This window comes from Schistocerca americana, chromosome 2 (assembly GCF_021461395.2).
Source record: "Schistocerca americana isolate TAMUIC-IGC-003095 chromosome 2, iqSchAmer2.1, whole genome shotgun sequence".
Classification (NCBI taxonomy): Eukaryota; Metazoa; Arthropoda; class Insecta; order Orthoptera; family Acrididae; genus Schistocerca; species Schistocerca americana.
Window position 1 is genome coordinate 590,001,818 of NC_060120.1, and position 144,179 is coordinate 590,145,996.

Sequence of the window (144,179 nt, forward strand, 5' to 3'; positions counted from 1 at the left end):
ACAAATGTAAGTATTTAGAAGCCTATTTCATTACGGGAATAATAGATACCGTCTACAGGAAAGTTAAAGAGGCCATTACAGATAAAAAGAAGCATCTGTACGAATATAAAGAGCTCAGATGCGAAACCAGTGCTAAGCGTAAAAGGGAAAGCTGGAAGATTGATGGGGTACATAGAAGGTCTGTACAAGGGAGATAAACGTGAAAGCAATGTTACAGAAATGGAAGTGGACGTAGTTGAAGTTGAGATGGGAGATATGATACTGCGAGAACTTGACACAGCTCTGAAAGATGTAAGTCGAAACAAGACCCCGGGAGTAGAGGATATTCCGTCAGAACTTCTGATAGCCTTGGGACAGTCATCCATTAAAAAACTCTTCCATCTAGTGTTAAAGATGCATGAGACAGATGAAATACCGTCAGACTTCAAGAAGAATGTAATAATTTGAAAGAAAGCAGTCACTGACAGGCGTGAAAATAACCGACCTATCAGTTTCATGTCATGGCTGCAGAATACTAACACGAATTCCTTACACAATAATGGAAAAACTGGAAGAAACCGACCTCGGTAAAGATCAGTTTGGATCCTGGAGAAATGTAGGAACACGCGAGGCAGTACAGACCCTATGACTTACAAGAAAGGTTAAGGAAAGACGAACCTACGATTATAGTATTTGTAGACTAAGGCAAAGTTTTTGACGATATTGACTGGAATAGTCTCCCTAAAATTCTGAAGGTAGCAGGGACAAAATACTGGGAGCGAAAGGCTATTTACAAAAGAAAACAGAAGGCAGTAATAAGAGTAGAGGAGCATGAAAGGGTAGCAGTGGTGTAGAAGGGAGTGAGACAGTTTTTTAGCCTATCCCCGACGTTATTCAATTTGTATATTGAGCAAGCAGTAAAGGAAATAAAAGAAAAATTTGGAGTAGGAATTAATATCCAGGCAGCAGAAATAAAAACCTTGAAGTCTGCCATTAATGTTGTAATTCTGTCAGAGACAGCAAATTACTTGACCAGTTGAATGGAGTGGACATGGTCTTGAAAGGAGAATATGAAATGAACATCAAGAAAAGCAAAACAAGGTTAATGAAATGTAGTCGAATTAAATCACGTAATTCCAAGGAAATTAGACTAGTAGATGAGTTTTGCTATTTGGGAAGCAAAATAACTGAGGAATGCGGGAGTAGAGAGGATATAAAGTATAGCCTGGAAATACCAAGGACAGGATTTCTGAAGAAGAGAAGTTTATTATCATCGAGTATAGATTTAAACATCAGGAAGCCTTTTCTGAAAGTATTTGCCTTGAGTGTTGCCATGTGTGGAAGTGAATCATGGACGATAAGCAGTTTAGACAAAGAAAGAATAGAAGTTTTCTAAATGTGGCGCTACAGAAAATTATTGGATATTGGATGGGTAGATAACGTAACTAATGAGTAGATACTGAATATAATTGGGGAGACGAGAAATTTTTGACACAACTTGACTAATAGACGAGATCGGTTGAGAGTACAGGTTCTGAGGCATCAAGGGATCACTAGTTTCTTATTGCAGGGGAGTGTGGAGGATAAAAATCGTAGAGGGAGACCAAATGATGAATAGAGTAAGCAGATTCAGAAGGATGTAGGTTGCAGCAGTTATTCGGAGAAGAAGATTCTTGCAGAGTATAGAGCAGCATGGAGAGCTGCATCAAAGCAGTGTTGCCACTGAAGATTACAACAACAATAAGTCACATTTTCTGGAATTTTCTCGAAGCGTTTCGAAGTTAAGCATTACATGTCAATTTTGCCTAGTGCCACCTCTACCTGTAGGAGTCAACTGTCACTGGAAGTGTCACCATTCGGAAATCCCGAAAACAATGAACTTGATAATAATATAGATCATTTTCGGGACTTTTAACGTCCTTCCCTCAACCACCTACGGCTCTGCCCTAGGGGTGTCTTACCCCACAGCAAATTCAACTAAATGATAAATCACATGTAGCAAATCTGGTTCGAACTTTTTGCAGGCTATCCAGTGCTAAGCATGTGTCTTCATATTCAGACGGTAGTTGTCCCGTTGTACTAACTGATATGTATCAAGTCTTTATAAAGCACTGTAGGCCTTCCAGAGCTATGCTCGAACAGGACACATACGCACGTAGGACAAGACTTTCATCCACGAACCTCATAAATGACACCTATATATTCTTAATTGGAACTTGCATTGAGATTCGTCTTTCCCTTATCCACAAAAAATTTATGTTGCAATGTTAATGAGCTTTAGCACTCTTTTACAAACTAACTTCAGTTAGCTTTATGCGATTTCGATAGATATTACACTAAAGCGTCTCTCCTGTATTACATTTGGTTATCTACATAATTCTGAAGGTCATATTCCAGCTGACACATATGACGAGTTTTTAAAGATAGATATTCAAATGTAAATTCCGAATAGCTCGTGACTATCTAGCGCTACGTGATGGACATTCTTTTCTATTCTTCTCTGGATGCATCCAGTCAGCAACTTATGAAATTGCCGTGCCTTGTTGATCATGTGGTAGCTGTTAGCGTTATCTGCTTTTAATTTCTGCCGCAGTATGAGTACATTGCTTTCCTGGAAGCCTGACGGCGCGTTTCATATCTCATACGCCACTGATTTTAGTGATCCAGAAGATACCTCCATGAAACGTGTTGCGTTGAGAAGATTACTCAGTTTACATTAAATTTACTCAGATCGTGCAAAATTTGACGTATTGTATGACGAGACTACCTATACAATAAATGCAGACTCACATTTTCAAACGCCGCTGACCGTAGCGGTCTGGCCTTCGAAGCTGTTGCCCGCCTGTGAGCGAGAAGGCAGGTTCACCAGTCCGATGTAAGCTGTAAAAATAGAAACATATATTTTCATATTTCTCGTTGTATCCCTGAAACAATCAAGACGTAGGACTCTCTCGAAGAATGAAGCCCCAGAAGCAATGAAAATACTCTCTGAACTACGATTCTAGTAATCAAGATACATATGGACGCATTTAGTACGTAAATGAACGGACATCTCTATAACATAGTTGATCGGGATAATTACGACGACTTCGAAAATATGAGCACTCGACCTACGGTTCCTGAGAAACCAAGTGTACTTGGCGGTAAAATTAAGACAGTTATGTGCGAACCACCGTGTGTGGTCCCTATCTGATTGTAGAGAACTGCTTTTGCCGAAAATTTACCGTGGCATTTAAACAGATATTATCAGTGAATCGCAGAATATTATCAACAAAGACAAATGATGCCCCCAACAGACATTCGTTTTGGTACTCCTTGTGACCGATCTTACTGCTAAAAAACAACATTAATATTTCGTTAAAACAAGTAACTTCATGTTTAGAGAAATTTTGTACAAATGACTTGGCTCACACAAATAATGCAGAAATCTATGCATGGAAAAGCATTCCAACAAGCAAGACATTGCCGTGGAGGAACTGCTGAAGTAGGGAAGTCGAAACTAATCGTACTGTTCAATTGTACTGAAAACGAGCCATTAAAATCGGCTGAAATATACATTATGCTCTCTATAACTGTAGGTAATAATTATCAAACATGATGAATGAGAAATCGACGACAATGGTGTAATATTCCATAGTATTTATTGTTATACAAATCGATTTTCGGCTGTTACTCTATTGTCAGGTACATGCGTAAATACGTGTGGTGTGCAAGGTCAAATATTTGAAGTGTGGTGTATCTAGCGAGTATCTAAGTTTGTTTTCAAAGATGACAGTTGGTAATATGTGATTTAGCACTAAAAACAGAGAAGTTTTTCCGTAAAATACCATGTAAAACTATTTAACTTAGGTAAGATATGTGACAAATGAAATGATAAACTACATGAAAAATTAAAACAATTGTTTTAAGAAAAAAATTAGTTGCACAAAATATATTATGCGTAATTACTTTATATTTCAGAATACGTTTCGTTAAATACTGCGGTCCGAGAGCAAGCAATGTACCCGCTGCAACGTTCTGTCTCATCCCACTCTATTGATCGGAGACAAGCAGCAGTCGCACTAGGGAATTCTTGTCTCATGTGTAGGCTGCCATTAACACCACAACACAAACGCCTCGGTTTTGGAGTGGTGTCATGACCGGGTATCATGGACTGCTGATGAATGACGCCTCATTATGTTCAGCGTCGCATTGTGGTGAGTATGATTTTGACCTGGGCAGGGGATCCATTCTTCCAACATACTGGGGAACACAGTGGTTTTATTTCTGGCGTCATGATGCGGGGAGCAATCACGTATGATTCAGGACACAGATGGTAGAGATCGAGGGAACTCTGGCGGCACAACGGTACGTCATGGACATGTGTTACCGCTCATGCGACCTTATCGTGATACCCTTTCTTGCAACAGGACAATGCTCGTTCATGCATAGCCCGTATCTGTATGATCTATCTCCGTGATGTTGAGGTACTCCCGCGACCACCAATATCCCCAGATCTTCCCCCGATAGAACAGGTATGGGACGATCTCGGACGTCCACTCCGACCCAGTGGATATCAAGAACGAGTTACACTATGTGATCAAAAGTATCCGATGCATTGTGCTGCCACATACTGCCAGGTACTCCATATCAGCGACCTCAGTAGTTAGTAGACATCGTGAGAAAGCAGAATGGGACGCTCCGCGGAACTCACGGAGTTCGAATGTGGGTGTCACTTGTGTCATACGTCTGTACCGGAGATTTCCACACTCCTAAACATCCCTAGGTTTCCGATGTGATAGTGAAGTGGAAACGTGAAGGCACATGTACAGCACAAGATCGTGCGGGCGAAGAGGATAGTAACGTGTAATAGGCAGACATCTATCCAGACCTTCACACAGGAATTCCAAACGACATCAGGATCCACTGAAAGTACTATGGCAGTTAGGCAGGAAGTGAGAAAACTTGGATTTGATGGTCCAGCGGCTGCTCATAAGCCACACATCACGCCGGTAAATGCCAAACGACGCCTCACTTGGTGTAAGGAGCGTAAACATTGGACGATTGACAAGGGGTAAAAACATAGTGTCGAGTGACGAACTACGGTACACAATGTAGCGATCCTATGGCAGGGTGTGGGTATGGCGAATGCCCGGTGAACGTCATCTGCCACCGTGTGTAGTGCCAATAGTAAAATTTGGAAGCGGTTTTGTCATGACGTGGTCGTGTTTTTCATGGAGGGGGCTTGCACCCCTTCTTGTTTTGCGTGGCACTATCACAGCACAGGCCTACATTGATGTTTTAAGCACCTTCACATTCTTGCTTCCCACTGTTGAAGAGCGTTTCGGGGATGGCGATTGCATCTTTCAACACTACCGAGTACCTCTTCATAGTGCACGGCCTGTGGCAGAGTGGTTACACGACAATAACCTCCCTCTAATGGACAGGCGTGCGCAGCATCCTGACCCTTGGGGATGTTTTGGAACGCCGACTTCATGCCTGGCCACACCGACTGACATCGATACCTCTAGTCAGTGCAGCACTCCGTGTAGAATGGGCTGCCATTCTCCAAGATACCTTCCAGTACCTGACTGAACGTATGCCTGCGAGAATGGAAGCTGTCATCAAGGCTGAGGGTGGGCCAACACCATATTGGATTCCAGCATTACCTATGGAAGACGCCACGAAGCCATTTTCAGCCAGATGTCCGGATACTTTTGATCACATAGTGTACATCAATTATGGGGCAGCGTACCCCAGGGGAGGGTACAATGGCTTCCCAAATGAATGAGTGCGTGCAACCAAGCCAGGGTGGGTGCAGCGTCATACTGTTACGTAGGCTCGTACTTTTTGACTATTTTGTAATCACCGAAATACCGTCACATACTCTCTCGATCCGTGAAGTTTCATTTCGTTTGCTGCTCTCCTTCTGGGTGCTTCAAGTTTTTCGTCAGACAGTGTGGTAAGTAGTATAGAATATCACATCAGTGTAATGCGTTATTTCATTTATAATTGTCGTGTCCTGACACAGGACAGAGGGAAGGCAGGGGGTCTAGGGTCAGTCTGCATTTTCCCAGCGTATGCATAAGACAAATTCCCAGTGGAGGCAGGTTGATGCTTTGGATCAGCGCCAAACATTATCACAGGGCATCTACGAGAGACGCCGATTTTATAGCCTGACAGTATACTTGCAGCCGGAGACTCATGGAATTCAGGGGTCTTATTAGCACTGTTTATTTGCGGTCATACTAACTACTACACCGAAGACTAATTCTACAGATTAGAAAAGCAAAGGAGGAATTTATTTGCACAACAGAAGGAGGGGTGATGCTAACGCAACTAGAGAGCACTAGCAGCACGGCAAGTACAAACTTGAGAGCAGCACTCCAAGTGAGAGAAACAGACATGTCGGAGCTTACCGAGGCTGGGTACGAGCGGCACGGAGGCGGTGCCCCAGCGATTTGGCTGAGAACTCCCTCTAAATGCAAAAACAAAGGTTTTCATATAATCGTGGTGGAATCGAGAACTGCGCACCTAAGTGACTGCCTGACTGCTGGGTAAATTCGAATAGCCTTTTCTTCTCTTTCCTGCTCACGGCAGTAACTATTTTCTGTAAGATGTCACGCTTGAAATATGTATCTGTCTGCAGTCAACTGAGCACCAATTACGTTTGTGATTGTCTCTCAGACATGAGCCATTTGATGTTTATTTAATCCACGTTTTGTCGTCAGGCAGAGTTTGCATTATCCAGCAACAGGCTCACAACAATAAAATTTACCGCTATACAGGGTGTTACAAAAAGGTACGGCCAAACTTTCAGGAAACATTCCTCACACACAAAGAAAGAAAATATATTATGTGGACATGTGTCCGGAAACGCTTACTTTCCATGGTAGAGCTCATTCTATTACTTACCTTCAAATCACATTAATCAAAGAATGGAAACACACAGCAACAGAACGTACCAGCGTGACTTCAAACACTTTGTTACAGGAAATGTTGAAAATGTCCTCCGTTAGCGAGGATGCATGCATCCACCCTCCGTCGCATGGAATCCATGATGCGCTGATGCAGCCCTAGAGAATGGCGTATTGTATCACAGCCGTCCACAATACGAGCACGAAGAGTCTCTACATTTGGTACCGGGGTTGCGTAGACAAGAGCTTTCAAATGCCCCCATAAATGAAAGTCAAGAGGGTTGAGGCCAGGAGAGCGTGGAGGCCATGGAATTGGTCCGCTTCTACCAATCCATCGGTCACCGAATCTGTTGTTGAGAAGCGTACAAACACTTCGACTGAAATGTGCAGGAGCTCCATCGTGCATGAACCACATGTTGTGTCGTACTTGTAAAGGCACATGTTCTAGCAGCACAGGTAGACTATCTCGTATGAAATCATGGCGGTGAATCGAGGAAGTACAGTACATACTGACGAAACTAAAATGAGCTCTAACATGGAACTTAAGCGTTTCCGGACACATGTCCACATAACATTTTTCCTTTATTTGTGTGTGAGGAATGTTTCCTGAAAGTTTGGCCGTACCTTTTTGTAACACCCTGTAGATTTAAGAAAGCGCCATTAATAGCACACGGCGGCGCTGGTAGTGTTGTGACTAAGACTGTAAATAAGATCACCTGCATTTCACAGTAGTGGGCCTGTCTTTGAAGAGTTTAAAATACAATGATGAGAAAATGCTGACCCCGGAAAATCAGTTTAGTTAGCATAAACTAATACTGCGTTGACGACAAAGTGCGAAATAATTTCACACATTCTCTTAACTCTGAAAGGGAAATTTTTGTGATATGCTGACAGACTCTTTTTCTGCAATCGTGAGACCCAGATTGACTTTTTCTTTTCATAAGGCTGAACAAAGTAAACAATGATCACATCTGTTTTTGCTGTTAGCGCTTGTCGTTGGGTACTGCCATTATCAAAACATTTCACTCTGATTTCAAATTCGCTATTACTGTGTTTATGTCGGTAAATTGTGAGTCGAAATCGGTGGATTTTGAAATCGTTTGTGCTTTCTGTTTTTGGATGCAGGCACTGTAAATTTGTTTTCTGCGTGCAGTTCGAAATAAATCGGGACGAAATAAATTGATATTTCGCTCAAAATAAAGATGGGGCTGCTTAAGGCACTTGATAAGAAAACGGAAATCGAAAACGTCTTGTTAAGTCAGTTCTTAGCTTGTAAAAACTTTATAAAATGCATGACACACAAATGTTGACTTTATTTATATTTTATTCCGAACGGTTTCGGAAATAAACTACGTTCACAGTCGTCGACAAATTAATCTGCCGTTTTAATATGTAATGCTGACTACAGATAAAATTTTCGACGACCATGAACTTGGTTTTTTTCCGAAACGGGTCGGAATAAAATATAAATAAAGGCAGCATTTGTGTATTATGCAATTTTACAAAGGAAATCGAAAAAGCAAATGAGTGAAGAGATTGATTTTCTGACTGTACATTGTCGACGTTAATAAAAAATAGAGATCAAATTACAGCAATTTTTGAGCGCACAATTTCGAGTCAGAGACATGTATGAAGTGTAGACTGCGTTGCTTGTTGGTTCAAATGAGCTAGGTCCCAGAATGCTCCTGTACCAGGAGCGTTTTGCGTGGAAAAACTGTTGAACTGGAGAAAAACAAATGGATATCGAATTTTCTACAAATAAAGGCTGGTTATCACGTACATGAAAACGAACAGCATAGAGTTAAAAAATGTTTGGTGCGAAGCTAACCAAGGTTTATCGATTACGACTACAGATGCTTTCAGCACCAACGAAGCTACGTTAATTTGGGCCTGCATACCCAATAAAACTGTATCGCTTAGGGGTCAATTGTTTTCAGGGAGGATAACCTCTAAGGAAAGATTTATGAGCGATCATGAGCGATTCATGAGCGATCCTTATTTGTCATCGGGACGAATTTAAAGCCATTATGTTTTAAAAATGTACGGCTACGAAATAAACGTGGCTGCTGACTGATATAATTGCCTACTGGATTCTCAAATTCCGTCTATCAGAAAAGCATTAGCGTAATTATTTTTGATAATTTTCCGTAACCCCGCAATATTAAAATCCATAAAGCATACAAATTTTCCTACGAACACCACAAATGTATTGCAACCGTGAGAACAACGTATCATTCAAAGCTTGAATTGCCACTACCAAAAGAACTTACTTGCAATCGTATCAAATCGAAGCACACGGGGATTTGTCGCCGGTGTTTTAGATGTATTACGTATGTTGCGATTACGTGCGTTGCGATCTGTATAGAAGTTGGTGACGCCAATGGCATTTAATGAAATGTTTGGGAAAGTTTTTACATTATCGGACGGTTACACACTATCACTATTACACTCACCTATACTCTATAAATACACAACAACACACCCCCAACATTTCCTCAAGAGAAGGGGCTAAAGTGCGCCGAAGAACACCCTTTCCGACAACGGCTCTACCCACTCCCTGGGATGTCACAACTAAAAATGGCATGCGATACTTATTTTACCGGGCGAATTTGTTGCAGTCAAGGAGGACCTTGTTTTCCTACTGTTAGTCGCGGAAATACGACGCTAGTCATGCGTATATCCCCAGCCCTCTCACTCATAACACTAACCAGCGTTACATTAGAACCGACAAAATGTAAGAAATTTGACCTCGGCAGTCTCATGACATCTGCAGAAATTGCAAGACATTGAAATACCCACCGCTCAGCTAAATCATTATACGCCCTAAGAAAGATCTCTACAATACCACCAAAACAACTCTTATTTTAGTATTATTTAAGTATTTTATACGACGACGCGGCAGTGCACCAAACAGGATTTTAAATGAACGATGACAAATATGACGATCGAATAAACACTGCAGTTTCTGTCCTCAGTACATAACACTATTCAAAACACTCGCAGCTATTTAAATGCTCATTCGAATGGTGACATGAATAAAATGCTGGACGATATCGAACAGTTTGTTGACAATTTTTTGTTAGAAAAGACACTGCAAAGTACAACAGATTTTTTTCCGACAAAACGAAAACATATTGCGTATGGACTTCCGGTCTTCAGTTTTTACGTACAAGAGTAATGTCGGCAGGAGATCTAATTCTCTAACAAAATTTGGCGAGATCGAAACTACGGCATTATTGGACTTTTCTGCGAACACCACTTAACACGGAACTCTGTTAACACTAAAAACAATTGCGGTCCCCTCAGTTTCATGGTATGAATTTTTCATTATACTCTTCATAGAAAATGTCTTGTCCTTTCTAAAATGCACATAACTAGTTAGATTTTGATTTACCGACACTCATTCAGCGCATAATATGTAATGTGTGAAAGCGCACTTCAACAGAGAAACGCATTTTTTATTTGAATTTGAATTTTTTGTTTTGTTCGTAAAAGTTCAGTTTAGCAGTTACTTTCCGTTTTCAGCACTTGGTCACAGCTCTATTTTCGCGCCATTTAAAACATTAGCTCACTTGGAAAATTATTTCTGTACGTGCTATTGAGGGTGTAAGCTGTCAAGCTGTTTGGTTGTATATAACGTCTGACTACTCTGCATATTTTTCAGCGTACATCACACGAACTGAACAGTTGCTTCTATTTGCCAGACCATAACAAAACATTGTGTCTGCCATTCCCTGTGTGTAGAAATTAGCTTACATTGTGATGGCAAGTGCGAAAATAAAACTTTTTTTTCTTTTTTCTTAGTCATCTGTCTTCTGACTGGTTTGATGCTGCCCGCAACGAAATCCTCTCCGGTCCCAAACTCTTCATCTCAGCGTAGCACCTGCAAACTACGTTCTTAATTATTTGCTGCATGTTTCCAGTCTCTGTCTTCCTCTATAGTTTTTGCCCTCTACAGCTTCCTCTAGTACCATGGAAGTCATTCCCCTATATCTTAACAGACGTCCTATCATCCTACCCCTTCTCCTTGCCAGTGTTTTCCACATATTCCTTTCCTCTCCGATTCTGCGCAGAATCTCTTCATTCCTCATTTCAGCGGTGCACCTAATTACCAACATTCGTCGGTAGCATCACATCTAAAATGCTTCGATTTTCTTCTGTTCCAGTTTTCCTATAGCCCATGTTTCACAACCACACAATGCTGTGCTCCAAATGTACATTCTCACAAATTTCTTCCTAAAAGTAAGGTTAATGTTAGATACTAGTAGACTTCTGTTGGCCAGGAATGCGGTTTTCGCCATTGTAAATCTGCTTTGATGTTCTCTTTGCTCCGTCCGTCATGGGCTGTTTTGCTGCCTAGATAGCAGAATTCCTTTACCTCATCTACTTCGTGACCATCAATCCTTACGTTAAGTTTCTTGTAGTTCTTATTTATGCTACTTTTCACTACCTTCGTCTTTCTTCGATTTACTCGCAATCCATATTCTGTACTGATCAGACTGTCATTCCATTCAGCAGATCATGTAATTCTTCTTCACTTTCACTCAGCGTTACAATGTCATCAGTGAATCGTATCACTGGTATCTTTTCACCTTGAATTTCAGTTCCACTCCTGATTTTTTTTTTTCATTTCCAGAATTGATTCTTCGATGTATAGATTGAACAGTAGGGGCGAAGGACTTCATCCCTGTGATACATTTTTAATGCGAGCACTTCGTTCTTGGTCATCAATTCTTATTATTCGTTCTAGGCTGTTGTACATGTTGTACATAACCCTATTTTTCTCAGAATTTCGAACATCTTGCCCCGTTTGACACAGCTGAAAGCTTTTTACAGATCGACAAATGCTTTCAAAGTTTCTTGATTTTTCTTTAGTCTTGCTTTCATGATCAACTGCAACTGCCTCTCTGATGCCTTTATCTTTCCTAAACCCAAACTGATCGTCATCTAACACATCCTCAGGTTTTATCATCGACACGTAAGTTGTCCCATACGATAATATACAGAATCATGGAAAAGAATATTAAAGGTAAAATTGCAATATAATAAAAGTATTTGACAGTCTAATCACAACACAGAGTGTTTCCTGCAGAACTAATGTATGCTCTGCACTTACCCAGAACTCTGAATACCATTTACAGTAACAAAACTAACAAATGTTTACTGCACGCTGTTTCCATGGACAGTAACAATGGAGTGTGTCCTCATTTGTTCACTGCGTTCTATACATTATTCGTAGTAACAAAGAGCTTGCAATACAAGATATGTGTTTCACACTAGCGAAGAAAAGCAAATGGTCATAGCTCTCAAGGTACGCATTTTGGAGCCTGTATTTAGTGACTTTTTGTCTTGTTTTCGTTCATATTTTTAACACCCCATATATCCTCTTTTTCCAGCGAAATACAATTAGCGCATAAGGCGTTATTTTGGCAATGTCATACAGTCCAGGAAGTGAAGTTACGTCCTCATGTGTTAATTTGCAAATATTCACTATTAAACCCCCCCCCCCTCCCCAACCTTCGAAATCCCCCCCCACACACACACACAAATCCCTCCTCGTATGATGACGTTAGTTGGAACACAAACTCCGATATGTCAGAAAACCTGCAATGGCTTTGTCAGTGATTCATAACAGTCCCAAGTTAGCGTTTAATGATTTAAGGATTTGGGATAGATCCTCGCTCCTCCCGAATCCCAGGCCATTGTCTCCATAGGAGGAACTTGCTCGTCCATTGCCTCCATATGAGAAATTTGCTCGCTGAAAGATGTGTGCACTAATGAACGTTCTTTGATGCCATTAGTGAAGTAAAAGTACCGCCAATAGCTTCTTCAGATCAGTACCGGAGATTTTACGACTGGAATGCGTTAAAGTTTCTCGAACGCTATATTTATTGTTGCTTTTGTGGTCCTCAGTCCAAAGATTACAATGAAGATGAGAAACATAGAAGTAGATATCCTCGGTGTAGAAAAACAGCTTAAATCACTTAATAAAGCCAAGGCCTCCGGTCCAAATTGTATACCAGTCAGGTTCCTTTCAGAGTATGCTGATGGAATAGCTCCATATTTAGAAACGATATACAACCACTGGCTCACAGAAAAATCCGTATCTAATAACTGGAAAATTGCTCAAGTCACACCAATACGAAAAAGGGGAAGTAGGAATAATCCACTGAATTACAGGACCATATCACTAACGTCGATTCGCAGTAGAGTTTTGGTACTTATACTGTGTTCGAACATTGTGAAGTAGTCGAAGAAAACGATTTACTGACACAAAGCACGGATTCGGAAAATATCGTTCTTGTGAAACACAACTAGCTCTTCATACTCATGAAGTAATGAGTGCTATCAACAGGGGATGTCAAATTGATTCCATATTTTTAGATTTCCATAAGGCTTTAGACACCGTTCCTCACAAGCGTCTTCTAACCAAACTGCGTGCCTATGGAATAATGCCTCTTGTGCGGCTGGATCCGTGGTCTCCTGTCAGAAAGGTCACAGTTCGTAGTAATAGACGGAAAGTCATCAAGTAAAAGAGAAGTAATATCCGGCTTTCATCAAGGAAGTGTTATAGACCCTCTGTTGTTCCTGATCTATGTTAACGACATAGGAAACAATCACAGTAGCTGTCTTAGATTGTTTGCAGATGATGCTGTCATTTACCGTCTTGTAAAGTCATCAGATGAGCAAAACGATTTAGATATTTTTATGGTGCGAAGAGTGCTAAAAGAAATCAGCTAAATTTCGATTACGCGATAAGCCACACAAATCTGAAGGCTGTAAATTCAGTTAAATACTTAGGGATTACAATTACAAGTAAACTAAATTGGAACGATCACATAGATAATGTTGTGGGTAGAGCAAACCAAAGACTGCGATTCCATGGCAGAACACTTAGAAGGTGCAACAGGTCTACTAAAGAGACTGTTTACACCATGCTCGTCCACCTTATTCTGGAGTATGCTGTACGGTATGGGATCCGAATCGGGTGGCACTGACGGATGACATCGAAAAACCTCAAAGAAGGGCAGCTCGTTTTGTATTATCGCGAAATAGGGGAGGTAGTGGCACAGACATGATTCGTGAATTTGAGTGCAGTCACTATTTTTATCGTCCATCTTTCACTTCCATACGTGGATGCACTCCATACAAATACTAGCACAAAAAACCTCCCCACACTTAAATCTGTACTCGATGTTTACAAATTTCTCTTCTTCAGAAACGCTTAACTTGCCATCGCCAGTCTACGTTTTGTATCCTCTCTTCTTCGACCATCACCAATTATTTTTCTGTCCAAATAGCAAAACTCATCTACTATTTTAAAAGTGTCTCATTTCTTAATCTAATTCCCCCAGCATCACCTGATTTAATTCGACTACATTCCATTATCCTCATCTTGCTTTCGTTGATCTTCATCTAGTATCCTACCTTCAAGACACTGTCCATTCCGTTCAACTGCTCTTCCATGTCCTTTGCTGTCTCTGACAGAATTACAGTGTCGTCAGCAAATCTCAAAGATTTTATTTCTTCTGCCTGGATTTTAATTCCCACTTTGTTTCCTTTACTGCTTGCTCAGTATGTAATGCCGGGAATGCATATCCTCCTATTTCCATCTATTGTACTGTAAATTTTTTCCTTATTTTGTTATCTGAAGATAAGACATTTCTGTGTTTTTACATATTGTAATTGTTTTAAAATTTGTATATATATACTTATGCATTGATGTCGATGTATAATTGGGTTGGTTTGTAAATATTATTTGTATTTTTACGCTGGATCTTGTCTAGGGAAAACTATGCTATCGAATGATTACATCGATAGGTCGGGTGGAGAACCAAAGTGTTTAGGATTTTGGAGAGTGTTATCTCTGGCGCGTGGAGCGCGGGCAGAGCAGAGTCTGGTTGGAGTAGGGCGGTTGGAGCAGGTGTGTTGAGTGACGCTCGCGCGAGTTCCCGCGCTTTCGGGGTTTGGCAGCACGTAATTGCGCTCGACTTGCTATGATAGTTTCTGGTACGGTGTCGCGGACGGAACACATTAGCTGGCACACATCAAGAGCCCGTTTCGCCTGGTTACCGTGTCGATAAGAAGGCGCGCCAACATCCAGCTTCTGCAACAGCGACGGCCGACAATAAGTGATCGTCGCCACCTCCTCGATTGACGACTTCAAACATTCAATCACTCAAGAAGGACGACTGAAAGCACGTGAAGTTTTAGAACTGTATGGGAGACCTCAGCTTTTCAAACTGTTCATCAAACTGTTGCATCACTAAAATACAGCAACTTAGCATGAACCTTTGTTGCTCACTGTCCCAACTGCATTACCAAGCAGGGACCCTTTCTTTTCCGAAATGAACCCGAGTGTCGTTGAAATTCAAACGCCAGCATTAAAGTAATATCATTCCATTTCACTGCTTTAATTTCAAAGATCAGTTAAGGTACTCATAGCTGGCTACAATAACCAAACAGAACTATATTTAGATTACACAAGCACAAATTAAGAGTGCGAATTTTGTTACCATGTTTTAGCTTACCTGTGACTGCAGCTCAGCTTGGTGCATACTAAATTTTATTATTGTTAATTGTTCAAAATCATTTAATTCAAGCTCAAAGTTAAATCTCTTATTTCTAAATTGTGTAGATTCAAGTTGCTTTTGAGATGATTGTTGAGGTAGCCCAAGACTAACCTTTATTTAATTTAATTTCGTAGTGCTTCAGAAAGAAAGTTCTCTATTAATTTCAGACACTAAATGAACTTTCAATTTTCCGGTTTTATTAATTCTTTTGCGAAATTAAGTCAGAGTGTAGCGAAATTTATTACTTCTGACAAACATTAAGTTTTCACACGACACGTGTCAACCTTTACTTGCCACGCTTTTAGTGCTAATTATGTGTGGCTTAACCTTTCTTTTTCAGTTATTATAGTAGTTGTCCATAGGACTGGCGACCGCAATTTTCCCCAAATCTCAAATATCTCATTAACTGCAGTTAATTGTTAACGTAACGACCGCACATTTACTTTCTTTATTAACTTTACCCTTTTTCAAAATTAATTTCCACCAATTACACTCGCATTTTTCCTTTCATTTAGATGTAACCCTTCCTTCCTCTTTACCGACAGATTAACATTGGTGACGATTGCTTTTCCCAAATTTCCATTAGGTACACATTGTTTAATTTTTCACTGTCATTAAGGTCGATAAGTGACGTGGGAGGTTACAAGTATACAGATTGAGTAACATTGGGGATAAGCTACAACCCTGCCTCACTCCCTTCTCAGCCACTGCTTCCCTTTCATGCCCCTCGACTCTTATAACTGGCATATGGTTCCTGAACAAATAGAAAATAGCCTTTCGCTGCCTGTATTTTACCCCAGCCACCTTCAGAATTTGAAAGAGAGTATTCCAGGCAACATTGTTAAAAACCTTCCATAAGTCTACAAACGCTAGAAACGTAGGTTTGCCTTTCCTTAATCTATCTTCTAAGATAAGTCGTAGGGTCAGTACTGCCTCACATGTTCCAGTATTTCTACGGAATCCAAACTGATTCTCGCTTCTACCAATTTTTCCATCGTTCTGTAAACAATTTGTGTTAGTATTTTGCAACTTGACTTATTAATTTAATAGCTCGGTAATTTCACACCCGTCAGCAACTCCTTTCTTTGGAATTGGAATTATTATATTTTTCTTGAAGTTTGAGGGTATTTTACATGTCTCATACATTTTGCTCGCCATATGGAAGAGTTTTGCTATGGCTTGCTCTCCCAATGCTATCAGTAGTTCCAGCGGAATGTTGTCTGCTACCGTAGCTTTGTTTCGACCTGGGTCTTTCAGTGCTCTATCAATTTGTTCACGCAGTATCCTATCTCCCATCTCATCGCTATCTACGTCCTCTTCCATTTCTATAATATTGCCGTCACTTAAGGGGAGCCAGAACGATCAATTTCCTCCATGTTAATTTTATCAAATAGAAGGAACATTTTTTCTAAAACCATTAAACACATTGCTCTGAAATTTGGACTACATGTTTAGTGACTGTTTCTCTACAAAGTTATAATGCCATGTTAAGAAATATTTATTGCTTTTTGTTTTACAATTTTTTTAACAGACGCTTATTTTTTTCTCTAAAATTTTGCACTTTTTCTTCTATAGCTCTTATATTATACAATATTTTTTTTACAATTTGATATAAAAATGAAGGAAAGGAAGCAAACAATATTGTTATAAATTTCATTGATATAGTGTTTGCAGTTTTTGAGAAGATGTTCCTCAAAGATGAAAATTTGTAAGTTACAGGAAATAGCTTCCAAAGTTTTGTAATACATTCCTGCCCCATATGATGGATTATCAGTACCCTCGTCTATTTCCAGGGTTAATTTCCTTTCACTGGTCTTTTCTTCCCTTTTGCTTCATGTTGTAGGCTTTTGACTCGTCTTCCTGCACCTCTTAGTATATCTTCATCAATTAGGCGCAGTGTGGAAATGGTGTTGTGCCCTGGTTGGAAACCTAAACGAGTCAGCACATCATATTTGATCATGTTTACTTCATTGTATGTTGCCACTGCATCATACACTCCAAAATGCAATGTTTTTATCTGAACAAACACTCTTTTGGGAATCCAAATAGAAATTAAATTATTTATACTTATATTTGGATTTTGTGTTTTCCCTTGCAAACACTTTTCCAATAATCTTGGCTTCGATAAATCTCTGAATATGGGCTTAATTGCATCAATTACAGCATTTGTCAAACTGTTTTTATTGACATATTCCTTTCCTGATTGGTACTTACACCATGAGTCATCACCTGTGGCGCACAGTGCATGTTGTTGGTACTCATTTGTTGATGCAGTATGAAAAAAAAACGCCCATACTGCTCTCCTCATATGCTCAATGCTTCTTGCATTTTGTCTAATAGCACACCCATAATACCTCTGCAATTTATAAATTGCTTCACCTGACAATCTTCCTTTTCCTCCAAGGGTCTTACCATCACTAAGCTTCTGGGATCCTAATGTCTGCTTTAGTTTGCACAAGCGAACCCCCATGCACTTCTACACACGTCCAGTGTACTCCTGTTTTTTAATGTGAATTTCATAGCCATAAGGTTTGAGCTCCTCTACAGCTTTACATCCCTGAGAATCACCATCTCCTAGATAGTTAGTGAATCATACATTATACCACTCCTGTGATCTGGAAAAATTTGCTTTCACTCTCTCTACTTCCATTGCACTACTTGTGCAATGAAAATTTGCTTCACAACTTTCACTATGTTCGTCCTTGCTATTGCCCTTACATCTACAACGTTTTGAGAGAATAGCAACATCAATTACTTTGCAACTGTCTCCACTGCTAGCTGTCACAACTCCATTTAGAGATTTATGACCTCTACATTGCCATGATCTATCTAAAGCAAGAGTTAAACATCTACAATTCCTATTATCTGTCACAGCTTCTTCAACTGCTTTCTTCACTGCTGCTTGAGCAATATCTTCAGCAGAAGATTCCACCAATTCATTATAAAATCCAAACTTGGTTGGTGGTTGTGGCAAGTTCATAATTCCACGTAACATTGTACCTGCAGCACTGCCCTTGCCAATACAATGCAAGCCATACACTTGCCTAACATTTATATCATACACCTTCTTTCCACTATTAACACTCCGAGGAATACTGTTAGAATTAGAAAACGAAACTTTTGCAGCACATTTCTTACATTTCAATAACATTTTACATGCCAAACCAATGTGTGAAGTTATTTTCAATTCCAGGCCACTTTCTTTGCAAACTTGGCGTAATTCGTTACGTTTCAAAATATTTGAGAGCAAGGAAATGTTAATTATTTCATTCACATCATTTCTGTCACTTTCATTGTTTTCTAATTTTTCTTTGCTGTCACAAAGTTTCTTGCTGGAAGAAGTTCTGTCACATTCATTTGGAGTAGTCGGTGAAGCAGTCTGAGCAGCATCTCCCTTCGAAACAACAAAATATTTGTTCCTCCACTCATTGTGCCTTTTCTTAAACACTCGATTGCTGAAACGGGGCATATTGATATCCACAAACCAAATACGTAAAACAGGTACGAGCAAAATTCGTCAAATACGCAAAATTGAACAGCTAAACAACACGAAGGAATCTCCACAAGTCAACGCACACGGTATAGCATTTATGTTTAGTGATATGAACAGTCACTTGTCACAGAGACAAATCCATACAACGTTGGAAAACAAAACACTGTCTAATTCCGCAAAGATACCCAGCTTGCAGCCAGTGAGCGGCGCCGTCAGAGGTGACACACCAAGTAGCTACAACAGTTTACGCGGCTCGTCAACTGTGCAGCGATAAAAAACACACTTAGAATTCACTTAGGTGGGTGAAACTTGATTTGTTTTATTCAGAAAACTCCAAATCATTTTATAATGAAAAAACCAAGAAACCCCGATTCTGTCATTTTCATCGTTCCGGCTCCACTTACATCTCTGTTGTGTAGACCTTCTACATACTCCTTCCACCTTTCTGCTTTCCCTTCTTTACTTAGGACTTGTTTTCCATCTGATCTCTAGATATTCATATAGGTGGTTCTCTTTTCTCCAAAGGTCTCTTTAATTTTCCTGTATGCGGTGTCTACCTTATGCCTATGATATATGCTCCCACATTCTTAAATTTGTCCTCTAAGCATTGCTGCATATGCATTTTGCACTTCATGTCTATCTCATTTTTGAGGCGTTTGTGTTTCTTTTCGCCTGCTCATTTACTGAATTTTTATATTTTCTCCTTTCGTCAATTAAATTCAATATCTCTTCTGTTACCGAAGGTTTTCTACTAGCTCTCGTTTTTTTACCTACTTGATCCTCTGCTGCCTTCACTATTTAATCTCTCAGAACTAACCATTCTTCTTTTATTGTATTCCTTTCTCCTGTTCTTGTCGATCTTTCCCTCATGCTTCCTCTGAACCTCCTTACAACCTCTGCTTCTTTCAGTTTATCTAGGTCCGATCTCCTTGAATTCCTACCTTTTTGCAGTTTCTTCATTTTTAATCAACAGTTAATGACCAATAAATTGTGGTCAGAGTGCTCATCTGTCCCTGGGAATGTCTTACAATTGAAAATCTGGTTCCTAAATCTCTGTCTTACCATTACATAATCTGTCTGAACCCTTCCGGTGTCTACAGGTCTCTTCCACGTATACAGCCTTCTTTCACGATTCTTAAACCATGTGTTAGCTATGATTCAATTATGCTCTGCGCAAAATTCTACCAGGCAGCTTCCTCTTTCACTCCTACTACTATTCCTTCTCTTCCTTTTCCAGTCCGCCACGACTATTCTATTCATACAGTGTATACAATGGTAAATTTTTAGATAGTGTAGGAAACTATTTGTCTATATGATAATGTATCCACATTCGTGTGAGACTTACTGTTGATTGGGACGTTGGCACCCAGGAAGACGACGGCGATGTCGTTGTAGAGGTTGTTGGGGTTGTATTCGGAGTGCACCGTCGCCGACCTGGTAACGATGGTCACGCGGCTAGGCTCAATAATGCTTAGACTGGTGAGTCCAAGTCTCACCTCCCACGTGCTGAACCTGTCGCAGCAAAAGAAGGTTACAGCACAGGTTAGCGTGACGAAGTAAGAATATACTGACTTAATAGTATTCAGGATAATTTTCTTCCTTATTCTTCTTTTAGACAGCGTTAATCTATACTATTATAGGCTCTGCTGTACTCAAACTTTGGAAATTTTACGTCTGTTTTACTTTTGTGGCCAGATACTCTTCCTGTCGCCGAAGTTGTTTGTTACCTCAGGGAGTGAAGTCGTGTGCTCAACTTGTCTGTGGATCGCGTATTTTGTATCTCCAGAGGGCGTAAAAACGCAGCGAACCGTCACTGTCGGCACAAATGTAAACTGTGCTAGCTGGCGGTGGCTCGACTACATATCCGGGGAGCTGAACCTCGGAGGAGGGAAAGGAAACTCGGCATTCGAGTCGATCTACCGGTAATGCAAAGAGTCTGAACAATGTGTAGAGATAAGCACAGAGAAAGACACAAAATGTGACCAGCGCGAGGAACTGAACAACCAAGCACCAGAAACAAAGCACGGTGCGAGGTGAACGCCCCAGCCAAGGAAGTGTAAATCAGCTTAAAAACTCAGTGCCGGTCTATGGCTGCCGACAGTGACAGTGGGTGAGTGACTCTGCCTATAAAATGCTTTGAGCGCGCCTTCAGTGGCAGCGTGGTGCACTATTCTGCAGTGAAACCTACGCCATATCTGCGTCCACATCGATGTCCACAGGCGGGAATGCTGATTCTGTCACCCCTGAAAAAGCCACGAAGCGGCGGGAAAGGTGCTGAAGTAACGGACGGTCCGTCTGCATCAGTGGGGATGAGAACAAATCCACGGGCGAGCGGCAAAAGGAAGGCGCTGGTTCCAATTCCATGTAGTCCGAAGTGGGAGTCGCGGGATCAACACGACACTGCCCTATTTTGTGGATGAAAGGATGGCCAAGGAAACGGTGAGGGCGGTATGCACGCTGTATCAATTTAGTCTACGGGTAGAAATATGCCATGACCGATGCAGTCGCCCTGCTGACACGTAAACCCATTTATGCAGAGCAAGAGCTGTTGTGGGCTCTGTGGAGGGGGCGGGCACGTGCGGAGGGGAGGCTTCTCCCTAGGCACTTGGTCCGCCTTCAGGGCAGAGTGTGAGAGCAGAGCTACTCCGCATTCTGTTTGAGCAGTTTCTGCATCTGCTCGTGCTGCAGCTTTTGTTGCTGTTCCTGGAGGCGCAACTGCTCCTACTAGCACTGCAAAAATGCCATCTCCGTGATGGCTACCAATTAAAACTACAAAAGAAAGAAGAGGAAAAGTGTCACACGCATAGCAATATCGTACCTCTCCACTTTTCCACCAGCACAGGGGTGACACCTCCGCAAAACCGCCACACTCGCCACAAATTGTTGCAAACCATACTAGCCAATTACAAATCCCGCGACCTGAAACCCCAGAAGAAGGAATGAAAATTCGACATGTGAGCTATCTGTCGGGGGAACAGAGTCTGAACACTGTGTATAGACAAGCGTGGAGGAAAACACAAAACGCGCGCTATAAATGGCACTGAACATCTAAGTAAACGGAAATAGTGGAGGACATGTCCGAGGTAGTTGAAATCACTGTACGAACTGACAGACGTGGCTTATCGCCACCGACAGGAAATAGAAGGATCAGTGGATCTGTAAAATTGTGAACTTTGGATGATGTATAACGCTGAAGCGCAATTTCATCGCACGGGCGGCAAGGGTAGTAAATAAGAGACATTTCGATACCAGGACATAAAGTCTTTGTAAATTTCATTCCGTGTACTCAATTGGATGCTAAATACGCTTCGCAGACAGACACGAGAACATCATAGCCACATGTCACCATTTTAAAAGGGCTGATAGATGGGCTCAAAGAAGACGGTTGGAGTAATCGACGCATTGTTCGACATTTGAATAGGAGCGATGCTATTATTCGATGATGGTAACAGGAAATGGTGAACCAAGGCTGAGCTGCGTGCTAGGTGAGTAACCTTAATTAAGTCTGAAAGTTGTCGTAGTGTCCTGTGGTTAAGTACAGAACCTACAAATCTATTACTACTACTACTACTACTACTACTACGTGATCAGGCCCAGTGGACCGCACGCATCTACAAGTTTCCTCCTCCACTGTATTCTGTCCATAGCTGCTATCCGCCATTCGTCCACATCTATTGACATTTGTTTTAAATCTTCATGGAGTCCATCCCTCCAACGCTTCTTGGGTCTCCCTGGCGGTCTCTTTCCTGTAGGTGTGAAATCCAGGAGCTTCCTAGGCCATCTGGGATCCTCCATCTGGGCCACCTGGCCGGCCCACTGCATTCGTTTGGCTTTGACAGTTCCTGCTATGTTGGGCTGCTGGTATAGTTCCTCAAGCTCTTGGTTGTATCTGATCCTCCATTCCCCTGTATCTGCATCCAGAACCGGACCGAAGATCTTCCGAAGCACTTTTCTCTCAAAAACAAGGAGCTTATGGAAGTCCTGTTTCCGGATACTCCATGTCTCACAGCCATATAGAACAACAGGCTGGATCAGGGTTTTGTACTGTCGAATCTTGAACTGTCTGCAGAGAGATTTGGACCGAAGCAGTTGTGCTAGGCTGTGGTAAGATCGGTTTCCTGCTTGTATTCTGGCATTGATCTCTGCTTCACATGCCGAGTTCTCAGTGAAAAGTGCCCTAGGTATTTGAATTCTTGCACTCTCTTATAGGGATGGTCCCCAACCAGTAGTGATTGTAGATGATCGGCAGTCTGGCAATGACCATGCGTCATAACGAGGTACTCTGTCTTAGCTTCGTTTATGTTTAGCCCATATTTGCAGGCAGCCTCCTTTAGTGCTTTGGTCATTTGCTCCAACTCCTCTTCCGACCTAGAGAGTAAACAGATGTCGTCTGCATAGGCTAAGTATGCCAGTCTCTTTCCTTCGATTTCAATCCCTTCGTTTTCTTGGAAGGTCTCGCGTACGATCTTCTCGAGGGCAAAGTTGAACAGGATAGGGGACAACCCATCTCCTTGCATGACTCCTGTCACAATTTCAAATTCCTTAGTTATGCGATTTCCCATCTTGACCTTTGCATGTGTTTCGTTCAGACAGATCTTTATCAGATTGATGAGTTTCTCTGCTATGCCAAACTCCCTTTAACAGTTGAGCAGGCTCTTGCGATGTATGCAATCATAGGCCTTCTTAAAATCAACGAATAAAATATGCAAATTTTTACCATATTCACTCAGTTTCTCAGTGAGCTGCCGGAGACTGAAGATGTGATCTACTGATGACCGTCCTGGCCGGAAACCTCCCTGGTACTCCCTAATCACCGATTCTATGTATGAGGCAATTGGACAGGATCTTATAGCAGACGTTAAGCAGGGCGATTCGTCGATAGTTGTCACATTTTAGTCTGTCGCCCTTCTTATGTATTGGACAAATCAGAGCTGTTTTCGATTCTCCTGGTAGTTCTTCTTTGGTCCATATTGCCTGTATCAGTCGGTGTATTTTTTCTGCAAGTTTCTCTCCTCCTGCCAGAATCATTTCAGCCTGTATTCCATCTTCACCTGGACTCTTATTCTTTTTAAGGTATCTGATTCTGATTTTTATCTCATCCAGGGTAGGTGGGGGATAGTCTGCATCGGCTGTAATTGAGTACTGGAAATCAAACTGCAGTTCGGGTTCATCACAATTTAGCAGCTGTCGAAAGTACTCTTTCCATCTCTCAGCTATGTCCCTATCGTTCGTCAGGATCTTATCACGGGAATCTTTGACAAATTTCTGCTTGGCCTGGTGACCTTTGCAGAGGTACTTCACCCTCAGAAACATTTCCCTCGTCTTTTGTCCTCTGAAGTCTGTTTCTGCTTCAGTGATGATATTCCTTATGTATTTCCTCTTTGCTCTTCTCAGGATTGCTTGTGTAGTCTTTCGGACCTCCTCAAATTGTGCTTTGGCCTGTGCCAGATTTGTCTCCTTCAGCCATTTGTTCCTGGCTTCCTTTCTCCGTTCCAGGGCATCTGCACATTCCTTTCCAAACCAGATCTTCTTGCCCACTGGGTTTCCCATGACTGTTTCCTTTGCTGTATCCCTAACTGAGCTCTGGATGTTTCCCCACATTAGTTTGAGGTCCTGATTCGCGTCCACTTCACTGAGTGCTTCAAAGCGGTTACTAAGTTGCAACTGGTATCTGGTCTTCGTTGCCTCATCTTTCAGTTTCTCCACATGGCACCTTTCCACTCTTTTTAACTTAGGCCCCGTTCTTCCTTTACACTGTATGTTTAAATGGCCTCTGACCAGGAAATGATCACTCCCACCTTCGGCACCCCGCGCTGTCTTAACGTCTAACACCCATCTCTTGGCTCTGAGATCAATGACAACATGGTCTATTTGATATACAGTTCTCCCAGGTGATACCCAGGTTCCTTTGTGTATGTTTTTCCACTGGAAGTTTGTGCTGGAGATGAACAACCCTAATGATGTGGCGAAGCTGATGAACCTAACTCCATTGTCATTGCTTAGGTTGTGTAGACTGTGCCCACCTGATGTGTCTCGGAATATTTGTTCTTTCCCAACCTTGGCATTCATATCACCAAGGAGGTTCCTCAGGTGTCCATTTGGTATAGCGTCCATCACTGCCTCTAGCTGTGCATAGAACTCGTCTTTCACTTCACATTCGCTCTCTTCCGTGGGAGCATGACAGTTCACAAAAGTCGCCTTAATATGCTTTACTTCCAGTGTTAGAACAGATATTCTTGGGTTGACTGAAACGAATTCTGAAACATTAGTGGCCAACGTCTTACTGACGCAGAAACCAGTGCCTAACAGATGACCTCGTTCACAGGCTCCATACAGAATTGTACAGTTTTCAACATCAATGCTCCCAGCATCTTCCCACCGGATTTCTTGCAGTGCAACTAGGTCTAGTTCGTACCTCTGAATTTCCTTGACCACACTGATTGCAGCTCCTGTCTTGTACAGACTCCTTACATTCCACGTTCCAAATCGTATACCGTTTCTTTGCAATTGACGTCGTCTATTTTTGTCAGTAATGTTCCGAGGCTTACTTGTAGTCTTGAAAGCGTGTTTAATTTTTTACGGAGAGAGGGTGCTGGCCTCCCGTCCAACCTGCGGTGTTACCCTCACAGCTCACAGGACTGCTGGCTTTTCTTAAGGGGTGGGCTCCCCTCAGGAGTTGGGTTATAGGAAGGAATAAGAATATTGGAAAGACGCCCTCAGGCCTCGAAACCTAATACCGTTGGGGTCGAAAAAGCAAGAGTTGGCCAAGGGAGGCCGACAGGGAAGGAGAAAGAAGGAGTCTGACACAAGTAAGTGGAAGCAACGTCAGACTCAGCTCGGGTCCCCGCGGTCGCCACCCGCGTACTTCTAGCTGAAGCCCCTGGGGCTACAAATCTATACAGAAACTATAAATCTGTAGTGCCATGCATTGTAATTATTATTATGTCTCCCAGATTTTAGTTACGTTTGATTGTGTCGAAATCATTTAATTGTTCAAATGGTTCAAATGGCTCTGAGCACTATGGGACTTAACATCTTAGGTCATCAGTCCCCTAGAACTTAGAACTACTTAAACCTAACTAACCTAAGTACATCACACACGTCCATGCCTGAGGCTGGATTCGAACCTGCGACCGTAGCAGTCACGCGGTTCCGGACTGAAGCGCCTAGAACCGCACGGCCACCGCGGCCGGCATTTAATTGTTAATTTCTTGTTTGAGCTTTGCTTGTAGAACTAAAATGGGGTAAAAACTAAATTTCGTTTAACTGTTATTGATCTATTACAAGAAATTTTATATATACTTGTTAAGCTGAACTCAAGCATGCACAACCCCCAGTCCTAATCCAACGCCTTTGAAATGCTACGTATCCATATCTAAATAGTGGCAACTAGAATAGCAACACCGGGAAGGATAGCAAATAATGAAACTTGCGACTGGTTTTTTAGTATGAGATAGTAGGGGACTGGACGTAGAGCTAGGGGCTGGTAGTCCAAGAAGCCTGCTGCCAGCGCCGCTCTGTCGAGGCAGTTCTTGCTGAATGACTGTGGGAAACCTGGATGAAAACTGTTGTCTCGCTTGACAAGAGCGTTGTTGTTATTGTGGTCTTCAGTCCTGAGACTGATTTGATGCAGCTCTCCATGCTACACTATCCTGTGAAAGCTTCTTCATCTCCCAGTACCTACTGCAACCTACATCCTTCTGAATCTGCTTAGTGTATTCATGTCTTGGTCTGCCTCTACGACTCTTACCCTCCACGCTGCCCTCAAATACAAAATTCGTGATTATCTGTCGTTATTTCCACCGCCTCTTTGATTACAGACTCTCAGATCCCTTTGGTACGGTACAGCACTATGACCTGTTTGAAGTTGTCATAAGGTGTGTCCGTCATTGTTTTTTCATCTAAAGGAACTCTTTTTGTACGCTGCACCCAGTGCCACAAGATAATGCAGAGTGTTTGGTCTATCCACAACTAACATTGCAACGCCTAGTCGGTTTTAATGGAAGGCACCATATTTTTAATTCTGCTGTTATTAGGGAAAACACGGTTCGTTTACACCTCTAGATAGGCTTTTTTCCGGAGGTATCGAGCAGGAGTTATAGTTCGGTAGTTCGATAGATAGCTGTTTCTCTCAGATACTCGACCTATACATCAGGATGGGTAGCACGAAGCTTTAATTTGGCAAAGTCCTACAGCTCCAGAATTACTCTGTGGTGTGATAATTTGGAAATAAACCTTATATACGTTACACCAAGTTCCACCCCCTCCCAAATAGCGAGATACATAGAAACAAATACGAAGTAGGTAGACTAGACATCTCGTCTATGGCGATGTCGTCAGAGTCTGAACACAAGCTTTGACGAGACAGTAAATGTGTGATGGCGATTTCAAGGAACGATTTAGTTCCAGAATTCACACGTAATGATTTAAGGATAAAGACCGGACCCTTACTCCTGCCATATTGCTGTCCACTGTCTGCATATTAGGTACTTTCTCGTTCAAGGATGTGTGTAGCGCACAACATTCCTCGACTTAGGCGGTGGAGTAAAACATCTACCAGAAGCTTGTTCAGAATAGTAATGTGTTGATTTCAGTGGAGAGTTCTAGGAATTAGCTACAGTTTCTCGCACGTTCTTATACGGTGTCGAAAACTATTTGTTTTTATAAGTGAACTAGCGACACATTCCGGCTTCATACGGTTATTTACGATGGACGAGTTGTCGGGGTTAGCGGTAATGCCGCCACCGCGCGTGACAATGAATAAAAATCAGAGAACAACTTAGACCATTTAAGCAGTGCACGCCAGGGAAATTCTCAGGAAGCCTGAATGTTGTCTGTTCCGTAGTTAATGGCGTTTGGAGTGATTTCTCAGGGAAATGAAGGGAGAACTTCATGGTTTGTTATATATATATATATATATATATATATATATATATATATATATATACTCCTGGAAATGGAAAAAAGAACACATTGACACCGGTGTGTCAGACCCACCTTACTTGCTCCGGACACTGCGAGAGGGCTGTACAAGCAATGATCACACGCACGGCACAGCGGACACACCAGGAACCGCGGTGTTGGCCGTCGAATGGCGCTAGCTGCGCAGCATTTGTGCACCGCCGCCGTCAGTGTCAGCCAGTTTGCCGTGGCATACGGAGCTCCATCGCAGTCTTTAACACTGGTAGCATGCCGCGACAGCGTGGACGTGAACCGTATGTGCAGTTGACGGACTTTGAGCGAGGGCGTATAGTGAGCATGCGGGAGGTCGGGTGGACGTACCGCCGAATTGCTCAACACGTGGGGCGTGAGGTCTCCACAGTACATCGATGTTGTCGCCAGTGGTCGGCGGAAGGTGCACGTGCCCGTCGACCTGGGACCGGACCGCAGCGACGCACGGATGCACGCCAAGATCGTAGGATCCTACGCAGTGCCGTAGGGGACCGCACCGCCACTTCCCAGCATATTAGGGACACTGTTGCTCCTGGGGTATAGGCGAGGACCATTCGCAACCGTCTCCATGAAGCTGGGCTACGGTCCCGCACACCGTTAGGCCGTCTTCCGCTCACGCCCCAACATCGTGCAGCCCGCCTCCAGTGGTGTCGCGACAGGCGTGAATGGAGGGACGAATGGAGACGTGTCGTCTTCAGCGATGAGAGTCGCTTCTGCCTTGGTGCCAATGATGGTCGTATGCGTGTTTGGCGCCGTGTACGTGAGTGCCACAATCAGGACTGCATACGACCGAGGCACACAGGGCCAACACCCGGCATCATGGTGTGGGGAGCGATCTCCTACACTGGCCGTACACCACTGGTGATCGTCGAGGGGACACTGAATAGTGCACGGTACATCCAAACCGTCATCGAACCCATCGTTCTACCATTCCTAGACCGGCAAGGGAACTTGCTGTTCCAACAGGACAATGCACGTCCGCATGTATCCCGTGCCACACAACGTGCTCTAGAAGGTGTAAGTCAACTACCCTGGCCAGCAAGATCTCCGGATCTGTCCCCCATTGAGCATGTTTGGGACTGGATGAAGCGTCGTCTCACGCGGTCTGCACGTCCAGCACGAACGCTGGTCCAACTGAGGCGCCAGGTGGAAATGGCATGGCAAGCCGTTCCACAGGACTACATCCAGCATCTCTACGATCGTGTCCATGGGAGAATAGCAGCCTGCATTGCTGCGAAAGGTGGATATACACTGTACTAGTGCCGACATTGTGCATGCTCTGTTGCCTGTGTCTATGTGCCTGTGGTTCTGTCAGTGTGATCATGTGATGTATCTGACCCCAGGAATGTGTCAATAAAGTTTCCCCTTCCTGGGACAATGAATTCACGGTGTTCTTATTTCAATTTCCAGGAGTGTATATATATATATATATGTGTGTGTGTGTGTGTGTGTGTATGTGTTTGTGATTGGATGTGGCTGGGCGGATTATGCCTTAAGGCGACAAATGAAGTAAAATAAAAGGAAGCTTGCCCAAAGTACATGTGTAGTCCGTAACGGCTGAAAGCTCGTTTACAGCTCCACTGAAACAATCTAATTACACGAACCAAAGTTGCATTTGTGGCTGAAGTAGTTTTTTGGAAAAGTTTTACATTTAGCACAAAAAATTAAAAACCAGAGTTTTAGGATTCTCGGGTCATTTTGCTATGCAATTGTTCTCAGACTATTTCAGGGAAACTACTCAGTAAAATTATTTGATTCGCCCGCATTTTATAGTCTTACATCGTAGCTTGATGGTTAAGTGATTCTGTTTTCGTTATTCCTTATGTTTATTGTGATACTTTGAAGTCATATAACTCACTGTTCGTTCTTCAAAGAATCTGCAGTGAACTATAAGAGCGAATTTCGATTGCCAATCTGAGGTAAGCACCAACTGGCAGTTCGAACTGCTCTCATTTTTACTAAATGCGTCCCCGACTATCTATAGAAATATTCTACAGGGTGTTACAAAAAGGTACGGCCAAACTTTCAGGAAACATTCCTCACACACAAATAAAGAAAAGATGTTATGTGGACATGTGTCCGGAAACGTTTAATTAGCATGATAGAGCTCATTTTAGTTTCGTCAGTATGTACTGTACTTCCTCGATTAACCGCCAGTTGACCCAATTGAAGGAAGGTAATGTTGACTTCGGTGCTTGTGTTGACATGCGACTCATTGCTCTACAGTACCATCATCAAGCACATCAGTACGTAGCATCAACAGGTTAGTGTTCATCACGAACGTGGTTTTGCAGTCAGTGCAATATTTACAAATGCGGAGTTGGCAGATGCCCATTTGATCTATGGATTAGCACGGGGCAATAGCCGTGGCGCGTACGTTTGTATCGAGACAGATTTCCAGAACGAAGGTGTTCCGACAGAAAGACGTTCGAAGCAATTGATCGGCGTCTTAGGGAGCACGGAACATTCCAGCCTATGACTCGCGACTGGGGAAGACCTGGAACGACGAGGACACCGGCAATGGACGAGGCAATTCTTCGTGCCGTTGACGATAACCCTAATGTCAGCGTCAGAGAAGTTCCTGCTGTACAAGGTAACGTTGACCACGTCACTGTATGGAGAGTGCTACGGGAGAACCAGTTGTTTCCGTACCATGTACAGCGTGTGCAGGCACTATCAGCAGCTGATTGGCCTCCACGGCTACACTTCGGCGAATGGTTCATCCAACAATGTGTCAATCCTCATTTCAGTGCAAATGTTCCCCTTACGGATGAGGCTTCATTCCAACGTGATCACATTGTAAATTTTCACAATCAACATGTGTGAGCTGACGAGAATCCGCACGCAATTGTGCAATCACGTCATCAACACAGATTTTCTGTGAACGTTTGGGCAGGCATTGTTGGTGATGTCTTGATTGGGCCCCGTGTTCTTCCACCTACGCTCAGTGGAGCACGTTATCGTGATTTGATACGGGATGCTCTACCTGTGCTGCTAGAACATGTGCCTTTACAAGTACGACACAACATGTGGTTCATGCACTATGGAGCTCCTGCACATTTCAGTCGAAGTGTTCGTACGCTTCTCAACAACAGATTCGGTGACCGATGGATTGGTAGAGGTGGACCAATTCCATGGCCTCCACGTTCTCCTGACCTCAACCCTCTTGACTTTCATTTATGGGGGCATTTGAAAGCTCTTGTCTACGCAACCCCGGTACCAAATGAAGAGACTCTTCGTGCTCGTATTGTGGACGGCTGTGATACAATACGCCATTCTCCAGGGCCGCATCAGCGCATCATGGATTCCATGCGACGGAGGGAGGATGCATGTATCCTCGCTAACGGAGGACATTTTCAACATTTCCTGTAACAAAGTGTTTGAAGTCACGCTGGTACGTACTGTTGCTGTGTGTTTCCATTCTTTGATTAATGTGATTTGAAGAAAAGTAATAAAATGAGCTCTAACATGGAAAGTAAGCGTTTCCGGACACACGTCCACATAACATATTTTCTTTCTTTGTGTGTGAGGAATGTTTCCTGAAAGTTTGGCCGTACCTTTTTGTAACAGCCTGTATAATCATCTCCAAGGTTTTCTGAATCCTATTCCGTCCACTATGTTTAACGAATCAAGAAGATCATGCCCATGTCTGTTTCCTTCTATAAGACGCCATCAATGTTTATGAACTTTTCAGTTGATGCACTTTGGATTACATATGGCGATCCACAAAATGTAGCTAACATATCATGTGTGTGTGTGTGTGTGTGTGTGTGTGTGTGTGTGTGTGTGAGAGAGAGAGAGAGAGAGAGAGAGAGAGAGAGAGAGAGTCAGAGAGACAGAGAGAGAGATCGTCAAAGACTTACATCACTTTTTCTTTCACTTAATGCGTGAATGCACATCCACAGTAAGTATTCTGCGCCAATCTTTCCGCATGGTGGCACATCAAAGAAAGCAGAACGCATGCACTCTGTTTGAGTGGAGTGCTTCGCACTTTGCAGAACTGTGCTTCCAAAGAGTTCTTCCATTCACCACTAGATGTCAATGACATTCAACATGCTTTTCGTTGCAGCGGTGGTGTTTAATTCGTCGTAGTTGAATGAAGTATTTAAAAATTATATACCCATTTCTTCCTCATAAGTCAGTCTATCTATCAGTGAAAACCACATCAGTATCCCCCCCCCCCCCACCTCCCTACAGTAGATCCTGATAGAACAGCTACTAAGCACTTCATTTTGTAAGTGAATAGATAGATGATAGAAGAGAGAGAAGTTAGAACGCAGAAGACAGATAAATGACCAATAGGCTAACGCGGTAGATTGAGTTGCACTGTCAGATGTGGTCAACTGCCGGTCCCTCAGGGCAAGAAGAGTGCAATTCATAATATATTGAAGATGACTTCATACAGGATACCAGTCCGTCTCCTGAGGTTGATAAGTAGGAAGCTTGTCGAAACGTTGCTTCAAGGCAGTATTGTTTTAAGGTAGTAACACAGGAAGATTTCGTCAGTGCAATTCGACGTCAAGTCTTACAATAGCAAATGAACGTAGATTTTTTTCGAATAAGCATGAGACCACCTTCTGGATCTTGGCGTTGGTACATTGGTTTTACTCACCCGGAGGCGCAGTGCCCCGCTGTTAGGACGACAGAGGCGGAGATCAGCGACCCGCCACACATGTAGGAGTTATCCATGACGATGGACGCCTGGTGTGGAAACTGGCCGAGTGAGGCTGGGGCGCCATTTACAATGCGGCCAGAAGCCTTTTCAGCCTTTGGGTGTCCAGCTGAAACAGGCGGAAACTGGTCTTGATTGGCAGTTTAGTTAAACACTGAAGGAGGGGTTTGGGAATATGACAAGTTTTTGTCCTGGTCGTATCTCTATATTCAGATAAAACTTGCACAAGTCACACAAAATGTACACTGCCCAATGGTAACAATGAACGATGGAATTTTCATGGACGACAATGCCCTACGTCACCGGGCCACAGTTGTTCGCGACTGGTATGAAGAACATTCTGGACAACTCGGGTGAATGATTTGGCCACTTAGAAAACCCGACATGAACCTCATACAATATTTATGGTATAACCGAGAGGTCAGTAAGTGGATAAAATCCTATACCGTCAACACTTTCGCAATTATGAACGGGTATGGAGGAAGTATAGCTCAATATTTCTTCACTGGACTTACAACGAGTTGTTGCTTCACTATCCCGGGTAACACGATATTAGGAGGTACCGAATGAGTCACCTCACTGTAGAGATACATTAAGAGAATGTCCAAGTGTTGTACGTGCAAGTGCTGATTCATCGACGCAATAATTAATTCCTGCTCAGAAGACGACCAGAAACCGTCGATATGTAGTAACAACGTGGCATCTATGGCAGAACCAGCAGAATGAATGATAGCCTGTAGAACAATGTGAGTCTCCTACCAAGAGCAAGCTGTGGGACTGAGCTGGCGGATCCGTTAAATCCCACTGGTTAATCTCTGCCGGGACTGCTGATCATGGAGCTAGCTCGCCCGTGCTCCATTCTAATGGCTGACGCATGTGGATGCGAAATTGTTAGGGACTGCTATGGGTTTCCCAGAACTGCGGTCCTAGAGATTTGGCATTGTGGCGATTCACTACCGTAGGTCAAAGATATATAATTCCGCGACAAGGGCTGCCTGAAGTACACAACTTCCTTAACCCTGAGCTGTCCTAGGGGTAAAGATCAAAAACTGCCAGTAAGTCATCTGTTGCAATATATTCAACAAATGAAGGACCATCCTTTAAGAGTTTTGGGTGTTTTTCTTGCTTATGTGACATTTAATTTAAGCAGTTATTGAAATTACTTGAACTGTCTTACATATCTTGAGGCGAATACTTAGTTCTAGTTGTATACAACTTCCTGTTGTTTTGTGGAAATACGACCCGCAGAGCATTCCAAGTGGCATATACTCCTTCTCAATCCTGTGTGATATTGGTCCGACACACATGAGTTATATCGCAGAATCGGTTGCATTACGAGTGTTCTGCAAGTAATATACTTTGTAGGTTAACTGCAGTTTCCCTACATTCTATCAATGAACTGAAGTCTGACACCTGTTTTACTTACAACTGAGCCCATACGATGATTCTGTTTAACAACTCACAAACTGTTACGCCCAAATATTTGCATGAGTTTATTGGTTCCGATCATGAGTCATTGATATTGCACAGGATCTGGTAAAAAGTCCTCCCGTATTTCAAAAGGTGGATACAAACAAAGATAGAAAGATACGGAGAAAATAGATTTATTTGCGAACAACAAATACTATGCCATTTTAAGTTAGTACGTGTCGTCTTCCATAGCTGACACATTGAGGAAGCCTTTTTCAGGAGCTGTCCATTTTCATGTCATTTCCGGTGTAATGGCAGCCACTTCCTGGGTGATTGCCTCATCCGTGCTTGCAGAGTTGTGCGTATATGTTTGTGCACTTCAGCCTTCAAGTGTCCACAAAGAAAAAAAAAGAATCAGAAGGTAATAAATCAGGTGACGTAGGGGGCAGGCGATTTCTCCTCAAGAAGAGAGAAGGCGCCTGCTGAAAATGGCATGTACGCTACTGATCGATACCTCGTCCACATCAGTAACGACATGACAACTCACACAGTGGCCTCTGCAAAAACAGGAGGTCTTTTTGCCGCACTCTATATTTATACTACCTGTTCCCATTTTGTGAAATTCCCAATTTCAACGTTCTGAACATTTAAGGTTCCGATTTTAGCACAGCTTTTAAGTCTTATTAATATCTGACATGATTTTGTGCGGAATTTTCCACACTGTACTTCATTAAAGGTAAGTATATCATCTACAGAAATCTGAGATAACTATTAAATTTGACAGCCAGGTAATTAATATAACAATATTAACAGTAATGGTCTCCACGCACTTCCCTGCGGCATGCTTGGAGTTCTACGCCTATTAATGACTGTCCTGTTAAGGTAAGATGCTGTGCCCTCCGTACTAACAAATTCTCAAAAAATGTTCAAATGTGTGTGAAGTCTTATGGGACTTAACTGCTAACGTCATTAGTCCCTACGCTTACACACTACTTAACCTACATTATCCTAAGGACAAACACACACACCCATGCCCGAGGGAGGACTCGAACCTCCGCCGTGACCAGCCGCACAGTCCATGACTGCCGCACCTTAGACCAACAAATTCTCAAACAAGATACGAGTTTCACTTTATATCCTATACAATAGCAATTTCGTTATTAACTGTTTGTGTAGTAATGAGAAAGAAGGATTTCTGAAGTCAAGAAACACTGCATTTACCTTCATACATGGCTATCAGCATGTAATGTAAGAAGGGCGCACTCCGAGTTGACGAAGATGCCACCTGTGTTAATCAGTAACTAATAGAAACATTTAACCAAACAGCCAAATAAGCACAGAGTTTTCGCTTTATGGTGGACAATAGATCAATACTCTCGGAGGGATCAGACGATCTAGTTCCTGAAGGAGACGGATTTTTTCCGTTCTCAATAAGCGAACTCGCTTACTACGTCATACCACAGCGTCAAGTACGTTGTAAAACAACTGTACCACTTATCCAGTCCCCTTCACTTCTTATATTATCATGTTGTTAGCGTTGTCCAGAGTTTGTTTGCTTTTTGTCAGTTTCTTCTTACACATGTCGCAGAAAATCCTTGCTCCACATTGTGTTCACTTTTGTACTTTTGTTTCCATCAAGGGCTTGTCATCATACCATATGACTGTTGTTGTGAGGTTAGCGCCCCCAGCTTTTACTTATAGTACTATAGGCGCCAGGATACTACACATGTGCCATAGACGTTTGACACACTGTGTTTCCTGCTCAGAGGACTTGGCGGAAATAACAACTGATCGAGAATGTAGAGAGGCAGGTAGCACCATGCGAAGATTCTACAGTTATTTCATGGGTACTTTGTATAATACCTTGGACATGAATGTCACATATGCAAAGAACGTTTGCTAGAATGACCAGGCAGAAAAGACTTAAAGGAGATTTTATGTACTGAACTAGTGTATGTACAAGAGCTAAATAGTGAAAGGTGGCTGCACTGAGCCACAGCGCCAGAGATTGCGCAGAAGAGTTTTATTCCGCCGCTTCCACTGGCAGTGCTTGTCGAGATGTGGCAGTAGTCAGTGCTTATCGAGATGTGGTAGTAGTGAGTCGGTGTTGAGATGTTGTAGTAGGGAGTGCTTGTTCCATGTTTTATGCAGTTTTGATGGGCTAGACAGCAGATGTTGCTCGAATGGAGATATTGTAATGATCAGAGTGCTTTTCAATATATAAGAAGGTAAAAAAAATTCCCTTTTCTTTTTATTATTTCAATGTCTTAAATAATGCGTCATTACAGGTTCAGTCAACAAAGCACCTGGCTTGTGTTCTTGTATTAGAGTGTAATTCTGGTTTCCCTACGCAATTATAGTATTTCTATTTTTTTTAATTACTTCAGTATAAATGGTATTTAAAATTTCTTGTCTTATTGAAGAAGAACCGTGCCAGATGTGTACGTTGAATCACACTTCCACACACAGAACAATTAAACTTGTGTTTTGGTTTCGTAGGTTTTATAGTTGCTGGGGACTTAATTAATTTATTGTATTAACGGAAATTTTCTTTCATTCTTGTTGTTATTCTATGCAGTCAGATTGCGTACTAAAACTAGTCAGGGCCAACCGTTTACGAGACTTCGTAATCGGACAGACAGCTACTAAAAAAATTAAAATTATTTGCATTATACATAATTAAGCCCCCATGCACGTGGCGACCGCCGCTTCGGATCGTCCCTTGGAATTCTTCTGATTGTATAAATAGCAGACAGTAGTATTGTTGTAGTAATTCGTAGTTTAGTAATTGTAGTCTATATTGCATGTGTAGATTTGGTAATTGTCATTCTTCTAATGGTATTTTTTTTTGCAGAATTTAATTTTTGTTGTCTTGTCTACGGGTTTGACAATTTAGTGCAATTATTTCAATTGTTCGTTAATCGTGTTTGAGGGAAACATTTCGTGTGAATGGTATTGTTGGAGAAAAAGAGTCATTGTGTATAATTTTCGTACAATGACGAGTTTTCTATGTTTTGTAAATGATTACGCGATCAATGAAAAAGGCAAAAATGATGAATAGTGAGAATGACGAAATTGTTAACATGGCGAACTCGCCAACACAGGAGAACAGTATGATGAATGATGAAGTTGAAAACAATTTAATAAGTCGGGAAAATAGTCTGGAACCATTTCAAAATTTTTCACAATCAAAAAATTTTCAGAATACGAGATTAATGACAGAAGATATTGAAATAGTATCGAACACAGATAGCTTTACAGCTATGACGAAGGAAACTGGTTTTGCGGGAAATGTTAGGGGCGAAAAGAATTTCGAACAAGTTAACACGGAGCATTTGATGAGTGCAATATTAAATTTGGGATCACGGTTAGAAACTGATATGGGAACAATGGAAACACGGTTAGACTCACTGGGATCACAAATAGGAACAATTAAAACAGAGATGGGAACTTTGGCAACACGTTTAGAAACTGATATGCGAACATTGGAAACAAGGTTAGACTCACTGGGATCACAGTTGGGATCTGAATTAAAAACAGTGGGATCACAAATAGGAACAATTAAAACAGAGATGGAAACAATGGAAACACGGTTAGATTCACGAATAGGGACATGTTTCAAAAACATGAAAGATGAATTAAAGAAAGAAATTAGAGAAGAAGTACAACCGATTTTGAATTCTCACAATAATAGATTAGTTGCCGTAGAGATTAGACAAAGGGAACAGATAGAGAACAGGAAGAAAGAGATCGCGTGATAGTACAGAAATTTTCAGAGTTAAATTTACAACGTGCAAACTATAAGGAAGAAATATTTGAGAGAATCGAGGAATCCGTACCAAATGACAGATTAAATAACCTAACACAATAGTATGAACAGTTAACTACTAAATGTGTTAATACTGAAACCCGAGTCGCGACACTTACGGAAGACGTAAATAAACAGAAAGAACAATTAGGTGACTTATCGGAAAGAGTTGAGGAGATTTCAGATAAATTGAGAAGTCTTAGCTTAAATGGGGACAGAGATTCGGATGATACAGCTCCATTACCATTTGCAGAAACTGAAGAGTACCAGAACATAAATAAACATGTTGAAAATCAGGGAAAATTTAATGAACGCGTTAAAAGGGAAGTTGAGGCATTACGGAAGCAAGTCAAACAAATTGAAGGCGAAATCGTAGGAAAAGACAGCAGAAGAAATTTAGAATCACAGATAGCAGAGGACTTTGAAGAAAATAATTTGTTTCATTTACGGGATGCAACAAGAGAGCGCCAGGCGCGTGAACTTGATAATAATCGAGATTCGGACTGGGACAGACGCGGTAGGTCTTTGTCGCCACGAGGCGAAAACTTTGACTATAAACACTTTTTGACTGTTCGGAAATTTAAGATCTTTCGTAATTCTAAGAATGACATACATCCATGTTCATGGCTAGATCAATTTATGTACGCACTTCCACCAAATTGGCCACTAAGTCACAAACTGGAATTTATGTGTGGATATTTGGAAAACGAACTGGCGACGCGGATGCGCGCACTCATTAGAGATTGTAATAATCTAAATGATTTTTATCATGCATTTCTATCGGCGTATTGGTCCGAAAACACGCAAGACAGAGTCTTTCACAGTCTTATTATGCAGCGTAATTTGAAACAGTCTGAGTTCCGCACGCCGGCAGAATACTTTGAAGACATGATTCGAAAGAATCAGTTCCTGTCCAACCCTTATAGCCCGACTGAATTAATTCGCATTTGTTTAACTAAGCTGCCACAATCCATAAGACAAATTGCTTTAGCTGGAAGATGTAAAGACGACATTGAGACTTTTAAGACTTTGCTACAAGAACTTGAGTATGACAACGACGACGGGACTTCTCGTAATTTTTTCAGTAACAGTAATTACAATAGATTTTCAGAGAAAAGGGACAGTGATCGGAACGGACGTTATAGCGGTAATTTTGAGAATGACAGACGTAACAGACAGGACAATAGATACCAGTCTTATGACAATAACAGACGTTCTAACAGAAATTACACAGACAATTATAATAACGGTAATTCCTACCGGAATGATCAATCATACGGAAACAGTAATCGGTATCATCAAGACAGAAATTATTCATACATTAATAGAAATTCTTACTACAGAAATAACCAGGGTAGTATATCTAACAGTAATTTCAGAAGTGACAGTCGAAATTACACAAAAAGCAGTCATGCAGACAGACAGGAAAATAGAAATTTTAATAACAGACACAACCAAGAATTTACATGTAACAGACAGGAGGGACCTAATTGGCATCCTCCACGTGACAGAACTTCAGAGAGACAAGTGCAAATAGTAGAAATTGATCCGCGAAATGACGGTAATAATCAAAGACGTGACGCAAACAATCGACAATGACTTGTAGCTTCGGCTTCTGGCAGCAATATAGACGGTTCAGAAAGTAATGACACTACGACTTTACACTACGTACGCCTGGAAGACATGAGAGACATTTTGCTAGATCGAAAAGGAAAATAATGTGGACGCATTTTTACATCCTGTTATTGAAGTATGTGTGGGTAAGAATAAGTTCACTGCAGTTTTAGATTTGGGAGCCCACTGAATGTCATTAGTGAATCAGTTTTTCGTATATGTGTAAGAACTATTGCTTGTCCTGTGTTACCTGTTTCTAAAACTACAATTCGAGGAGCTATTTCTGGAAAAAGTGTGGAAGTCAAACAGCAGACCAACCTAAATTTCATATGTCAAGGATACGAATTTTCTGCTAATTTTGTTATTGTTCCATTACTCAGTACACAAATTATATTAGGTATAGAGTTTCTTAACACACATAAGGCAATTTTAAACTTTAAAGAAGGAAGTGTGAATTTGACTGTTGCCGGAATGCCGAAATGTTTGAAATTTTTCGAGTGTTTAGCAAGATCTGAATCAGATACAAAATGTTTAAGGTTTCTTACTTCTGATGTTTTCGTTGAGCATTATGACGACAATGTGTTCATTCATGACAATGACAATAGATACAGAGACGCGATGGATGATATAATTAATAGCGAAGAATTAATTAATGAAAAGGTTAAGAAAGCTGAGGTGCCAGATGACGTTGCAAGAGAAGAACTGCACCAAATTTTGACTTCACATGCTACAGTATTTAGTCATCACACAGGAACTATACAAGGCTTACAATATTTATTTAAAGTAAATGAACACACACCATTTCGCTGGAAAACGTACGCTATTCCTTTGGCGTACAGAGACTAGGTAAAGAGTGAACTTCAATACATGTTAGATCAAGGCATTATTGAGCCAGCAGACAGTCCTTATACCAGCCCATTACATGTCGTTCTTAAAAAGGATGGATCAATTCGTTTGGTTCTGGATTCCAGACAGATAAATAATATCATTATTCCTGAAACTGACCGCCCACAAAATTTAGATGAACTTCTTCAACATTTCCATGGAATTAAAGTTTTATCCACGATTGATATGGGGGCAAGATTTTGGCAAATAGATCTCCACCCTGATTGTAGAAAATACACTGACTTTTTAGCCTTTGGTAACTGTTACCAGTTTCGGAAATTACCGTTTGGACTTACTGTATCTTCAGCAGCATTCATTCTTAGTTTAAACGAAATTTTACCTGTTTATCTTCGTGACAATATTGCTTCATATGTTGACGATATTCTTATTGCTAAACGTTCTTGGAGTGAGCACAACAAAATTTTGGATTCATTATTACGTATTTTTGCAAGAGTTGGCATTACAGTGAACTTGGAAAAATCTGAATTTGGTCGTTCTCAGGTGAAATTTCTTGGTCATATTATTTCTACAGAAGGTATTCTCCCTGATCCAGAGAAGCTAGACGCAATTCGTAATTATGCTGTTCCTACCACAAAACGTGATGTTCGTAGTTTCCTTGGTGTCTATAATTTTCTTAGACGCTTTGTTATATTGGACAATTTGGCCACACCTCGTTTATGTGAACTATCTGGAAAGAATTCTAATTGGTGTTGGGATGAGGAAGCTCAGTCAGAATTTGAACAACTTCGTGATGCTATAGTTGCTGCTCCACTTCTTTCACATCCGGATTTATGGTTCAAATGGTTCAAATGGCTCTGAGCGCTATGCGACTTAACTTCTGAGGTCATCAGCCGCCTAGAACTTAGAACTAATTAAACCTAACTAACCTAAGGACATCACACACATCCATGCCCGAGGCAGGATTCGAACCTGCGACCGTAGCGGTCGCTCTGCTCCAGGCTGTAGCGCCTAGAACCGCACGGCCACGCCGGCCGGCATCCGGATTTATCTAGAGATTTTTGTTTGGCGATGGACTCATCATACAAAGGCCTAGGTGCTCATTTATTTCAAGAGATAGAAGAAAACGGCGTTGTAATACAGAAAACTATTGCATTTGGAAGTCGTGTTCTCTCTAAATCAGAAAAGAATTATTCGATTACGGAACTTGAAGCTTTGGCTGTTTTATGGGCTTTCACAAAATTTCGGACATTTTTGTTTGGCAGACATACTAAGGTTTACACCGATCATCGAGCTCTGGAATTTCTTATGTCAACAAAATTAACTCATGGAAGATTGTCACGATGGGCGCTGTATCTACAGGAATTTGATTTTAGTATTGTTTACATACAGGGTTCTTCAAATATTGTTGCTGATGCTTTATCACGTGCACCTGTGGGTTTGAAACAAAGTGCTGAGGAGGACTGCAAAGAAAACAATTATTGTTTGATGTATATTCAAGGTGTTGCGTTTGAGAATTTTATTTCGTCTTCGCTTCAGGACATCGCTAAGGAGCAAAATAAGGACCCAATCTGGAAGGACATTAAGGAGAAGTGGAGGAAAAAGGAAAGCGTAGCGATTAGACAGTATTATTTACTTCGCAATGATATTCTTTTGTATTCCTGATGAGTGGGTTAATAAACTGATTTGGTATACGCACTTCAGTTAAGCACACTTTGGTCCCATAAAATGCTTTCATAAATTACGAGAAAATTGCTATTTCAGTAATATGGAAAAACGTATTCGATCTGTTCTTGCCAAATGCAAATTATGTCAAAAGGCTAAGCCGCCAACTATTTCTCACAGAGCACCGTTGTTTCCTATCATTCCAGCGAAATTAAAGGACATGGCTGCAGTCGATTTGTTCGGTCCAGTGGTTCGTTCTACTAATGGTTTTGCGTACATTTTCGTAGCAGTGGAATTGACATCAAAATATGTGTGTTTTACACCTTTACGCAAAGCAACAGCTCGTTCAGTATCTAATGCTTTCATCAAACATTTTCTTAAAGAAGTGGGTCATGTTGATAAGGTTATATCAGATAATGGATCACAGTTTCGCTCTAAAATTTGGCTTCGTACTCTACGGCGTCGTAAGATTAAACCAATCTTCATTTCACTTTTTCACCCTCAATCTAACGCTTCAGAGAGATGGATGAAGGAAATCAATAAATTGTGTCGACTTTATTGTCATCAGAATCATAGAACATGGGATCAGTATCTTCATATTTTTCGAAATATTCTGAATGAATTCCCTAATGATTCAACTTCTTTACGGCCAATATTGATATTAAAAAATAAAGCACCGACAAATCGCATTTCTGAAATTGTTCCTTTTCCGCCTTCACGGAAACTGCGGCATTCTGAAGTTGTCAACCTGGCTCTGCAAAATATTGCATCTGCGGCTGCTAGAAGAGAGAAATCAGCTAAACATCCTGGTCGTTTAAAAACTTTTTCAGTTGGCCAAAAGGTGTTAATTAAGTCTTAGCGTTTGTCTCACAAAGGAAAAGGCTTGTGTCGCAAATTTTTTCTGCTTTATAACGGTCCATATAGGGTTCGCAAAATCATTCATGATAACACTGTTGAAGTAGAAACTCTTAAATCTCGGCGCTCTAAGGGAATACATCATATACCGAACGTTAAAATTTTTGTGGAATGACATACTTTTGAGAAACTAACAGCTACATGTAAACATGCAGAGAATACAAGGATACCGCGCTGTGTTTTGGCGGCGGCACATACTCAAAGCAACAGTCAAGTATGCGCACCGCACAAGGCAGTCGTTGACCGCAAACAATCACTTCCCACGTCACGCGCCTACAGCTGATCGAGCGCTCAGTGCGAATGCACTGACAGCCGTAAACAAATACACAGTCTAATTTCTCTTATTATATTCGGTATAAAGCTATAGTGACTTGATAAATTATGTTATTAACGTTCAGTATTTTTCAGGATACGGTTGTATAAAATATTTAAGAACTTCAGGTAAATTCTGTGTGCGTCCGACGTTAAGAGGGCTTGCTATCGAGAAAATTTCAGGAAGAATGTAATTTCGAAGCAGAAACTAATAAACTAAAAAGGTAACTATTAATTGAGTTTATTTTTCAGGTAACATATTTCCCCTTAGGTACGTACTTTAGACGTAATTTGCTGCTCGCGATTACGTGATTCATACTTTGTACTAAATTTCATGTTCTATGAATTTACTTGTGAAGCGACGTGCTTGCGTACATTAACTGATTTTGACAATGATTGATTAATGAACAGGGTTGTTACTTCTGTATATTATGCATCGCTTGGCTGCTGTGCCTTTTCACTGATGTCACATTTTTTCTATTATGTGCCAGCTGTGCTTATTTATTTAAATTATAATTGTCACCTGATTAATTGTGGTGATATGGTTGTGTATGTAGGTTATACTTTGTGATTTATCTGCTTGCGCTTTCATGTTTACTTATTAAGATTTCATATGAACATTTATTTGCTTATGCTGATATGATGCTACTGACCTGTTTATTATGTAAGATATATATTTGCTGCTTTGCGTAGGGATTGCATATTTACCCGTTTCTGTTTTGTTGTCATAACTACTCTTTAATTTGGTATATAGAAATGCTGATATATGGTGTATGAACATGGAGTTTAGGTCACACTATGGTATTAATTATAGATTGTTTGCTTGGCAGAGCCTCGTTGTAGGAATTGTGCTGCATCCACTTGTTGACATTCTGTTCTCTACTGGTATATTTACTCGCTATTGCGTGTTTTGCTTAAGCTCAGTGCCATATATTTTTAAGATAAGAAAATGAACTACCGTAATTCGACGAACGACATTAGTACAAGAAACTTTATAGAAGTCACATGAGCTGGAAGTTTTATGGAAGCTGTATAAATTTATGCTAATAGGAAGGAAGCTAACGACATGACATACCAACACTAGGGTTAGACCATTGACAGTTATTACACTGCATTCTTCGTGAGCAATTGAAATAGGAAGTGACACTTGATACAAGAAATACTCCACATGTATGTTTCTGATTTGCCATGATTCTTGAAGTGGTGTACACACTGTGAAATATTACGATTTATTCATTCAAAGTCTTATGTGATCTTTCATACTATGTACTCGTTCTTACTTACTGAGAGTTATTCAAACTAAAGGCTGTTAGAAGTCATGTATGCATTTCTTTTGTTTAATGATGGACAAGGTAACCAAAATGTATCTTATAATTCGTAATGAGTAGAAGATTTGGGTCAGATGGATTACACAGAGGTTGTGTGTGGACGCTGTGTCTTCGGACTGCATGGGATGATGAATTGAAGTTTGCACTAGGATTTTATCTGTACTTGTTCGAGGAGACTGACTAGAGGAAAGAGTTGTTATGGAAGTGAAATGATATTGGCAATAAGGTTTATATGTATCGACGTATTGAAGAGGTACTATTGAGGTATTGAGATTATGTGAAGTTGATGATTATTGGAGTTTTGGTGGACAAGAGGTAAGGTAAATGATATTGATGATAAGATTTATATGTATCGACGTAAGAGGTATTATTGAAGTATTGAGATTATGTGATGCTGATGATTATTGGAGTTTTGGTGGATAAGAGGTAAAGTAAGTGAGGAGCATATTTTTTATTTTGTTGGTCTATATGGAACAAGGAGGATGAAGATAGCAGACTAGAACACTAAAGTGGAAGAAAGATTGTCTACACACACTTTGTTAAATCAATAAGCAGTACATACTTTTTTTTTGGAGAGAGGAAGTAATTGCATATCTTGGCACACTGACAGTTGTTCAGCAACCGCACATTTTGATCTGGCTTGGCAAACATTGGTCTTGACATGATGACTATGACGTTGACTAACTATTATTGACTGTTATACACTGTGCCACTACTACTTGATACACAACTTGAACATCAAATTTGACAGAATTCCATTTACACAGTTAACACTATTCAACTACACAGTAGCACTTAGTGTGGATGAAAGATGAGTGAGTGTGTTTTGTGTGTTTTCCCTTCCTAATCCCAAATAATTGGTACCGACCTATCTCCTAAATATTATTTTACTTGTTTGTTGTGGCTTGCACTGACACCCATAAATATTATAAGTTTACTGATATTTGTGTATTTGTAATAGTTAATATGACAATTATGTGTGTTTATTATAATTTGTATGTTTAGTGTAAGAGCATTGACAATAATTTTGTAAAAGCAATTGCGTGTGCATTCAAACTGTTGTTCACACCTGCACCCGTTCAACATTGATGGGTGCCACTTGGAAATGTTTAATTTCTGCTGATAAACTCTGATGAACAGTGTGATTAGTGATAGTGAATATTATGGACTGTTACTTACACCTTTTCTACATGATTGGTACCACTAGGACATGTTTAATTTCTGCTGATAAATTCTGATGAACTGTGTGATTAGTGATAGTGAATATTATGGACTGTTACTTGCACTTTTTCTACATGATTGGTGCCACTAGGACATGTTTAATTTCTGCTGATAAACGCTGATGAACAGTGTGATTAGTGATAGTGAATATTATGGACTGCTGTCTGTACCCGTTCAACATTGCTGGGTGCCACAGATGGAACTGTTTCTACTGAAATAATGTCACTTGTTGGTGTATGCACCTGTTCAACATTACTGGGTGTCACTAGTGGAACTGCTTATACTGAAATGATGTCACTTGTTGCTGTCTGCACCTGCTCAAGATTGCTGGGTGCCACTGATGGACTGCTTCTACTAAGATAATGTCACTTGTTGGTGTCTGCACCTGTTCAACAATGCTGGGTGCCACTGATGGACTGCTTCTACTGAAAGCAATACAAATTCTTTCATACATGTGACTTTACATAATAGTTTACACAATACACAAGAAAAAAAAAATTTCCCCCCCCCCCCCCCCATGAACCATGGACCTTGCCGTTGGTGGGGAGGCTTGCGTGCCTCAGCGATACAGATAGCCGTACCGTAGGTGCAACCACAACGGAGGGGTATCTGTTGAGAGGCCAGACAAATGTGTGGTTCCTGAAGAGGGGCAGCAGCCTTTTCAGTAGTTGCAAGGCAACAGTCTGGATGATTGACTGATCTGGCCTTGTAACAATAACCAAATCGGCCATGCTGTGCTGGTACTGTGAATGGCTGAAAGCAAGGGGAAACTACAGCCGTAATTTTTCCCGAGGGCATGCAGCTTTACTGTATGATTAAATGATGATGGCATCCTCTTGGGTAAAATATTCCGGAGGTAAAATAGTCCCCCATTCGGATCTCCGGGTGGGGATTACTCAAGAGGATGTCGTTATCAGGAGAAAGAAAACTGGCGTTCTACGGATCGGAGCGTGGAATGTCAGATCCCTTAATCGGGCAGGTAGGTTAGAAAATTTAAAAAGGGATATGGATAGGTTGAAGTTAGATATAGTGGGAATTAGTGAAGTTCGGTGGCAGGAGGAACAAGACTTCTGGTCAGGTGACTACAGGGTTATAAACACAAAATCAAATAGGGGTAATGCAGGAGTAGGTTTAATAATGAATAGGAAAATAGGAATGCGGGTAAGCTACTACAAACAGCATAGTGAACGCATTATTGTGGCCAAGATAGATACGAAGCCCACACCTACTACAGTAGTACAAGTTTATATGCCAACCGGCTCTGCAGATGACGAAGAAATTGAAGAAATGTATGATGAAAGAAAAGAAATTATTCAGATTGTGAAGGGAGACGAAAATTTAATAGTCATGGGTGACTGGAAAAGGGAGAGAAGGAAACATAGTAGGTAAATATGGATTGGGACTAAGAAATGAAAGAGGAAGCCGCCTGGTAGAATTTTGCACAGAGCACAACATAATCATAACTAACACTTGGTTTAAGAATCATGAAAGAAGGTTGTATACATGGAAGAACCCTGGAGATACTAAAAGGTATCAGATAGATTATATAATGGTAAGACAGAGATTTAGGAACCAGGTTTTAAATTGTAAGACATTTCCAGAGGCAGATGTGGACTCTGACCACAATCTATTGGTTATGACCTGTAGATTAAAACTGGAGAAACTGCAAAAAGGTGGGAATTTAAGGATATGGGACCTGGATAAACTGAAAGAACCAGAGGTTGTACAGAGTTTCAGGGAGAGCATAAGGGAACAATTGACAGGAATGGGGGAAAGAAATACAGTAGAAGAAGAATGGATAGCTTTGAGGGGTGAAGTAGCGAAGGCAGCAGAGGATCAAGTAGGTAAAAAGACGAGGGCTAGTAGAAATCCTTGGGTAACAGAAGAAATATTGAATTTAATTGATGAAAGGAGAAAATATAAAAATGCAGTAAATGAAGCAGGCAAAAAGGAATACAAAACGTCTCAAAAATGAGATCGATGGCTTACGATGGCTCTGAGCACTATGGGACTTAACATCTATGGTCATCAGTCCCCTAGAACTTAGAACTACTTAAACCTAACTAACCTAAAGACATCACACAACACCCAGCCATCACGAGGTAGAGAAAATCCCTGACCCCGCCGGGAATCGAACCCGGGAACCCGAGCGTGGGAAGCGAGAACAAAATGAGATCGACAGGAAGTGCAAAATGACTAAGCAGGGATGGCTAGAGGACAAATGTAAGGATGTAGAGGCCTATCTCACTAGGGGTAAGATAGATACTGCCTACAGGAAAATTAAAGAGACCTTTGGAGATAAGAGAACGACTTGTATGAATATCAAGAGCTCAGATGGAAACCCAGTTCTAAGCAAAGAAGGGGAAGCGGAAAGGTGGAAGAAGTATATAGAGGGTCTATACAAGGGCGATGTACTTGAGGACAATATTATGGAAATGGAAGAGCATGTAGATGAAGATGAAATGGGAGATATGATACTGCGTAAAGAGTTTGACAGAGCACTGAAAGACCTGAGTCGAAACAAGGCCCCCGGAGTATACAACATTCCATTGGAACTACTGACGGCCTTGGGAGAGCCAGTCCTGACAATACTCTACCATCTGGTGAGCAAGATGTACGAGACAGGCGAAATACCCTCAGACTTCAAGAAGAATATAATAATTCCAATCCCAAAGAAAGCAGGTGTTGACAGATGTGAAAATTACCGATCTATCAGTTTAATAAGTCATAGCTGCAAAATACTAACACGAATTCTTTACAGACGAATGGAAAAACTAATAGAAGCCAACCTCGGGGAACATCAGTTTGGATTCCGTAGAAACACTGGAACACGTGAGGCAATACTGACCTTACGACTTATCTTAGAAGAAAGATTAAGGAAAGGCAAACCTACGTTTCTAGCATTTGTAGACGTAGAGAAAGCTTTTGACAATGTTGACTGGAATACTCTCTTTCAAATTCTAAAGGTGGCACAGGTAAAATACAGGGAGCGAAAGGCTATTTACAATTTGTACAGAAACCAGATGGCAGTTATAAGAGTCGAGGGACATGAAAGGGAAGCAGTGGTTGGGAAGGGAGTAAGACAGGGTTGTAGCCTCTCCCCGATGTTGTTCAATCTGTATATTGAGCAAGCAGTAAAGGAAACAAAAGAAAAATTTGGAGTAGGTATTAAAATTCATGGGGAAGAAATAAAAACTTTGAAGTTCGCCGATAACATTGTAATTCTGTCAGAGACAGCAAAGGACTTGGAAGAGCAGTTGAATGGAATGGACAGTGTCTTGAAAGGAGGATATAAGATGAACATCAACAAAAGCAAAACAAGGATAATGGAATGTAGTCTAATTAAGTCGGGTGATGCTGAGGGAATTAGATTAGGAAATGAGGCACTTAAAGTTGTAAAGGAGTTTTGCTATTTGGGGAGCAAAATAACTGATGATGGTCGAAGTAGAGAGGATATAAAATGTAGGCTGGCAATGGCGAGGAAAGCGTTTCTGAAGAAGAGAAATTTGTTAACATCTAGTATTGATTTAAGTGTCAGGATGTCATTTCTGAAAGTATTCGTATGGAGTGTAGCCATGTATGGAAGTGAAACATGGACGATAAATAGTTTGGACAAGAAGAGAATAGAAGCTTTCGAAATGTGGTGCTACAGAAGAATGCTGAAGATTAGATGGGTAGATCACATAACTAATGAGGAAGTATTGAATAGGATTGGGGAGAAGAGAAGTTTGTGGCACAACTTGACCAGAAGAAGGGATCGGTTGGTAGGACATGTTCTGAGGCATCAAGGGATCACCAATTTAGTATTGGAGGGCAGCGTGGAGGGTAAAAATCATAGAGGGAGACCAAGAGATGAATACACTAAGCAGATTCAGAAGGATGTAGGTTGCAGTAGGTACTGGGAGATGGAAAAGCTTGCACAGGATAGAGTAGCATGGAGAGCTGCATCAAACCAGTCTCAGGACTGAAGACCACAACAACAACAACAACAACAACTCTATTTTATATATTAGGTTATTGAAAGGTCAGTGCAAAGCCAAAATTTTATCTAATTATGTGATATTTACGTATTAATGTTATCTTTTATTTTTGTCTGTATTTTTGTGGACGAATTTGGTGGTATTTTCACCACCAATTCTGGCAATAATACCATCAAATTCTGGTCCGTGGAGGAAGGGCATATGAAAGGTGGCTGCACTGAGCCACAGCGCCAGAGATTGCGCAAAAGAGTTTTATTCCGCCGCTTCCACTGGCAGTGCTTGTCGAGATGTGGCAGTAGTCAGTGCTTATCGAGATGTGGTAGTAGTGAGTCGGTGTTGAGATGTTGTAGTAGGGAGTGCTTGTTCCATGTTTTATGCAGTTTTGATGGGCTAGACAGCAGATGTTGCTCGAATGGAGATATTGTAATGATCAGAATGCTTTTCGCCATTATATATGAAGGTAAAAAAAATTCCCTTTTCTTTTTATTATTTCAATGTCTTAAATAATGCGTCATTACAGGTTCAGTCAACAAAGCACCTGGCTTGTGTTCTTGTGTCAGAGTGTAATTCTGGTTTCCTTACGCAATTATAGTATGTCTATTTTTTTAATTACTTCAGTATAAATGGTATTTAAAATTTCTTGTCTTATTGAAGAAGAACCGTGCCAGATGTGTACGCTGAATCGCACTTCCACACACAGAACAATTACACTTGTGTTTTGGTTTCGTAGGTTTTATAGTTGCTGGGGACTTAATTAATTTATTGTATTAACGGAAATTTTCTTTCATTCTTGTTGTTATTCTAAGCAGTCAGATTGCGTACTAAAATTAGTCAGGGCCAACCGTTTACTAGACTTCGTAATCGGACAGACAGCTACTAAAAAAATTAAAATTATTTGCATTATATATAATTAAGCCCCCATGCAATAATGATAGACAGAACTATGGCGATAAGCAATGGCACACAATTTGCGACGTATGACTCTGCTGCTACGAGAAATCCGTATTCTGTGATAAGCCGATTTAAAGGTCGCCAACAAGTAAGCAACCAGTTATAAAATGTCACAGATTCGAGGATTAAGTAAGAGTGAATTAAATACTGCTGTGAAACATAATTTTCTCTGGTATTCGTACATTATAGAAATACTTACGCACAAGTGGCTTTGTCTTCACCATAGGTGTAAGATTGCACTGTAGCGTCGCATACTGGGGCAGCGCCTGTCAACAAAGGAATTTTATACATTTTCGTTGATATCGTGTTCAGCAAAACCATATGTCGAAAATACGTCATCTTTTATATATGTATCTATGCTAATAATGATGCTGTAAAACCGTTGTGGCTGTCTCTCTATTTTAAAGACGAATTTTAGTGGGGTTTCCACAGGTAACTTGAGCGTAGACTGGGGCAACATATAGGCTTTGTTCTGTCAAATCGGATAAAAAAAAAAATCGTAATTTGATATCTGTATCTATACTAATAAAGATACTGTAAAACCGTTGTGGCTGTCTCTCTATTTAAAGACGAATTTTAGTGGGGTTTTCCCAGATAACTTGAGCATAGACTGCGGCAACATACAGCCATGTTCTGTCAAATCGGATCAAGAAAAAATATCGTAATTTAAGGTTCTGTAAATGCGAAAGGATGTTTGTCTGTTACTTTTCCAGGAATCGATTTTGATGATATTTGGTATATAGATAGCTTGAACGCTATGGAAGAACGCAGGATACTATAAAAAAGTGTTTAATTTAAGAAATTTATTGATTTGAAGAATATTAAGCGAATTAGGAGAAAATATTTGCTCTTTGAAAAAGCTGTTTATTCTTTGACTTATGAACTTCATCGTACTTGAGAAACTGCTTTTTTTGGTTGGTATGTTTTACGAAATACGATTCAATGTAACGTGCTTACACAATCCTCAATGTTTTTAATTCGTGCCGTACCATAATATGCACGAAAGTATCTGAGTTATGGTTTCACAACTAAACTGCTGAACCATAAAATGTGATATAGAGACAGCTTTAATCTCGAGGAAGAACATAGGATATTTTAGAAAATAAAACAGGCTGCACCTAATATCATGAAATAACGGATAGAACACGCGTGCACCACTCAGCAACAACGTTGTGTGCGGGCAGCCTTGTTGTGAACTGGAGTAGCGGTTATGATGGAGGGAGGGGGGGGGGGGGGGCGTGTATGGCACACATCCTGAGCTAAACTTACCCAAACAAGCAGACACGTGAGGGCAGCTGAGGTCATTTCATGTACAGTAGCTTACTCTCCATCACTCATCCTAACAAAACTGCTGATATGCAAGCACAGGCAGAGGAAACAGCTAGTTTTCAAATAATCAACTAAGGTACGAAATTATTTCATGTATTAATACTGAACTAGAATAGAGCAGGATAGCGTCTGTGGTGACAAATTGTTTTACAATTTGTTGCGAGTTACATGCATTACCACTCTACATATTCATAAACAACCAGAATTTATGAAGTCTAAACAGTATGAGTAAATTGTCCACACAAAATCATTAAAATTGATGTGGTTGTATGACCAGGTAAATCTTCAAAGGATGTGAAGCTCAACACAAACATGAGAGAACCTGAAGTAATTGAAATTAATACTGTACTGAAGCTGTCATGAAGTAATAACAGCAGATCTAATGTACAAAACGTATTAACAAGTGCGGAATGGCAGTGATTGTGGATATCCAGTCGAAACTTAGTCTCACTATGGGGCAAAGGACCAGCAATGCTCAGAACATTTCCTTCATGCTCTTGACTGATGGCGGTCATGAAATGTAATTAAACAGAATTACTCGATAATAAAATGGGAGAGCGGGGGTTGCATCTTTGCCTGCATGAATGATGTAGTATGATTAGTTAGGGCATATGCTTAAAAATATTCAATAGAAACAAAGCATTTGTTAATCAAAATATCCACGGGTATGCTGCCGGTCTATAGTGTCCAACGGGCACAATATTTCGGCGATCAAACATGTCGCCATCATCAGGTGAACTGACGGACTGAGCTCCTGTGAACGTGCCGGCACGGAGATCCGTACGCTATGGCTGCTCAGAGGGAACTGGGTTCGGTCGCGGCGGCGGCCGATTTAAATACCCTCCGCCCGCGGCGCGCTCCCTCCGCCGTCCGCGCCCATCGCCACGGTCGCGCGGTGGAACAGATTGCGACGGCGTCTGAGATGACGTCGGTGTGATGGCTCTGTCCGCCGTGGTCGTCACAACTATACGTTTGCTCGATTTACTCTTGATTAACCCGATCGCTGGTTCCCAAGCCTTGCTAAGATTATAGCCACAGTCACGGTTTATGAGGTCGTCCTTGGTGCGAATTTCGATGGCCTCTCTAACAACGCTGTCCCAGTATCTCGACGTCTGTACCAGAATCCTCGTGCGGTCATACTCCATGGCGTGATTTTCCGACCAACAGTGTTCAGCGACCGCCGACTTACTCGGATACAACAGTCGAGTGTGCCTCTGGTGTTCACGGCATCGATCCTCGACGGTACGCATCGTCTGACCAATATACGACTTGCCACATTGACACGGAATCTGGTACACGCCGGCCTTCCTCAAACCGAGGTCATCTTTGGCGCTCCCCACCAGTGCACGAGTTTTATTTGGAGGACAAAACACAGTTCCGACCCGGTGTTTCTTCAGAATGCGGGCGATTTTTCCCGAGAGTGCGCCTGTGTATGGAATAAATGCAGTGCCTACCTCCTCCCTCGTGACTTCATCCATCTCAACAAGTTGTGCTGCAGTGGTTGGGCGGAGAGCACGTTGAATCTGCCACTCTGAGTACCCATTTTTTCGAAATACAGTTCTCAGATGTTCCAATTCCTGGGGTAGACTCTCTGCGTCAGAGATAGTGCGCGCCCTATGTACTAGAGTTTTAAGTACCCCATTCCTCTGTGAAGGGTGGTGGCAGCTGTCTGCATGCAAATACAGATCAGTGTGCGTAGCCTTCCGATACACCCCATGACCTAGGGTGCCGTCAGCCCTTCTCTTGACCAAGACGTCAAGGAAAGGTAATTTACCCTCCGTTTCAGTCTCCATAGTGAATTTGATGTTGGGGTGTATGGAGTTTAGATGTGTAAGGAAGTCAAGGAGTTTATCCATACCATGTGGCCAGATGACGAACGTGTCGTCAACGTAACGGAAAAAGCAAGTAGGTTTCCATACGGATGACGACAGGGCTTCCTCCTCGAAGTTCTCCATGTACAAATTCGCTACCACCGGTGAGAGTGGGCTACCCATGGCGACTCCCTCCGTTTGTTCGTAGTATTCTCCATTAAAAAGAAAATACGTGGAAGTCAAGACATGCCTAAAAAGTTCAGTGGTCTTCTCGTCAAACTTCTGACTAATCAATTCTAGTGACTCTCGCAGGGGTACCCTCGTAAACAAGGAAACGACGTCAAAACTCACCATGATATATGACTCATCCAACCTGAAGCTATCAAGGCGTTTAACAAAATCCACGGAATTACGGATGTGATGAGGGCATTTACCCACATAAGGACTTAATATTCCCGTCAGGTATTTGGACAACAAATATGTAGGTGCCCTGATGTTGCTGACAATGGGGCGTAATGGTACCCCCTCTTTATGAACCTTCGGGAGTCCATATAGTCTAGGCGGTACCGGACCTTGGGGTAACAATTTCTTAGCGTCACCCTCCGGTAAATCTGCGTCCTTGAGAAGCGCCCTCGTCTTGTTCTCCACCTTCTTTGTAGGGTCAACGCTGATCTTCCGGTAGGAATCGTCATTTAGCAGGCTCTGCATCTTATCAGTGTAGTCCTTATGGGAGACAACAACTGTAGCATTGCCTCTGTCAGCCGGTAAGACAACAATTTCAGAGCGCTCCCTCAGATCACGAATGGCCGCCCTCTCTTTACTGCTGATATTTGACTTCATCGGCTTGGATTTCGTCAACGCACGACAAGTTTCACGACGTATTTCCTCGGCTGATTCTGGCGGAAGTCGAGCTGCAACCTGTTCAACAGCACTAACAATTTCTGCGACCGGAGTGAACTTGGCGGTGGGAGCGAAGTTGAGACCTTTCTGCAAAACCGAGACCGCATCATCAAATACGCCGGGAGAAACTCAAGAATCACAAAGCATTTGTTAATCAGGTGTTATGTTGTGAAAATTATGACAACATATGAAATGGTGTACATTATGAATGCTGTTAGTGTGCATATAAGGTCTGTAAGGTTTCATTCAGTTCTCTTAGAACTGAATCACTACGTTCTAACAAATTATTTACGATAGAATACATAGTGTATTCACATAATTTGCTACTAGGATACTGTAAAATTTATTGGAGAAGTTTGGAAAATTAAAATAATAATAATAATAAAATTTTCGGATACTACTGAACATGATAAAAATTGTACCATGTGCAGAAGTACTCGTTGAATGGCGATAATTACATATTACATTGTCGCTGTAGATTCATGCATGTTTCCATTCTTTATCATAGATATTGATTCTGGATTTTGTACACAAAAAAGTCTGCTCTCTTCATATGATGTGGTATTTTAATATTTAGAATGTGAATTACTTCAGGAAGTTGTAGAAAAAAGATTAAAAAACTGCAATATATGTGACCTAACTAGATAAAGGACAATACTTCCGTCAGGTTAGCTACATTTTCTCTTATTTAAGACTCACAGATTAAATTCGTAAAGTATAGATCAGAATTTGTAGTTCCGGCTTAGATGAACAAAATTCTATAGTCATAGATGTTTCCTAGCAAGCACACTAGCATTTGACAAATTTATATCATTTGATGCACTGTATCTCTTTGAACTCTGTGTTTTTATGGAACTGCGTATTTTGCATATTTTTGACAGATTCTTATTATTATGATTATCACGTAAGTATGATTTATGTGATATTAACCAATGAACCTCAATGTAGTTCAATTAAAATTCCACGAATCTTATTGCGAAGTTACGTTGTTTATAAGATTATCAATTAGGATAGCTACTAAAGAATTTGGGAGTATAAACAAACCCTGTTATAAAAAATATACCAGGTATAACCTTAACCATAGTCAAATCGACGTATTTCAGCACAGCTGATCAGTACACAACTGGCTTTCCGACTAAAGTTCCGCTCTACGATGCACACTGACATCCCTTAGAAGTGTAATGTTCAATTGTGTAATTGTTTGAACCAGTCACCACAAGCTCGGATGTAAGTTGGGTGGTAAGATTGGTTAAACGTAGTGAATGCATTGACGGTAGCCTCAGAATAATCTACACAATGTTCAAAATTGTCATTTAATGACTCATCCTGTTTGCTGCACTTATAGTATATGTGCTAACGTGACTGCACCACATTTTACCTGAACGGCAGAGGCCACGGCAAAAAGCAATATTGCCAACACGTTCATTGTGGTCTTAGACCCGCACCTGCGGGTATCAGATGCATCGCTCTGTTTTATACTCGATATTGTGCAGACTTGATGACAAATGAGTTATTAAATTCAGTTTCAGATTTCAAGATAAAGCTAAGAAAACGGACTTTGAAATGCTCAGAGGGCTGTGATATTTGTAAAATTGGTAAGATAACAGTGACTTCCAAATAACAGGTCGTGGTACAGGATCGAAAAAACAAGGAGTGGTTTAGTGGTTTAGCACACAGTCGACAGCATGATTATTTGATATACATTTGCTATGATTGAGAGAACCCGTGGAGCATCCTGATCGGGGCAGCCCGACGGGGACTTGAAACCGGCTCCTCCCTAATAAGAAAACAATGCCTTAAGCAGCCTAACCTACGTGTAGAAACCATTTACATTACCTAACAAAAAAGGGAAGTAGCCAGAGTGACAGGAGCTTAGGAATGAGGGTATGTGACAGAGTATGTGATGTTATGTTAGTGATTACAAACGCTAGAGAAGTTTACAAAACATGTGGGAGTGTGAGACTAATAATCAGCATGACACTGGACCTCTCTCTTGCCTGGATGTAAGCAAAAGATTCGATTGGGGAAGGTGTCTTAAAGCCTTTCTATGCTTTCCTCAGGCAAGTTGGCCGGCAACTGTTGTAACTTGTTCTTGATATGGTGTTTACTGGTACTAGGACAATGTTGACCTGCGAGCCGGTCTCACACATGACAGATTTTGGGATCTCGCTGGCCATGGTAGTACCTCACAACACACAGACAGTTCAAAGAGACAGATGACACTGTAAGCGTATTGTCATATCGCTGGCTTAGTTTCGGAGTATCTTTACGGGCAGCGCGTCTGCAGAGTCGAACATAGGACACGGAACTGTTATGTTGTGTTGTGGGTAGCTCTGCATGTGAGAGGCATAGTTATTATGGAAATTAAAGTGTTACTACAAGTATTATTACAGTAAGGTGATGAAATATGGATGTGATTCAGAGGAAAGTGCGTAATGACGTAATACAAACTGAGCAGTGCAGCCGATAATGTATTTGTGTATCCTCCCGTTGCTTGTCGCACAGCATCAATCATCTGCGCCGTTTCCGGGCCCTCAGAATGAACTAATGTGAATCAGTAAAAATTAGTTACCATAAAAGAGTGCAATCAAGTGCCAGTGTCTTGCAGCGAGTGTGACAACGTGGGTTCGGTCATCGCGTTTCCGCATCATCAACAATCAGCCGCGCCGCGACGGTTACGCTCACGCTCGTACGATTGTAAACTGTGAAGTGTAATTTAACTTTATGAGCAGTGTTATATCATTATTAGTGTCAAGGAGGACTGGTGCCGAAAGTGCGTGACGAGCGTAAGAACTTTCGTTCGATCATTCGCCTTCCGCGTCATTATGAATCACCCGTATTGCGTTGGTTAAGGATACGCTCGTCCAAGTGATATTGTGGACAGATAATCATCAAGAATGTTAATTAGGATAAGCAGCTATGACCTAGAATGTAAACAGTGCAACCTATGATTTTCATATAGATGTTCATACCAGACGTAGGACAGTGTTGTGCTTAACGTTGAGTGGCTCCCCTAAGCCCGCTTGCATATTTAAATACATAATTTCAGGCAAGCCAGCAGCAGTGTGGAGCAGAACAATACGACCGCCACGGGATAATCAGGTACGTGATGTAGACAGGGCTCGCGGTCACGAAACGAGAAGCGACTACCAGTTAAAGAGACCCCCCGCGATTCGTACCCCCGGGCGTGTTACAATATGTGTGGACGAGCATTGTCCAGTTAAAAAATTGCGCGACAGTACTATTGCGTGGGAGGTAACACTTGAGGGCGTAGGATGTCCGTATGCCGTCATTGGCAGTCCATTCTTCCCGACAGCAGCACTGCAATGAGGTCCCTTTCAGACTCTGTCTGGTGCTGTTAACGCTGTCTCAAATGAGCACGCTGCACCTCCACGTTCTTCGCAGTTGTCAACCAACATCGGACTCTGTTCGCGCCCCTTATGTGCGCTACCAAGCGTGGCTACAACACCAAACACGAACAACGCTCCCTCTGTAGCCGTTCTCCTGTCACGAAGCGCTGCAGCTCTAATCATTTACATATCGTCAGACGGAGTGCAAATGTAACGGATTACACTGTTTGACCGTGTCTTCGCCGGCCGCTGTGGCCGAGCGGTTCTATGCGATTCAGTCCAGAACCGCGTGACTGCTACGGTCGCAGGTTCGAATCCTGCCTCTCCTGGTGTCAGAACGCGTTTGACAAACTGAAAGAAGTGTTAACAGCAAGTCGTGTTCTTGTGTTTCCAGATTTTGAAAAGGAGTTTATATTAGCATGCGATGCATCGAATCAAGCATTAGGGTGTGTTCTTAGTCAGGAAACTTATGGGAAAGAACATCCTGTAGCCTATGCGTCTAGGCAGTTGAATGCAGCAGAGAAGGTTTACTCAACAACAGAGAGGGAGGTGCTTAGCATAATCTATGGAATTACATATTTTAAATGTTATTTACATGGGAGAAGATTTCGGGTAGTGACAGATCATGCTGCGTGGAAGTGGTTGTTGGGGTTGAAGGATTCGTCCACTAGACTCGCTAGATGGGCTGTGAGGCTTAGTTAATTTGATTACGAGGTGGTGCACAAGCCTGGGAAGAATCACAGTAATGCAGATGCACTGATTAGAACGGTGGCAAAAGTAGAAGTTATGGGTTATGACCTAGCAGTATGGCAAAAATTACAGGAGGCGGACAACGATTGTAAATCGTATCGGACACAGCCACAGTTTAATGTGTACGACGGTCTTCTGTGCAGGGAAACTATGTTAGGGCCAAGAGTAGTAGTGCCAGCGAAGTTGAGGGATGAGGTTTTAAGGGAAGCACATGATCACGTGCTATCCTGTCATGGAGAGTGTAGAGCGACGAATAGGAGAGTTGCGGAGAGGTATCGGTGGAGAGGTAGGAAACGAGATGAGGATCAGTATGTCAAGAATTGCATACGGCGTACGCAGAGAGCAGATTTGAGTCGGAAACTGAGACAGCTACAACGATTACCTAAAGCAACATGTAGATTCTCTTTCCTGGGGATCGATGTCTTAGGACCTTTTAGGCGAATACCATTGGGGAACAGATCCGTTCTGACAATAATAGACCGTTTCTCAAGGTATGTGGAGATGGTGGCTATGCCAAATCAACATGCAGCAATGGTCGCGCAAGCGTTAGTGAATAACTTGATTTTGAAGTTTGGTGTACGAGAGACAATAATTACTGACCAAGGGACCAACTTCATGTCGGATTTAGTGAAGGAACTTTGTAAATTGTTGAACGTAAGGAAGTTGAGGAAGAGCGCGTTGCATCCACAGGCCTTCGGAAGGACAGAATGGGTACACAGAACAATTGGGAAGATGCTGAGTTTTAGTGTGGATTCTCATCACCATCAGTGGGACGAGTATTTGATGCATATTGTATGCGCATACAATGCAAAAGTCCATACAAATACCGTTTTGTCTCCATATGAGGTAGTGTACGGGCAAAAAATGTCGTCACAGTTTGATTTAGTGAAGCTACAGAAAGGAAGGACTGTTGGATCGGTGCGTCAATTCGCGAGAACAATTCGGGAGGTTTGGAAACGAGTAGAAAAGGCGAATACAAAGGCTTTGGAAAGGCAGGAAGGAAGTTTACCGCAGTATAAAGTAGGGCAATGTGTAATGCTGTTCAGCCCCTATACACAAAAAGAAAAAACGAAGAAGTTCCTGTCGAGGTACCAAGGGCCATACCAAGCTGTTGAAACCACATCTCCAGTTAATGTTAAGCTTTAGCTGCCAACTAGAACGACGATAGTACACGTTGGGTGATTACGGCCATTTAAGAGTTGCCCGGATGTGATTCCAGGCGTGTCACAGGAAGGAAAGAGGAAGAAAGAGAGAGTGAAAGAGGTGCTAATCGTAGAGAAAACAAGAAAGATAGGAGTACAGCATGAAGTACCGTATGCTTTGCAATCTAGAAAGTAGTAGAGTATTTGTGGTTTTTTTGTGTTCTTGTCATGTATCATTGGGTTTGCGTAGAGTAATTAGGCATTGTATTTTATATGTGTTTTCGAATATTGTAAGCCTGCTAGGGGCAGTAGTCTTTTTGAAGAGGGAGGAAGGGTGATGGTGATCCCTGTCCTCTGGTCACTGGAAAGGGAATTGTAGCGTCTGACGTATGTGGAGTGTTTTTGGAGGAGAAATTTACGCAGTTCTGGGGAAATAAATGCATCGGAGCAAATTTATCGGCAAAGCCGTAATAAATATGTCTTGGACGATGTCACAGTCGTACGATTTCCTGTTTAAATTTTTAGTTATCGACTGTGCTGGGTCAGGAATGTCGTGTTTATTGCACCAGTTCATACAATGTAAATTTAAGGATGAAAGTAGTCACACAATCAGTGTTGAGTTTGAATCAAAACTAGTGAATGTTGGAGGAAAATTTGTGAAGCTATAAATATGGAACAAGTGCACGGTGCAATTATTTTTAACCAGGGGAAAAGGAATAGACTGTCCAAGGGACATCGTGGAGACAAAATTGAGCTTGCAACAGGTCGGGATGCATTGGATCTTCTCTATCTATGAGAGTTTGGTAATAACAGCAAGCCGGCCGCGGTGGTCTCGCGGTTAAGGCGCTCAGTCCGGAACCGTGCGACTGCTACGGTCGCAGGTTCGAATCCTGCCTCGGGCATGGATGTGTGTGATGTCCTTAGGTTAGTTAAGTTTAAGTAGTTTTAAGTTCTAGGGGACTGATGACCACAGATGTTAAGTCCCATAGTGCTCAGAGCCATTTGAACCATTTTTTTGATAACAGCAAGTTGTTTTGAGCAAGGAGTGTTACGGAAGCAAAACGTGTAGAGCTCGAAGGGAGCGGAATTTTAATCAATGGAACTAAGTGTAAAATAATAGGACCAGCCTTCCATCTGCCAGCGTCAATTTCAGGAGTCACACAATTGAATGTTACGCAGCAACAGCTATACTGGCCAGAAACCACATTAGAGTTTTGCCAAGGCAGAATATGACCTTGTTAAATCAAACTCTGGAGCCAGGTCTGTTGAGACGCGCAAACCAGTTCATTTTAGAGCAAGAGGGTTCATATCAGCCGAACGGGTTGTTCAACATGTCGCTCAGTATAGATAAAGGCAACGGCAAATAACGATCATTTTGCGCACCTCTGTGCCAAGTGTCATCGCAGCCTTAACTTAGTTACGTGTTGTTTTCTTTCTGATGAGGCGGGGAGCTAATTCCAAGAGGGAACCAAGGGTAGTCCAGTGGATTGGATACCGAGGGCGTGAGACGAGTACGTAAGGGGTTGATCGAACAGTGGTCGTCCAGTAAGGAATTTTTACCTTTTGTTTCATGTCATGGTTTTAAGAGAGCATTATACCACATTTAAGTTTTCTAATAGTAAGTAAGTATGTCATAAGTGCCAATCCAAACAAGTTTAAGAGTTAGTTAAAGGACAACCCGGGGACCAGGTCCTTCCGAAGAGGGGAATAATGTAGCAGCACCACCGTTTAGGATAGGGAAAGTTAGTTTTGTGCGATACTCGGAGCACGAGTTACAGCCAGGTGTGGGCCGGATTGCATTAAGTTACGCTGACCAGCTGTTGCGATGTGGAATGAAGGCCACAGGGCCATCGTCCACTGAAAAACGTAAATGCAGCGGTTTGCATGTCGCAAGTTACAAGCAGAAGGGGCCCACTGGCGCAACCGGGGTGTGGGGCATACATGACTCGTAGTGATGCGTTAGCGAAACAGAAGCGTGCAGCTGAGGTGTTGTTTTCTAATGAGATTCAATCAAGTGTGGCAGCTCTCCTGGGTAGCGAGGCGTGTCACTCCACCGGGCTACACGCAGCAACAGATGGGGCGACAGCGTGGCAGTCCACGGCAGATGGTTGGTTTGACCCTCTGAGGCCGAAGCGGGGTCACAGCCAGCCAGGGCGGGCCACTCTTCGGCTCGCTATAGCGGGCAGTCGTCTCGGCTCCCGACACACATCAGAGACTGCCGAGGCGAGAGGCCACAGATTCGCACGCCAGATCGTGGGTAGTCGTTGCTGCTGCATTCCCAGATACGCCAGCCGAGAAAGAAGCAGCAGCGGGGCCAGTCTACGGCTCCCAGCAGAGCAGCACTGAGTCAATGGGGATGGTGGCCGTTGAGTCTACAGCTGGCGCAGCCATCCTGGCGTAATCGGAACTCTACAGCTGGCAAACAAGGTTGGCATGATACAGCGTTGCATTGCACAAGTCGCTGGGGCAGTGGCCTCAGAATTGTGGGGCCTGTGACGCTGATCGAGGTGAACGAAGCACTGTAGTGGAAACGAATAAGTCATTCGGGAAGTTCTCGCCGAGTTTTAATATGGCACCTCCTGGCACCCATCCACTACATTTGGTGTCTTCCTGCTACATTTGGTCATCCTGATACATTTGGTGTCAATACGCAGCATTTGGCGTCTGATACCACAACAGATATGTTTGATGTCCTTAGGATAGTTAGGTTTAAGTAGTTCTAGGGGAGTGATGACCTCAGATGTTAAGTCCAATCGTGCTCAGAGCCATTTGAACCATTTTGAACCGTGTCTTCAAAGTGCTCTGTTGTTTTTCTCAGGCACTGTAATCAGCACATAATTAATTAGCTGTCAGTCTCTTCACTGCTTTTCATTACAACAAATGTATTTCAATCTCACAGATAAATTTACCAACCTAAGTAACCTTGATTAGTCTGCAAATCTAATCTAATCTAATGTGTATGACACCTGTAGCCAAAGGCGTTATCTGTCTTGCTGCTGGCTCCCACGGTGTGATAAACAAGCGGTTTAAGTGATTCACACTGTCAGCAAAGACGCCAGCGGCCATCCTCCGTCACCTGACTGCTAATCTCTTGTGATAAACAGTTGTCTACTACTTGCCACAAAGGAACGCTCAGCAACAAAATCACTCTAGAATCTTCAGGAGTTCCTGTTTCATTGGCGTTGGGCCGCGAAAGTAAAAAAAAGGGACATAGAATAGCGTCGACGTTCCGCTGTTTGGTAAGGGATGACAGCCAAAGGGGTCCTGCTGTGATAATAAACAGCATCCCGTACCATCACTGCTGGTTACCGGGCCATTTGGCGGGGGACAATGAGGTTGGTATCCAACCGTCGTCCGGGGTGTCTCCAGTCACACCTTCACTGCTCATTGGGGCTCAGTTGGAATTGGTACTTATCACTGAAGATTACTCCAGTCAATGACATCCCAGGCCGACACCCCTGAAAGGGGTTTTTTGGTGTACTGAGGCCAATGTTATTCGGCGCAATGGACGCCGTGAGCTCAGCCTCGTTTCTGTGATCTGGCTATTAAAGGTCCTTGCGGTCACTGAAGCACCAGTTGCACATCAGATCTTTGACAATGATGAATCCATGGCTCTGAGTGGCTATATGACGATTTCTCGATCTTCATGTTCAATCGTCTCTCTAAGTTAATTGCTTCCTTCTTGCCACTGTGTTCGGTCATGGTTTACCAACTGCTTCCAACATCATCGAATAGTGGCATCGCTCCCATTCAAATGTCGAGCGATTCGCTGATTACTCCACCTGGCTTCTAAGAGCCCAGCTACACGTCCTCTCTCAAATTCTGACATCAGACCGTCTGCGAGGCATAGTTACTGACCAACCGAGTACAAGGAACGATGTTTACCAAGACGTTATGCCCTGGTATCGACGTGTCCCCTGTTTACTGTGTCTGCCAGCTGTACGGTGAAGTTGCGCTGCAGCGTCACACATTCATCCATCGACCACCAAAGTTTACAACATACGTGTATGAACATCAGTTTATGAGCAATTTGCATAGCTACTTTGTGATGCGTCTATTCTTTTTGACTCATATTGTATTTAAGAATGCTTTTCGCGGTCAAACTAACAGCTCCTTCTGTCTCGCTTCCAAAGAACCCTGCGTTCCGCGAGCAACGCTGCAGCTCAGTATTGGATTAGATCAGGTGAAAGAGACCCTGATTCCGATATTGAGAAAATTTGTGGGTTCTTTACTAGCTCTCTAGATCAATCTTATTTAAATTATAAAACGGGTCGGCAAATGAAACAGAAAGAATTGCCTTGCTGTAGTCCTGAGGGATACCGAGAGAGAAATGTAGAACTGGGGTCACAGCGACAGCATGTTAACTTCAACCTTGAACTCTACTTGTGCGCTATATGGTGCACGAAATAGCTCGAGCAGCGTCGTTTTGATCAAGCAGGATTTTTACAAGAGTCTCCACCTTTTCTCTGAATGTTATCTGTGTTTTTTGGGCTGTGAACCTAGTGACGAGAGGAACTCACTCTGGCTTGCACCGTCTGCCTACAAACATAGACCTGAAGCGCATGCTTTTACTTCTCTCCTGTTACAGACATAAGTAGACCACATTCTTGAAACAAGACACAGGATCATTCCTGAGGCACATTGTAATGGAGAAGGTACAGATTCACCTGAGACAGCGGAAATTACAGGAGCCCACTAGGGAGACAAAAATATTATGGAAAATAAATATTTGAGATTCTATAAAGAAACGAAGTGACAGATTTTTGCACGTAGAAAAGAATGAGACTCATGGGGTCACTCAAACAACTTAAGCCCTATTAAGGTTCAAAATATTCCAGTGGCTCTGAGCACTATAGGACTTAACTTCTGAGGTCATCAGTCCCCTACAACTTAGATCTACTTAAACCTAGCTAACCTAAGGACATCACACACATCCATACCCGAGGCAGAATTCGAACCTGCGACCGTAGCGGTCGCGCGGTTCCAGACTGTAGCGGCTAGAACCGCTCGGCCACTCCGGCCGGTCCTATTACAGTTATGGCCCCCACTATACTGTTTACCCACCTGCGAGACCAAGAGAACGTTCACTATCTTTGGTAGGACTCAACCGTTTAGCAAGCTTAATTTACAGTTATTTGTTTACTCCTGTTAAATCACATTGCATTAGCCTCGAAGCAGTTCTACTGTGAATGCTATTCTCAGTCAAGGGGTGAGTTAGCGTTTGTAGGTTCCTGAAAATGGAGAGGAGAAGATTTAGTGTTTAACGTCCCGTCGACAACGAGGTCATTAGAGACGGAGCGCAAGCTCTGGTTAGGGAAGGATGGGGAGGGAAATCGGCAGTGCCCTTTCAAAGGATCCATCCCGGCATTTGCCTGAAGCGATTTAGGGAAATCACGGAAAACCTAAATCAGGATGGCCTGAGACGGAATTGAACCATCGTCCTCCCGAATGCGAGTCCAGTGTGCTAACCACTGCGCCACCTCGCTCGGTTCCTGAAAATGGCTCTGATTGCAGTCAACCGATCCGCATACGCAGCGACAGGGCATGATGGGAGGGCTAGCGACATACATGTACCGAAGATACTCCAAGTATCCTCTTCCGTGGACACTGTATTCTCTACATGAAGTGCAACATCTGTCAGCACTCGTCCGTTAGACTGTGAGTGGCGTATCAGTGGGGTGGGTCTAAGGAATTTGTATGGGAACTGGACGCGGAACGAGATACTAACAGTTTAAAGTTTTTGTAAATAACGGGACGCAAGAAAACACTACCTTAAGGTATAAAAAGTCATCTTGTATTATAACCCAGCGCACCTACTCGAAATATACGTAGAACTCTACGTTTTCTAGTTTTAGCACGTTTTCGAAGGAGTGCTTATACATTTCCCGGTCTTCCTATAAACACTCGTTATATATCTGATCTTTTTTGTAACTAAAATTTATTCGAACTGGCATGAACAATTTCCAAATTTCATGCAAAAACATCAATTCAAGTATTAATGAAGGGAAAATTAAACAAAAGAACAATAAGAGGCAATTGAATAGAGTAATACACGCAAAGTAGCAAGGGGCTCTATTCAAAGAGTTTCTAATAAACGTCCCTCTTGTTTAACAACTATTATATAAACCCAACGCACGTACTGTTAACGTCTTTAGCATCTAGGAGTCTTAAGCGTCTGAGGATCTTTAGCGTTTGGGGGTCTTTAGAATCTGAGAGTCTTTGTGTTCGAGATTTTAGTGTCCGAGCTTCTAGCATTTGAGTCCTGAGTATTCGTGTCTCTCATGTTCGTGCACCACTGTGTGAGGTAGCTAACTTTACTGAAGGTCGGGGTAATTAAAAGTAAATGTCTGTTCGTTTAATTTATTGTCAAAGGTAGGAAAACTGACAGAAATGAGATAAAGCTAACATACAGCGAACACCTCAGTCGATAAAAGATCGATATCACTAATTTCAATTAATGAACATCGGTTGTTACCGAAGCTACTATTCAAACAGCGCGTCGGAACTTGACTTTCGATTATACACCCTGTTCGGACATTTATTATCGAACAAAAGTGTGACCATTCATAGTAGCGAATCATCTCGAAGGAACTATGTTAATAAAAGCCAAGTTAAGGAAATACTACAGTCTGCTGCGATTTCGAACAGAGTATCAAGAGAATTGATCCATGTATTGGATTACCTCTGGACAGTAATAATAATAATAATAATATTTTATTCCAAATTAATATTTAAGGGAATAACTTTCAACGTATAAAACATCGTACTTTGTTAAACGAAATTTGTGTCTTTCGAAGTAATTAATTCGGTGTAGATGTGCTACGCTAATCAAAGATATCAATTCATCTGGAAACGCGAATCGGTAGCCTAGTAACTGTTAATGAGCATCTTTGGTGGCAACGTAGCTAGGCGACAGTAATAATTAGAATCTAAGTTTAGTAACGAAAAAGACCGTAAAAGATTTTGTGAAACCCCAGTTAGTGCAAAGAGCGGACATTATGAACAAACATTGACTGCAGTAACAGACAATGTTGTGTCACCTCGCTTTCACGCTTCTCGACGAGCTGACGAATACTGGCCTGGCATAGAAGGACATTGTACTTCCGCTGGGCGTGGAAGTGCCGGTAGGCAGCAATAGGAGGCGTCACAAATGGCGCTCAACGTGGGGTTCGAAGGTAATAAATTAACAATATAGAGTTCATATATGATAATTTGTAAATTATTTAGTGACTGTATACGAACGAAATAACCCCTCGTGTTAACTTGCTCGTGTTACACGTTCACTGTCTTCGACAAACTACGCCCGGAGTGACAGGAAGGAAGTACTACACGAAACGAAAAGCGATAGACATCGTGCCTGAGGGAGGCACACATACAGGTGTTATAAAAGACAGAAAACCGAAGTATGTATCGAACTAATTGACACGACGAGCTTGCTGTAATGATTGATGTTTAAAGTTTGAGTCATAGCTCATTGTGCTTCAATTAAATATATTGTAACAGCTGGCGAGCTACTACGGCAAGGTCCTCGCATTGTTGAATTGATATTGTAGCTTAGATAGTATTTGTGTGTTGTGTATTTGTAGTTGTGTTAGTGTTGGTTGGTTGTAATTTGTATTATTTGACCACGTCAGAGAAGTAATAATGTTGATATCTAACGTTGAGGATTGAACGAAGATATGATTAGGGAGGAGGGAACAGAAATGGATGGTAATAGGGTAGGAGAATTAGAATTATTGTGTGGGACCGGAACAGACACGTTGTTTGCGACGAAAACAACTGAAAGTAATAACGTCGGAATGTCGATACCCAATAGTGATTCAACTGTAGGATTTAGTAGAATGGTTAAACCTACAAATGAAGAGGGTGTGGGTGTTTTGTGTGAGTTTATAATTAAATTGTAGGGGGAAATATTCGAACCTAATTGGCAACGGGATAGAAAAGACCGAGAATGCAGGGAAGAAAGGAATCAGAAAGACCGAGAATTTAAGGAGAAAATCAAACGCGATTACATCGTTAGAGGCTCATACTGAGGAAAGAGAAGATAGGCTGGCTAAAGAACTCGAGAAACTGAGACTGAACTTTAATTCAGCAAGCAGTAAACGTGCTACTTTACAAGGATCGATAAGTACTTTAGAGAAGGATGATGAATAGATACGCAAAGAGAAGTCTACCGAGTCAGATGAGTAGTAAAAAGCCTACATTTAAAAAGTTAAAAGTATATTGACGATTATTTAATGGGTCAGACGAAAAAGACTGAGGTAAAAGGACATATTCCAGGAACAGACATAGAGTGAATATTTAACTTGTGTCTAGTATCTAAAATGAAATTTACAGCCTTTGAACTGACTTATTCAGTATTGACGTTAAATGACTGAAATATTTAATTAATGTTAGCAAAAATAGAAATATCTGAGACTGAGATAATACTTTGACATACTTTAGTCCGTGTTGAAGAACATAGTATTTGCGACGTCTCCTATTGCTACGTACTGGCACTTCCACGATCAGCGGAAGTGTAATGTTCATTTTCTATGCCCAGCCAGTATTCTTCCCCTCATCTAGATACGTGAAAGCGAGATGACACAACACTATCTGATATTTCAGTCAATATTTGTAGGCAATGTCCGCTCTTTGCACTAACTGGACGCTATATTCGGGGTTACACAGATCTTTTAAAGTCTCTTTCGTTAATAAACTTAGATTCTTATTATTACTGTTGTCTAGCTACTTTGTTTAGTGGTTGCTACCAAGATTCTCATTAAGAGTTACTAGGCGGCCGATTCGCGTTTCTAGAAGAATTGATATCTTCGATTAGCGTGGCACATGTACACCGAATTAATTCCTTCGAAAGACACAGATTTCATTTAAAATAGCACCATCTTTTACCCGTTGAAAATTACTCCGTTTAATATTAAATTGGAATAAATTATTATTATTATTATTGTCCAGAGATAATCCAATACACGGATCAATTCTCTTGATACTCTGTTCGAAATGGTAGTAGACCGTAGTATTTCCTTAACTTGGTTTTTTTTAACATAGTTCCTTCGATATGATTCGCTACTACGAATGGTCACACTTTAGTTCGATAATAAATGCCCAAATAGGGTGTATAACCGGAAGTCAAATTTCGACGCGATGTTTGAATAGAAGCTTGTGCAACAACTGATGTTCTTAAATTGTAACTAATAATATGGATCTTTTATCGATTGAGATGTTCGCTGGACGTTAATTTTATCTCAATTCTGTTAGTTTTCGTACCTTCGACAATAAATTAAACGAACAGACATTTACTTTCAATTAGCCCGGCTTCCAATAGAAATAGTTATCTCCCACAGTGTCGCACGAACATAAGAGACACGAATACCCAGGACTCAAATGTTAGAAGAGCGTACACTAAAATCTCAAATACAAAGAGTCCCAGATACTAAAGACCCCCAAACGCTAATGATCCTCAGACGGTTAAGACTCCCAGACGCTAAAGACGTTAACAGTACGTACGTTGGGTTTATATAGTAGTTGTGAAACAAAAGGGACGTTTATTAGAAACTCTCTGAATAGAGCCCCTCGCTACTTTGCGTATAATGCTCTATTCAATTCCCTCTTATTGTTCTTTTATTTAATTTTCCCTTCATTAATACTTGAATTGATGTTTTTGTATGGAATTTGGGAATTGTTCACGGACAGTTCGAATAAATTTTAGCATAAAATAAAAAACAGATATGTAACGAGGGGCTACATGCCCCACCTACAGGGCAGAATGGAAATTTTTTGAAATTATTGCGTAAACGTGGAAAATATTGTATAAACGTTGAAATTACGAGCTTTAACTTTCTCAAGGATTTTTTCTTATCTGACTTCCCTGTCGTGGTATTTTTGGCCATTTTTCGCCCTCTTTATTTCTTTTCCGTGCTTGCAACATCATCCCGTATTTTATTCTCGTAACGAGAATGTGTTAATATGACATTTATTCTGCACTAAACACATTTTTGTGTTCAGCTGGATCATTAAGCTCAAATTTTCTCAAAGAGTTCTTTGTAGCTTATTTCTCAGTATCGGAATTTTTGACCTTTTATGCATATTCTTTCTTTCTTTTCTGAGCTTGCTACAGCATTCTGTACTTCATTCTGATAACGAGAATCTAAAACTAAACTCCGTCTGAACAGGCTTCGAAAGGCTCAACGTTACCGACCGACTGCCGAGTCGTAGGTATGCAGATCTGGAGGGCCTTGTGGTCAGCACACCGATCTGATGGCTGTTGCCAGCTTTTGTGACGAGTTCTGCAGTCTACAGTTAACACATTTTGAAGTTTCCCATCTGATTAGTCAGGCCTGTAGTCAGGGTTATTCTTAAGATTAAAGCTTTCCACCACAGGTTTTGTTACGTCAACATACTCCTTAGATGGTTCTAAAGATTCCATTTCAGAAGATAAAATTGCTGAAATTGACATTTCCATTAATCTGACATTCCATTGCTGTATATAGGTTTTTCTAATGCAAGTTCGCATCTTCTGGAAAAACAAGAAGAAGAAAAAAAATTAAGAAATATATAGTTTGAAATCTGTTTGCATGTAAAAGCTAAGGGACGGAACAGGGCACTGTTAACAGTTGATACTGTTCCAGTGGTTTATCGACAACAGCATAATGGTACAGTAACTGCACACGTGCAAACAGAAGTTGACACTCGACGCGGTGGCTGATGGGAGTGACAGTAAAGTCATTTCCCATTTACAGCCGCTCCCATCAGCCTCTGCGCCGAGTGTCTACTTTGTTTGCGCGATTCTCCTCTTTGCGCGCAACACTTTACTTTTATTTACATCCATGATCGACGGCAGACGGCCGCTGTGACCGAGCGGCTCTAGGCGCCTCAGTCCGAAACCGCGCTGCTGCTACGGTCGCAGGTTCGAATCCTGCCTCGGGCGTGGATGTGTGTAATGTCCTTAGGTTAGTTGCGTTTAAGTAGTTCTAAGTTTAGGAGACTGATGACCTCAGATGTTAAGTCCCATAGTGCTCAGAGCCATTTGAACCACTTGAATGAGCGAGTAAAATTCCAGTTTAAAAATCATTTTGTATGATACGTGAAACAAATCGACGCATTCCGTCGAAGCTGGGCGTCGTACGAGAGACGTGATGATTTGGATTTGTTTGGGCTGACAGAGGGTGCTGAGAGCTTGCCTCGGGTTCTATCCTTACTACCGCTTGTAACACTCCGGTTTATTATTACTTTACTTATCCCGCTCGATCGGGATCTGATAGCAGCCCAAAACAGACATTAATTAATGTGACCGTGTACCTAATGGGGCTGGCAATCGGATTGGACTGCTACGGAGTTGTTACATTCCATTTTGTCCTTCTCTAATGCTGTAATAATGATACGTCTGGTGCCAAGAAGAACAACAACACAGCTTCATTAATCAACAACCTATATTTATCACCAAAAACACAAAGTAAGGAGACAGCCACTGCCTTCGTCGTACAAAATTAATAACTGCTAATCTCAGCACAGGCCCTTTCGTTATTCATTATCGTCACACGCAATTTCAATCATTGTAATCCAACACTACAATCCAACACTGCAATCCAAATAATGCCGGCGCGGTAGACGCGAAAATACAAATATGGGCACTGAAATATCACTGAATCACACTAGTAATTGTACTTGTTCACTTTCCCGTATATTTCTAACACAAAAGGGGTTAAACCGCGGCGATGGCCACCCCCTTTGTCGGTACGGCCTTGCATTACGACCACCGGCCGCCCCACGGCCCGGCCCGCAGCCTGGGTCCCACTCTACTGACTGACTCAACACTCGCTCTCACCACCCGACACACACTATCGATTGTTTGTCCTGTCGACCTGTGCTGTCGCAAAACTTACAGTAAGGGCCTATGGACCCCTTAACGCTCCATGTCCAATTTTTGTTCCTCTCTCTTGATCGATTGTAGGAAACCAAATGAACGCGATTGGCGACACAGTCTCTAGTCGGCCGATTGAATTTGCTCGCGCAACAGAATGATTGGTCTGTTTCGATTTCGATGGTCATCAAATCGGAAACCGCACAATGCATCAGATTTTTTTCTTAACTATTACTTCTCAGCGAAACCTTCCCTGTAATAGTCCTACAAGCTTTCCACATGGGTTCTAACCACCCTGTCGGTCTCTTCTGTAGGCTTCAGTGTGAGAGTCTGCGAGTATCAAAATAATATGAGACATAAATGGCTGTATCTTTTGATTGCATTGACGTGGTAGCTTAAACATTTTACACTGCCAATGAACCGTAGACTTTAGTACCCTACATAAATTTCAACTTGACACCGACACCTTTTCCTGAGAAGAAGGTGTTTCAACAGTTAGACAAACGCAAAACATAGTTCGTATTTTGCTTAAGTATATTGCTCTAACGACCGGCTAGTCCGTTTCTTTTTTTGTCTTATAAGACTATATTCTACTTTAGGATATAGGCTCAATCTGGTTTAAAGTGTCTGTCCTTCAGTCTATGTTTTTTATGCGAGTACACTGGTTACTTTTTTCGTTTTCGGTTCGCAACGTATTTTCAACTCTTTGTTCAACTGATACGTATGATGTCACATTGTAACATAGCATGGTGGGTGCAAGGACAGTGTTCTTTTTCACAATTTTCTTAATGTTATTGCACTTTAAGATGGCAAGTTCGCTTTTTGTTGGTTAATGAGACGTGGTCCCATGCTGAACACATATGCGCATTTTTGAAGCAGTCGATCTTTTACCGATATTTTGTAATCAGTTTGATCCTATATTTTCCTTTTTACCTCCTTGCACAAATGTGGTGTATTAGTTCACGCGTAAATATAGCTGCTTATTACACTGTCAATGTGTAAAGATATTCTAAACTGTCAGTTATATCGGCGATTGCTTATTTGGGTTCTGTACAGATGTTCCCCTACCTTCATGTGCCGTACTGTAGTTAATTTCTCGGCTGGATTTGGTTTTACAATTGCCTCGCGCGTTTGCGGCTACCGGGATGCTACGCCGGTCTTTCAGTTCCGCGCATGCTCGCATCGGACATGACGCATGTATCCAGTACGTGATGCTTTGCCTGCGGACGTAATCTGTATTTTATGGGCAATGGGTGCGTATTTAATATAGCAGTTTCAAGCAGAAAGATAAGTGATTCTTCTCTCTTCCGCTTACATTCTTTGCTTACTACTTCAAGTTCCCGCAACACCACCAGGTGGCTCTCAGACTCGCGGTGGCCACTGGTCATAATGTTTTGGCTCATCAGCGTAATCAAACTGAGTTCTGAAGGTAAACTTTGTATCTGCTTTTCGACAAAACTGAGCTAAATTATTTGTCAACTCTTTTCTATCTGAGCGTATACTCCGATAACGAATATTTACGCAATGCTTATCCATTTCAGCAAACGCTAAGAATACGCAGAAGTAGTAATGAACTACGACTATAACGTGACTTTACAATGCCGAACCGCTGGCGACAGTCGTGTACGCCGACTATTGTCGGAAGCCTTTGGTCCCATCTGTACATAAACTAAGTTCAGTTCTGCGTTCTGCCGCCGGCAACTGTAAAATGGACAAGTTACAGTCAACTTGAAAACTAAACAAGTAAACACAGAGAAATCAACAGCGCGACTGGTGCTAGTTTAGGCGCTTTACGTTCCCTGCAACTGGGGATTCCAGACACACGCTACTCGGTCCGTCGCCGCGGGAAAGGCACCTCTTCTTACTTCTACGCTCTGTGCCGGCCGTCTCCCTATCAGCACGAGTCTTCTGCTGGCCACCCCCGACATGCGAAAGCAGCGACCGGTTACCGTAATGCCCCTGGCACTGTACCCGCACAAAACTTCTGATCAGTTTGCGTTAGGACCTTCAAACTGCGCAGCTGGCCGTGGCGCATGATGGGAATTAGCATGCATGGTTTCATTTAGCGACGATGCCCACTTTCATATGGATAAGTTCGTCAGTAAGCAAAATTGGCGCATTTGGGGGACTGAGAATCCGCAATTCGCTATCTACAAGTCTCTTCACCATCAACGGGCGACTGTGTGGTGTGCAGTGATCAGTTACGGAGTAATCGGTGCGATATTCCTTGACGACAGGGTGACTACCAAACGTAACGTGAAGGTTCTGGAAGATGATTTCATCCCCATTATCCAAAGTGACCCTGATTTCGATAAGATGTGGTTCCGCAAGACGGAGCTCTACCCCATCGAAGCAGGAGAGTGTTTGATATCCTGGAGGGGCACTTTAGGGACCGCAGTCTGGCTCTGGGGTACCCAGAGGCCACTGGCATTGACCTCGATTGGCCGCCATATTCTCCGGATCTGAGCACATGCAATTTCTTTTTGTGTGTTGATATTAAAGACAACGTGTCCAGCAATAACCCCAAAACCGTTGCTGAGCTGAAAACAGCCACTCAGGACGTCATCGACAGCAAAGACGTTCCTACACTTCAGCGGGTCATGCAGAATTTTGCTATTTGTCTGCACATCATCGCCCATGATGGCAGGCATTTCGAACACGTCATACCATAAATCCGAATATCTTTAGTGAAGTTTATGTGTTGAATAAAGCGTGTACACACCGTAGTTTGCAACCAATTTCCATTTCTTTTCATATGGGTCAATAATTGTCACCCTGCAGATATTCGTGGATTCACTGCGTACGAACTAATGACAGAATTACACATAAAGGAAAGGAGGGAAGCCTTCATGACTTGGTGTCTTTCAGCCTTCCCTGGTTTCGGCCGTTGAGGAAAAATGGGCTGCCATTTCTCCACAGACATTCAGACGCCACACGGAAAGTGATCCCAGCTAAGCTGAAGCCCGTTAATTTAAATTGTATAACTGATTTGCTGCTTTGCCTGAGCGTGAGCGGCGCTACAATCGCATATCAATATATCCACTATCGTAGTATCTTTGCTCGACTGCTATTACTTCCCGGTCGTTGTCTCTCATAAGGAGTTCGGGTCGTGAGTTCAGGCTGCCAGTCAGTTGGAACGCGTCTGGAGCTCAGTCCGGACCTGCCAGTCGGGGAGTTGCAGTGCGGCACCAGTGCAGTCGGGTTGGAGCAGTGAGGCCTGCGTCGACATGGCCCGCCCGACCATTGCCGCCACGCATCATTTGAGCTGAGCCACAGTCTTGGTGGGTCGGCGGTCGGTCGTCTTACGTGTTTTGGCTCGCCGATCGTTCAGTGTCGGCTGTGTGTGTGTGTGTGTGTGTGTGTGCATCGAATGTAGTTCCTTCTCTAGATTGTCGCACAGATGACAAGATGGTAAATATCGAAATAGACGACAGAGGGATAGAGAAACAATTAAAATCGCTCAAAAGAGGAAAGGCCGCTGGACCTGATGGGATACCAGTTCGATTTTACACAGAGTACGCGAAGGAACTTGCCCCCCTTCTTGCAGCGGTGTACCGTAGGTCTCTAGAAGAGCGTAGCGTTCCGAAGGATTGGAAAAGGGCACAGGTCATCCCCGTTTTCAAGAAGGGACTCCGAACAGATGTGCAGAACTATAGACCTATATCTCTAACGTCGATCAGTTGTAGAATTTTGGAACACGTATTATGTTCGAGTGTAATGACGTTTCTGGAGACTAGAAATCTACTCTGTAGGAATCAGCATGGGTTCCGAAAAAGACGGTCGTGTGAAACCCAGCTCACGCTATTCGTCCACGAGACTCAGAGGAGCATAGACACTAGTTCACAGCTAGATGCCGTGTTTCTTGACTTCCGCAAGGCGTTCGATACAGTTCCCCACAGTCGTTTAATGAACAAAGTAAGAGCATATGGACTATCAGACCAATTGTGTGATTGGATTGAAGAGTTCCTAGATAACAGGGCGCAGCATGTCATTCTCAATGGAGAGAAGTCTTTCGAAGTAAGAGTGATTTCAGGTGTGCCGCAGGGGAGTGTCATAGGACCGTTGCTATTCACAATTTACATAAAAGACCTTGTGGATGACATCGGAAGTTCACTGAGACTTTTGCAGATGATGCTGTGGTGTATCGAGAGGTTGTAACAATGGAAAATTGTACTGAAATGCAGGAGGATCTGCGGCGAATTGACGCATGGTGCAGGGAATGGCAATTGAATCTCAATGTAGACAACTGTAATGTGCTGCGAATACATAGAAAAGATAGATCCCTTATCATTTAGCTACAAAATAGTAGGTCAGCAACTGGAAGCAGTTAATTCTATAAATTATCTGGGAGTACGCATTAGGAGTGATTTAAAATGGAATGATCATATAAAGTTGATCGTCGGTAGAGCAGATGCCAGACTGAGATTCATTGGAAGAATCCTAAGGAAATGCAATCCGAAAACAAAGGAAGTAGGTTACAGCACGCTTGTTCGCCCACTGCTTGAATACTGGTCAGCAGTGTGGGATCCGTACCAGATAGGGTTGATAGAAGAGATAGAGAAGATCCAAAGGAGAGCAGCGTGCTTCGTTACAGGATCATTTAGTAATCGCGAAAGCGTTACGGAGATGATAGATAAACTCCAGTGGAAGACTCTGAAGGTGAGACGCTCAGTAGCTCGGTACGGGCTTTTGTTAAAGTTTCGAGAACATACCTTCACCGAAGAGTCAAGCAGTATATTGCTCCCTCCTACGCATATCTCACGAAGAGACCATGAGGATAAAATCAGAGAGATTAGAGCCCACACAGAAGCATACCGACAATCCTTCTTTCCACGAACAATACGCGACTGGAATAGAAGGGAGAACCGATAGAGGTACTCAGGGTACCCTCCGCCACACACCGTCAGGTGGCTTGCGGAGTATGGATGTAGATGTAGATGAAGATGTAGACTCCTGATTTGTCTTCATGTGTGCATAGTTACTGTCGGGTATCGTTCAGGTCTCTGTGCAAGTGTTTGTCAGGTTGTGCGTGTAGTTGGCGTTATTTCCACTGGCGACTATTTTAGATGTTGTCGCCTTTCTGAGGGTAGTTGGTGCGGACCAAGGAGGATATCTCCTTGCGGCACAGTCGGCTGGGCCCACTGGCGGTCCCTGCGCAGTGTCGTTGCGTGTGTGGAGCTGTCCGATCGCTACGAGCTTCGTGGTTCATCGACCCAGGTCGTCAAAGTGGAGTGGTGTCTTAAGTACCCAAGCCACGTCCGTTCATGTTGTGTTGTTGATTTTGATGGTACGCTGTTAGGGAGCTTTTCCTGTGAGCAACACGAAGTGTTTGTAGCCATGAAATCGAGCCGCCATGCATTGAAATTAACTATATTGGTTCACTACAATTCAAGTGTACCAGCGGAATTTTTTTGCCTTGTGACCCTTAGTGTTCCGGTTACCAGCCCTGGCCACTAACGTAATTTCAGGCAGTGTCCATTCCTCGCCTGTTGTTGCTGTCCAACACGGTGTGTAGTTTTGACAGCTTAATACATAATTCATTGTGGATTATCACGTCTGTAAAAGTTTGGACTTTCAGTTTTCATGTACCGATTGACGGCTAGCAAGTCGTCTGGTCGGTCTGTCTGTGATTGTCTCTTGGTTGCGTTACCAACGGATCAAGTGTAGTTGGGCCCACCACCTGTCTCACCTAAGTGAACGTTAATATTTCGAGGGCAGCCCCCCCCCCCTCCCCCCGGCCCTGGAGGCGTCTGAGTGCCGTTGTCTATACCGTCCTTTTCATGGGTGTTTAATCGTCTGTTGGTAATCTATTATAGCCAATCCTTTAAAGGAAGAAAACTTTTATCGTATTTTACAGAAATCAAAGGCCTTCAGCACGTATAAGTAAGTTTGAATTCTGGCAAGTGGATATTTTGCTGAAAGTTACTGTTGTGAAATCTTTTCATTTAGTGCGCTGTCAGCCACTTAAAACTTAAAGGTTTAAGGTATTTAGAATTTTTCGAAAATCAATTGTGGGCCGTCAGCCGCTTAAAACCTTATTCTTAAATTTAGTTATTGTCGTTACATTGCCTTTCCATTTAGTGTGCTTTCGGCCACTTAAAACTTATACATTTAAGCTGATGTGTGCCTTCAGCCACTTAAAGCATTATTCTTTAAATTTCCCCTTAAACGATAACATTGCGGTCTTCTGCCTTATAAGATTATGGTAACATATTTTAAAATTTTAAAATTTAGTTGTGGTCTTCAGCTGGTGGTATTGCACCTCGTTTATGTTTGTTCTATCCACTTTTGCCTTGAAGCTTTCAGCCTAGCTGTGATATTTTATTTGCAATTTTAACTGCGTGTCGTCAGTCACTTGAAATTTATCTTGTTGATTTTTAAGATTTCTTGTTTGGAGGCCTTCAGCCGTGAAAGAACTGCATTTTGAAACTCATAGTTGTTAAGGTTTGGCTATGTGCCGTTTTGGTTTAAATGTGTTTAAATTACCATTTTGAAGTGAAACTGACCGCCACCTTGTTTGGCCCCTTTCACAACCCTAATCACCTGTTCTGCCCTGCCGGTTTAGCGGGAGTATCACGCTGTAACTCGCTATGATGATAAATGTGTTGGTAGGTATACAATTAAGGTACCTTACACATGTCTACATGCTGACCATCTATAAGTGTTATCCAACAACACCATGTAGACTAAAATTTTCACTTTGCAGCGCTGTGTGAGCTGATATGGATCTTCCTGGCAGATTAAAATTGTGTGCCAGACCGATACTCGAACTCGGGACCTTTGCCTTTCGCGGGCAAGTGCTCTACCATCTGAGCTACCCAAGCACGACTCACACACTGTCCTCACAGCCTTACTTCCGCCAGTAAATTGTCTCCTGCCTTCCAAAGTCAAAGGCAAAGGTTCCGATTTAGAGTCAGGATCCGGGACACAGTTTTAATCTGCCAGGAAGTTTCACCACGCAGATTAATTACGCAGTGGCGTAACTACTGTCTCTCTCTTTCAGCTTCAAACCTTCAAACCACACACATAGTCCTCAATAGGCATCATGCGAGGTGGCGCAGTGGTTAGTATACTGGACTCCATTCGGGAGGACGACGGTTCTGATTTAGGTATTCCGCGATTTCCCTACATCGCTCCAGGTAAATGGTGGGATGGTTCCTTAGAAAGGGCACGGCCGACATCCTTCCCGGGCACGGATGTGTGTGTTGTCCTTCATGTAAGTTAGTTTAAGTTAGATAAAGTAGTGTAAGCCTAAGAACCGATGATCTCAGCAGTTTGGTCCCACAGGAACGTACCACAAATTTCTAAGTTTCCAGTATGTTAATTACCTGTGACAGATAATGTTAACAGTCTGAATTTAAGGCTTAGTTGGTTAGATAAATTGACAACTGTATCACGGGGACAGTAAAAACGCAATTAAATGAATGTTGCAACTGAGCTTGAAATTCTAGTAACTCACAACTGCTCAGCAAACTACATAGCCCCATTTGACAATAAATTAATTTCATTTTGATGTGACATTTAGCTCATGCCTAAATACGAAACAAGACAAGCGTGTGAAGGTCTGAGAAATAATACGACTGGAAAGCCTGTCACAATTTGGACGGTTTATTTCGACAAATGACAGATGTTACCTTTACACTCTCAACTTAGAAATTACTTATGTTGTATTAATTTGATATCGTTCATCCTCAGAAGCGAAAATGGCTTATGGTACCTATATCAGTTACGTAGCACTAATGTTAACGTGTTGCTGTTGATGTGCCATTTGTTGTCAACGACAGGTTGTAGTATGAAGAGATTTTTTTTTTAATTGTAGGATTCCCCAAAATAATATTTTCGCACATCAGTTGCGACTGTTCCCTGCCACTGTATATTTTCACCACTGACGAGCAGCTTGTACTTTGAATGATATTTCTAACACCGCACCTAAGTTTATACAGCTTTCCACCTGAATTGTTAAGCTGCATTTCCCACCGCAAATCGTGTTGAACTGTGTGCACTCACATGTAAGGCAATTTCTACCTCAACGATAACAGGATCCGCAGGGTGGAGGTTTTGCGTGGTGCGGAAGTTAAGTGTCACGATTTTTTCGAAATTTGTGATGAGCCCGTTGGTTCTGAGCTAAACTATGCTTTACCGATGCTGAAATTTCCTGCAGATTTCCTTCACTGTTTGATCTAATTTGATAATTAGTGTCATCTGCAAATAGTACCTTGGTTCTGCCAAATAGTTTTTCGCACAACAGCTTTACACATAGTAAAAATGGCAGGCATCAGAAGTGACACTTACAGACCTCCCTACTTCTTTTTTTGCTCATGATTGTAGATCTAGAAATTCTGTGTTTCACTGTCTTTGCATTTTACTTCTGTGACCTGTTGGCGCCCCTTTTCGTTGGCCTCTGTTCCATATTTATTTAACTTACGCAAGTGAACGTCATGATAAAAAAGCCCGAAGGCTTTACTAACACCAGGAGTACGTACACTGGTCCATCAATCTGTGCTGCTCCAAATCTGTGCTAGAGAGTCCATGTCTCATGGTGACTGGCGAGTGGTGGCATGCCGCTCTGTCGGCAATGTACACTGAGGCGACAGAAGTCGTGGGATCTCTCTATCTGTAGTCCTATGCTTTGTTCTACACATATGAAGTACGATACGATATTTCAGTGTCTGTGTCATTCCCAACCAGCATGAATTACATGAAATGCATTCGCAGTTGCAAATAAGAACAACCTTCAGCTGCACAATAGAACGACAACAACGAAAATTTGTGCCGTATCGGGACTCGAACCGGATTTCCCGCTTATCGCGTGTGGTCGCCTTACCAGTTGGCTATTCGAGTACGACTCACGGCCAGACCCAAGCTTACAAATGTCATCAATCATTATGTATATTCCTATACAGCCCGCATCTCGTGGTCATGCGGTAGCGTGCTCGCTTCCCACGCCCGGGTTCCCGGGTTCGATTCCCGGCGGGGTCAGGGATTTTCTCTGCCTCATGATGGCTGGGTGTTGTGTGCTGTCCTTAGGTTAGTTAGGTTTAAGTAGTTCTACGTTCTAGGGGACTGATGACCATAGATGTGAAGTCCCATAGTGCTCAGAGCCATTTGAACCATTTTTTTTTATTCCCATACAGGGGAGACATTTTACTTGAAAGTCGCTTGCCCAGTGTCAGCAGATAAATACAGTAGTGCAATGGCTGTGAAATTTCTTATTACGACGCAATGTGCCTCAGCACATGCATGCATACATGTGTTACCGGACAGAGAATAAATAATTATAAACATGCCTACTGGCTATCTTTTATTGTGTTGAGCTAAAAAATTAATAATTCCTTGTAAGAACTGAAGCAAATTTACAAAACGAGATTTCTATTACGGCAACAGAAAAAGCAGTAGTAAAAATTAATGCTGGCAAAGGCCTCGAAAATTGACCAGTGATGCTAAGGGACGCAACTTACTACGTCAGACCACTATCGATAATAGTACTCTACCTTTTATGGACTCTCGAGGACGTGTTGGATGGAGTAAGAACAGAACGTCCTCAACACCGAGGTAGGTCAGGATAGCGTAGGAAGCGTGCAATGTTGAGTTGTGTTGTTGGAAGGTAACATCACAGAGACCTCAAAGATAGAGCACAGCTTCCCGATTGTAATACACCAGAAATGTAATGCCTGGGCGAAACAAAGGTGGTCATGTTATGTACCCAATGAATGACACGCCATACCATACCGCCAGATGCAGGACCCATATGGCGCAGGCGAATTCACTCCGGCAGCGTTCTTTCTCCTCGGGTGCTTTACACACAGGTACGTTCATCGTGGTGTTGTACAGTGAACTGGGTCTCGTCTGGAACGTGAGGCGGTGCCACTCACATGCCCTGTGTTGTAGATGGGCGCATCGTTCTCGGCGTGCTCGTCTCTGGTGCTGTGCCAATGGAAGCTGCAACAATGGTCACCTTGCTGACAGTCTGTGATGTTCCCGACATACTCGCTCTGTCCCTGTGGATACCTGTCTTGCTAAAGAACGAGACTAGTTTCCGAACGAGCGAGCGAATATGCACTGATGAACAAAACATAAAGATCACTTGCCCAGTATCGTGTTGGTCCACCTTTGGAAGGCAACCTAGCAGCAGTTTTGAAAGTATCATTAATAAGATTGTTCTAAATTAATTATTCAACAAACCTGCATCTGACTGTGCCTGTGAACTTGCTTCTTGCACTCCTCCATTTTGCCAGAAATGCAGCATGTATTTGACTCAGCAATAAAATTTAAGAGAATGATGCCGTTTGTACAATGGCATTAAGATGGTACTGGAAAATTAAGTTTTGGCCTTGATGTTTACTTGGTTCTTTCATTGGTGGTTAACTTAATTCTACTACTCATTTTCACATTCAATTTAAGCAAAAGATGTGAATTATGATTCAGGCTGTTAGATTTAAACACAATGTTGATCTCAACATATATTGTTAAAATTTTAAAACATACCATTTCAAACATTTTTGTAGCACGAATCACTCTTACAAAAACTTGTACAAAACGCTTACTGTGTCAAACCTTGGACATACAAATCCTAACTCTGAACATTATCTAAAAAAAAACAATTTGAAATGATTATATATCTTCTCTCATTTATGTGCTAAAGTTTGGTCAGGGGCAGCAACCTACCTTAACGCTGTCACCACATGTCTGCTTCCTCCGGGCACCTAGCTGTGACTTCCCCCTTGAAGCTGTCTGCACACGTCTGCTTCCTCTGGGCACCTACCTGTGACTCCTTGGTTTTTTTACTGCGTGTGCCCAGCTCTCTTAACCATCAAAGATCCTCCTACTCAAAGATATTATACTCATTCCACCTTGCAGTTGGCAACTACCGACTATTTTCTGGAGCTTCCCTGATCAGACCTTAGCACATACCTTTCATAACTCCCTGGTCCACTGGACCAGACTTTTGTGGGGGGATCTGTGCAGTTAGCACAGGTTTCCCCACAAAATTCGTAAAAAAATACAATGTAAGATACAATACAAAACGTACATAGTATTCCAATTAAAAGAGGATTACAGAGCAATAAAATTGACCAATCGAAACATAGAATGTGAAGTAAAATGCATAATATCATTAAACTGTCGAGTTGCAGTGAATCAAAGAACATCAAAATGTACAAAACAGAAACACATAAATTTAGGGCAGAGACATTAGACATTACATTATTAAGAGAAGTGTATCAAATACCATCAAAATTTACAAAACAAGAGGAAAACAATGTGAGGTAAAATCGATAAGGTATTTAGATTTTGAATTGTCTCAAATGACATCAAAAATTATAATACAAAAATGTAGAATGTGGGGTAAAATGGAGAATATACTTAAATTTCTAAAAAGAAGTGTATCAGATAGTATTAAAAGTTACAAAATAGTAAAAAGACATAAAGAGTATATATAGAAGCATAGTAATGTGGGGCAAAATACCTCAAATAACATCAACTTTATCAAACAGAAATTTAGAACGTGAGGTAAAATAAATAAAATAGTTAAATATCCACTAGTAGTTAAGAGCAAATGTGCATAAATGTCTCATTGAGAACTCTTAATGCCAGTGAAACAATGTAATAAGATACTTTAAGTAATAGCAGCATTAAATATAAAATATGTGTCACATCAGGTGACAGCAGATATTGACTTTCAGTTACAATCATTATCTTGTAGTAGACCTAGAGTACATGGCAAGTTTAATTGACAATAGTAAATGAAGAAGACATGTCACATTAGGTGACAGTTTACACAGATTCTACTTGTAAACCATAGTAAAATATGGGTCCTCAGGTGATGAAACACACTGAGCCACAAATAACGTCGATTGTACAATAGATGTCATATCAGGTGATGGGACACACTGAGCCACCTTATTGTAACCGTAGAATACCTGTTAAGTCATGGGATAACTCACCCTGTTTCAGTTACCACAATGAAAATTTAGATTGTGTCAGAAACAGGGCTCTCTGGTGGAGAAACAATCTGAGGCACAAATAATGTCCATTGTACAATACCTGTAACATCAGGTGATAGGACACACTGACTTTAATAGCGATCAGTAGTACAATAAGACTGAAGAAGAATGGGCATCAGGTGATGGGACACACTAAGCCATGGTGGTATCGCTTGTAAAGTATATGTCAAGTCAGGTGACAACACACACTGACATACAGCTACAATTATGATATTCTATCAGTCATAGAACACATATTATGTCAGGTGGTAACTCACACTGACGTACCCTTAAAGTCATGATATTCAATTTGTTATAGGACACATTTTAAGTGAGAAGGTAGCTCGCACTGACTTTTGATATATTCTCGTAGACTCAGACCAGTTATTATGTTAGATGACAGTCCAGTGTGAGTATCACTTATATTTATGTAGACTCAGGCTACTCATTATATCAGGTGGTAGTCCACTCTGACTCTTAAACACAATCATGAGATTATATGTATTTAAGGTGAATAGAACCACACATGGTCAGTAACAATGCTGTATTGAAATCATCATTAAGAATCTATTTACAAGTGAATATTAATGATTACAAAAACCTGCACAATCGCAGTAGTCATTTTAGAACTTCACCTACTCAACAACAATGCTGTATTGAAATCATCATAAAGACTCTATTTCGAAGAGATTCATAGTCATATATATAACAACCTGCACAATCGCAGTATTTATTTTTAGAACATCATATACTCAATAAAAACACTGTATTGAAATCGTTGTAAAGACTCTATTTACAAGTGATTCATAGTCATATATATAATGTTAATGATTACAATAACTTGCACAATAGCAGTAGTCATTTTAGAACTTCACATACTCGATGGTGTATTGAAATCGTCATAAAGAATCTATTTACAAGTGATTCATAGTCATATATATAATATTAATGATGACAATAACCTGTACAATCACAGTCGTCATTTTTGTGTTAACTTTACATTAAGTATTGACAGGTAATACCGCAACAAATTTCATACAATCTTCTTAAATAAGAGTTTTGATAAAGTCTGAATAATTATTTTAACTTCACAGTATAAATCTTATTTCTTTTCAGTACAGTAATTTAAAAAAGTTGTTTACCTATCAGAGGACAATCACACAGATATCTTAGAAAAATTAGAAAAATATTTAGAATAGAAAGACGAGTAGACCGAGAACTCAGAAAGGAAGAATGAGTTGAACAGAGCTCAAGGATACGGGGCACCAACGCCACATGGTGTGTCAGTTAAAGAATAACAAACCCTCTACCCACTAGTTTTTTTTTTAGTAGACCACAAGGATAATCTGCTATCAAGTGTTGAAGTAATGTCAACAATGGAATTTATATGTGAGAAAAAGAGTAACCAAATTTACTTAAATAAATAATAGGCGGAGACAATAAAGAGGATAGTAATTGCTGTCGCTGAAAATGATGGTAGTTATGGTACACCAAAAACATAATTGTCATGGAAACAAAACGCAATAATGTTATTTTAATGTAGAATGAAAATACTATCACACTTAAGGAACAGGCATTAGGAATGGGCAAAACGCTGAGCTCAGCCAAGGAGAGGTATTGTCATGTCTCAGAAAATAATAATGTGACAAATCAAAAGTGTGCATAAACAGAACAATATACATATAGTAAGTGGAACCATAATTAGCATCACAAAGTACAAAGGTAAAAACATTGTTTAAAAGATCCATAATCAGTCTAGCACAAACAAAAATTAATAAGGATTCAGAGAAAGTCCGCAAATAACTGTAACAAAAAGTAACATTTTAACTTCAGACAATAAAGCAAAAATAGCATGCCAACACAAAACAAAACTTTCAACTGAAAGCATAGACCATAACATTATCTTAATCCTGAAATATGTAACACTACCAGAAAATAAAAGTGTAGACATATAAAGCAAAGCATAGCATAAGTGATAAACAATGAAATACTTACAGATGATTATATCTTTACTTGAAATACACGTGAAAAGAGAAAAGGCAACGTAGAAGGTAGCACAGAGACATCATAAAAGGTAAGAATTATGATACTTGCGGTACTGTAGGTATGAAAAAATGATTAAAGAATGTTTGTAGTATGTCATGAAGTAAGTCCTGAGTGGATCCTCAACAATGAGTCTGAAAACATTCCTAATTGGACTCTAGTAATCCCAAGTCATCTTATTATTTCATTAATGGCATCTGAAACATAGGTGAAAATTAATAAACAGTATACAATTGGAGACAAAGTTTTAAGTTTCCCAAGAAAAGTATTTTTTGTTATAAAAAGGAAAGGGTCAGAAACGAAAGTTACTTGGTACATTTTTAAATAGTTGATACTTGTTCTTAAAAGCTGTGGAGAAAATTAATTGTTAAATAGTATTAAAGTTAATTATGAAACTCGTCAGAAAATCACCATCAACAATCAACAACATAGCTCACACTTCATGTTGCTATGGTCGTAACTTTAGCACACAGTATTTGCTTATCATAACTTGTAGTATCTAAGATTCCGAAGTCTCAAAAAAAGGAACTTAAATCTAACAATATCTCATTCTGCTCATAAGTTTCAAATATCATCTTAAAAACTCGTATGAACACCCCCTTTCTTCAAATATCTTAAAAGCATCAAAACCATTATTCTCATCTTCTTATACACATTGTCAATACTCATATTACATCCTTTAGCACGAAAACCCTAAGCAAACTTCAGGAAAATGGGTACCACTAGCTTAACATCAACATACAAAGTGGCTATCGTTACTACAAAATCTTGTTACAGTTAGTGTCACTACGTCATGTAAACATAGTTCACTGTAGTCATCGCAAAGTAACAGAGGTGATCATCCAACAAGAAATAGAAGCAAAGATATCATGTGGAAAGTATCAACATCAGTTTGATGACCGAAATTCTCAACTGTAATGCCAACTTCAAACACCAGTATGAAAAGGGTTTCACAGAAAACAATAATGTACTTCACCAGAAATGTACTGAAATAATCCCAGGTTATTACAATAAGTAAGAAACCTATAACGCTCTGGAAAGAAAGCAGGTCACACTACTAAGCTGTCTCCAGAAAATGATGTCTCCGAAATCATGTCTTTATCTAATGCTAGAACAGAACACAGGTGGTGTTATTTGGAGCTTTTACAAGGGGAAATATTCTGAATGTTTGCACTCTGGAAAAGAAATGTGCGCGACCCAGGCCTAACGACGTGAAAAGGGTCTGTCCCGCCAGCGGTGCGTGTTGTTTCCATTGTGGCCTACCGCCAGCTGTGACAGGAATTTGTGCCACCCAGGCCCTTAGGAGGGTTCCAGGCTACCACCGCAGAGGCGCTACACGTCCGCAAACCATGTCCGGGACAGGGAGAAATAATATAAATAAAATAGCTGAACATATGTAGCTGGGATTTACTGTAATAATCCTATGTAGTGAACCCTAAATGTTACCAACGAAAACTGTTCTGTCTATTCAATGAAATGTTTGCAGTTTGTGATATGATGTACACCACGTGATTTTTTTGTACGTAATGTTTGGATTTCAACAGCATTAGGATGTGCTATACGGAATACTCGATATGGACCAAAGAATTTTTGACATAGATTGCAGGCTTTATGGGATAGCCTGTGGGAGCGGACCAGAACTTTGTCTCCTACTTGAAAAGAAATATTCCTCTTAGTGACTTCATTTGGCGCAGCCGTTGGTCAGCATCTCGCTTAATATTGTGTAATGAAATTTGAATAATCTCGTGATGCCGTAGGCAGCGAGACTTCGGGAAACGTATGATTTCTTTATTCTTGTCAAGCGGGTGTTGATTCTTTAACACAAGATGTGGAGACAACTGTGTGGAAGTATTTGGTAATGAATTTATTACATCCTGAAACATGTGAACGGATTTGTCCCATTCATTGTGTTTAGCATGACAAAAGATCTTAAATAATTTCACCAATTCCTTCATTAACCTTTCTGATGGATTCGATGAAGCATGGTATCTGGAGATATAAATGGGGGAAATTTTGTGAGTCTGAAGAGTACGTCGCCAGGTGCGAGAACGGAGCTGCGGCCCATTGCCGGAGATTACATGACCCACTTCTTTCAGAAAATGTTTAGTAAAAGCACGTGAAACAGTGCAAGCTGTAGCTCGACGTAATGGGGTGAAAGTGGCGAATTTTGAAGTTAATTCCAAAGAAACATAGGTGTAACCTCTCTTTGTAGTGGGAATTGGGCCAAATAAATCATCTGCCGCTAGCTGACGAAGACGTAACGGGATGATGGGGTGTGTTTGAGCAGCAAAGGATACAGTGGGTGGTTTTGCTTTTTAACAAAGTCTGCATCTTGAGAGGACTTGGCGAATACGTTTTTTCCATGTTAAAAAAGTAAGATGTTCGTTTGAGCAACTGAAAACATTTGCGCGGTCCATAATGCGCGTAGTTAAGGTGAACATACCAAATGAGTTTGATAATTAGGTCTTCTGGGATACAAACCTGCCAAATTGTCGTATCAGGCTTGATATGGAGGAAAAGAATATTGTTATGTATTAAGTAATACTGTCGCAGAGTGGTGTTATTAACATCGCGCCATTGTTGTTTCACATCTTTCCAGATGGAATCCTTATCCTGTTCTGAAGCAATGTTGTGCAGGGCATCGGAAACAAAGTTTTCAAATGCGGCCTGGCGCATATATAGCAAACTGAAGTTGTTATGGCAAAAGATGTTGGTTGGATCAGTATTGTCGGTGTCCAAAGTGCGTGACAAAGCGTCAGCAACGACATTTTGAGGTCCTGGTACATACACAATGGAAAAAGAGAATTCTTGTAACAAGAGAGCCCATCTCGCTAAACGACCATGAGATAGTTTAGTTCACATCAAAAATTCTAGTGCTCTATGATCTGTGTATACTGTGGTGTGTCTACCAAAAAGAAAAGGTCTAAATTTGGAAAATGCCCATACAACAGCCAGAGCTTCTAATTCAGTGATGGAATAGTTTCTTTCTGAAGAAGCTAATACTCGACTAGCAAATGCGATGTTTTTTTGTACCTTAGTTTCACCTTCAATGAGCTCTTGAAAGAGATGAACTCCAAGGGCTGTGTTTGAGGATTCTGTTGAAATGCAAAAATCTGTAGTAAGATCGGCGTGAGATAACTGGGGTGCACCTAATAGACTGTTTTAGTGTCTCAAATTCCTTTTCAGCAGTATTATCCCAAATCCAGAGAGAATTTTTTCCTGTTAATTTACATAAAGTTGGCGTATCTAAAGCTTTGCTGCTAATAAAACTCGAAAAAAGTTTATCATTCCAAGAAAACTGCGAAGTTACTTTTCAGTGCGAGGAACTTGCATGTCATGGATTGCTTGTAGCTTATCAGGGTCCGGTTGAATTCCAGATGATGAAATAAGATGGCCTAAAAATTTGATTTGGGCTTGTCCAAAATGAGTTTTTTCTAAATTTGCTGTAATACCGAAGCTAGAAAACGACTGAAAAAGTTGAGACAATATTCCATTATGCTGTTGCCAGGAAGAAACGGCAATCAGAATATCGTCCACGTAAGTGGTAATGCTGTCTCTCAAATGAGGTGGCAACTCAGTATTTAGTCCACGGATAAAGGCTGCAGATGAGATTGTTAACCCAAAGGGGAGTCTGGAAAATTGGTAGCACTGACCAAAACAGAGAAAAGCCGTGTACTTGCGGCAGTTGGGGTGTAATTCTATTTGGTAAAAGCTGGACCCAAGATCTAAGGAGGAAAAAATAGATACGCCGTGAAACTATTGTAAGATTTCATCCAAAGTTAGTGGCCTATCCGTTTCTGGTATGATGATCGTATTGATCTGTCTTGAATCCAAAACAAGACGAATTGAACCATCCCGTTTAGGCACAACATTTATTAGGGAATTGTATGGACTGGTTGTAGTTTCAATAATATTGTGAGCTACCATAGATTGGATTTCCTGTTTGACTTTGTCACGGTGAACTAGCGGTATCGGATAAGGTGGAACAGCAAAAGGGGTATGGGGTTTTACTTGAAATTTATATAAAAAATCTTTAATTGTGTCTGGAGCCGTGTCAAAACCATGGGAAAACTCAGTTAAAATGGCATGTAAATCTTCCTTTTCTTGTACTAAGGCTGAATCAACTACTTTTAAATTTATCCTGAATAATGTTAGCAATGTCTTGTTTCCTATCGTCATTGTCAAGTCCAAAAAGAAGCAAACTCCATCATCACAGAGACGAATCCATTGATCTTCAAAATCTAAAATTACTTTATATTTGTTCAAAAAATCGATCCCCAAAATGACGTCTGTAGTGAGAAGCGGAACTATTAAGAATGTAGCATATAAAAAATGTGTATCGACTTGAAACTGCAGAGAACATTGCTGTTTAATATCTATACTCTTGCCAGGAACAGCACCACTGACCTTAATATGAGAAACCGGAAGTGCTGGAATGGTAGAAACAGTGGCACATTTTTGGAAAGCGGCTTCACCAATAACAGAAATGGGAGAACCAGAATCAAGGACTGCAAAGAATTTGTATGTGCCTATCGAAATATTAATGAGGAGATGATGAACAGTTGGTTGTAGTTCGATTTTTTCCAGCAGAAGGTCCTCTTGTATATCGTCACAACGGATAACATGTGATGTAAAACTTTCAGAAGAATCATGGCACCGCTCGCGCTGCAGCGAGCACGCGGTAGGCAGAGCAGTTAGTTGCTATTGTTGGTGTTCTGTTTGACGCTGATGATCTCCATTGTCTCGTGGATTTGGTGAACGAACTTCTACTAACTGTACTGTTCTACCTGATGAATTATTGAAATCATGTCTGAGGTGGAACCGGGAATCAGGTTGATGAAATGGTACTCGTCTGTCATTGCCGTAATTCTGTTGGCTGTCATTGGTTTGTCTCTGGTTATGACTTGGATAATTATCATTACGATCTGACAAATTCTGTTGACTGTACTAATGAGTGGGTGGGCGATCAAAAGTTTGTCATCGTTGGTAGTAATCATTGGTTCCGTATGCACAAAAGAAGTGTTGGAATTATTCCGCTGATACTCCCAGTTTCTCTGGTTGTTAGAGTACCGCCGATTATTTTGTAGGGTATTGCCATATTGACCATTGCGGAACGACATTGATGGAAGGGGATGATAATTTTGATTCCTGGATGGGTAGGCATTCACAGCATTCTGCTGATACTGGGGTCGTGGAAGAAAGCGTCCTGCATTTCCATATTGTGGTCTATTATTCGGAAACTGCCTGCCATTGTTACGGAAACGGTTGTCTCTATTCTTTTGTGATTCCGGGAAAGAGTGTTGACTAGATCGTGGATTGTGTGTTTCATCCAGTTCAAGAAGCAGTAAAACATCACGAAAAGTGTTCAAATTTTCTGTGCGATTTCCTGTCAACAACGGAACTCTCAATGATCTAGGTAATTTTCAAATACAAAGCTGAATGAGACCGGAGGGGCTGTAATGTTCAGTTAAATGTTCATTCTGTTGAATCATGTGGTCAAAATACTGTGTCAAAGTGCCAAATTGTGAATTATAAAAGGGTGGCATATTTAGCAACTGATTTTTCACCGCATGCTGCGAAGTGGGATTCCAGTAAGCATCAAGAAATTGTTGTTGGAATGACTGGAAAGACAAACATTGCCGTGCAATGTATCTCATTTGCGTTGCAGGTGCGCCTTCCAAGAAACTGCAGACAACTTCTAATTGATGTGCCATTGGCCAATTTGGAGGAAAAGCGAATGTAAATTGCTGAATCCCATCAAGAGGATGTAAATCATTCGGGTTATTCCGGAACGTCTTAAATTTCTTGATCGATAGGAAGTGTTTGTAATCTACATTGTCTTGGCGTGGAAAAGAAGGAGCATCATGGGGCAAAGGAAAATTGTCAGGGAAGGTACTGCTCTGTACAGGGTAATCTCGTGCAACTGGAGCCTGTGAAGATAAGAATGGGGGCCGTTGTTGCTGGTATGAAAACGGATTTTCCTGCTGTTCTGGGACAAAAATACGAGGCGCACTGTCGTCCTGTAATTGTTGCTGAATATCGGAAAGTTTACTATGAATTGAGTTGAGTTCTCGTTTTTGTTGTTCATTAATAGTAATTTGTTTACTCTTAAATTTAGCCTGAGCTTGGTATTCAGTTGTCTCTGAAAAGGGAACTGGGGTTGTCTGATCTAATTCATTTTCTGCATTAGTTTCCAAAGCGGCTATTCTTTCCGTTACGTTTTCTAATTGTGAGTGGAATTGCTCACCCTGTTCACTGATCTTTGTTTTAAGTTGAGTGACGTCAGATGTCATGGATTCGGTACATGATTCTAAGGCCCGTGTGTGCTCAAAATGTGCAGCGGATGTTTGTTGCAACTTTTCAATAGATTCTGGTGGAAGTACTGCATTGATTCTGTCCCTAAGGTCAGTAACGTCGCGCTTATGCGTTTCAATGATATCCTGTAATTTATTGTCAGTTGTTTCTTTGAATGTGTCCATAGTTTATGTTAATTTCTGAATGCTACCGGTGAGGTATTCGTCGCGTTTTGCGTTCTGTTCATCACGCTTAGCATTTTCTGCACGGTATTGAGCAAATTGTTCATCACGTTTAGCATTGTCTGCACGGTATTGCGCAAATTGTTCATCACGCTTTGCGTCACGTTCGCTCAGTAGTCAAAGAAAACAATCTAATTTGTCTTCAGCTAGAGCTGGGGATGTCACCTCGGGATTTGGGTGTTGCAACTCATATTGCTTGGGAGGGTTGCTAAAAACTGTTTGAGAATTCTCAGATGAAACAATTTCTCTGTCTGTGGAAGAATATTGCAAGCGAAATTGGTTGTCGGAATCAACCACATGGCTTTGTGAAGGTTGAATTAACATGAACGAGTCATGGGAAACTGTTTCTAATTGGCTCACTGCGTTCTGCTAACCCGAAGGCAGAAGAGGAACCGATGCAGAATTTTGTGGCTCTGTGGCGTTATTACTTGCCGCAGCATTGTTGTCAAATTCCTGATCACTTTGTGAAGTAGTAGGCTTAGCTGACAAAACTAGGGCATTGTCCGGTTGTTGTTGCTTACGAGATTTTGAGGAACTGCGTAATTGTACTTTATCACCCTGTCGATTTGTTTTGGACATCTTGAGGGAGACAATATGGCGGACAGAATCTCAAAATGGTCGTAATTCACAAGACGATATTTTGTGCACAAACGGTAAAATATTTAGAATAGACACATAAAACCAGTATAAGCAAAAGCAGAGCTAAAAATAAATATTCACAAGCGTAGCATCAAACTCAATATTACGCAACTAGCGATGCAGCGCACAGCTGAAACAGTGGTGTAGCAGGAAATGCAATATTATGTAACTAGCTATGCAACGCACAGCTGAAACAGTGGTGTTGAAAAGAATGCTCGAAAACAAAGTCCACAGTTACAGAAAATATATCCAAGAACGTCACCACAGAGGATGTCACCAAGTGAGAGTATCATTGACAAGATTGTTCTAAATTAATTATTCAACAAACATGCATCTGACTGCGTCTGTGAACTTGTTTCTTGCACTCCTCCATTTTGCCAGAAATGCAGCATGTATTTGACTCAGCAATAAAATTTAATGGAATAATGCCGTTTGTGCAATGGCATTAAGATGGTACTGGAAAATTAACTTTTGGCCCTGATGTTTACTTGGTTCTTTCATTGGTGGGTAACTTAATTCTACTACTCATTTTCATATTCAGTTTAAGCAAAACATGTGGATTATGATTCAAGCTGTTACATTTAAACACAATGTTGACCTCCATATATATTGTTAAAATTTTAAAACGTACCATTTCAAACATTTTTGTAGCACGAATCACTCTTACACAAAATTTTACAAAACGCTTACTGCATCAAACCTTGGACATAGAGATGCAAACTCTGAACATTATCTAACAAAAACCAATTTGAAATGATTATATATCTTCTCTCATTTATGTGCTAAAGTTTGGTCAGGGGCAGCAACCTACCTTAACGCTGTCACCACATGTCTGCTTCCTCCGGGCATTTAGCTGCGACTTCCCCCTTAAAGCTGTCTGCACACGTCTGCTTCCTCTGGGCACCTACCTGCGAGTCCTCGGTTTTTTTACTGCGTGCGCCCAGCTCTCTTAACCATCAAAGATCCTCATACTCAAAGATATTATACTCGTTCCACCTTGCAGTTGGCAACTACCGACTATTTTCTGGAGCTACCCTGATCAGACCTTAGCACATACCTTTCAAGACTTGTGGAGGTTTTTGGTACTAGATATTTCCACACAAGCCCCTCATTTTCCGCAAATTACGAGCTGGTGGTCTGCAGCACGGAGGTAGCGACCGATAGTGTCCCCGGCGTGTTCCACAGTTTCAGATCAAGCAAATTTGCTGGACAAGCCATCAGTGCGGGATCACTTTTGTTGTCCTCAATCTACTGTAGCACCATTCTGGTCTTCTAGCACGGACACTTATCCTGTTGGAAGTTGCCACCGCCACCGGGAAAGGCATCAAGCGTTAATGGCAGGTGGCCTACGGTAGTGTTCACGTAGCAATGACTGTCAAGTCAAATGGGAGCTCAGGCGGATGTCCCCCATAGTATAATGCTGCGCCCACCAGCCTGACTCTGTGGCTCGGTGCATCTTTCGATCAACTATTCGCCTGCATGACAGCATGTCCGGACACGGCCATTGACCCACTATAACAAAAAGCTGGCTAGGTGCGAGTACGCCTCACATCCTGAGGGTTCCGTACAAACATAATTATATATCGAGAACCTCGACGATTAACTGTTATCAACATTGATACTGCTGGCCGCACGTGGTAGCCACACAGTGTAAGCGCCTTCTCACGGCTCGCTCGGCTCACCCCGTCGGAGGTTCGAGTCCTCCTTCAGGAATGGATATGTGTTGTACTCAGTGTAAGTTAGTTTAAGTTAGATTAGCTAGTGTGTAAGCTTAGGGACCGATGACCTCAGCAGTTTGGTACCATAGGAATTCACACACATTTGAACATTTGATTTGATATTGTTCAGATATCGGTCCTGGGGAGTCCAACATTTTTTAGAATGTTTTAATTTTAAGTTTCAAGTCGAATAACACATGACAAAAGAAATATTTTTTTCCATGCGATATAACTAAATATTAACGATTTTCTCTTTTTTTTTCTTTACTTGTAGTGTGAAACCCTGCTTCTTGCGAAACTTCATGATTGTATGCCAACGGAAAGTACCCTATGTAGGAATACAGGGCCGATTCTGAATGAGATAACGATCTTATCTCAGGGTTCATGATAAGGTCATCCGGTGTCCGATTACACACTTGGGCTCTTTGCCACCCCCACTCCTTCTCTTCCAGGGAACCACAAGGAATTTATCATGATCACCCAGGGGAACCACCTGTACCATAATTCATCCAGTTTTGGTTGTATGAGCGTGGGATCCAGCCCAGTACCTGGTCGTCTCCACACAATTAACCAATACGTAGTAGACTTTTGGCGTGGAGACGACCAAATACTGAGCTGGATAAGAGACATGATCAGCCAAAAGTAAGGCACGGTGGTGAATGAATTGTAATACGGGGATATATAGCTGTGTCTGAGGCTGGACAACTTGTTTTTGTTTTAGGTAACATCGACAGATGTCAATATTTAGATATCCAAAAGGCAAATCTGCCAAAAAGTGTTGCTAGCTTGGGTTTAGGCACAGATTACTAGTTTCAATAAGACCCTGGCCCTAAACATATGGAGGAAATTGTCCGTCTCCCCGTGTTTTCACGTTTCTAGCGGAAAGTGCAGACCTTAATACACTTGAACAGTTTTAGAGTGTACTTGAAATAATTATCATAAAACATAAAATAGGAAGTAAGACTGCTCGGAAACAATGTCTACACCATGAATGGCGAAATATTACCTCAGAGACTGCCAACACAGGTTCAATTCATGCCAGGGAGGTTAACAGAAGCGAAAAAAGAAAGGAATTGGCTTCAAAGTACTACCATTGTCTTTATGTTTATGTGCGTCTTAATTTTTTTGTATGTATCCACAATTTCCCCCCTGTGTGATGCCAGCCGGTAAACAATATTTAGTTACTGTTTGCTGAAGGTTAATTTAGTTAATTTTTTTATATGTACCAGATCAGGAAGGAAACCCCATACTGTCAGTTTACCAAATAACCTCTCTGGTTGTGATCCTTAGTTGTAATAAATACATCGCATATCCATTTAAATAATTCTTCTCGTTTTAGTCCTAAATCTAACATTAAAAATTTTCCTTTTTGGAAACGCAGATACTCTGTGGCAGCCATGGTTAAATTCCTCCCGCCGATAATTATTCGTTGTTAACATCTCCTTCCTCTCTAAAAGAAGATTTTGGCTAAAATACCTGGAGACGACGGTCATTTGTGTGTGTGTGTGTGTGTGAGTATGTGTGTGTGTGTGTGTGTGTGTGTGTGTGTGTGTGTGCGTGTGTGTTTTCTTTGCTTCCTTTCTGAAGAAGACATTTGGCGAAAACTTGCGTGAACACTCGTTTCTCTGCCTGCTCTCGGTATGTTACAGTCTATGCACATCACAGCATAGTTACTCCCTGACAACATTTTTTGAATACAAGAAGAAGAAACTGGCATTCATTACGCCACATTAAGGTTGTCTATATCACGAACAGGGTTCACAATGCTGCAACCGAAAGTGTTCATCACTTATCCAGTGGTTTAAAATGCCCGACAGACAGCAAAATAAAATTTGAAACTAAACTGAAAACGTTTCACTTTGGCAACTCCTCCTATTCTGCAGAAGGCAGAAGACAATTTATTATTATTTTAGTGTGTGGAAGGTGATGGGTTGGAATTAGTAACATCTGTCTGTTTTTCATTAAAAAAACAAAAAAAACAAAAAACAACTAATAAATGATCAGTATGGAAACATATTTACAAAAAATGATGTTAATATAAAGTATTAACTCCACTTCATTACGGTTTATCATACAAATTATACATGGAACATGAAACTAACTGCTGGTATGTCACAATGCGTGGATTCTACACACTGAAAACATCAGAATTAAATTAAAAGGTAAAATAAAGCAGCTGACCAAAGTAAACGTAGTTTCCAATTCTGACATATTTGGTTATTCCTGAAAAACTGCAGTTGCTGGCGAGAAATTTTCGGGAAAAGAAACAAACAGGCTACTGCTGGAGACGCAGACCTGTATGTCACACAGGTTAGGCTATCATCAATAAAAATGACTTACATATATGTTAAGGCGAAGTATCCACTTTTCATGGTCTAAGAGTTTGAGCCCATTCCTCTAATTGCATTTATGGCATTATGTAATGCTAGAAAAAGTTTAACCCTTAACCCTAAAGAATGGCCTCTCAGACCCATAATTCATTTGAACATTGAGTGTGCCAGCACTGCAAAAAACCACCCCTCTCTCTTTTTCAATATCTTCGCTTTAATGCTTGCTGCGTGTAAAGCAACATTCAGCAATCAGCTTAAGTTTGTCAGTGTAACGATAAAGTATATTACTTAGAACTGAGTGCGGAATAGGCTGCCTGTCTGACCGCACGTTTCGCAACACTTGTAATAATTAGGTAAGTCAAATAGTCCACATGTTTCTAATTACTGCTTGTTTTCATTTCAATTGATTTTTCGGTTTTTTTTTACAGCTTTCTATTATATGTGTGAATTCGTTAGTTTTTAGATATAGCATGGAGCGATTTTCTAAGAGCTGATGCTGATTTTCATTTTGTGGTAGCTGGTAGTCACCATGAAACAGTGTGTGATACTAGTGAAGAAAATGCTTCACTGGAAGCAGAGCTAGTTGTGCTCTGTACCACAGAAATTATTCACAACAAACACAGTCTTTCATCACAAAGACAATCTCAAGTAGGTACGTTAAAAGTCCATTAGAGAGAGAACAACGCCTCAATACAAAATTTTTAAAGGAGGAATGCTTGGACTAAAAGCAAAAATCGAGTCTTCGTGCAGGCGCCTACCAAATCTCGAATATAGGAGAATTATTTGATGACGACATGTTAGAGGTATACCAACTGACAGAATGGAAAAGAGCAGGATGAGTATGAAGTGTCCTGCGTCAGAAAGAATGGAAAGGTCGTATAAGCAGTGGCATATGTTCACCAAATGTGGTCAGCCAATTTGCCTGAAACGTGGTAGGGAGATGTGTGTCGAGCGTGCAAACATTCTGCGAACTAATATTCTCAGTTCATTTTATTATTACGTTTGTTTACTTTTGTGCAATCTTTTTAATTTATACTCATAAACACTTATAAGCATCATGACTGGTGTAACAATACTAACAGTAATTTCAAGGCGTGCACTACGTGACGACACATACTCACGATGTGTCATGTTCATTTTAAATATCGTTATCAACGAAGTCTGCAGATGCGCTGAGTACTGTAGTATTTCATCTGCTTATAATAAGAAATAGTAGACTATTCACTTGATTTTTATCAGCTAATGTCGAGTTATGTGATATTATATTATTACAAGACCGCACGTTTCTAGTTACACATACACCATGTGATCAAAAGTATCCGGACACCCCCAAAAACATGCGTTTTTCATATTAGGTGCATTGTGCTGCCACCTAATGCCAGCTACTGCTTATCAGCGACTTCAGTAGTCATTAGACATCGTGAGAGAGCAGAATGGGGCGCTCCGCGGAACTGAGGGACTGCGAACGTAGTCAGATGACTGGGTGTCACTTGTGTCATAGGGCTGTACGCGAGATTTCCACACTCCTAAACATCCCTAAGTCCACTGTTTCCGGTGTGATAGTGAAGTGGAAACGTGAAGGGACAGGTACAGCACAAAAGTGTACAGGCCGACCTCGTCTGTTGACTGACAGAGACCGCCGACAGTTGAAGAGGGTCATCCACACCATCACACAGGAATTCCAAACTGCATCAGGATCCACTGCAAGTACTGTGACAGTTAGGCGGAAGGTGAGAAAACTTGAATTTCATGATCGAGCGGCTGCTCATAAGCCACACATCACGCCGGCAAATACCAAACGACGCCTCGCTTGGTGTAAGGAGCGTAAACATTGGACCATTGAACAGTGGGGAAAACGTTGTGTGGAGTGACTAATTACGGTACACAATGTTGCGATCCGATGACAGGGTGTGGGTATGGCGAATGCCCGGTGAACGTCATCTGCCAGCGTGTGTAGTGCCAACAGTAAAATTCGGAGGCGGTGGTGTAATGGTATGGTTGTGTTTTTAAAGGAGGGGGCTTGCACCCCTTGTTGTTTTGGGTGGCACTATCACAGCACAGGTCTACATTGATGTTTTAAGCACTTTCTTGCTTGCCACTGTTGAAGAGCAATTCGGGGAAGGCGATTGTGTCTTTCAACACGATAGAGCACCTGCTCATAATGCACGGCCTGTGGCGGAGTGGTTACACGACAATAACATCCTTGTAATGGAGTGACCTGCACAGAATCCTGACCTGAATCCTATAGTACACCTTTGGGATGATTTGTAACGCTGACTTCGTGCCAGGCCTCACCGACCGACATCGATACCTCTTCTCAGTGCAGCAATCTGTGAAGAATGGGCTGCCATTCCCCAAGAAACCTTCTAGCCCTTGATTGAACGTATGCCTACGAAAGTGGAAGCTGTCATCAGACTTAGGGTGGACCAACACCATACTGAATTCCAGCATTACCGATGGAGGGCTCCACGGATTTTCAGCCAGGTGTCCGGATTCCTATGATCACATAGTGCACTTAAGAGATGTTTCGGATTAAGGATTATAGAAATCATATCGTTTTTCAACCTGTATATTGCTATTAATGGCCACACATTCAGAGACTCATCATGGTAAGATTTCAAAGTGAATAGATGTGTAAACTACAGTGTGATTAGTGCATTGACGGTCTAATCAAACAAAAACTCTATTCTGCATGTAGGTACGCCTCTACGCTGAGTTCTGTTTCTTTGACATTTGAATAATCGTTCAATTTGTTGTCATGTGCAAGAAACGTGAGCGTGCCTTGCTTCTTACTTCATTGCACACGTTATGGGCTAACAAAGAACACATAGGTAAGCTTTTTGCAAATGTGAATATTAAAAATGTTGTGCCTGCGAGTTGAAAGCTGAAAATGTAACGGACAAGATGCAGTACCAGTAAGAAAACATGCATTGTTTTCGGAGTTCTTTCTTCAAAAGCTATCAATAAAGATATAATAAAAGTGGAATTAAATAGATTACGAAAGCATCTTTTTCGCATCACACCCTTCCCATCTTCGTTATTCAAAATACACCAACAAAAAACAAGTTCGAAGCGAAATGTGTCATATTACTAGAGGAAATGCGCATTCAAGAAAAGGAAAGAGTTCGAAATTGCCTCTGACACTATGTTATCCATGAAAGCACCCTAATTTTTAGTATTTAAAACAGCTGTTACTTGCATACGACAGAAATAATGAACAAAAAGCAATCGTAAACAATAGTCTGCAAATGTTTTGGGCTATTGAAGATGGCGGCATGCCCCTTCTGCCCTTGCTTCAAAACAACGTACAACGTAAGCCTATGCCGCCATTTCTTCTTTTGTAACCTCCATGGTCCCTGTACTAGCTTAAAATCTTTGACACTACAAAACTTTTACTGTACCACATATTTATCTTTGTACGTCATGATGGCGAAACAGCCGAAAACCGGTTTGTAAGTAGATAATGAATATTGTTCATTACACCAGTGTGTGTGTGTTTTCATTCATAATATATAACATACTCCACCAAAAACCGACGGAACAGTCCGTCAGTGCCATCTACACTTCATGCGTACAGGTAGGCTACACAGCTGGTGTCTTATTCACAAATCGCATTTGAATCTTGTTTGTGAGACAATCGTATGATACATTGTCCAAGTATGAGAAACGTCTACCATCACGAGTCGGAATTCAAAAGCAGCAGGATGTTAGCCCATTTAGACTGTGATTTGTTGTTCGGTACTATTACTGCTTGCGTTGATCGGGATCCTACGGCCGTCATCTGGAAATGGAACCTTCGGGTTCACGAGGGCCATAATGCCATGCAGGACTCAGCGCCCCGCTCTAGTAGCACCCAAAATAATAAACTTACTCTGATGACACGAAAGTTTATTACCATTGTCCAGTGGGAGACTGGATACTGACTCGTGATATTGTCGGCACATGACGTGGTAGGGAAGGTATACAAGGTGATAGGGGTACAAGGCCAGGTATTTTCATATAAGAGTGAGAACAGTGTACTGAACAACATTACATCTATGTTTACTTCATTTGTGGACTAATAACGCTAGTTAAGAAATTTAAACTTTTTATGCATCTTGTTTGTAAATGGATGGATTTACCTAATTTTGGGTTGCTTAATACACTGGTAAAATCAGTTTTTCTCTATGAAGTCACATTTCCTAGATACACAGCAGAATAAAAAATGGTAATAGCGAAAATTGACACAATTAAGTCAAACGAAAATACGGATTCAGAACGTCTGAAATCAATACTATTTTGTATGAATACATGGTCATGATGCCAATAAAAGGTCCAAATTAGTTCAGAAGATATTTCCACCTTTAATCGTCTTTGGGTTTTGAAAAATGCGACGACGGAGCTCTTCTTTTGTTTGTCGTTTCATCACTCTCCCTAACAAGACACCAGCAGTAGTCACCCATCATCGAAGGGTTCCAATGGCCTTAGTAACGGTGTTCCATGGTAAGAATGTCTTGATGAACGTGTTGACAATGCTCATCGATCGCTTACGGCTCCCAAATTTTCCGGGAAGAAATCAAGGTGAGAATGTAAAAAGTGAATTTTCAGTGACATTCTACATCCCATGTTCTTATAGTTGTCCAACAGACGATTCACAATGGTAACATAGTTCTTGTCTTTTCTGTTACCCAAAATGCCCTTCAGAATTGAAAGGAGACCAAGCAACTAATTGGATATCTGTGAGTTTGATATCAAAGGTTGGATCGTTCAGCAATTTTCTTATTTGTGGTCCAACAAATATGCCCTCTTTCAGATTTCCCTCACTTAACTTGGGAAACTTTTCTTTTAAGTGATTGAAGGCCTCACCATCTTTATCCAGAGCTTTTAGAAAGTTCTTGATAAGGCCCAACTTGACATGAAGAGGAGGCAAAATGATTTCATCGGGCTCAACCAATGAGGTATGTTCACATTTACGTTTCCAGGAACATATGACTTATAGGCCACTCCTTGACTATATAGTGGTTCTCGGTGTCACGGCTGTCCAAAAAGCACAAAAAGCAGTAATATTTCGTGAATGCATCCTGTAAACCTGTAAGGAGTGCAACAACTTTTAAATCACAGCAAAGCTGCCATTCATGATCCTTATATTTGATTGCCTCTAGCAGCAAAGCCATGGTTTTTATCAGTTTCCTTCATGCCTACTGCGTAAGCCAAAGGTACCGATGGAAATGCATTGCCATTATGCAGTAGTACTGTTTTCAAGCTGGTTTTACTGGAGTCAGTAAACAGTCGCGGCTCCTGTGGATTATGTTGTACGCCTAGCTGCATCGTCAGACCATTGAAATCTCTACAACACGCACTGAATTCTGCATATCGAAATATTGAGCGAAGTAAGCACCTCTTGATCTGAAACAGGAAATTTTTTTCGCTAGTGCTAGAAGGTTCCGTTGTTGCATTCTCGACCCCAGGCGTTCATCTTACTGTTTCGAAAGTTTTAGATCGCGAAGCAAATCGTTCAGTTCTTTTTGATCAAAGAGCTGAAGCGAAGTGTCATGATATTGAAGGCAGAACTCTTCTATACGTTCAATACTTTCTGTTTCACTTGACATCGTGTCCGGTTCCGTGGCTTTCAAGTTGCAGAGAGGAACAGGCAACCCCTCATCATGGGGCACAGGCAAATGCACTGAAGATACATTTGGATACTTTATTTTATGTCTAGTTTTGCTTGAATGTCCCGAAATATTTGTAAGACAGAAGTAACAGTCTTAATAATGGTTATTCGGCTCACACCACACCATCGAATGGCATGGCTCGGCATTTTCCTTTCAATGACTCGTTTAAGGTTCTAGTGCAGGTTATGCAGGAAATATGAGGTGCAAAATTTTTAATTTGATCACCAACAGGACAATCAAAATACAATTTATATGCCTTCTTAACCACATCAGTATTGGTTTTCTTTGGGCTTTTGGAGTGAATTTCCCACACACATAACAAAAGTTGTCGGGGTGGTTTAAGTATTTTGATACTCACTAATCGAAACAGATCGGGCGGTAGAAACACAGGACTGGTTCTAGACGAGATAACGATCATATCGCAAGGTTAGTGATAAGGATGTCCAGTATCAGGCTACACACTTGGGCTTCTAGCTTCCCCCACACCGCCTCTCCTGGGGAACCACCAGGAATTGATGGTGGTCGCCCAGGGTAATATCCCAGACATTTGTGTCACGTGAGATAAAAATGGCGGTAACCACTTCTGTACCAATGAGGTCCACATGCCTCCTCCACACCCGGACAGCATATGCTGGACAGCGTAGGGAGATGTGTCTTTTTGTTAATAACAGTATTACGTGACACCAGCAAAGACCACAACCAGACGGATATGTAAGTACTCTGAGTTTTACGTATTTTTCACAGTTTTCCTATTTTATAACTGGGGGAAATCTGGAGCATAGGGAGAGGTTGTGTCTGTTTATAATAAATTACGTCACTCTACGTCTGTTATAACGGTATTACATTGCACCAGCAGAGACATCTCCGAAACAGATACGTAAGAACTCTCATCTTTTTCATAGTTTCCCCAATATTACGTATTTTTTACTCATTTCCTATTTTGAAACCAGGACACTCTGTGGAGCATCGGCTAGACTAAGTGCAATTGTTAATAACAAGCCAGGTCCCTTTAAGTCTGTTTGATTAATATTTCGAGACACCAGGAGCCGCTACACGCAGGCAGATAATGCGTAAGTACTCTCGTTTTTCGCATTTACCCTACTACCCGAGTTATGTGTCAACATCGCGTCGTGTCGTGTCACGACGTCACACCACAGTATCGCGTCGCGTCGCGTGTAATTAATTAGTTTTAAATAATTATTTAATAGTTATAAATGTGATAAATGTTATAAATGTTCAACGTCGCCACCATTGGCTGCACGGCAAACATCGACGTGGTAGGCAAACTCGTCCCACACATGCGAAAGCGTATCTGCTGTTACTGAGAGCATGACAGGAGTGATCCGGTTCCGCAGATCAGTCAGGGTGGTTGGTAGAGGCGGGATGTAAACAGCTTCCTTCACATAACGCCATAAGAAATAGTCGCAGGCTGTGAGATCAGGAGATCTCGGTGGCCAGAAGTGCATAGCCAGGTCCTCAAGTCGCCTGCGACCGATCCAGCCTGAGGAAGGGAGTCATTCAAAAAGCCTCGTACATCACGGTGCCAATGAGGTGGAGCTCCATCCTGTTGGAAAATGAAGTCCTGCGAATCTTCCATAACTTGAGGGAGCAGCCATTGTTCCAACGTGTCCAGGTACATGGTTCCCGTTACAGTTCTTTCCGCAAAAGAAAATGGTCTATAAACCTTTATACGGGATACGGCACAGAACGCGCTGATCTTCGGTGAGTCTCAGTTTTGTGCTGGAATGGCGAATGTGGAATTTCCACATTGTGTCTATTGAGTTTTCCGCTAAGGTGGAACGTCGCTTCATCGCTAAAAATTACACACTGTAGAAATGCGTCATCCTCCATCTTCGCCAGCACATAACGAGACACGCTTCTCTTTGTCATAGGGGTTGAGAGCCTGCACAAGGTGTAATCGGTAGGGCTTTTACAGCAAACACCGTCTCAGAACTTTCCATACAGTTGGTTGGGGTAATCCTAGTTCCAGACTGGCTCTATTGGTAGACATCCTCTGATTGCACACATATCTTTGTTGAATTTGTTGGACATCAACCACTGACACACGCGGTCGGCTTGTGCTTTTTCCTTTGCACACACTCCCACTCTGTTTAAATTGCTTAAAGCAGAGGCTAATGATTTTGCGCGTTGGTGGTTGAATACCGAATTTGATATGAAATTCCCGCTGCACTGCAATTTGCGACTCACTTTTCGCGAACTAAAGAGCGCAGAAAAGCTTGTGCTCCACAGTCGCCATCTCACTCACGACTGACAGTGAAACGGAATTACGGCCCTATTGCCGCGCAGACTCTACCGGACGCTTCTGAAACCATCACAGACCGCCCGCCGCCGCCCACCAAAAACTTTTAAACTTCCTCTTTTTATTGGTATAAAGCTGGTTCATTTTGGATTTGTACTTGAATACATACGAATTTTTGAGAATGGGTCCATCATTTAGAATAACCCTTACAATCCCAGGACCACGTCAACGGTAGGCTATACATGCCAGTTAGGTAACTTTAGCAATATTACGTCACTATGACACTCGTAAATAGATACAGAAATAATCATGTACATCGCCACATGCAATCGACACGAAGAAATAGTCACAGTAAAGCGGAAAAAATAAACTCTTCCCACATGCAAAGCAGACTCACAGAGGTCATGATATTATAAAATGCGACCTTAGAGACTTAGCACCGCATACCGGTAAATCGATTCTCCAAAGACCAATTACGAAAGTGATTCAAAAATGCCAACACATGTGCAATTGTAGATGGAAAAAAATCGGTCGCACGTAAGGTCCAAGATAGGCTACCACGATTCCGCCTCTCACACATGGTTAGAGCTCCGACAACACAATGGTGTCGATGACAAATCAAAAATCAGGTAATATCGGAGCCTAATACTTCTGAGAGTAATAGCTGCAGAGTCCATCTACACATCGATATTTTATAAAGTCGATTGTACTTCGAGAAAAACGTTCTCAGACAAATATGCAGTAACAAGATAAATGTTTGCCATCATGTTAGGACTCAATAAAAAAGAAGCGTTCTGGCAATGTATGTAGTGTTACATCAGGATAGATGTGTCACAAGAATGACTCAGGCACTATTTACTACGAATAAGAAGAAAAGCGCTATGATTAAACAACGCATTTAATAAGATTGCTGACCAACTTCGTAGCAGTGATTCTTTTGTCGCTGTAACACATTCTTCTATAAACCATTATAGGCCCTCATTGTCTTTTTTGAAGTAGGGTATCAAGGTACGGCATCCTACGACTACCACATAATCCATTAAAACTTGGCAATGTGAGCTCATCCAGGTAAAAAAATACAATGTATTCGAATTTTAGGATACATAGTTTGAAAAGACGTCATGGTCAGTTACAACAGAAGTAATATTACTCTCCCCTCCAGTAGACAAATTGCATATCAGCCTCTAGAGTAGATGCGCAGTTGCTCTTCGCGTTCTCAGATTTACCTTCAGTAGTGTTTTCCATACTGATTTACTGACGACGGATAGAGAGTCATCTGGATGTGCAACATGGAATACCTCCAAGATATAGACAATAAGACTACTGCTAGTACCCCGTGTGATATTTTGTGTAACCCCTCATCATACCTGTTTGATGGGGGTGGAGATGCTTCCACCCAGTCATATCTATATTAATCCTCTATATGGTGGTGGCTTGATACAGCGTCAATCTATATTCGTAATTTTATGTATCTATCACTTTGCGATTATTGTGTAGGTCAATCATTGCTATGCATATTTCCACGTTAAATAATTAAAACTGCAGGAATACAGTTCGACAACCGATTACTCGACCTGATGGCCAGGAATACGTGCGCCTGTTGACATGTCATCCTTATTTGCTTTAACATCCCAGAGTGTTGTGTTTTAGATCTCAAATCGACTTGCCTTAGCATTTATCACAACTCTCTCTCATGCGTCATCTTTTGTATGTGTGTGTTAAACACAGGGTGACGATTATTCGTACCGATGATAGAAAACAACATCCGGTTAAAGATGGAAGCACTTTCGGTTATTTAGGGTCGCTGCCTGTTCAACAATCTAATACACATTTACTCGACGCATTACACCGTCTAGATATGTATGCAACGAACAGCTAGGCCCCTTCTTTAAATTATCAGAATCACTCTCAATAGATTTTCTCCCCATATGCTTGACACACTAGTGAGACCCTCTTAGGAAGGTGACGCTTTTGACAGTTTTAGAAACCGTAAATAACAACCATGTCTCCCAGTCATGATTCAGAAGCTTGTACCAGACCTCTAGCTGTAACATGTCTGAGGAACTGATAATCAAGCCATCCCTTCTGCGTTGGAAGAGGAGGAAAACAGTGTTTCTACTGCATACTACTTTACTTAAAAGGATTATCCAACAATGCTTGGAGAAAAGAAATCTGGTTTATAAGCAATATTTTTTCAAATATTTTTTTACAGCCAGTGGACTGGACGGGAGGAGCTCGCAGGAAGGCTGATAGATTCAGCAGTGATGGACGTGACAGACGACAGCCAGTAGCGATGAGATATGGACTGGTGGTGATCCTGATGGTTCAGTTACGGCAGTAGTTGTAATGATACCACACAGATCTGATGTTGTCAATATTGCTTATGAGTAGCAGTCCTAATGCGGCGATATCCATATCTGATGGTATGGGAGTAGAATGTCCTGGACTGAGAGAAATACGTTTCTCATGCTTTAATGTAGGACTTCTCAGACACATTTATATCGTCTTTGTTGGCGTCAGTGTTAATAGTCTCCATGCAGTAGACAATTAAAACAGTGTGTAGACAGAAGATCGTTAATAAGCTTGGTATTCGTAACACTTTAAGGCAATTTTCGAGTTTTATTACTACCTCCAATACACAAACTGCTGCTGTTACGCAAGTTATTTGTTAGCTGGATGTATCTGCACAGCTTAGAGTGGAGCACTTTGTAAATGCTGTTTGTTAGACTTCAAAAACACTTAAACAGTCTTGCACTGTGTCAGACACACGATTAATACCATAATTATATATTATACCTCTATTCTGGTATCACAATGGTCTTGAGCCAAGGAGTACGTAAAAGTTCTTCACACTTTATGAAAGGCGTTTACCGGTAACTTTGTGCAGGGCTGGGTTTGTGATCGATATAAATTTATTATATATCTCTACTCCACAGTAGGTCATCCACTTCAGGTAGACTGTTACAACTACGTTATCGTTTTCCACAATCAGATTGCTGTATTCCTGGCAGTCTCCTTCTATGGTCTGATGTCACGTGTTCGGTGTATGTGGCGTGAGAACTCCTCCTGTATCTAATCGTTACATCTCCTCTCGACCGATTACCATATCTGTATAATTTAGATTTGTTCTAAGTACATCTACGACGCCATGTCTGTCTCTTATTCTATATCAGTAACAACAATATCCATATTTTTTCCCATGGAATCTACGACAAGCTCTCTCTCTCTCAACATTTAGCACAGATCTCAGTCAGTCTGCAGACAGATTTCGCAGTGATTCTGATACATCACACATCCTCAGTGCTTTCTGGGAAAGCACCCAAGCGATCTCCCCAGACACTTTGATCTAGAATTTATGTCACATTCTGACTACACTCTAACACACATGCAGATATCCTGTGTGTTCATATCGTACTTTTTACTGAATTTTTTTGGCATTTCGAACGTTTTCTATATTTATACATTTTTTCCTCGTAAGTAAGCACGTAAAAATATACTCTTGCTGTTTAAACGACCAGATGTGGCTTGCTACTTTTTGCTGAACGTGGTAGGGAAATTAGACAACCTGAAACGGGAAATTCTGAGGTTCAATCTAGGTATAGTGGGTGTCAGTGAAGTGAAATGGAAAGAAGACAGGTGAGTGTAGCGTAATATCAACAGTAGCAAAAAATGCTATAACGAGAGTAGGATTCGTTGTGAACAGGAAGATAGGGCAGCGAGCTAGTTACTGTGTACATTTCAATGATAGGGTTGTTCTCATCAGAATCGACAACAAACCAACACCGACAACAATAGTTTAGTTATATATGCCGACGTCGCAAGCCGAAGGTGAAGAGACGGAGAAAGTGTATGAGGGTATTGAATCGGTAATTCAGCACGTAAAGGGTGATGAAAATCTAATCGTCAGGGGGGACTGGAATGCGGTTGTAGGGAAGGAGTAGAAGAGAGGGTTATGGAAGAGTATGGGCTTGGTACTAGGAGAAAGGCTAATTGAGTTCTTCAATAAATTTCAGCTGAAAATAGCGAATGCTCTATTCAAGAATCACAAGAGGACGAAGTATACCTGGAAAAGGCCGGGAGACACAAGAAGAGACATCATATATTTTAAGGCGTACCTAAGAACAGATATAGACTCACGATTTAGTAGTGATGAAGAGTAGGCTGAAATGTAAGAGATTAGTCAGAATTAGAATACTAAGGAATGAGGAGAAACGCTTGAAGTTCCCTAAGTATGTAGATACAGCGGTAAGGAATAGCCCAGTAGGTTTCAGTTAATGGGAATGGACAGCACTACAGTTTAGTGAAAAAAATATGAGCTTACCGAGCGTCGGACGACGTGCTTAAAGGAACAAAATCGACAGATGTAAAGGTAACTTTCATTGTATCCCAAGAAAATTGAATAGGAGCTTTACCCTTTACAATGTATACAAATGAATTAATAGAAAGCGTCTGAAGCTATTATCCAGAGTGTCCTTAAATAAAACGATCACATAAAATAAATAGCAGAAAAAGCAGATCCCAGACTGAGATTCATAGGAAGAATCTTAGGGAAATGTAGTTCATCGACGAAAGAAGTCGCTTACATGGCCCTTGGTCGACCAATTCATGAGTGTTACTCATCACTCTGGGACCCTTACGAGGGTCGACTGATAGAAGAGACAGAGAAGGTCCAACGAAGAGCAGCGCTTTTTGTCACGGCGTCGTTTGGACGGCGGAAGAAAGATGTTCAACGAACTCAATTCGCAGGCGTTGTAAGAGAGCCGTTGTGCAACACGGAGAGATCTACTATTGAAATTTCAATAGAGAACTTTCCTGCAAGAGGCGTGCAACATATTACTTCCTCCCAGATACGTCTTACGAAATAACTACAACGGGAAAATTTGAGAAAATAGAGCTAACACCGAGGTTTCTCCTCTTGCGATTCTCGAATACATATTCGCTATTCCTAGCTGAAATTCATTACAGATTTTCAATTGTCTTTGTCCTCTCTCATTCCTACTAACAAGTCCTTCTTCTCTCGTAACCCTTTCTTCTACTGATTTCCCTATAACCCTATTCCAATCCCCCATGACTATTAATTTTCATCTTCCTTTATATACTGAATCACCCGCTAAATGCCATGTTTTTACTGTATGGCTTCATCTTCGGCTTGCGACGTCGGCATGTGTACCTTAACTACTGTTGTTGGTATTGGTTTGCAGTCGATTCTGATGAGAACAACCGATCATTGAACTGTTCACAGTGACTCCCTCTCTGACCTACCTTCCTATTCATAACGAATTCTACTCCTGTTAAACTACTTTCTGCTGATTTTGATATTACTCTATACTCATCTGATTCTTCCGCATTTGGGAGCAGTTTCCCTCCCAAGAGCAAGTGTGTGTCCTGAACCTCCGAGCGCTTCTCCGCCCTCTTGGACAAGGCCATTGGCAGAATGAGGGTGACTTCTGGTACAGAAAGTCTTCGGCCGCAATTGTTGATGATTTTTAATCAAAATTTAAGCAGTGGCGGGGTTCGAATCCGGACCGAAAATGTTTTTATTACTGGTCAAAGACGAATTTCGTAGCTGATTACTTCACTCAGTTTATTTATTTATTTATTAAATTTTAATTACAGTGGGCAGCCAGCCCTCTGCTAGAACACGTTGAGCTGTCGTGCCTACAAACTGTGACTGAGACGAATGAAAATTCAGCTTTATTGGTGCGTCTGTGCTGCTTAGCACACCGGGTCAGTGACTGGCTGGCCGCTGAATTCTGTTGGTCTGGCGGCTTGCACACCCTGCTATGCTGACACGTGCCTAGACCACAAGTGCCAGACTGTAAAATACCAGCAGATACAGGAAGAGTTTGTTTAAATTACATCATTGTCAGGGAGACATTCTGAAATCAGATATTAGATTGTAAGGATCCGGGAGCAAATATCGACTCAGATCACAATTTAGTATTAATGAAGAGTAAGTTGAAGTTTAAGAGACTAGTCAGGAAAAGTCATTGAGCAAAGAAGTGGGATACGGAAATAATAAGAGATGAAGAGTTTCACTTAATGTTCTCTGAGGATTTAGTTACTGCGATCATCAATAACTCTGTAGGCAGTTCAGTTGAAGAGGAATAGACATCTCAAAGGGCAATTACAGAATTTGGAAAGAGAAACGCAGATATGAGGAAGGTCTCTGCAGTGAAACTAAGGAAAAGACAAGAAACACTTCAATTGATCGGCGAAAGAAAAAAGCACAAAAACGCCCAGGAAAATTCAGGGATACAGAAATAGAAGTCACATAGGAATGAAATAAATAGAGAGTGCAGGGAAGCTAAGGCGAAATGCTTGCATGAAAAATGTGAAGAAATCGAAAAAGAAATGATTGCCGGGAGACTGACTCAGCAAATAAAAAAAATCAGTCTTCGGTGAAACTAAAAGCAAGGTAACATTAAGAGTGCAATGTGGATTACACTGTCAAATGCAGAGGAGAGAATGGATATGTGGAAGGAATACACTGAAGGCGTCTCTGAGGGTGTGATGTGATGATGTGATAAAAGAAGGCACAGGAGTCGATAGAGAAGAGACAGAGGTCCAGCATTAGTCGGAATTTAAAATAGCTTTGGAAGACTTAAGATAAGATAGGGCAGAGGGGATAGATAACATTCCATCAGAATTTCTAAAGTCATTGGGGAACGCAACAAAACGGCTATTCACATCGGTGCGTATAATGTATGAGACTGGTGAAATGCCATCAGACTTTGGGAAAAACATCATCCACATAATTCTGAAGATAGTGAGACCCGACGAGTGTGAGAAGTGAGGCACAATCAGCCTAACAGATCATTCATCCAAGTTACTAACAATAACAATATACAGACGTGTGGAAAAGAAAACCGAGGATGAGTTAGATGACCATCAGTATGCCCTAAAAGAAAGATAAAGGCACCAGAAGGCAGCTCTGATGTTGCGATTGATGATGGAAAGAAGACTGAAGAAAAGTCAACGCACGTTCACTGTGTTTGTCGACCTGGAGAAAACGTTAGACAACATAAAGTGGTGCAAGATATTCTCAGAAAAACAGGGAACGACAGGCATTATACACTCTGTGCAATGACCGAGAGGAAACCATAAGGCCGGAGGACCAAGGACGAAGTGCTCGAATTAATAAGGGCGTAAGACAGGGATGTAGTCTTTCGCCCCTACTCTTCAATCTATACATCGAAGAACCAGTGACGGAAATCAAAAAAAGGTTTAAGAATAGGATGAAAATACAGGGTGACAAGACAACAATGAGAAGATTCGTTGATACCCTGACTGGCCTCAGCGAAAGGGAAAGGAAATTACAGGTTTTCTGAATGGAATGTATTGTGTAATGAGTACAGAAACTGGTCTGAGAGTAAACTGAAGAAATTCGAAAGTAATAACAAGTAGCAGAAATGAGAAACTTTACATCAGGATTGGCGATCACAAAGTGGATGAAGTTGAGGAACATTGCTACCTAGGCAGCAAAATAATCCATGGTGGAAGGAAGAAGGAGAACATAAAAAGCAGACTAGCAATGGCAAAAAGGGTGATCCTGACCTAGAGAAGTCTCCTGATATTAAAATGTTCAAATGTGTGTGAATTCCTAAGGGACCAAACAGCGGAGGCCCTCGGTTCCTAGACTTGGATTTGTTGAAGTATATCGAGATGTTTCGCGTTCGAACGTCTCCTGGTGGGACGCTACCCATTTAGCAGGTGACCACAAGAGCTTCCCATTTTTGGGAGACATTTGAAGATCTGTGTCGGTCGACCAAAGAGGTGAGCGCCAAAGACGCACGGATTCATTGTTTTTTTTTTTTTTGTTTTCTTTTTCATTTCCTTGTCCCGTATGGGCGAGGGACAGGCTGTCAAAGGGACAATATTCCGCTCTTCAGCCGTGAGCATTTTCAAACCATAACAAAGATGGTAGGAAATATTACCAAACGAGAAACGTTACAGGTCATTTTAAAAAGAGTAAACAGGATAAAATTGTTTGGGCTACGCATATAAAACATTAAGACTGTTTCTTTTTAGGATTAAAGAACTCAAAGGAGGCACAGTTGAAAATGAAAATATATAAATTTTAAAAACCGCATCACTGAAAAGTGAAATTCTTCAAAGAAAAAGCACTGCACTCTCACTTAAAATCTGAAGAAGGTGCACTGGGAGAGAAGATTTGTGAAAAGAGAATATGTTCCATGGAGACTGAAGGGTGTGAGTATAAAAGACAGGAGTCTCTTTGGTAGGAAACTGTGAGAATGAAGTTATGTGTTGGAGGGGAGGGTGAGGGTGTATCGCGAGGAGGCAGTGGTGCGAAAGACAAAAGGTGTGGAGTAGTTTGGTGTGTGGTTAGGGTAATGTTATTGAGAGGAAAGGGGTAGGGGTGGACGGAGAGGGACAAGGAGCCCTGTTGAGGAGTAGGATAGATGGGAAAAGAGACAAAGTTGGTAGTAGGGATAAATATCAGGGCAGATCACACTGTCTGGGAGAAAAAAATTTTCAAATGTGTGTGAAATCTTATGGGACTTAACTGCTAAGGTCATCAGTCCCTAAGCTTACACACTACTTAACCTAAATTATCCTAAAGACAAACACACACACACACACACACACCCATGCCTGAGGGAGGACTCGAACCTTCGCCGGGACCAGCCGCACAGTCCGTGACTGCAGCGCCTGAGACCGCTCGGCTAATTCAGCATGCATCTGTCTGGGAGAGATGGTCATTTAAAATTGTTTTGGGAGAGTACGTGGAGAGTGTATAGCTTAGGTGGGATATGTCGCTAGAGACGTGGCAGAGGATAAACTATAGGATTATTGGAGCACTGTGACGTTTTGTGAAGTACTTGTTTTTTGTCGAGTGCTGTGATTGGTGTTTTTAATTCTGCTCATGGTATGGTGTTCCAGTACTGGAAACTGGGAGCCAAGGGCGGGACAGCGAAGTTTGTGCGTTCATGGATGGCCAGGAACAGGAAGTAGTTAAAGTGCGGATCATCAGGGATAGGATGCAGAGTGGTCAGCTTTGCTCAGGTTGTCAGGTAAGGGATGGTGGTTTTGGAGGAGCAGTGAGGGATGGGGTTTCTGCCAGTGAGTCAGTGGAATGCTTTCTAGGACTTGGGAGATTTAACAGGGAGAGAATCATTGAGTCTGGTGTACATTCCAACGGCGGATTCTTTTTTTCCTTTATTGTTATTTCATCCTCAAAAAATGCCGAGTATGGGGGGCGGGTTTGGGGAGGGGGGCGCTTTGAGCGGTACAGTGAAACCACTCTTTAACCAAATGACAACAAAAACTAAATAATAAATAACGAGAAATGGAAAGGTGTGATTTTTATAATGAATTTAAAACTTATTGAAGGTGAAACTAAAGCGGAAATTTTTATGTCTACAAGAGATGTGACTTCCTGTACATTTGGCTAAAAACAGTAACGCTATATGGTAAAACGAAACGCAATGTATGCACTTTTAAAATCACTTAAAACATGATGTCAATCATTGATATTTAATAGTAGCACTTTTCTGTCACTAAGGGCCAGAAAGACCAGGCCTCTGATAGCGAGTCTATTGTTGAAGGGAGAAAGGTTGGCTGATGATGAAGGTAGGATTATGGTGGTATAAGAATATAAAGATGGAGGACTGGCGTAAAATAGCGATGAAGGAGGAGTGGCTGTTGGGAAGAAGAGGGGTAGAGTAGAGAGGGGAATTGATGAAGGTAACAGTTGATGGAGAAAGGAGAGTGGGGAAAGAAAGGCTGATAGGGAAAAATGGTGGGTTAAGTAAAGGCGGGGAGGGGATGGAGAGGAAGCCATGATGAGGTGGAATGGGTGACGTGGACTTATAGTAGGACTGGTAAATGTTGGGGAAGAGTTCATGAACTTTGAGCAGGAGATGGTTGAAGTTGCTTTGAGAGAGAGAGAGAGTATGTCGAGGATGTGCTGGTGTAGGTTTGGTGCAATATGTTGGTAAATATGCGGCAGGATACAAGGATTGGAAAATAGAGGGGAATCTATAGGATTACTTGTGTCAAATTTGTGGATGGTGTAGGTTGTTCGGAGTTGTTCAATATGAGTGAAAAAAGGAGGAAATTTTGAGTTGGCAGAAAGATAAAATGTTCCTTCGAACATATGAAGGTTAGGATGTGGCCTTGAGTCAAGCATGGGTGCCATGGCTGTTAAGATGATCAGGGAAGTACTCTGCGGAGAGGAATATGCCATAAAGGTGCAAGGGTGAGTAGGCAGGAGACAGGGCATTCATTAAGCTGTAATGTTTTTGTAACCAAAGGATATGTAGCATTTTCTGTGAATTACTTGTTTTATGTCATGTGCTGTGACTGGAGTGTTTAATTCTGTGTATGCTATGTTGTCCAAGTACTGGAAGTTGGGAGCCAGGTGTGGGACAGAGGTGTTTGTGCGTTCATGGATGGTAGAGAACAGGGAGTAATCAAAATGAGGGGCACGGGATGAAGAAGATACTGGAGATGCAGGATGCAAAGTAGCTTTGCTCAGGTTGTCAGGTAAGGGATGGTTGTTATGGAGGAACAGGTAGTGAGTCAGTGAAACGGTTTCCAGTACTTAGGAGGGTTAGTGGGGAGTCTAGCATTGTGTCTGGCGCATTTCTGGTGCACAACCCAGCGCTTTTTAGCATTTAGTAATATCCTGATGAGTCTCTGTATTTGCCAGTGGCGGAAGAGTGTATCCCAGTCACGAGGATGTAGTGGTATAAGCGGTGGGAATCGTGGAAAAGGAGTGGGGTTTGTGGGGAGAGAGAGGAGCGATAGGGGAAAATTGGCTTTGGTAGGGAAGTGGACGGATATTGCATACTGCAACCGACAAAGAGTGCTGCAGGAAGGACGTGGTATGTGGGATATCGTTGGGTCGCTGGAAGGTTATAGGGAGTGGCTTCCAATCTGGATATCTATGGATTCAAGGTAGGCATTCCAGTTGGTTTGGAAGTAGGTGTTGATAACTTTCGGGTGGAAATACGGATGGGGTGCAAGGGGATGAGGTTGTGTGTAGCAGATAGTGAGGAGAAAAGGTAGGTAGTTACTTCCAGTTGGATCAAGGACTTCTTCTGTGTTTTGTCCAAGGAGGTTGGGAGATGCTAGAACATCATCTGGGTGGTGTTGCTTTCAGGAAAGGCATGCTGTGGGATGGGGATAAAGACATCTTGGTGTCTGTAAACTGATGCCATCGCTGGAATTCTGCAGGGGACCTAGTATTAATGTTGGTCAGTGGTAATAATATAAATGGAAAAGGTATGATCGATGTGGGTGAGGAAATCATAGGGGACGGGATTATTTGGTCTGATGCAGATAGTAACATTGGTAACTGTTATGATTTTGAAGAAGAGGCTGAGTATAAGGTGTTCAGTGGGATTAATGAGTAAAGGTTGTGGCCGAATGGGGATGTTCCTGTTATGACCGACTGCAACTCCACCTCTGGCCAGGGGAAGTGGATTATCCCTATGTTGGAGGATATAAGGAATGGTTTGGATGGTGTTATAGCGTTGGAGGATCGTTTCATTAAGGATAAACTTATTGACATCGCGTTGGGAGAGGGTATGCACCAAAGGGGGCTTGTTGGTTGATAGGTAATATAAGTTGTGATAGAGGATATTGTATTGCTGTTGCACCACTATGAGAGCCTAGGGAGTGGGTTGTGTAGGTGAGTGGGTGCAGAGGTTTAAACAAGGATGTTAGGATGGGTGAAAACGGATTTGGTTTCAGCATAAGGTGGCTTGCATACTGAGGTGAAACAGAGATTGGGTGTCAATTGAAATTTTATGTGGAGTATGCAGTCATTGAAAGAGATGGATATTTTGGAGGATGATGGTGAGAAACCTGATGATATCTTCAGCAGTACAAGGTGGGTGGAGTTATTGGAATGGATGAGATGATCAGTAGAATGGACAGGAAAAATTAATTCTGATTTGACAGGTAAATTTGGCTTTGCATTTGGTACAGTAGGTTGGGTAACACTGCAGGTGGGAGGAGACATGAGGTCCAGAAACTCTCTGAGGAACTAGGAAGCTTTGCAATGAGGATAGGTGGGTAGCTCTTTACAATCAGTAGTGAGCTGGACATTGGAGACGATGCATTTTTTACAATGGTAGGCCTGGGGGTGGGGGGTGGATTTGGAGGGTTTAATTTTATGTTAGTGGTTGTAAAACAGGACTCTCTCTGTGAGGAGGTGATCGAGGGAACAGACTCTATGAAAACTGAAAACTCGCATGAGGGAGGCAGGAAATGAGTCTGTGTACATACAGTGGGCTGTGAGGATTTGTAGTGCTGGATTTGAATTCAGTTTGGAGATCACTCTTCTGCCATGATCTCAGGACCAGTCTTTGTTATGACAGTAGTGAGCAACTGGGGTGGCGAGGAGGCTTCGGTTGTTTAGATGGGGAGGTAGTATTGAAGTGAGTGAGGGAGACATGGGGGCGAAAGGCTATGCATGGGATACAAACTTTTTTCCGTTGTTATTATTTCACCACCATGTGGAGGAATATGAGCAAGCCCTTTAGACAACTGACAATAAAAATTAAATATTATGAAAAAGAAACAGGAAACGAACAAGTGTGTTATTTACACTGAATTTAAAACCTTCGAGAGGTGAAAAATGAATCTAAAGTTTTTAGATCTACAAGAGACGTGACTTCTTGCGGTGGTAGTTAAAAATTGTGCACATTAGAGACATTTAAAACTTGATGCTGAACACCGATATTTGAAAGAAGCATCTTCCTGTCATTAAGAACCAGAAGGACCTGCCCCAAGATATGGAGTCCGTCGCTGAAGGGAGGAAGATTGACCCATGAGGAAGTCAGGAATATGGTGGTATAAGGATGGAGGACTAGTGTGTAACAGCGATGGAGTAGGATTGGCTGTTGGAACAAGAAAATGGGTGGAGTAGAGGAGGAAACTGGTGGTGATAATAGTTGTTGGAAAAAATGGGGTGGGGAAAGAATGGAAGAAGGATAAAAATGGAGGGGTTAGCAAATGTGGGGGGGGGGGAGGATAAAGTAGAAGCCCTAACGAGTGGGGTTGGGTGGGGTGGACTTACAGGTGGTAGAATGGGTAAATGTCAGGGCAGAGTTCACGATCTGGGAGGGGGAGACGGTTGAAGCTTCTTTGAGAGAGTATGTGGAGGATGGTGGAATGTGCTGGTAAAGGTGTGGCAGCTTATAAGGATTGGAAAATAGAGCGGTAACGGTAGGATTATTGGAGTCGAGTTTGCAGATGATGTGGATTGTTCAGAGGTATTCACTGTGAGTGATGAGAGGCGGGAGTTTGATGAGTTGGTGAAGGATCCTTGTGGCGATAGGTAAATGGATGCAGAAAGCAAGGCAGAGTGCATGGTATTCCAGGTTCTGAAGGGAGTCGTAGACCTTGGGTGAGACGGAGATCCATGCAACATTCTCATAACAAACGATGTGTTGCGTAAACTTTAAATAGATGTGAAGGACAATGGAGGTTACTTGTCTTTCAAAGGTTAATCAAAGGTATGTTAATGTGTTACAGATTCGTCTTTTTTCTTTATTGTTATTTCACACCCCTCGCCCCAGGTGAGCGGGGTGGTGGCTGACAGCGATACAAACGCTCTTCAGCTTATAGAACTTTGCACAAGCGTAGAAGCTAAAGCAAAAAAACAATTTATTAATTTAAAATTATTCGAAAATGTGACCCGAATGGGAGAAGTATAAATAATAACATGCTACTTTCATAATTTTTTTTAAAAAAAAGTGACTGAAATATGGAAGGACAGCACAGTTAAAAACACTTGAGAAACACTTGAAGAACGCCAGACACTTAAGAAAACGCTTGAAAAAGACGGAACACGACAGAAGATATACTGACCGTTGAATTGATACGACTACAAGAAGACACGACTATAAGAAACACCACACAATTGATTCAGTACATAAAATACAGACAAGTTCTAGACACAGCCTCCCTCCTGTCATTTGATCCAGAGATTATGTATTCCAATATACCAATAACTGAAACAATAAACATTATAGAACAAAATCTTAAAAAACACAGTATACTTCTACATGAATACATCAAAGAAACAATCAGGCTTCTAGAACTAATAACAGAACACAACTATTTTCAGTTCAATAATGAATTCTGTTTACAAAGTGAAGGATTACCAATGGGATTCTCAGCGTCTGGAACCGTAGCAAATATATTTGTGAACCACGTAGAACAGATTATATTTAACAAAATAGTGCCAAATAGGTACAACATCCTCACTGGATTAGATACACATATCAAAAAAAGTTTTGCATTACATCAGTTCCCAGTGTTCCGGAACCTGTACAGAAAATTGGAATAGAGATCAGCATGAACATCATTCCCGCCCTTGTTATTGGTCATGAAAACCACACATTGCATGTTGTACCACTATACAGCAAGACCCCCAGAGGTGGTGGTCCAGATTGATGTACACACTGATACCTCTAATACCAAGCAGTACTTCCTCTTGCGTTGATGCATGTCTGTATTCGTCGTGGCATACTATCCACAAGTTCATCAAGGCACCTTTGGTCCAGACTGCCCCACTCCTCAACGGCGATTTGGCGTAGATACCTCAGAGTGGTTATTGGGCCACGTCGTCCGTGTTTGATGGGGTCATGTCTGGAGAACATGCTGGGCACTCTAGGCGAGCGATGACGTTATCCTGAAGGAAGTCATTCACAAGATGTGCACGATGGGGGCGCGAATTGTAGTTCATGAAGACGAATGCCTCGCCAATATGCTGCCGATATGGTTGCACTATCGGTCGGAGGATGGCATTCATGTATCGTACAGCCGTTACGGCCTCTTCTATGACCACCAGCGGCATACGTTGCCTCACATAATGCCATCCCAAAACAACAGGGAACCTCTACCTAGTCGCACTTTCTGGACAGTGTGTCTAAGGCGTTTAGCCTGACCTTGTTGCCTCCAAACACGTCTCCAACGATTGCCTGATTGAAGGCATATGCGACGCTTGGTCCATTCGACATGTTGCTGGGCCCATCTGTACCGCGCTGCATTTTGTCGTGGTTGCAAAGATGAAACTCGCCATGGACGTCGGGAGTGAAGATGCACATCATGCAGCCTATTGTGGACAGTTTTAGTCGGAACACGACGTCCTATGGCTGCACGAAAAGCATTATTCAACATGGTGGCGTTACTGTCAGGGTTCCTCTGAGCCATAATCCGTAGGTAGCGGTCATTCACTGCAGTAGTAGCCTTCGGGCAGCCTGAGTGAAGCATGTCATCGACAGTTCCTGTCTCTCTGTATCTCCTCCATGTCTGAACAACATCGCTTTGGTTCACTACGATACGCCTGGACACTTCCCTTGTTGAGAGCCCTTCCTGGCACAAAGTAATAATGCGGACTCGATCTCACCGCGGTATTGATCGTGTAGGCATGGTTGAACTACACACAACATAAGCCGTGTACCTCCTTCCTGGTGGAATGACTGGAGCAGATCGGCTTTCGGACCTCCTCCATCTAACAGGCGCTGCCCATGCATGGTTGTTTACATCTTTGGGCGGGTTGACATCTCTGAACAGTCAAAGGGACTGTGTCTGTGATACAATATCCACGGTCAACTCTGTCTTCAGGAGTTCTGCGAGCTGTGGTGATGCAAAACTTTTTTCATGTGTGTATATGGATGACATCTTATGCCTGATAGATGAACCAAAGAACAAAATTGACCATTTACACACAGACATAAATTATGTTCATGGTAAGATACATTTTACAATAGAGGAAGAGCAAAATGGACAGTTGAAATTGCTTGTACATCACCATAAAAATTCAAAACAACCTAAACACATTTGACATATACCGAAAACTGACAACAACAGACGCAATTATACATGAGATGCCACAAGCAGACAGCACTGACATGCATGCTCTACAGACTAAACACAGTACAGTTAGATGCAGACAGTTACAAAAAAGAAATGAATACTGTAATACATATAGCCACAAACAATGGACACAAAGAGAACTTCGTGACAAAGCTGAACAAGAAAATCAAGAAACAGAAAAGAACAAACACTCAGCTGTCACCAACACAAGGACAAAATCACACACAAACAAAATACACAAGAATAAGAATAGAAACAACACAACTTGTGAAAGAAACAGTGAGTAAAAGATGTTACACAGCGACACACAACCACAAATACATACACAAAATATCCAATATTTTCGAACAACAAGCCATAAAAATAGCACACCAAAGCAATAACTCAGTTCAGAAATACTTCCCAAAAACAATAGAAAAAACTGATCTGTTTAAGAAATCAGGAATATACCAAATGAAATGCAATACATGTGATGGAAGATATATAGGTCAAACAGGAGGACATTTGACAACAGATACAAAGAACCTATAAGAGCATGGAAGTATAGGACAAATCATTCAACGTTCGCAGAACACTTACACCAACAACAACATAAAATTACAACCAGATTCAGAGACATGGAAGTCATAAGGATAAGCAACAACAAAAACACCTCCTCACCTTACAAGGAAACTAACACATCGTAAAAACCATAACAGAAACGAAACCACTCATAAATGATCCGACCAGTTTGGCACTCCGCACACTCTTTAAACTGATTGATCAGTTAATGTAACATTAAATGTACACATATAACTACAGGTTCCATTTACCACTACCATCTCCTCCAAGATTCTTTCCTATAATCACTATCCAGTCCCCCCTATCTTTCCCACCCCCATGCAAAAAAAAGAAAAGCCGCCCCCTCTCCTCTCACGTCTCTGCCTACATACAAGACAATTTCACTGAGTGTCTCTCTCTCTCTCTCACACACACACGCACACGCACACACACACACACACACACAAATCGTTTCACAGGTTGCAACACTCAGGCAGTGCAGAATGAGAAACAATTTAAGAAAGTGAATTTTAAATAGTGCAGCACAGGAAATGCAGCAGAATGCTAAAAACTGCCAAGTGCAGATGTGAAATGAGGCCTTTCGACACCAGTCGCTACTAACAAGGAGGGAAGGAGCAAAATATGAAAAGAAACACCGTAAGTAACTTGCAGACCAGCTTTATAAAGAATACGCTGTTTCTAACCCAAAACAATCAAAAATGTACAAACGTATGTATCCAATTTACATAAAAAACTCGGAAGATGCTTGATAAATAAATTGCAATACGCGTCTGGTGTAATTATTTTTAATTAGATCGCACTCAGCTCAAGACGAATAACCTATAGTAACAGATGTTGATAGCTGCTGCGGAATATGACAATGCAAATAAACGTATTGTGGAAATAATGTAGGCCTACTTTAAATGTAGATCTGTTTGTGTCTTATGTTTGTTTCAGTACTGGTAACGTTGCATAATTATGGAAATTAAAATGACTAAGTGGGTGACTTGTTCACACAAACACGACAATGTGTGGCTGGCGGTGTATCTAAAATTGTGGTGTTAATGTAATCCTGCTTTAACTACTGTTATTAACTTTCGTAGAAATCAGTTCATGTGTAATGGTTCTAGACTCATTTATACACCAGATACTTGTCTGATATAATATGGATAGCAATTATGTGCATATCAATAGCCACCTACATCACGTAGTTCTCATTACTAAGAATTTTGCTTCTTTAAAATCAATCATTGCTGTAGTCGCTTCTATTGTATAACGATAAAAATTGAATTGCCTTAAACTGGCTATATCTGTGATAATATAAATAAGCAGCTACATATATTCAATGCATTATTGTAGCATGACGCTTGTATAGAGGGCGCTATAGTCGTGTACGACGTACAGTTTGGCCAGCTATCAGGTAATTGTAAACAGAGGCCTCAGAACAATTTGAGCACCTGATGCATATAGGTCAGAAGAGACTATGCGAAATAATGGCTGGAATAAGTTAACTTTATCTACTGGTATGTAACACTTGTATGTGATATTTATATAACTGTACTTTGATGTTAATGCGTACACGATTTTATTTTAGTTGGTTCCTCTTCAGTTCTAGGATTGAAGAAGGTCTCTCAGTGACTGAAATCTTCGTCTTCTTCAGTATACTCAAGCTGCGACTGATTGCTGTACCTTATTTCACCAAATGCGAAAAAATAGTTGTATTGAGCTACCATACGTTTTTGTATTGCAGTAATATGCCGTACCTTTAACGACAAATGTTTCATTGTTCAGATAAGAGTGGTAATGAATTTAAGTGCGTTGATGTCAAGTTCGATATTTCCGATGTTAATCAGATTCGACTATCGGTTCGAAGTATTCATGCACAGCACCCTCGCACCGCATTCGTGTCTTGATAATGAAAATGACTGTTAAAGACGTCAGCCGTAAGTATTTGCAAACTCAAGTCACATAGCACAGCTATGCGGCTTTTCGCGGATGATGCTGTAGTATACAGAGAAGTTGCTGCATTAGAAAATTGTAGCGAAATACAGGAAGATCTGCAGCGGATAGGCACTTGGTGCAGGGAGTGGCAATTGACCCTTAACATAGACAAATGTAATGTATTGCGAATACATCGAAAGAAGGATCCTTTATTGTATGATTATATGATAGCGGAACAAACACTGGTAGCAGTTACTTCTGTAAAATATCTGGGAGTATGCGTACGGAACGATTTGAAGTGGAATGATCATATAAAATTAATTGTTGGTAAGGCGGCTACCAGGTTGAGATTCATTGGGAGAGCGCTTAGAAAATGTAGTCCATCAACAAAGGAGGTGGCTTACAAAACACTCGTTCGACCTATACTTGAGTATTGCTCATCAGTGTGGGATCCGTACCAGGTCGGGTTGACGGAGGAGATAGAGAAGATCCAAAGAAGAGCGGCGCGTTTCGTCACTGGGTTATTTGGTACCCGTGATAGCATTACGGAGATGTTTAATAAACTCAAGTGGCAGACTCTGCAAGAGAGGCGCTCTGCATCGCGGTGTATCTTGCTCGCCAGGTTTCGAGAGGGTGCGTTTCTGTATGAGGTATCGAATATATTGCTTCCCCCTACTTATACTTCCCGAGGAGATCACGAATGTAAAATTAGAGAGATTAGAGCGCGCACGGAGGCTTTCAGACAGTCGTTCTTCCCGCGAACCATACGCGACTGGAACAGGAAAGGGAGGTAATGACAGTGGCACGTAAAGTGCCCTCCGCCACACACCGTTGGGTGGCTTGCGGAGTATCAATGTAGATGTAGATGTAGATGAACCATTCAGGTTATTTTTTTCCTTATTCCACAGCACGCCTTGATGAAAATCCGAGCAATGATGTGAAGGCGAGTTCTATTTGCAGTGCTGATACTGAATGCAAGTAAATTAAAAGATACCATTATGTAAGTGTATAAAATTGAGTACTTATGCTGCTCGACCAGTCATATGGTTCATTCTACGTGTTTTGTGCAGGTCAGGCATCGACTGATACAACTTGCTGTTATTGCTGTATTCTGAAAAGTGTAATGAAGGCATTTGCGGCACTTATGCAATAAATGAGTACTACTTGAAAAAAAGGTATGTAATTTTCCTGAGGATAGTCGTTAGACCTAATACCTTGATGAACCTTCTTCATTCACGAATCTAATGCATAGAGGGCATTAGGAAGCTGGAAGCAAACTGTGAAATGGCTGACTCTAGTGCGCACTGGTATGTGTATGTGTATGTGTATGTGTGTGTGTGTGTTTTCTGAATGGCGTGACACTTCCGATTTCCTAAGAGCATAATACTGATTTAACACGCAGAAACAGGGACGCATAATGTGATTACAGCAGTTTTAGTGGCGGGGAATCGCTATTAATTGTCAAAGAAAAGTAATTATATTCCATAACAGAATAGATGAAAAGAAAGCAACATACTTTGAATAATAACTGCTCACTACTTATTCTGATCTGCTTTCGGGCAATGTGTCCTCCATTCTAGCGCAATGTTCAGTTATTTAATATAACAAATTAATTTTGCTCTACAATTTAGTAATATGCAAGGCACTACACCTCCTATCGCAATGTTCCATAATTTAAGCTGTTTACGACAACTAAGGAAACACATGATTCGCCCTCTTACAAACATGTGAAGGCGAATATGATGTGTTTTTGAATGTGTGGTAAATGGGGAAAAATGAGAGTGAGTTCATAAAACACTAACCAAAAAGATGTGGTAATTCGTCTCTCTAGCGACATCGATGCTATCTTGCCTCAACCTTGCTCCAAGAGTGCTCCAATAAGCTATAATTACCACTCCTTTCCTTCTTTCTTCTTCTCTATACAGAAAAACCCTAGTAGACAAGTAAAGTATTCTGTCTTGTGTAACAACAACTCCGTAACTTTTTGGAGTGTGCAATCTGAAGCTTTGCTAATCAAAAGTTACTAACGTATATCCTGCATAGAGTGTAGAAACGCATAAAAAAGTTTGAGGTATTTTTTATCACATTTATTGAACATTTTCATCATCGAGTGATATTGTAACAACACCGTCATCTGATGTTACAGGATCGTCATCATCATCATCAGCAGCAGCAGCAACAACAGCAACGTCATCGTCGTCTTCACTTACTACGACTGGCTCTGTAGTTATCACCAAATGTGTTGGGAGGAACCGTTGCAGCTCCGGTCGGTCCCTGACAGGATCCACCAAGATCACCTCGACATTTGCTGACGTCAGCAACTTTGCAGACAAAAGCTGACAGCATCAGTCAGGACAGACGCGGGTCATAGCGTACAGTCTTCGTGTCGCAGGATCTGTATAGGGCGGCGGTAGGAACTCACTTTACAAAGACGCTATACTGTTATCGCCAACAAAACAAATATGCGTTACTGGCAACGCCTTTCTGTCAGGCAATCGACAAATATAAGATTTTAGCTCTACGCGCTCTGATTTTGTCGTACATCCCGCCCTTACGAGTTCGGATTTGGTTGTGGTTACAAGCTACGTGACTACTGGTTCTTGTCGGAGAAAGCTTGTCTGGTCTCGCAGAGATATGAAGCTGGTGATGGTCGGCAACACGTGTGCGACCCTGATAGATAACTGGGAGGCCTCTGGCGACTCGTTGGTTTCCAGGCCGCGCCATTAGGTGTGTACACCCTTGACTGATAACGAGAAGAGCGCTTCTGACTCTTCTGTTCTGAGATTGTGTCAGGCAGCGCACCTGCACCAGCCGGGTTCATCTTGATTGCTGGGGCGGCATCTGATAGCGAGCGACACTGTCGAGTGGTTGAGTGGTTCCCACGCTCGCTCACATATGTACAGTGAGTGGGAAAACATTCGACAACCTGTTTCGGTGCAGATAGCATACACTGAGATGACAAGAGTCGTGGGATACCTTATAATATCATTTAGGACCCCCTCCTGCCCGGCGTAGTGCAGCAATTCGACGAGGAACGGACTCAAGAAGTCGTTGGGAAGTCCCCTGCAGAAATATTGAGTCATACTACCTCTATAGCCGTCCATAATTGCAAAGAGTTACCGGTGCAGAATTTGGTGCACGAGCTGATCTCTCGATTGCATCCCATAAATGTGTGATGGGATTCATGTCGGGCGATCTGGGTGGCCAAATCATTTGTACGAATTGTCCAGAATGTTCTTAAACCAATCGCCATCAATTGCGACTGATGACATGGCGCAATCTCATTCATGAAAATTCCATCGTTGTTTTGGAACATGAACGCCATGAATGGCTGTTAAAGTAGCTGAACATAACCATCTCTAGCCAGTGACGGTTCAGTTGGGCCAGAGGACGCAGTTCATTACTTGTAAACACAAATCACATTATTTGGAACCATCAACAGCTCTCACAGTGACTTTTTCACAACTTGGGTCTATGGCTTCTGCGCTACATTCGAACCCTACTATCAGCTCTTACCATCTGAAATCGGGACTCATCTGACTAGGTCATGGTTTTCCAACCATTTAGTGTCCAACCGATGTGGTCACAAGCGCGGGAGAAGTGCTGCAGGCGATGTCATGCTGTTAGAAAGGCACCTGCTTTGGTAGTCTGCTGCCGTAGCTCATTAACGCCAAATTTGGTGGCACTGTCCTAACAGAAACGTTAGTCGTGCGGCCACAATGATTTCTGAAGTTATTTCACGCAGGTTGCTTGTCTGTTAACACTGACAACTCTACGGAAACGCTGCTGCCATCAGTCGATAAGTGAAGGCCGTTGGCCAAAGCACTGTCCTTGGTGAGAGGTAATGACTGAAATTTGGTCTTCTCGGCACACTCTTCACACTAAGGCTCTTAGAATACTCAATTCCCAAACGAGCTCCGAAATAGGTCCTATGTCTCTAGCTTCAACTACCATTTCGCTCTCAAAGTCTGTTAATTCCTGTCGTGGGGACATAATCAAGTCGGAAAGGTTTTCAGTTGAATCACCTGAGTAGAAATGACTGATCCGCCAAGGTACTGCCTTTTATACCTTGTGTACGCAATACTACCGCCATGTATATGTACATATCACCATCTTATGATTTTGTCACCTCAGTGTAATTTACTTCAGTGTATTCTGCGAAATGTCTCCCTGCTTAAAAATATCTGTGTTCGAGAAAGATCCCTGTCTGTCAGTGGCATGGTTTTAGTGGCAGTTCGCTATATGAGAGAAATGTATTTTGTAAATTCGAAGTGATACCAAAGGATAAACATTTTACACCATATTTTAGATCCATGTGACGATGCTGTACTCAGCATATTTATATGTTTTGACGATGCCATTACGGCCTTATCACATTAGCACGTGGTGTAGAACAGATCTGAAGATGGTCATTATTGACTAAAACAGGTCATCGTCAAAGAAATTGATGCTGTGATCAAAGACTGGAATAAAAAACATTTGAAAATTATCGAAGTTCGTCGGTACTTGTGTGATGTCATAACTGCTATTTTGCTTTTTTTTTTTTAGGAACACGCACAACATCCACATCCATAGTTTTCAAAGCACTTTTTAAGGGCAGGGTAGAGAGTACGTTCCACTGTTCTACAAGGTCATCAGTCCCCTCGACTTAGAACTACTTGTACCTAACTAACCTAAGGACATCACACACATCCATGCCCGAGGCAGGATTCGAACCTGCAACCGTAGCAGCAGTTCCGGACTGAAACACCTAGAACCGCTCGGCCACAGCGGCCGCCCATTGTTCTACATATAACGGTTTTTTCCCGTTCCGTTCGCATTACATACTAATTTGAGTTATTCCAAATTACGTAAGTTATAGATGGTACATTGACTTCCTCTGGTGTACATTCTTAATAAAACAGCCACTTTTCATCTACCTGTTCATCTCTGGGAGTACCATTAAACCCCCTTAGTGATATTCTACGCCGACATCAGACATCACACCCTACTGTTTCATTTTCATTCTTATCAAGAACATCAACACACACTCGCCAGCCACCCAAACTAGACATCTACTCGTAAGACACAGCACTCACTGCAAAGGAGAGGTCCCGAATGTGAGAGAGTAAAGAAGACTCCGCAACTTAGTCTGCTGAATTCGTAGGGGACATCCGAGACGAAAATGTCATTCAATGTTTATATTTTGAACTTTCTTCAGTATCAGTCTTTTGACTGGTTTGACGCGGCCTGCCAGGAATTCTACTCCTGTCCCAACAGCACTTGCAGCTTACGTCATCGATTATTTTCTGGGTATATCCCAATTTATGTCCTCTTCAACAGCTTCCTCTAGTACCATGAAATTTATTCCCTGACGTCTTAACAGATGTTCTATCATTGTGTCCCTAATTCTTGTCATTGTTTTCCATAAATTCCTTTTCTCACCGATTCTGCGGAGAAACTTCTCATTTTTTTCCTTATCAGTACACCTAATGTACAATATTCTTCTGTAGCACCATGTCTCAAGTGCTTCTATTCTCTTCTGTTCCGGTTTTTCCACTGTCTGTGTCTTTCTGCCATACAATGCTGGGCTCCAAACGTACACTTTCAGAAATGTCTTCCTCAAATTAAGAGCTATGTTGGACGCTAGTAGACTTCTCTCTGCCAAGATTGTCCTTTGTGCTAACTCTAGTCTTGGTTTTATCTCCTCCTTGCTCCGTCTGTCGTGGGTTGTCAAGGTTGACAGAAAAATCGAATGACGCGACTAGAGCTGGTGACCTTTGACGTCGTTCGGCGGTTACTTCCCTTCAGGAATCTACATGTAAATTATGCGATTTGTTCATTTATGCAACTGAATGGATATTTAGGCGTAAGGGTCCAAATTAAGGTATTAAGGACGTCAACTTGTCCATTTTCTCTCGACATCTTAGAGTACGGTGTGAGAGGTCTCACGAAAGTACTGTGAATTGTACGTGGCGCAATCAGCAAACTCCGCACGAATACGATATTTTAAATTTCCTGCCGCAGTGGAGAGGCTTTTTCTGGTCTAATAATGGTACACGATAATTACACTTTCGAGGAAGTTGTAATTCTTCGTTATATATTGTGTTTTTCTACTGCTGGCTACGTCTTTAATTACCGTAAAGAGTTACATGCTGATATTTTAATCTGCTGTACTATTGCACGATCGATTACGTATCTCAGACCTGTATTTAGCCAAACGTGTCCCAGGTCTGTTCAAAAAATTCTTGAATTTTGTCTACAAAATTTTTTTTGCGCTTACCTTGCATGGCCTCCTTCGAAATACTCTCCTCCACAACTGATACGGCACTCCCAACGCCGTTTCCAGTTCCGGAAGCAGTCTTGGTACGCCTCTTGCTGTTTCACGCGAAGCGCCGTCTGCGAATTTTCTTTTATCTCGTCTTTCGTTGCAAATCTTCGTCCTTTCTCCTGGGTTTTCAACTTTGGAAATAAAAAAAAGTCCGCAGGGCCAGGTCTGGAGAGTACGGAGGATGAGGCAGCACAGTGATTTCCTTCCTTTTTTGCACTAGTCACGCTCCAACAGGTATGAATGGGCGGGTGCGTTATCGTGATGCAAGAGCAGTGGATTGTCTCCCACATTTCAGGCCGTTTCCTTCTCACATTTCCTTGCAGGAGTCGCAACACGTCCCGATAGCACCATTAATTCACAGTTTGTCGATGTGGCACGAATTAATGATGAACTAATCTTTCAGAGTCAAAGAAAACTATCAGCATGCTTCGACATGCAACCTGAACTGATGAGCTTGTTTTGGTCTTGGAGAACCTTTCCCGGGCCATTCTGAAGATCGAATCTTGGTCTCAGCATCATAACCATAGACCCATGTCTCATCGTTAGTTAAGATTCTCTTGCGGACCATCTCGTTCTTATTTGCGCGATCCAAAAGCTCCTCACAGATTGCGAGGCGAAGGTCTTTTGGTCTTCACTCACGAGCCGTGGGGGGAACTTGGCGGCAACACGGTGCATTCCAAGATGCTGTGTCAGGATTTCATGACATGATACAACTGAAATAGTGCATTCTTCTGCAATCTCTCGGACAGTCAGTGTTTCATTGGCATGCACAATTTCGTTGACATTCCTGACATGAGCGTCGACTGTAGACGTCTGTGGTGTGAAGAGTGTGCGTACTGTAAGACCTTCGGTACACACACCATCAGATTATTTGACTTGTCGCTCTAACGAAGTAGGCGAGTGTCAGCAATATGTCTCGTGGTCTTATCGTGGCGTGTTTATCTTCTGCCGTTAGGTCAGACGACAGAAATGCCACTTGCACGCTCAGAGTAGCAAATTGACGGTGACCAACTTTAAACAGGACTTGATTAATTTTCACACACATTTATTAAAGTAATAAAAAGCATAGACATTATATAACTTGATTTTGGATGCTGTTGACAATTGACAATCTGAAGTTCCTTTGGACTTGGTACGTTAATCTTATTCTCACATATCTCTGATACTTGACAAAGTGTCTATACATTTATCTTCATGGCTATGTACAGGAATACTGTAATCTTATTAGGCGCAGACTGAAACTTGACTATAGACTGGTACAGACTAATCCAGACTGGTACAGACTGGTGCAGACAAATGCAGACTGACTAATCGGAGGTCTGTACACTCGTTATAATACCTCGCGCGTTCAGGTATCACTGCGCGAGTGTGATCTGCGAGGAGATTAAGTTCTACATTAGCAGCAATCTCATTGGCTGCGTTACATATTAATACGCGGATCGGCGGAAGCAGAATTTGGCCCGTCTCTATGGCAGCGCCATCTCGTAGTGTGGAGACAGACGAGCGCTGCGCCTGCGCTGTTTTGCTTAGCGGGGCGCGCTCTAGTGGGAAAGTTGCGTACGCGCTGACTACGCGGAACTATGTACACAACAACGTCGAAGGGTATCCTGAACGAGGGTCATCTTTAGTTTCGGTCCAGCTATTTTTAAACTATATAAACCATTCGTAACATTGAGTACGGCTTAAGCGCTCATCACCGTAGCCTTCCTGTATCATGTGGTACACCTCTGTAAATGTTTTCTTGAGCTTCACGCAAAATTTAAAGAAGACCCATTGCTCCTCTAAAGCTGCCATCTCGAAATACGCAAACCATGCGACAAAACGTTCTACTCATTACAATAGTGAACAGTAACTAATGGACATACAACAATGAAACTTCTCACAGTTACACATTAAACACAGGCATGTGCAGGGATGAAACTTCCTGGCAGATTAAAACTGTGTGCCGGACCGAGACTCGAACTTGGGGCGTGAGTCGTGCTTGGGTATCTCAGTTGGTAGAGCACTTGCCCGTGAAAGGCACAGGTCCCGAGTTCGAGCCTCAGTCCAGTACACAGTTTTAATCTGCCAGGGAGTTTCATATCAGCGCACACTCCGCTGCAGAGTGAAAATCTCATTCTGGAAACATCCCCCAGGTTGTGGCTAAGCCATGTCTCCGCAATATCCTTTCTTTCAGGAGTGCTAGTTCTGCAAGATTAGCAGGAGAGCTTCTGTAAAGTTTGGAAGGTAGGAGACGAGGTACTGGCAGAAGTAAAGCTGTGAGGACGGGGCGTGAGTCGTGCTTGGGTAGGTCAGTTGGTAGAGCACTTGCCTGCGAAAGGCAAAGGTCCCGAGTTCGAGTCTCGGTCCGGCACACAGTTTTAATCTCCCAGGAAGTTTCATATCAGCGCACACTCCGCTGCAGAGTGAAAATCTCATTATGTGCAGGGATGCCTACCGCATTTTGCTCCAACATACCATTGGCGCGAAATTACGCGTGTTCCGAAATTTTTTAAACAGACCTTATATGACACCATAATTACACGCCAAAAAGAGTAATACACCCTTTTAGAGGTTTTCAGGTCACTTTAGATTTATTGTTGCAACGGTGCATATGCAGTACACGAAATTATACGATTACAGATCAATATCGCAAGCGGTTCTGAGGTACCAAGTATCAACCCATGATTCAATACCAATATTAGAACGTGGTGTACCGTCCACAGGTGCCAATGCAGGCACACACTCTGGCACCCAGGTCAGTGGTACAGATGGCGAACACTGTACTCGGATACGTTATGCCACGCCTGTTCTACCTCTTCACGTAGTTCTGTAAGAGATGTTAGCTGACGAGTAGCAAGAGTTTGAGTCACTTCTCACCCATCTCATCCCACACGTGCTCGACTGGAGACAAGTCCTGAGGTGATACTGGCCAAGGAAGTTGCTGCACGTCTTGCAGACCACGTTGAGTTTCACGGGCAGTTTGTGGGTGAGCATTATCCTTTTGGAAGGACACGGCACCTTCCTGTAGCTAGAACGGCAAAAGAACGGATCTAACAACATTCTGCACATACTGAGCGCTTGTTAACGTCCCGTCCAGAAACACCAAAGGTGAACGAGAGTTGTAGCTCATCGCACCCTAGACCATAAGACCTGTGATGGGGCCAGTATCTCACGGACGAACGCCCTCCACGAGACAATGCTCATCAGACCTACGTATCATGCGCAACCGACCCCCACTTGGGTACGGGCAGAATCTGCTTTCGTCACTGAAGACCACGACGCACCATTTCATCTTCCAAGTGATCCTCTGACGGCACCATTCGAGCGGTGCACGTCGATACTGTGGCCTGTGTGGAAGACGCCCTAGAGATGTGCGCGCCCGTAGTCCTAAATAACAGGTACGCAACAGTTCTTGTTAACACGTCTGGGCTGGACTCACAAGCCTTCTTATCTGTGCTGCCACCGCTGCCGTTACAATACGACGATCCTGACTGACGTCTATGGTGGGTAGACGTCCAGAACCTCATCTACGATTGTGAGAATATTCAGGCAACCACTGGTACCAGCATCGCTGTACAACTTATGCAGCACGTCCAACTTGTGTACCAATTCACCGAAAGGACCATCCTGCCACTAGAAAGGCAGCTGTCTGATCCCTTTCAAACGCGCTCATTTGACTGCAGGATCCACGAGTGCATCTGCGTAGCATGACTGCCTGCTCGTTTCATACGTTTCACCACATTGAGCATTCCCCATTAAAGGGCAGACGTGGCGCACTGGTATCTATGCGAAACGCTGCCTGCTGGTGGACGATGAAAAAACCATTATCAGTACATGTATTAACCCCAAGTAGCATATACTGACATCGGAGAAAAATCGATGTCGTCGTTCCAGGTGCACAAATTTCTTTTTTTTTTCCCACCAGTGTATTATTATTTGTTTTATTTTTACTGAAGTCAGAGCCTGCAGCAACAATATATCACTGTTAAGAATTAAAGTCAACACAACGACGAGCACTGTCGTGGTCAAAGTTAAATGTGGAAGTTGGTGAATTCCGGAGCATTTTAAAAACCATATACAGAAGTTGAGGAAAATGGTGGTGACACGACAGGGGTCTCATCTTAATAGGGGTGCAGTGGACACTATTAGGCCTGGTGCTTTGACATTCCAAATTTTTCGAACCTTCGGAGAACGGACCAGTAGGAAAGCGAGACAAAAAATACAGGACTGCAACGTGGCCTGCTACTTTGCTGAGAGGCACTTCGTCGCGTTTCTTATTTTCACGATCATTAAGCAACGGAGAAAATATAGTTTTAGCTGACAAAATAAGAAGGCAGGAAACGGTGTACTTACGGTAGCAACACACCGTTGTCAAAGTAGTAGGTAATAAGAATGAGATCTTCTCTCTGCAGCGGAATGTGCGCTGGTATGAAACTTCCTGGCAGATTAAAACTGTGTGCCGGACCCAGACACGAACTCTGGACCTTTGCCTTTCGCGGGCAAGTGCTCTACCATCTGAGCTACCCAAGCACGAGTCTCACCCCGTCCTCACTGCTTTACTACCGCCAGTACCTCGTCTCCCACATTCCAAACTTCAGAGAAGGTTGGGTAGCTCAGATGGTGGAGCACTTGCCCGCGAAAGGCAAAGGTCCCGAGTTCGGGTCTCGGTCCGGCACACAGTTTTAATCTGCCAGGAAGTTTCATAGTAGGTAATAATTCTACTCAAGGTCATGTTTCAATGCGTAAGTTTTATAAGTGCGGTATAAAATGTTTTAACTTCGGTCCACATGGCAAGGCGCACAGTACGGCGATGATTTTGGTGAGGCAAGGGATAGGCGTTATGGCTGACAGAGTTCTAGCTGTGTTTGGCGTGTTACACACAAACAAATGATTACAGTTTCAGAAAAACTGGATGATTTATTTAAGAGAAAGAGCTTCACAAACTGAAAGGCAATAATGCGTCGGTCCAACTCCGGCCCTTACGAAAGCAGTTATTCTGCTTGGAGGTATTTGATAGAGTTGTTGGATGTTCTTCTGAGGGATATCGTGCCAAATTTTGTCCAATTGGCGCGTTAGACCGTCAAACTCCCGACCTGGCTGGAGGGACCTGCCCATAGTTCTCCAAACTTTCTTAACTGGAGAGAGATCCAGCGGCCTTGCTGACCAAGGTAATGTTCGGCAAACAGGGAAAAAAGCAGTAGGAACTGTCGCCATGTGCGGGACGGACTGGCATTATCTTGTTGAAATGTACACGCAAAAGACTTACCACGAAGGGCAACAAACTGGGGCGTAGAATATCGTCGGCGTATCGCTGTACTTGAAGAGTGCCACGGATGAAAACCAAAGGAGTCCTGCTGTGAAATGAAATGGCGGCGAAGATCATCATTCGTGGTTGCTGGGCCGTGTGCAGGGCAAGAGTCAAGTATGTATCCCACCGCTGTCCGTTGCGCCTGCGGACACGTCTTCGCTGTGTACCTGTATTGCCTGTACCTTCTACCAAATCATATAGGAAAGCAAAACTGTAAACTAAAGAAACGATCCCGGGTAATTCGGTATTATGTAGTGCAGTGAAAAGTACGTGACGTCACAACACGTGACATGAAATTTCAACACAAAACCAACAGAATAAAAAAATGATACAAATTGAATTTTTGAAGAAGAAGTAATCCAAATGTTTGTGTTAAAATTCCGTGTAAATTTACATGCGCACACTGGCTAGATAAAATTCTACACTCTAAATTATGGACACGCAGTTGCAACACTGCGCTGTAGGAATAAAACTATCTGCATACGAAATGAAATCCGAAATGAACTTTACCTAAACTGAACCTCATAATAACGTTTTTAAATGCAAAACTTATTGTAAATAATGTTGCTGCATTCTAACTGCGACGTAACTGGCCCTAACAAACTTTTGTGTCTTACCTGTGACACGAAAACTCGGTAGTGCTCAAAGTGATGAACATAAAAGTATAGCGCAGCAGCAAACTAGCTAAAAGGAAAGAAAGGGGACGCTAGTAGATGATTGAATGATTGAAAGGAGACGAAACTTTTTAAGGAACTATATTGTGAACAATAAAACTAATTCGGTGGTGATTACAACTGACTGCACACAAATTACTTCTTCCTGGTAAGTATGACTCTACCTTGAAATTAATTACTGAAATGACAAAGGAGTGATAAACCTATAACTTCGGAGTTCTAGCTGTGTTTGGCGTGTTACACACAAACAAATGATTACAGTTTCAGAAAACTGATAACGCGCGTACTTCAATCCGAGATGTTTTTAATAATTTCCACAACGAAATTCTGTCTCGAAATCTGGCAGAAAACCCAAAGAGATTCTGGTCATAGATAACGCACACCACTGCCAAGACGCAATCAATACTTTCACGCCGGCCGAAGTGGCCGTGCGGTTAAAGGCGCTGCAGTCTGGAACCGCAAGACCGCTACGGTCGCAGGTTCGAATCCTGCCACGGGGATGGATGTTTGTGATGTCCTTAGGTTAGTTAGGTTTAACTAGTTCTAAGTTCTAGGAGACTAATGACCTCAGCAGTTGAGTCCCATAGTGCTCAGATCCATTTGAACCATTTTTGAATACTTTCACTGCGCGATAACAACGGTGAAGTCACTGATGACAGTTCCACTAAAGCAGAGTTATTAAACACGGTTTTCCGAAACTCCTTAACCAAAGACGATAAGGTAAATATTCCTGAATTTCAATCAAGAACAATTGCTAAGATGAGAAACATAGAAGTAGATATCCTCGGTGTAACGAAGCAGCTTAAATCGCTTAATAAAGGCAACACCTCCGGTCCAGATTGTATACCAGTCAGGTTCCTCTCAGAGTATGCTGATAAAATAGCTCCATATTCAGCAATTATATACAACCACTCGCTGACAGAAAGATCCGTACCTAAAGACTGGAAAATTGCTCAAGTCACACCAATACCCAGAAAGGGAAGTAGGAGTAATCCGCCGAATTACAGGCGTACATCACTAACGTCGATTTGCAGTAGGGTTTTGGAACAGATACTGTATTCGAACATTATGAAGTACCTCGAAGAAAACGATTTATTGACACATTTATTGACACATTTATTGACACGAACGGTTTCAGAAAATATCGTTCTTGTGAAACACAACTAGCTCTTTATACACATGAAGTAGTAAGTGATATCTTGGGGATGTCAAATTGATTCCACATTTTTAGATTTCCAGAAGGGTTTGGACACCGTTCCTCACAAGCGTCTTCTAACCAAACTGCGTGCCGACGGAGTATTGCCTCAGTTGTGCAACCGGATTCGTGATTTCCTGTCAGAAAGGTCACAGTTCGTAGTAATAGACGGAAAGTCATCGAGTAAAACAAAAGTAATATACGGCGTTCCCCAAGGAAGTGTTATAGGCTCTCTACTGTTCCTGATCTATATTAACGCCATAGGAGACTATCTAAGTAGCCGTCTTAGATTGTTTGCTGATGATGTTGTCATTTACCATCTTGTAAAGTCATCAGATGGTCAAAACAACTTGCAAAATGATTTAGATAAGATACCTGTATGGTGCGAAAAGCGACAATTGCCCCTCAATAAGGAAAAGTGTGAAGTCATTCACAAGAGTACTAAAAGAAATCAGCTGAATTTCGATTACGTGATAAGTCACACAAATCTGAAGGCTGTAAATTCAGTTAAATTCTTAGGAATTACAATTACAAATAACCTAAACTGGAACGATGACATAGATAATATTGTGGGTAGAGCAAACCAAAGACTGCAATTCATTGGCAGAACACTTAGAAGGTGCAACAGCTCTACTAAAGAGACTGCTTACACCACGCTTGTCCGCCCTATTCTGGAGTACTGTTGTGCGGTGTGGGATCCGCATCAGGTGGGACTGAAGCACGACGTCGAAAAAGTACAAAGAAGGGCAGCTCGTTTTGTATTATAGCGAAACAGGGGAGATAGTGTCACAGATGTTGTTGTTGTTGTGGTCTTCAGTCCTGAGACTGGTTTGATGCAGCTCTCCATGCTAATCTATCCTGTGCAAGCTCCTTTATCTCCCAGTACCTACTGCAACCTACATCCTTCTGAATCTGCTTAGTGTATTCATCTCTTGGTCTCCCTCTACGATTTTTACCCTCCACCCTGCCCTCCAATGCCAAATTTGTGATCCCTTGATGCCTCAGGACATGTCCTACCAACCGATACCTTCTTCTAGTCAAGTAGTGCCACAAACTTCTCTTCTCCCCAATCCTATTCCTCTTCATTAGTTACGTGATCTACCCACCTAATCTTCAACATTCTTCTGTAGCGCCACATTTCAAAAGCCTCTATTCTCTTCTTGTCCAAACTATTTATCGCCCATGTTTCACTTCCATACATGGCTACACTCCATACAAATACTTTCAGAAACGACTTCCTGACACTTGAATCTATACTCGATGTTAACAAATTTCTCTTCTTCAGAAACGCTTACCTTGCCATTGCCAGTCTACATTTTATATCCTCTCTACTTCTACCATCATCAGTTATTTTGCTCCCCAAATAGCAAAACTCCTTTACTACTTCAAGTGTCTCATTTCCTGATCTAATTCCTTCAGCATCACCCGACTTAATTCGACTACATTCCATTATCCTCGTTTTGCTTTTGTTGATGTTCATCTTATATCCTCTTTTCAAGACACTGTCCATTCCGTTCAACTGCTCTTCCAAGTCCTTTGCTGTTTCTGACAGAATTACAATGTCATCAGCGAATCTCAAAGTTTTTATTTCTTCTCCCTGGATTTTAATACCTACTCCAAATTTTTCTTTTGTTTCCTTTACTGCTTGCTCAATATACAGATTGAATAACATCGGGGAGAGGCTACAACCCTGTCTCGCTCCCTTCCCAACCACTGCTTCCCTTTCATGTCCCTCGACTCTTATAACTGCCATCTGGTTTCTGTACAAATTGTAAATAGCCTTTCGCTCCCTCTATTTTACCCCTGCCACCTTTAGAATTTGAAAGAGAGTATTCCAGTCAACATTGTCAAAAGCTTTCTCTAAGTCTACAAATGCTAAAAAAGTAGGTTTGCCTTTCCTTAATCTTCCTTCTAAGCTAAGTCGTAAGGTCAGTATTGCCTCACGTGCTCCAACATTTCTACGGAATCCAAACTGATCTTCCCCAAGGTCGGCTTCTACTAGTTTTTCCATTCTTCTGTAAATAATTCGCGTTAGTATTTTGAAGCCATGACTTATTAAACTGATAGTTCGGTAATTTTCACATCTGTCAACACCTGCTTTCTTTGGGATTGGAATTATTATATTCTTCTTGAAGTCTGAGGGTATTTCGCCTGCCTCGTACATCTTGCTCACCAGATGGTAGAGTTTTGTCAGGACTGGCTCTCCCAAGGCCGTCAGTAGTTCTAATGGAATGTTGTCTACTCCCGGGACCTTGTTTCGACTCAGGTCTTCCAGCGCTCTGTCAAACTCTTCACGCAGTATCGTACCTCACAGATATGATACGTGAATTGGAGTGGCAATCATTAAAACAAAGGCGTTTTTCGTGGCTACGGGATCTTCTCATGAAATTTCAATCACCAGTTTTCTCCTCCGATTGCGAAAACATTCTGTTGGCACCCACAAACATAGGGAGAAATAATCATCACGATAAAATGAGAGAAATCAAGGCTTGCACAGAAAAATTTAAGTTCTCGTTTTTCCCGCGTGCCGTTCGAGAGTGGAATGGTAGAGAGACAACTTGAAGGTGGTTCACTGAACCCTCTGCCAGGCACTTTATTGTGAATAGCAGATTAATCACGTAGATGTAAATGTATAACTTTACTGCGTCACTTCTGAACCATGAAACCAGCCCAAACCAATAAAAGAACTCCCACTACCGTTCCACTTCCAAAAAAACAACTTAAACTAGACACAGCCACAATGCACCAACAACATTACCTAGCAATCTTTATATCTAAAATTAACTTCACGAATTCATGTTTCCAAAATTTCACATCCTCTGTAACTTCATCTCTGTGCTCTACAAGCTATTTCTAGACCGCTCAGTAGCGTGACCAATACCTGACTATTAAAATGCTACAGCAAGAATAATGCCACTAGCAAACAAAGATCACATTGATTGTACTTAGAACCTTTGTGGCGTAACATATAGAGTATTGAAAACGTCTACTTGAAAAATGTCCGCTATAAATATATGAATAATGACACATCGAATGAAAACAGAGCTTACATTAATTTTCTTAAATACCAAAAATAAGCTAGAAACCACACACGATCAATGGTAGTCGGCACAAAGGGCGGGGTGAGCACGGCCCACTTTCTGCGAGCCGCCTATTAATGGCCCTTATGTGCTCACTGAAGCACCAATTGCACTTCAGATTGATGATAATGATGAATGCGGGCTCTGAGTGCTTCTCTGACGATTGCTCGGTCCTCACGGTCTGTTGCCTCTCAAGGTTGATCATATCCTTCTTGACGCTGTGTTCGGCCATGGTTCACACATTCCCGCCACCATTATCGAATACCGGCATAGCTCCTATTGGAATGTCGAGCGATTCTGCGATTACACCAACGGGCTTCTTTGAGCCCAACTATAGGTCCTCTCTCAAATGTTGACTTCTGCATCTATAGTCACAAGCCTGTCTACGAGGTATCGTAATTGTCAAAACGAGTACACAAAATAAAATCTGCAAAGACTTTATGCCCTAATGTCGTTGTGACCCCTCTTCACCATACTTGCCAACTACGTGGTTAAATATGTGCTGCAGCATCACACATTGATCTATGGGCTGCCAAAATTCATAATTTTGCATTCTCTGTTTTTGTCTCTTATTTGTCTTGAAGTTTATAATTCATTTACTCGTTTAACAGAGTGTGACGTAACGCACAATCCTGACTTAATACAAATTACTCTCTCGCTTAGTTAATTAGTGTTCATGAACCTTAAGCCGAAACTGTGTAAGGCAAAAGCCTTTCAAAAAACAAGTCCTATGAGTAATTCAAAGAAAAAGCGAAGACTGAATGGCAGAATTCGGATGGCGACAGAGTAAAGTAGTTCCGGTAGCAGTAAGAGTTACTGGTCTGAAGTTTAGAAAAGTAATCACTTGGGTTGATTTAATAGTGCTACGATATTCGACTAATGTGTAATCCATAATGTGGATGAATGTAATAAATTATTCATGCAGTTGTGTACTAGTGCTTTGATTCCAAATCAGCCACAGGGGATACTCAACAATCGTCAGCAAATCTGGTTTTAGGTAATCACGGGTTGGATAGAAAGTTAACATTCAACACACCGAACAGTAAATTGGTTAACAACATTACGCGAAATATCACTCGAAATCCAATAAACCACGTTCTCGGACGGAGGCAATATCTGAAATGGCTGCCGAGCGGACCACATGTCGTACTGGTAATCATCGCTGCTGCTCAGATGTTCGTCCGACACAAATATTCCTACTGAGTATTTTCTCACACCCCGCAGGTTTCCCTTAAACGCTCCGGTTAATCCTATGCTACTGTTTCATCATAGGGCAACAAAAAATTCCTCCAAGTGTTACGCAAAGCGTGTAGCTAGCTTCGTAATCCTTTTATCAAATCAGTTACAGAAAACACTGTACTCTTCACTACAAATCCCGAAGAAAGAGACTTACCTTGGTTCCTTATATGAGATACAGTCAAATGAAAACCGAGCACCCTCCGCAATGGAACAATGGAATGCCTCCATTCGAAAGTTAAGACATTTATCCTACTAGGAGACGAAACGATTAATTCACGCTTCGTCGAACGCGGTCGGCCGTTGACGGATTCACACAACACCACCTACTGTTGCACGCCTGAAATCGACGCCCACGCGTGTCTTTCTTCAGGTCGTCAAAGACGTGAAAATCACACGGTGAAAGATCCAGGCTGCACAGATGATGTTGCATTGCTTCCCAACCAAATCGCTGGAGTGTAGCCTAAGTCCGATAGGCAATGTGGTGGCGGGCGATCCCATGCAACAAGATGATCCAGCTGAAAGCATTTCGACAGCCTGAGGGCTGGAAACATCGCACATCTCCCCCACCAAAGAAATCCAAAGGTGTTCGCACAAGTTCTGGTAAGGTCATAATGACCTTCTTCTTGGACTGCAAGCGCGCTCTGCTCGTCGATATCTTCGAGCATGGAACCACAACCGATGCGCAGCACTATGAACGCACTTTGCAGACACTGGGAAGCGCTATAAAATCAAAACATCAGGGAATGCTGGTGGACGGAGTAATCTTGTGGCACGATACCGCAAGCACCGACTTGCCAGTCGGAGGAAGACTAAGATTCAGCTATTTGGTTGGGAAACACTGTCATATCGTCTCTACAGCCTGTATCTTTCACCGTGCAATTTTCACATCTTTGGCGACCTGAAGAAAGATATGCGTGGACATCGGTTTCGGTCGCACGGGTAAGTGCAAGAGTGGATCAGTCCTCGGCCGATCGTGTCCTACGAAACAAGAACTGATCGTATCGTCTCCCAGTGGGATGTGTGGCGATTACTTTTCAACGGAATCATTCCAAGGTCTCCTTGCTTTCAAAAATATCGTAGAACTATAGCAAGTAGGTGAAGACCCTTTACTGATGATCTTACTGTGTTGTTCAGTGCATAATTAAATTGTAATGATAATTTCTGTGCACGCAACAAAAGAATTCACAAGTGACTGCAAACTTGGATTTTTGAAGATCACACCAATAATTCCATTTGCCGTCGTATTTCTAAACGAGTGAAGACACTAACAGTGAAACTTTACTAGAACAATATTAAACGGTTAGAACACTTGACTACATAAAGTTATCTATTAGCAACAGATAGCGTAATCGTAGTTCGTTACGTAAAATATCTTCAAAATGCGCACTTAACTTTGCGCTATTTGTAGAAGCTAATATATGACAGTACAACATATGTATCCCAGTTTTTCGTTTATCTGAGTAATAACTGTCGACAATTAACTTTAACTAGTGAAATCACAACGCGTATTGAAATTCGAATAGCACAGCGTAAAATCTCTCGGTGGGAGCGAAATAAAAACTGTTTGTAGAACTTGTGTCACTTCTGTGTTACTCAGTTTTTAAACATAGTTGAACTTCTAAAACATCACAAAATCACCGTATAGCATTTTTGTGGTATTAGTATCATACCTACATTTTCTGTAACCCACACATTAACACTTGTCGTCAAGTAACGTACAAATGATTCAGTTATACGGGCCCAGCTATTGCGTGAATATTCACTCTTCTCTCGCTGTTTGGACAGTAAAATCAAGGGAGGATTACTGCTCTGGTCTTATAGATACAACATAATTAGAATACAGTATAGTACAGTGTAAATCAAACTCATTGAAACTCCTCACCCTTTAAGACTATCTCTTCCTGCAGAGAAAAAAAAGGAGAAACAGGACTTGATTCTAGGACTCTGAATAGAAACCTGCTACTGCAACTACACCTTTATTACTATAACGCAGTCCAGTGCCTGTGTTTTTTCACGCACGCATGTCTGAAGGACATCGCAGAGCACATCAGAAAAGCTTAGGTACTGCACTATAGTATTTCATGCCAAGACAAGGCGGCAACAATAATCGTAAGCCTTCCCTATGCGGAAATCACAGTAGTTGTGTGATAACAGGACGTAGACACACGGTCACGTATGGAAGTCTTCATCGATTCTGGCGGAGAGCACGTATGGCCAAGGGGTTAAGGCCTCCGTCCGCATAAAGCGGGAAATCCAGGTCCGAGCACCGGTCCAGCAAAGGTTCTCATTTTCATCAGTACAGTGTGCAGCTGGAGTCTCATCACATTCGTTGTTGTGATTACATTTCTTGTATTCATTTTTGACGCGAAAAGTACAACGAAATAAATAACCAAGTAAAAATCATCCGCATTAGAACAAATAAAACAAATTGCATCTGCAAATCAGATCAATATTGACACAACACTAGCACTGACAACTAATAAAAAAAGGGGGCAGAGCTTGCCCATGATACTGCTTGAGTGTATCGAAATGGACTATTACAGCAGGCACTTGAATTTCCGCATTAACAGGAGATACGATGAGTACTGAATATCACGCTGCTTGGCTGTTAAGCGTCTCAGAGCCAAGGACGGCAGACCGCTTATTGAAAGTTTAAAAAATCTGCAAGTGTGTGGGACATTTTTATCCACAGTATTCATCCTGAGTGCTGCTGCGGCTGTAGGCACCGGTATTTTCAATCGGGAACAGGAAATTATACACACTTACTTAAGCAATATTTACTCATTACATAGTGCTGCCTGGTTAGCCCCGTACATTTAAAGTTAAAATTACAATTGTGTTGGAAGTATTCACTTACAATGTTCCTCCTGACAGCTGCCGTGAACACATTCATTAGTGCAGAAAAAAAGAAAGAAAAAAACGAAGCATAACGTCATACAAAAGTAATAATAATACTTACTGCAACTGCTTACGCTTCTTGCATGATGGGAGAGTGCATACAGATTTAAGAAGAGTATATAATCCCTACACAAGCAGCACTCTGTGTTGACGGATACAATCAGTTAATGCATTTCCATTATTTGTCGAAGAATATTCCTCCTGTCTACAGTCGTACCCTCCTCCGCTATCATGCCCGTCCATTC

At 41.8% G+C, this 144,179-nt stretch overlaps 1 protein-coding gene across 1 annotated transcript; it reads right to left on the reverse strand.

The window, feature by feature from the left end:
• Positions 1-2,773: 2,773 nt before the first annotated feature.
• LOC124594215 (chymotrypsin-like) lies at positions 2,774-92,890 on the reverse strand. The gene is made up of 5 exons (XM_047132574.1): positions 92,744-92,890; positions 50,812-50,878; positions 32,506-32,674; positions 20,287-20,453; positions 2,774-2,859 (listed from the first exon to the last, which is right to left on the reverse strand). The coding sequence occupies exons 1-5, from the start codon at positions 92,888-92,890 to the stop codon at positions 2,774-2,776; spliced, it is 636 nt and encodes a 211-aa protein (XP_046988530.1).
• Between the last annotated feature and the right edge of the window lie 51,289 nt (positions 92,891-144,179).

Coding starts and splice junctions, on each gene's coding strand:
- LOC124594215 (XM_047132574.1), bottom strand. CDS start 92,890: ATGTCCAAAACAAATCGACAGGGTGATAAAGTACAATTACGCAGTTCC. Junction 20,454..32,505: donor GCGGGGCACTGCGCCTCCGG/GTGAGTAAAACC, acceptor TTGCTGCGACAG/GTTCAGCACGTGGGAGGTGA. Junction 2,860..20,286: donor TGCCAACGTCCCAATCAACA/GTAAGTCTCACA, acceptor CTATTTTTACAG/CTTACATCGGACTGGTGAAC.